Raw genomic sequence first — 116,017 nt, forward strand, 5'->3', positions numbered from 1 at the left:
CTGAGTGGCCCCACGCCTGGGAACCTGTGCACTGACCAAGCCCACTCCCTTCGAGGGCCCTGTGAGCACTGGAACAGAAGCTGAGGGGCACAGAGCAGCTGCCAATCTGCCTTGGGATGTCTCTGCAGCTGCCCAGCTTACTGTTTGTCTGTCTGTCCCTCCTTGCAAGACATGCTCATGGAGAAAATATTCTGTCACAGGCCTGCTACTCCAGAGTGCTATGGAAAGCTGGCAGAAGTGGGGTGGATTGTTTGTTAAAGAAAAATGAGCAAGGGGTCTGTAGAGAGCAGGGCCGGGGGAGGAGTATGTTGTCTGTGGTCCTGTGAAAGTGGACGGGGCCTCACAGGGCTGGAGCCTCTCTTCCCTCCCAAGGACTTCTCCATCGTGACCCTTGCTGTAGTTGATCCTGCGTTCTCACACACTGTTCACAGCAGGGGCTGCAGCAGTCGAGGCACCCAGTGCTGCTGTCCATCCACCTGGAAACTGCCAGAACCCGACATGGGGCTGAGGATACGAGCGTGGTGAAAGCGGCATATTGTGTGTGCGGCTGGCTGGAGCGGCGTTGTGCAGCCTGTCTTCAGAGCCACAGATCGTCCTCAACTGACATGCAGAGGTGTCCAGTCTGTCCCTAGTACCTGGGGGTGGAGGGGTGGAATCCACCTGCCGGTGAAGACTGAGATCCTTTCCCAAAGCAGGTGCGATGGAGTTTCTCATTGTGTCTTTGTTGGAGCAAGCATGAGCATTGGTCTGAGCTCATTTCTCTCCAAGACCGAGGCTGGCCAGCCACACAGCAAAGCCTCCAGCAAATGACTCCAGCAAAGCCACTGAAATTCTATCAAGGCTCCGGGGCAGGGTGAGATGTTTCACAAGAACAGGCAGTAGGTATCCTTTGCTTTACAGGAAAACTCCTTGTGCAGGGACCCAGCTCTTCCCCCTGGGTGGTGGGGAGGGGGTTTCTCTCCTGGAGTTGTCCCTGGTGTCCCTTGTCCCTCTCTTCTCCTTACTTTGTATTTCCGGGACTGGACAATGTATCAGGGACTACATATCTTCCTGAAGCTCGAAGGCATGTGTCTGGTGCTCGCTTTGCCCCCAGAGCGGATGTCCCTGTAGCTCCATCGAAACCTGTCCAGACTTTGTTGGGGCAGGCTTTGGGGGCCTGTGGACGGTGCAGGTACTCTAGGCCTGGTGCTCCATAGTCCTCATCGTAAAATTCAGAATCCTTTTTTTTTTTTTTAAGATTTTACTTATTTCTTTGACAGACAGAGATTACAAGTAGGCAGAGAGGCAGCCAGAGAGAGAGAGGAGGAAGCACGCTCCCTGCTGAGCAGAGAGCATGACCCAAGCCAAAGGCAGGGGCTTTAATCCACTGAGCCACCCAGGCGCCCCTCGGAATCCTTTTTGAATAAGGGGCCCCAAGGATCCTAGGCTCTGAACATGATGGAGCTGATCTTTAGTTTGGCCACTGGTGGACAGTGTCAGAAAGTAAACAAAATGAATACAGAAACAAAAAACAAAACTAACTGACTTTTATATTTCTTTTACTAAATTCTGTTTACAGAAGTCATTCCAGATTCTCTGTCAACAGGACAAAAATGTTCTCATCCAAGATCATTGTATTTAGGAAAAATCTTCACCTTGAAGAGGCAGGAAGCCATTAGGGAAAGAGTACAGTTCTGAGCATCAGGATCATCCCCAGGGCCTCGGTCCCCTGGGCTGGGGGGGGGGGTGGACAGCTCCCACCTGCAGGCGGTTCTGAGGAGCCAGGATGATGGCAGAGGGTAGCAGGAGATCTGGTACAGAGCAGGTACTGGAGCCAAAGTGTCCTTGATCGTCATGGTTATCATCTGATGGGAAGGCTCAGGGGCAGTCCCGCCGCTTTTAATATAATCGTATTCTACCTCCTTTATTTCTTCTTGTTATGAGAGTAATACAACTGTCAGGGCCCCTGGCTGGCTCAGTCGGTGGAGCACAAGACTCTTGATCTCGGGGTCATGAGTTCGAGTCCCAAGTCACGTTGTAGAGATCAGTTAAAAAAAAATAAATTAAAATCTTTTAAAAAAATTACAAAAGTTACAGAAAGTTTAAAGAACATACAGGGAAGGAAGGAAGGAAGGGAGGAGGGACATTTCCTTCCTTCCTGGTCCTTTTACTCTAAAGCCTTTGGCCACTCACTTTACAGTTAATTTCTTTACAGTTCTATAAATAGACACACAAATACCTTACATTTGTTAGAATTTCTTTCTTTTACCTCATCAACTGATTTTTACTGGAAACCCTGAAGGAGGATCAGAGCAGGACCAATGACCCCCCCCCCCACCCTCACCCCACGTGAGCTGATGCTAAGCCCCAGCCTCAACGCAGGTATAAGCCGCCGTCCCCACCCCCCACCCCCCCACCCCCGTTCACAAGGACCATCCGCGGCACATTTATAGTTGGGAAGGTGCCGAGTGATAAAAACACAACATCACAAAGTGTCCTTAACCTGCTGTTGCCTCATCTTTCCCATTTGAGATTTGGTTAAAAAAAAATTTTTTTTTAACAGTTTCAGGCTCTTATTTTTAATTTCCACAGTCTGTTATAGAATCTGCTAACCGAGGGGGGGCGGTGAAGAAACCGGATCGATCAGGCCTCCTCCTCAGAACCTTTGTGAGGCCAGCTGGCTAGAGGGAAGGGGTCTTCCATGGGGGCGGGGGGTGGCGATGTGGGGAGAGGGGGACAGCAGCTCTGCATGCGGGCAGAGCCCTGTTCTCAGAGAAGCTCGCGTTTAAGTGCTGAGCCCAGCGGACCGGTCCGCTGACTGTGTAGAAGACTGTAAATCGTACAGGAACCCAGAGCAGACAACGGCACGGGAGATACACAGCCCCAGGTCCCCAAACCCACTGCATTAATGAGCTATTTGGGGCCCAGAAGCTCCTGGGAAAAGAAGCTTGAATCCAGTGAGAATCCAGCGCTGGGTGGGGTCAAGTCTGAGCCCCGCCAGGTACCGGCTGAGTGATGGCAGGCAATCTGCTACTTATCCTCTTGGTTTCCCCAGTTTGGATTATGGTAAACGATATCCCGACCTCCCAGGGCCGGGGGCTGGGGGGGGGGTGGTGGCAAGGGTCTTCTGTCCCCCACCCCTTGCTCAAGGCAGCACCGGAGAAAAGCTCATTCAGGGGAGAAGCCATAGGGCCCTGGCACCCCAGATGGGAGGGGCTGGCTCCCAGGCCCCCGGAGCCAACACAAGGATAATGGTCCTCCCTACACTGGTGGCGCCAGCGGGCAGGGCGGCCCTGGAGACTAATGCGGCACAGAAACCGGGCCAAAGGACCGGGGAAGGGGGCCCCGCCCCTCGCACCCCTAATTGTCGGCTACCACCTCCCAGGGGATCCCCCTTCACCCAGCAGGCTTGTCCTCACCATCTGTCCTAGGGCCCAGCCCCATGTCCCTGGGCCGCTACAGCAGGAACTAGGGAAAAGAGGTATGTTTGTTCTTATTTAATGTGTTTATGAAAAGAAAAGTGTTTGTTACAGAAAATTTGGAAATACAGGGAAAGCACAAGATAGAAAACAGAAATTACCCATGAATTAATTACTAGGTACATTTTGTTGAAAGTCCTTCTGGAAAAATCTCTGAGCCGGCTCCCTAGATGTGCTGATATATGTGTGTGTGATTATGCTCTAGGGTCATTTCAGAAATTTTTTTGTTTACTATGTTGTGGGCATTTCGTGTCATTAAATATTAATCTCTCTAGGAACTGGAAAATAAATACTAATCATTTTAAAATTAACTTTACTGGGGTACAAGTTCCTTTCAGTGAGATCCCATTCACGTGTTCAGTTCGATGAGTTTGGACAAAGGTATTCACCCACGTCCCCAGCCATCACAGTCAAGAGAGAAAACACTGTCACCGCAAAATGTCCCCTGGTCCCAACTTGTAGGCAGCCCTGCCTCCTAGGCCCCAGGTTACCACCTATCTGATTCATATCACTATAGATTCATTTATATAAATGGGAATATAGAGTATGAGCTCTTTTTTAAAAAAAGATTTTATTTTAATTTTTTGTGGGAGAGGGAGCGAAAGAATCCCAAGCAGGCTCCACACCCAGCATGGAGCCCCATGTGGGGCTTACCTCATAACCCTGAGACCCTGACCCCAGGCCTCTGCCTTCAGCTCAGGTCGTGATCTCAGGGTCCTGCGATGGAGCCTCCTCCTGGGAGGAGGGAGTCTGCTTCTCCCTCTTGATTTGCTCCTCTCTTGCGCTAGCTCTCTTTTTTGCGATCTCTCTAATGAATAAATAAAATATTAAAACAAAACAAATATTTGGGGGCACCTGGGTGGCTCAATTGGTTAAGTGTCTGCCTTTGGCTCAGGTCCTGATCCCAGAGTCCCTGGATTGAGTCCTGGGTCCCGCTCCCAGCTCAGCAGGGAGTCTGCTTCTCCCTCTCCCTCTGCATCTCTCCCAGCTCATGCTCTCTCTCTCTCTTCAAATAAATAAACTAATTAAATATTTTTTTAAAAGGACTTTATTTATCTTTAAGTAAGCTCTATACCCAACATGGGTCTTGAACTCACAGCCCTGAGATCACGCTCTACCAACTGAGCCAGCCAGGTGCCCCATAGACATGAACTCCTGCTCAGCACACTTGACCTTCATCTATGTCACGGAGTTCGTCCACAGCTCATGCTTGCACTTCCTGTTTTATGGCATTCCATTATATATATGCCCACCCAGGTCTTGGAGGACAACTGTTTTTTTCTGATGTTTTGGCTATTGTGAAGTGAGCTTTGTGAATGCTGATCGATTTATTTTTTTAAGAATTTTAATGGGCAGTGTCACTAGCACCATGTGGGCATGGCCTGTGTATCTCCTGCCTGGAGCCCCCTGAGAGCTGCAGAATAGTCCATTCTCCCCCTATTGCCAGATGTACAGTCTCTTTAAAGTTTTTGCTATTATCAGTAACACTGCTGGGAACACCTTTACACGGACATTTTAATGTATGGCTGTGCTGATTTCCCTGAGGATAAATTCCCAGAAGAGGAGTGTTGGGTCCAAGGTTGTCCATGTCCTTAAGACCCATCACACAGGTGGCCGGGATTTCCAGCCAAGTTCACATCCATTTCTTCCCCACTTGCTTCTCATATTAAGGACGGGCTTCACGATCCCCACTGCTCAGATGGGACAACAGAGGGCTGCAGAGGCCACATGGCCGGTTAGGGACAGAACTGGGAGGGAACCCCAACCTCTAAGTCCTGTATGCTTTCATTCCCCTATATCAGGAATGCTGGAATTTTCCCACAAAGATTTTCGTGAAAATCAAACTGTGGGCTGAGATGAAAGGCAGCCTCATGTTAATTAGTCTGGCTTTGATTTGGCTCATCTATGCAGCTTGGGTGTGTGTGACTATCTCTGTGTTTGCTCACACTCAGGCTCACTGGCGGTCTATACCCGCCAGTGTCAGTGGTGGCCAGTCCAGACGATCCAATCCAGATTTTCCATCCGCACTGCCTTCACTCCAGAGCCACAGGGGCTCCTGACTTTACTACAGTCCAAAGCACATTGTGGCCTGAGACAGGGCTTGGCTTGCGTGCATCTACTCAGCAGACTTGGCCCAAAGGACGTCTGGTTATTTCCCAAAATTCAATCTCCCCTTGAGGACTGAGATCAGGCTGCTGGGCGGATTCAAAGTGATGATCCATTAAGTGGCATAGCCAGTCTGCAGGTGGCTGAGGCCTGGTGCTCAGCCAGTGCCTGGCAGAGGACAAGGGATGTGGACGTGCTCCTAGGAGCCCAGGCATCCTATATACTTGTAGAGGGCTCTAAGGTTACTCTGGGGGCACGGAAATAGCTCAGCATGGAAACTGATACAAAGTTTGACATTGTTCACTTATTAATTGGCTCCTAGGTGTCCAACCAGACCATACCCATTAATTTATTTAATCCTGGATGAGCAAATATTGTCACCCCCATTTTACAGATGTGAAACCCAAGACTCAGAGAGGTTAAGAAACTTGCCCAAGTTCACACAGCAGCGGGTAACAGTCTCAGCATGCCTACTCTTTGCAGACACAAGGGCACCGCCGCTCTTCGATGTTAGGAGAGGTCTCTGCCCCTGTGTGGGGCTAGCAGACCCCAAGAAATGCACGTTCATCCAAAGCAAGTTCAAGTAGACCCCGAGATGATTCTCAAGTGCTTGAAGGATGTAAATGATCCAAACAGATTCTCCCTTTTCCTCCCTAAATCCTGTTCAGGTCCCCAAGGGACTTCCTTTCTGGGACCGCACTCCAGGCCCACAAACACCCCATTCCTGCCCCTATTTAAGAATGTGGGTGTTGTTCCGGGAGTCAGGGCAAAGAAGAATCACCTCCTCTCAGCCCTGGGTCTGAGGCCTCTCTAATCCTGAAGGCCCAGAGGGCTAAGGAGGTCTTTGTCCATGGAGGAAGAGATCAGGAAAGGAAGGTCCCATTCTCTCAGAAAACATGTGTTTTCTGTTTACAGAGGGGCCTGTCCAGTTCCATACTTTGTTCTTTAATATGGAGCCAAAAGAAAAAAAAATCAAATGTGCAGCTTCCTTTCTGAGATACATTTCGAGGCTGAAAAATCTGGATGGCTGCAGGCACACCGCGCTGGGCCTTGAGCTGGCCTGGGCTGCGGCCCCTGTGTCCTATGTGCTGCCAACCTGCAGCGCCACGTGACCTTCCTATGCCACCCTGGGGAGCCATGTGGAAAGCCAAAATGCCCCCTCAGAGTCTCCCAGGGAGAGCAGTGGGTGGAGAGGAGAGGCAAGCCGCGGTGGAAGAACTGGGGCTTTGTTTTCTTCACCGTGGAGTCTGTGGCTGTGCGAGACTATCCCGGGGTGCTCTCCCCACTCCCCAGCCTGGTGCCATGGGCTCGTCTGACTTGCACCAACACACCAGCCGTCCTGGAATCACCTACTTTCCCACACCCTCTCTGCGCGGAGGATGTCTTTTCCCGTCGCCTGGACGAAAAGACCCCGCGTTTGGCAGGTGGGTTTTTACTTGGCACAAGATCTCCAGGCTCCTGGGGCAGAGCTCCCGGGTGCCCGGCCCCGTCAGAGCGGGGAGTGCGGCTCCCCTGTGGGCTGGTGGCGCTTCCTGCTGGGGGTGAGGCCGCAGGGGCTACGGGAAGGACCAGAGCCGGCCACTGCTATCACGGCCGGGTTTGCAGAGCGTGAACGCCTGAGATGCAGGATCGGAGGTCTGGTCCAAATGCCGGCTGTGCCCCGGCTCCGGCGGGGCCCCCGTCCGGTCCCGGTCCCCCCGCCCCCGCCGGCTGGGGCGGACGAGGGCGGCGCTTCCCCGCGCAGTGCGGAGTCCTGAGATGCCATAAAGGCATGTGCACCCCCGCCTGCGGGCGACGTGGTTTGCAACACTGGGCAGCGGCTGCTAGGTGCCGGGGCCGTCGAACCCCGCAGCGGCACTGCGGCTGCGGCATCCGCCTTCCCAGCTCAGGCCGGAGTGGCGGCCGGCGGGGCAGGGCCGAGCGCCCCCCTGGGCCCGACCTCGACCCCGCAGGCAGGCGGAGCGCCAACCCCGCGGCTCAGGGGCGCCGCGTCCGGCCGCTCGGCAGGGCCAGCCCGGCCGGCGCCCTTTGACCCGCCCGCTGCCCCTCCGGGCCGGGCCGGCGAGCGGCGCGCGACCCCGGGGTCCCGCCCCCCTTTGATCTCCGCCCCCCACCCTGCACCCCCCGCTCCGGGCCGGCGGCCTCCGCAGCTCCTGCGGGCGGGAGGGGCAGGAACGAGGAGGACAGGAGGAAGTGCGCGCGGCCCCTCCCGAACAGCCGCGCCCTTCCGCGGCCCGGCCTAGGCGGCCTGGGCTCCGCCGGCCTCGGCCCTGGCCTTGGCCTTGGCCGCCGCCCGCCCTTCCGTCCCGTTCCGGAAGCCAGCCCCGAGCGACAGGCGGCGCGGACCCTGCGCGAGGGGGCGGGGGGCGAGGGGGCGGGGCCGGCGGAGCCCGACGTGCCTGGGGGCGGGGCCTCTGCGCGGCCGGCTCCGGAAGCCCAGGAGGAGGCGCGGCGGGCCAAGGCGCGAAGGCGGCGGCTCGGCCGAGGTTGGTGAGGGGGGTGGGGGTGGGGCGGGTGGGGGCGGGAAGGGCGGGGCGAAGGCGTGCTCTTGACGAGACTCGGGGCGGGGCCCCCGGGCGGCCGCTTCGATTGCCCCGCCGGCGGGCCGAGCGAACGTAGCGCCGCAGCCCGGTGGGCGGGGTTGAGGCGGGGCCTGACGCAGCCGTGGGCGGGGCCTGGAGCGGCCGGGGCTGCGCTGGTGATTCAGTTTCCGCGTCCCGCCCTTCCCGCGCTCCAGCCCGGCCTGGCCTTCGCGGGCGTGCCCGAGGTGTTTCAGCCAGATTTCGTCCGTTTCTGATTTTCATTTACTTTAGTTTTCATTTATAAAAGTTTAATAATTTTCTGTCTTTTAACTCCCTCCCTAATCAGATAACAAAACAACCAGATAGTAGACAGTTTGGAAAATGCAGGAGATCCCAAGTAAAAAATGAGCAAACTTTCAGAATCTCACACAGCCCAAACTATGGCCAAGAGCTGCTTTTTCTTTCTTTCTTTTTTTTTTTTGTAAATACATAGATTTTTACACGATCGGGAAATCACTGGACACATACTGATGGATGTCTTAAAAGTAACTATTTTTTTCTGATTGTAAAAGTCACATGTTTTTGCAGAAAATTTGGAGAATTGAAAAATGCAAAAAAGAAAATAAACGTGACCTGACAGTCCAGCACACAGAGCTTACCAGTGCTAACTAACATTTTGGCATTTTTCCTTCCTGCTTTTGCAGAATTACACCTATGTTTGAAATGTAATTGGGACTGTAGGGTAAACATTGTTTTAGAAACTTCTTTCAGATGCGGCCATATTGTAAATGTCCCCACATCCCGTGCCCATCTACAAGGTTTGTAATCACACAGCCCTGCGTTGGACGGTCCTTATTTCACTTCACTTGCATGCTCTGATCAGACATCATTATTTACAGTTCCATCGCTGGCTTCCTCTTTGTACGATGAACTACTAAGTGCTAAATCTCTGCAAAGTTCAGTAAGATTCCTCCTGACAGATCCTAGATGCACAATCGGTAAAGGGAAGATTATAATCACTAATCTTTCTTGTATATTTTTTCCTTTACATGTTTTCCAGAATTAAGTTGTAAAAGAATGTTTTAGCAAGGGATATGACCCAAGGATACTTTATGTACAAAAAAAAAAAAAAATCTCATATCCAGAATACATTAAAAACAACTCCTACAGTTCAACAGCAACAAACCCAATTAAGAAGTGGTGAAAGGATTTGAACGGATATTTCTGCAAAGATGATATTCAAACAGCTGATAAATGCATGAAAAGACGCTCAGCATCACTAATCATTGGGGAAATGCAAAGCAATATCACAATGAAATGCCACTTCCCACTTAGTAAGATGGCTATTATTAAAAAAACAAAACCAGGGGCACCTGGGTGGCTCAGTGGGTTAAAGCCTCTGCCTTCGGCTCAGGTCATGATCTCAGGGTCCTGGGATCGGGCTTTCTGCTTGGCCGGGAGCCTGCTTCCCTTCCTCTCTCTCTCTGCCTGCCTCTCTGCCTACTTGTGATCTCTGTCTGTCAAATAAATAAATAACAGTCTTTAAAAAAAAAAAAAAAGCAAAACAAAAACAAGAAAAGAAGCTGCATTGGTAAAGGTGTGAAGAAATTGGAGCCCTCATAAATATGTTTAGTAGGAAAGTAAAGTTGTGCAGTTGCAATAAAGAAAAGCATGTTGGTTCCTTGAGACATGAAACACAGAATTAGGGGACCCAGCAATTCCACTCCTAGGTATACACCCAGAAGAACTGTAAACAGGGACTCTAGCAAATAGTTATACACCCACATTTACTTGGACAATAGAGAAAAAGTGGAAACAAATATCCATCAGATGAATGGAGAAACATTGTATATAAATACAAGGGAGTGTTACTCAGCCTTAAGACAGAATGAAGCCTGATACCTGCTATAGCATGGATTAATTTTGAAAGTTTATATGCTCAGTGAAATAAGCCAGGCACAAGAGGACAAATACTGTATGAGGCCACTTATGTGAGGTACCTACACTAGTTGAATTCATAGGGACAGAAAGTAGTGGTTACCATGGTCTGGGCGGGAGAGAAGGATGGGGAGTTATTATTTAATAGTTGCAGAGTCTCAGTTTGGGATGATGGAAAGTTCTGGAATGGTTGGTGGTGTTGGTCCCACAACAAATTGTGAGTGTATTTAATGCCACTGAAATGGTGAGTGGTAAATTTTATGTGATATACATGTTACGAGTTAGACCCACACATACACAAGATATTTCGGGGTGAAGGAGAAAGTAGGAATGTATCTCTCCTGCATTCTGGTTCCAAGGATGCCTGGGTAAGACAAGGTTTGCATGTGGTCAGCTCCTCATGGGTGACCCTGCCAGGTACCTTGTCAGGGACAGCCCTTCTGGGGAGCTCTGTTCTAGGGAAACAGGGACCAAGCCAGGCCTTGCACATTCAGCATTTTCTATGATAATTTCCAAGCCCAGAGACAGAAGCCTGCTTTGGGGGAGGAGTGAGTCACTGTGGATCTTTATCTGAACTTAGACTTTTCTTTCTGAGCCATTGAAACACACACACGCATGCACGCACACACACACATATGCACACTTGCGTGCATGCCTTTTGGTCTTGATTACAAACATACACATTTACTGTTGTCTGTTTTGCAAACACAGAAAAGCACTCATGAGAAAAAAATAAATGTGTGGCATCCCAACTCAAAGAAACCTCAGCTGACTTTTGAGTGTCTGTTTGACCTGGCTTTCTTCTCTATTCATAATATGTACCTAAAATCACCGTCGTCCTGTATCATGTTTTATTATCTGCACTTTCACTGATGCACAAGGGACAATTCATCTTGACTTTACATAAATGTCTATAGCCCACTTTTAAATGTTTGCGGAATAATCCATTATTCAGATGTCCCGTACAAAACGCCTGTAACTAATTCTCTGTTGGCCGCCAAGGTGATTTACAAATGTGCTATGACAAACATCCTCCTTGTGCATTTCCAGAAATCCCCTTTAGGAACTCCTAAGAGAAGAACTGTAACGTCACAGAGGATTTGCCTTTTTATTTTTTATTTTTTAAGTAGGCTCCATGCCCGTTGAGCTCAGTGCTGAGCTCAAACTCATGACCCTGAGTCATCTAGAGTGGGATGCTGGGTGCCTGGGTGGCTCAGTGGGTTAAAGCCTTTGCCTTTAGCTCAGGTCATGATCCCAGGGTCCTGGGATCAAGCCCTGCATCGGGCTCTCTGCTCTGCAGGGAGCTTGCTTCCTCCCCTCTCTCTCTGCCTGCCTCTCTGCCTACTTGTGATTTCTCTCTCTGTCAAATAAATAAATCTTAAAAAAAAAAAAAAAAAGAGTGGGATGCTTAACCAACTGACCCACCCAGGCACTTCGAGGATTTGCTTTTTAAAGGCTCCTGCGTATATTCCCCATTGGCCCTCTAGAAGAGGTGAATGGATTATTCCAGCACCCGGAGCATATGAGTATGTGCTGGTGGGTTTCTGCCTAGAGATGTCTTAGTTCTACCCAATAGGAGAGGCATTACTGCAGGAACCTCACTGTCCCAGGATGGGTCCTCTGTGGACACCATCTTCTTACTTTTGCTGAACAAATTCCAAAGACAGGTGGGCAGGGAGGCTCTGGGTTCTGAGCTCTAGTGGGGCCATAATCCTGGACCCGAGATACCCGACTGGCAAAGGTTTGACTCCCACTTGGCCCCAGATGCTACTTTGCACTGTTTGCTGGCACTGCCAGGACTGCCTGGACCATTTCCCAGGTGCAAGGTGTGGCAGGACCCCCGACTTTCCACCAGGCCAACCTGGCACTTTGCTGTGGCAGGGTGAGTGGCATCCAACAGTCGTGGACACATCTGTGCTTTACCGCAGGACTTCTGGATCAAGGGGTCACCACCGGGAACACTCCACAGCCTCCCCTGCCACAGAGCAGGCTGTCCCATACACTCTCTGGTGGCCAGTGCTCTTGGTCCCATCACACAGGGGCTTAGCCCAGTACCCGGGGCTGGTATGAGGCACATTATCTGCAGGTGCCCATCTCAGTTACGAGTCAGGCCACCAGGTCCCCCAGAGTTACAGAGCCCTGGCCACCCTTCCTCTGAGGCCCCTGTCCTCTGCCCAGGGCCACAGGCTCCCCACAGGCTGCCTGCCTTCTCCGGGGTGGCTGCAGGAATGGTTCTCCAAACCCTCATTACCCATCCCTAGCCTCCCTCCCTTTTTTTTTTTTTTTAAGATTTTATTTATTTATTTATCAGGGAGAGAGAAAAAACGTACAAGCAGATAGAGCAGCAGGTGGAGGGACGAGCCGCAGGCAGAGGCAGAGGGAGAAGCAGGCTCCCTGCTGAGCAAGGACCTGGATACAGGACTCGATCCCAGCCCCCTGGGATCATGACCCAAGTTGCGGGCAGATGCTTAACCAACTGAGCCACCCAGGTGCCTTGCCATCCCTAGCCTTCTTGAACCCTTCAGTGCTCTGCTACCTACGGTGGTTCCTGGATTCTCTCTCTAGTCTCACCTTCCCCCATTGTGCCTCCCCGCCTTCTCCTGCCACGGAGAACTGCCCGCCTTTTCTCCCAGCTCTTTCTGATGGTGGGGATAGTCTTCCACTCAGAGTTGCCTTGCTGGCAGCTCCCCTTACTCCTACTGTGAATAACAACAACTGTTGATGTTATGGAGCATGTACCTTGTGCAAGGCTCAGCTCAGCTACCACTTCCTCCAGGAAGCTCTCTGGGATGCATCCCTTGGCTATGACAAGCAGCTCCTGGGGTACCTGGCACTTGCCGCCTTTGGGAACAAGCTCCATATCCTTGACCCAGAGCCTCACTGGGCTGTGAGTTTCTGGAAAGCAAGGACTTCTGTCTTCAGTGCCCAACCCAGGGCCTGTTGCCAGTGTGAAGTCCAGGATGGCACAGCGTATGAGCGCTGATACTCGGAGAGGCGCTGGTTGGAAATTAATTCAGACCCTCCTGTTTCAAACACGCCGTCATCTGGAAACAGGGAAGCTTGACATTTACTCTTGACAAAGGATTGAAAAACAAGGGGAAGCTAGGCAGGCGACCTAGGTTCACCATGTCACCTAAAGGAGCGACTGTCTTTCTACTCTAACCCTGCTGGGTGACTGCAGGCAAGAGCTGTCACTGGCTGGGTACCCTCTCTGGTCAATACCCAGCTGCCTTCTGTGATCACCCAGGGCCTCCCAGCTCTGGGGCGGGGCTCAGGACTCTGATGCTAATTACCAATGATGCCCACTTTCCAATCAGCAAAATGTCCATAGCACAGCCTGCCCTTGGAAGTGAGGATGAGTCTCCATCCAGAACATTCTGCAAGGCTCCATACAGGTCCTGCTCTTGTGCTGGGCCTGTGCTCTGTTCCCCGCTAAGTGATCGGAGCCTGCTGGCTTGGGGCAGGAGGGCCGACTGTCCATGTGCACATTGAATACTTATGTTTGCACATTCCTGACTCACAGCACGGGGACAGAGAGAATCATCTGTGCTCTGTTCCCTCTTCTCCTCATAAAGGCTCTTTGATCTTAGTGGTCTGAGAGACCTGTGTCACAGCTGCAGGCCACCTCCATGGCCCCTCTTCGTGGTCCGGCTGTCAACCCACTGACTGGCTGGGTACCCCAGGTTGGCCTCTGAGAACTGCCAGGTTAGAGGGCCCCAGGGGAGCCAGGGGACCCATCAGGAGATCCCCCTGGTCCGGGGAGGAAGGGATACCACCAGGAGGATCCCACTGTGAGGTCCTGCCGTGACCGCGTGTGTTACTGCCACATGAAATGACAACGTGAGGATAATGTGGCCAGTTAAATCCCATGTGTGCCCCGCAGGAGGAAACGGCCTTTATCTTGAGGTTGTGTTCCTACTTTTCTTGGTTTAAAAATAACCTTTAAAAAAAAAAAGAAAATTAAAATTAATGACTTTTCTAAAGCCCTCCACATGGAAAAATAGCAAGTTTGCAATCTTCAGTAGGCCCTCCATATCTCCTTTCACACTTGACCAGTCTGTGGATTCCAGTCTTCCTGAGAACACCTTTCTGCACGTTCCCTGCCCAGGTCACCAGGGAGACTCACCAGATTGCTACCCCTTGCTTCAAACCTGCCGTGGCTCCCTATTACTTTTACATTTGGAGTCACCTTCCTTAGCGCGTCATGGAAAGTCCAGGCAGGTGGGAAGAGGGAGGTTGGAAGGGAGAAAGGGTTAGGGGCAACTCTTGGGGGAGGCGGTATCCGGACCAAAGCAGACAGGTTGGGCTAGAGGGCAAGGGGTGCACCGAGAGGCAGGGCGAGGTGGCCGGCTGGAGGGGCTCTTCCCTGCAGGGCAGCCTCATATGCTGGGATGGTTGAAAAATGCCCAGTAGTAGGATCCCATGAGCAGAGACCAGGTCAGGGACCCATGGGAAACGGAAGCCAGGGAGACAGGAGACTAGGGAGTGTCACATCAGGGTCCTAAGTAATTCTCCAAGCAGTGTGGAAAATGTAATTGTGCCCGTAGATAAATAAGGCTTGGAGGGAAGGAAGGACCACCGGGGGCACAGAGTGAGCAAGAGCTAGGGAAGAGGTTTGAACTTGGGTCTCTCAAGTCCAAAGGGCAGACTCCCTGCCACCCAAGGGTCTGTATGGTGATGGGAGTCCCCTCTCTGGTGCCCTATGCCACCAACACACCCAGACCCTCCTTCCTGGGCCTGCGATGGCTGGGCTGCACTGGCAGTGAGGCCCAACTCAGCCTTGGCTGCTAGAAGCTCCATGGAAATTCACCCCACCACCCCACCAGCCCCTGTCCCCCATGGAAATTCACCCCACCACCCCACCAGCCCCCGTCCCCGGACACGCTGCTCCCTCTCCCCATCCTTTAGGCCTCCTCTGGTGCCTGGTGGGATCATAGATGCTGCAGAAAGGGGAGGGTCCTTGGTAGCATCAGGCTCTAGACCTCCCAGCAGGTACCCCTGGGGGGCAGCCTTCAGCAGAGAGACAACTTTTGGGCCTCCCCAGAGGGTCAAAAGTTAGGGACACTCCTGGGGAACAGTGGAGCTCAGAGGCCCGAGAGAAGCCTGCTTCTCCCTCTGTGCCTCTTTCCAAGAACTAGAAATACCAAATGCCATTGCCTGTCCCCATCGGCCCTGACACAGTGTAATCCATGTGGCTGGGCATTCATTCATCCGCATATGCCATCAGTAAGTTCGGCCTAGGTGCCAGGGAGCTGTGGGGATAGAGCAGCTCTACCCACAAGAAGTTTGCAGTTGAGTGGGGCACAATTAGATGCCGTGTGAGTGGGGCCTTCCTGGGGAGTGGTGACAATGCCATGCTATGACAAGGATGCTCCTGAGTCCCCCTCCCCCAAGCTGTCAGGCTCAGAGTCCTCACATCTCTGCTGACAGCAATTTAGGGAAGGGTGAATGTCCCCAGGCCACCAGGCTGGAGGGCTGCGGAGGTGGTGCGAGGGCGGCCCCGACGGCCTGCTGGAAGACACCTCCCAGTTCCAGATGGGCCTCTGGAGATCATGCACCGGTGGCCTGCCCCACTGTTCTGGGGAAACTGAGGCCCGGAGAGGCTGCTCCGGACCCCGCCAAGAGTCCTGTCACAGCAGGGACAGGGTCCTAGGCCGGGCTCCCTGACCAATCGCTGACCGTGCTGTGGCCCTGCCTTTCTCACGGGGTTGGGGGGACTCCGGCAGCTGGAGAGGAGGAGCTCCTGGCAGGAGGCGTGGAGGGCTCTTCGGCAGGAGGGGTGGAAGGCACCTGGCAGGGGGATGGGAGTGGGGGGCCCCTGGCGGGGGACTTGGGGACCTCCTGGCAGCAGGAAAAGGCTGGGGGCCTCCTAGCTGGGAACATGGGGGGCTCCCGCCGGGCCGCCCGCCCAGACGCGCTGCCAGGCTGATTAGCATGGGCGAGGGGCGCTGGCGCGGGGGCGCCGCCGGCCGAGCTGGCACGTCCCTCGCGGGCCCAGCTGGCCCGGCCGAGACACAAAGCGCCTCAGACGGCGGCGGCGCTCGGCCATTCACGCGCAGGGGCGGCCCGGGCGCGGGCGGCGAGGAATTCCCGCCGCCGGGGCGAAGAATAGCGCCTGGGCCGGGCGGGGCTCGGCCGCCCCGCGCTCCTGACCTTGAACCTTTGTGACTGGAGCTCATGCAAATCGCGGCAGGGCCGCGCCAAGCCCCGAGGGCGCTGCGCCGCCCGGGGTGTCCGGGCGAACAATGCGCCACTGTCCCCGCGCGGCGCGGCGGGCTGGGAACGGCGCGGGCACGCACCCGGCGGCGCGGCGCGGAATGCCAATGCGGGCTCGCCCGGCCCGGCCCACGGGGCCGGGGGGCGGGGGCGACCCTCGGGGCTGGGCGCGGGCGACCCTCGGCGGGGGGCCGGGAGGGGCGGGCGCCCGGGAGGAGCCCCGCCGCGTCCGCGCCCCGAGCGCCCAGCAGCCCGCCCCCCGCCGCGCGCACCGGCCTCTGGGGCTGTGACCCAGACCTCGGGCTCTTTTAGGTGACCATCCCGCCCTCCCGCCCTCCTGCCTTCCCTATATTTCTTTTATTCGTTTTATTTTTAAAATCCTCTAAGTGATCGGTATCAGAATAAATGTCGCCCCAATAACCGCCCCACCCAGAGAGGACTTGTGCTCCCTGCGCTGCGTTTCTGTCCCGGCCTCTCCCCTGGAGCATCCCCCTCCGTGTGGAGGGTGAACTCCTACAGTCCAGCGTCTTGCCTTGGTCCCTGGACCTGGCTTCTCCTTTGGTCATTGACGCCTTGCACCAATGGCCCTTTTAAAGACGGAGCAGTATTTTCCTTGGCTGAGTGGCGGTCCCTGTGGGCCCCTGCCCCATCGCAGAGACAGCGGCTTGTCAACAGGGTCACACCAGTCCCATAAGTAGCTGTACCAACGGGAAATGCAGGGAGGGACCTCCCCATGAGGCACCAAATTGATCCCCAGAAGGGTTGTGCCAGGCCAAATGTGGGCCCTAGGGCCTCTGTCGTCACCGGCAGGGAGATTGTCTTCATCCCCTGACTAAGGAGGCAAGAAGCAGTGTGTCAGAAAGCACATGGGCCAGGAAGGGCGCTTACACGGATTCTTACATCTATGCGCACAACTGGCAATTCTAGCATTTTCTATTAATTTGACTTGAACACAGCCCCAGCCCAGAATCAGATGTCCCAGACCTGAAGATGGCTGGGGCCCCCCACTTGTCCTCCTGGGACTCAGTGTCCTCATCTGATCAGGGGTCTGTCGCTTGAGAGCCCATCTTACAGAAACAGTGGGTATAAGGGTCAGTCCCCTGGGTCCATGAGGCTGGCCCCGCCGCGTGAGAGAGGCCCCTGTGTGTGCAGGCACGCATGTCCATTCCCACAAAGGTGCCAGGAAGCTCACTTCTGCCACAGAGCGGGTTCAGGACAGGAGTGAGAGGTTCGGAGGAAAGGACTTTGGGCAAGACATGCGCTCTTGGGCTTCAGTTTCCCCAGGTTAAAGGAGAGGGTTGTAGAGAGGATTTCTAAGAACTCTTTCAGCTTTCTTAGATACACAGGTAGACCTTGAACAACACAGGTTTGAAATGCACTGGTCCACGGGTGAGGTTTTTTTTTTTTTTTCAATAAATACAGTACAGGACAGTCCATGTATTTTCTCTCCCCCATGATTTTCTTTTTTAAAGGATTATTGGGACGCCTGGGTGGCTCAGTTGGGTAAGCGGCTGCCTTTGGCTCAGGTCATGATCCCAGGGTCCTGGGATTGAGTCCCGCATTGGGCTCCTTGCTCCAAGGGGAGCCTGCTTCGCCCTCTGCCTGTCGCTCCCCCTGCTTGTGCGCTCTTTCTCTCTCTCTCTCTGACGAATAAATAAAATCTTAAAAAAAAAAAAAGGATTATTTATTTATTGGAGAGAGAGGAGGTGGGGAGGGAGGGGTGGAGAGAGAGACTCTCAAGCAGACTCTCCACTGAGTGCAGAGCCCGATGTGGGGCTCAGTCTCACAACCCTGAGATCTTTGCTGAAACCAAGAGTTGGATGCTTAACCTACTGAGCCACTCAGGAGGGGCGCCTGATTTTCTTAATACATTTTTTTCTCTCTCTCAGTTTATTGTGAGAACACAGTATATAGCACCTACGACATACAACACGTTCAACAATCACCTGTAAATGTATAAGTACGACCACTTTTTAAAGAACGGGACTGGAACACAGGGCTGCACCTTTCACAGCCAGGACTCCTTCTTTGGGTCGGACACTGGAGCAGAGCCCCCAAAGGCTATAGACTCCATCCCTGTCTTTGGGGAGCTCAGAGACTGGCTGGAGGCCGGAGGGGTGGGGAGGCATGGGTGAGGAAGCAGATGGTGAATGTGCTGGAGACAATGTGGTGTAGGGGGTGCACAGGAGAGGCAGTGGGGGGGGGTCCCAGAACCCTCTTGGGAGGGAGTTGCCTGCACTGAGTCTTAAGGAGGATGAGTAGTTTCCTGTCAGAGAAGAGGAGAGTGGAGAGCGCCTCAGGTAGAGGGGAGATTGTGGACAGAGGTTGCTTCTAGGACATAGGGGGTTATCCTGGCAGAGGGAGCACTCCTGACACAGGGAGCACCCCCCAGCGGAGGGAGCACTCCCCATTCAGGGAGCACTCCCAGCAGAGGGAATATTCTAAAAGGCAAAGGCACTGAGAATGCACTTTAGGGAAGTCCCTTCCTCAGACCCATTTCCCCTCTTCTTTGCATTATACACTCTGCCTCACAGGTGGCCAGCCGCCCTAGAAATACCAAAATTAAAATATAATACAGGAGGGGCGCCTGGGTGGCTGAGTGGTTAAGCGTCAGCCTTTCAGCTCAGGTCATGATCCCAGGGTCCTGGGATCCAGTGCCGGGCTCCTTGCTCCGCCGGGAGACGGCTTCTCCCTCTTGTGTTCCCTCTCATGCTCTCCTGCTTGTGTTCCCTCTCTCGCTGTCCGTCTCTCTGTCAAATAAATAAATAAAATCTTAAAAAAACAATACAGTACAAGAGCAGGCCGGGCTAACAGAAGTGGGGTAGGAGAATGAGATGGGGGAGGGGTGCGTGAGTAAAGAGCTCCTGAGGCTCTGCAGGTGGGGAGCACTCTCGGCCTCAGAGCAAAAGCACACTTCTTGGCCCCAAGATCTGGGGAGCTGCTCAGGAGCAGCTATGTGCATAGGGGTGGCCCTTTGATGTGGCCCCGAAAGCCAGCCCCACGCACATCCTTGCCCCTTCCTGCTGACGGAGCAGCAAATGTCACAGACACAGCGCTAGACACCAGGGTGGCTGCGGTCAGCATGGGAAGTGTCTACACGACGGGACACATGCTGGATATGCAGGCCCCATGACTGGGGTGGGGGCCTGGCAGGTGCTTGGGCAGGACTTGGGGAGTCAGGGAAGGCTTCCTGGAAGAGGTGATGGCAAGGGGTTGATTTGATTCTGGCTGAAAGTGGAATGGTGGCAAAAAGGTAGGAGGCTCGCAGGGCAGGCAGCTGAAGGGGCCTCCTGACGGTCCTCTGCGACTCAAGATGTGGCTGCCTCCGGGACAAAGCTGAGACCTCCAGAGAGGGCAGCTACAGAGGGACACCCAGTTGTGAATTCCTAAGTCCTTCATACTCCTAGCATTACAGCATGATTTCTGAAATAAAATCAGTAAGTCATGGTTGACTGGTCTTTGCTCCCAAAAGACACATTCTGGAAACAAACAAAACCCACAAACGCTGCGAAGCCCCAGATGTCCGCTGGCGGCTGTCCTGAAACCCCTCAGCCTCTCACCGCCACCGGGGCATCTTGGAGTCAAAACCGGATGGGATGGGGCCCTGGGCATCTTGGCCCCTGGAGGCCGGCCAACCGAAGGAGAGACTGAGGCCCTGGGGGCTCTTGTCTAAAAACCACGGCAGGCCAGGGAGAGAACCAGGTCTCCCGCCTTCTAGATCTTTCCACTACTTCACCGGATTCCTCGGAAATTAGCAATGGAAAAGTGATCCCACGCTGGGGGAAGAGGCGAGTCAGATTTTCCGTCCTGGCTCCTTGCAAGCACCTGGGACGCGGTGGGTCCCCCACAGATCCTGTGCAGAGGAGCTGGGCTCTGTCACGCGAGTGGGGGCATTGAATGAGGATGTCTTGGCGGCGCTGACATCATGGGTGGGGCTCCTGTGTGAAATGAGCTGCCGGAGCCTCAGCGGGCACTGGACGACCTCCTCTATGGGTTGCCGCCACCCTGGGGCTGGGACCCAGGCAGAAGGGATCCCGGTGGGCAGCTGGCGGGGCTGGCCGGGGCTGGTCGGGGGTGATGGTGAGGTCTCCCAGAGCCGTGCTCTTTTTGTCCTGGGGGGTCCTGGAGGTCAAGGACACAGTGCTGGAGCTGGCCTGCCGGGCCTTGACCCTGGCTCTGGCCTCCCTCGTGCTGTGCCCTCAGTCAGGCTGCCCTGCCTTCCCCGTCCTGTTTCATCATCCGTGGAATCAGCTAGCAGCCCTAGCGTCGTGCCTGGCACATAGTAAGTGCTCAGTAAATGCCAGCATCTGCTTGGTACTTCTCCCGGGCTCTCTCTTTCCCTCTGAGTCCCAGGCCCTCACGAAGCCCTGTCAGTTTTGTCTTCCCTCCCCCTTCCTCTGGCACCCAGCCCCGAACTGCTCTGTGCGGGAGTGAGCGGGGAGCTAGGGAAAAGGGGTCTGAGCGTCCAAGACCCATCCACGGAGTCTGAGCAAAGCTGGCCGGGCAGGGCTGTTCTGCCTGCCCTGCTGAGAGAGAGGGTTCGTGCCCAAGGGGACGAAAGACTCAGACCTGAAGCCCGAGGCTTCGTTGAGTGTCGTGAGGGCCACAAGGGATATGGTAAAAGAAGGCTTTGGTCTCCATTTGGATGGTCTGGAGTCACCTTCTGTGCCCGCGACTAAGCTGCCCGCCCTGGTCCCTTTGTCCTTCCCTCTTCCCTCCCCCTCCCTTGATTTCTTCCTTCTCCTCTGACCCCCAGACTCTCTCTCCCAATTTTATTAGTATCTGCTTCTGTCCGTCGCTGAACACGGAGAGTACGGCTGACGGCGTGCGGACTGTTGCCGTCACACCAACAACCTAGTGCGGAGAAGCCGGTGTCGAGCAAGCCGTGCAGAACCGCCCTGTCCCGTGGAACTTTCGGAGACAGTCCAAAGGTTCCAGATCTGAACTGCCAAGGCAGTAGCCCCTAGTCCCATGTGACTGGTTGAAGTTTTGAGCACTTCAGCCGTGGCTAGTGCTACTGAGAAGCCGAATTTTAAATTCCATTTCATTTCGTCAACTCAGATTGAAATTTCAATAGTCACACGTGGCTAGCGGCTGCTCCTTCTACAACAGAGCTCCAAGTCACAGCCCCGTCCCCTCACTCTGAGTTAACATGCTGTCAGAGCACTTACTATATTTATTCAAAATCATGAGCTCGTTTTTGGTCATCTGTCTCTCCGCTTGGCAAGGGCGCTAATCTGGTTTCCTTAAACGCAGAGCCCAACACGAAAGCTTGCTTGCAGGCTGCTTAGTTGGGAATGAGATCCTGGAGGAAACCAATAAAAAAATGCTTTATCAGGGACACCAGAGTGGTTCAATTGGTTAAGTGTCTGTCTTCAGCTCAGGTATGATCCCGGGGTCCTGGGATCGAGTCCTGCATCAGGCTTCCTGCTCAGCGGGGAGCCCGCTTCTCCCTCTGCCTCTGCCCCGGCTTTTGCTATCTCATTTTCAAGTAAATAAATAAAATCTAAAAAAACCCAAAATGCTTTTTCAGGTTGATTGCGGCTACTGGGAACTGGTACTCGATCTTCCGGAAACCTCTGGGGTACTTGGGAAATACATCCTAGAAATGTGTACCCAGGGGGTGAACGCAGGACGAGTTTATCGCCAGCTCCTCTCACTGTTGGTGGAGGACGGCTCCATGGATCTGGGTGCAGCACTTCTGGGCCGTGTGAGTGTGAGCGCAGAGTGGCTTCCTCCGGCGTCCAAGCCACATTCTCAGAGAAGCACCCGGGTGGGATGAGACCGTGACTGTCGCCCGTGACCTCCTGCCTCCAGTGCAGGTTCCTGATAAGCTTCTCAACAGGTCTATGCTGCCTGGCTGGGAAGGGGGTCCCGGACCTTTGCCGCCGAGGGACCCAAGCCCTTGGGGGTATCACCCTTGCTGGACTGTGGTCACTGTCCTGGCCTACTCATGTCGTCACCATCTTATAAGTGACAAAGGCCACTCAGTGAATTCTCTGACTCTGAGAAGTCCTCCTGCCTGCCCCCGTGGGCCCTGTTGTATGTGTGTCCCTGTAGAAACCAGGACCCCAACTTGAGAATGAATCTTGAGATCGTGGGGATGGGTGGCAGAGGACGCAGTCCCACTTCCTGGATCGGATCCCCTTGGTTTCTGGACGAGTCGATTCTGAATACTGGGAACACCGTGGTCTGTGTATAAGTTTATCTCCTACCGTCCAGCACTGAGATCACTTGCCACTTACTGGTCACTAGTAAGGGACACCAGAGTGGTGAGGAGGGAGGGGGCGAGCAGTGGGTGTGTGAACAGAGCATAGTTTCCATGAAAACAGAATTCCTGCCTGTGTCCATCACTGTTGCGTATCCGGCACCTACAACGGTGTCAGACTCAAAATACGAGCTCAGTAAGTGTTAGCAGAATAAAGGAATTTCAAGTGGGATTTCCTACTAGTAAAATACAAAGCAACCATTTTCAAAAAATTCTAAGACTCTCCCTGGGATGGGTGAATCAATAAACAGAATAGAAAGTCTAGAAAGAGAGAAAGGTGTGGCGCACAAGTTTCTCTGTATATGTCTACTTTTGTTTTATCCAGAGACGGGGAAATTAGCAACCGTTCTGAAAAGTGACATGACATGATGTCCATGTCTTTCTTCTTCCACCAAAATAAACTTGAGGTACATTAATACCCTTAAATTTAGAAAAACAAAATCATAAACAAACCGAGAGAAACTATGATTATTTACATAATTTTTGAGGTGGATAAAACTCTTTAGAGGTAGATAAAGCCCACATCGGGCCCTAAACAAAAGGTTTTCACTATATAAAAAGGAGGATTTCTACATGTGGAATGCAGATTGTGGCAGACACTGTGGAGAACAGTATGGAGGCTCTTCAAAAAATTAAAAATAGAGCTACCATATGATCCAGTAATTCCACTAGTGGGTATGCACCCAAAGAAAATGAAAATACTACTTTGAAAAGACATATGCACCCCTATGTTCACTGCAGCATTATTTACAATGGCCAAGATATGGAAGCAGCCCAAGCGTCCACTGACAGATGAATGGATAAAGATGTTATATATATACATATATGTATGGATAAATGGTATAAAAATGCATCATATATTTATAGATTATATTATATATATTTATACACACACACACATACATACACTATGGACTATTACTCAGCTATAAAAAAAGATACCTTGCCACTTATAACATGGACGGACCTGGAAGGTGTGATGCTAAGTGAGACCAATCAGAGAAACGATACCGTACGAGAAAGACAAATACCATATGATTTCATTCACATGTGGAATTTAAGGAACAAAACAAACAGAGAAAAAAGAGGCACACAAACTTTCTTTTTTTTTTTTTTTAAGGTTTTATTTATTTATTTGACAGAGAGAGAGATCACAAGTAGGCAGAGAGGCAGACAGAGAGAGAGGGGGAAGCAGGCTCCCTGCTGAGCAGGGAGCCCAATGCAGGGCTCCATCCCAGGACCCTTAGATCATGACCCAAGCTGAAGGCAGAGGCTTAACCCACTGAGCCACCCAGGAGCCCCTAAAACCCACATTCTTAAATACAAAGAACAGACTGGTGGTTGCGGGGGTTTGGGGGGAAGTGGGTAGGGGGAGGGGGAAATAGAGGGGCTTAAGAGTCCACTCTTCGGGGCGCCTGGATGGCTCAGTTCACTGAGCATCAGACTCTTGATTTCAGCTTAGGTCATGATCTCAGGGTCCTGGGGTTGAGCTCCACTGGCTCTGTGCCCAGCAGGGAGTCTCCTGGAGCTTCTCTTCCTCTCCCTCTTCGTCTGCCCCTCCCCCTGCCTTTTCTCTTTCTCAAATAAATACCTTTTAAAAATAAATAAGGTTAAGCAACACAATTCCCACCTGGGGGGGAAACAATATAAGCAGAGTTGAAAGGTAAACTAGGGCCGTGAAAAAATACAGACCCTACGGAATTGTTCTAAATCAATATTTTAAAAAATCCCTTTGCAAATTGATGAGACAAAATAAATGCAAGGGTTATGGGAGGAAAACAGAGGGGAAAGTTCAAGTTTCTAATCCATCTACAGAAGAGGGTTAATCTCGAAGGCTGCAAATGAAGATAAAATTTTCAGTTCTTAGATTGAACAAGCTTCTAAAAAGATGGAAGACGGGCTGACAAAAGATGATGGGTAGCAGGAAGAGCTCAGGGAATGGACACTCTTAACGTGTTGCTGGGAGACAGCAAATTGGGAAAATGTCCTGGAGGCAAAATGGGCAACATTCATTCATTAAACAAATATTTATGGAGCTTCTGTGTGTGCCAGGTTCGTGGTAACAGCGTGCTGTTCACTCACTCTCATTCACCTTCCAGGGGAGTGGGGGGACAGATCGAAGGGAAGAAAGTACGCAAACAAGTTTATAGTTAGTGCAGTTGTAGCAAGTACTTAGAACTGTGTTTAACAAGGGGTCCTGTCCTGTTCAGGATGACTGGGGAGACTTCCTGAAGGGGGAACTCTCGCACAGGAGGATTCAGTGGGATGCGTGGTGAGGCAAACAGGCATGGGCAGAAGAGCGACAATGTGAAATGACATCCGTCCCCTCCCCTCCCACACCAGTCATTCCTGGCACGCTCCAGCCCCTCCTGAGCTCCAGCCCCTCCTGATCTCCTCTGCCTTGGCTCCCGATTCCTGAGCTTCTACAATGTATGAACTCCTATGGCCAGTTTTCAACCCCACATTTTTAGATCATTCAAGCAACAGGGACGGGAACAGAGGTGAACTCAGAGTGGGACCAACTTTCAGATGGAGCAGGCCAGTCCTTCGAAGCGGCTGCTTTAAATATATTCAGAGAATTCCAAGGAAACTATGTGGAGAGGAAAATAGGTTCAATGAGTTAAATGAAAAGATGACATCAATGATTAAACAGATAGGGCCTCTCCAGGGGCAAATTATTAGTGGAAAATCTCGAGCTGAAAATACAAGTAACTGAAAGTGTAGAAAGGTGCTAGGTGGACTCCAGTTCTGGATATGACAGGAGAAAGGGCCAGTGAACCTGGAAGACACACAAGTAGAAAGTAGTCAGTGAAAGAGAAAAGAGAAATAAGACTGGAAAAACAGACAAACAAAAACCCCAAAGACCTGTGGGACCATCAAGTGGTCCAAATTCATGTAATTGGAGGTCCAGAAGGAGTGGAGGGAGTGGGAGGGGGTTAAAAAAATTTGAGGAAATAATTTGTGAAAACATCTCAATATTAACAGAGAACATTAGCTTACAGATCCAAAAAGCTCAACAAACCCCAAGCACGAGGAACACAAGAGAAGCCACTTCTGAAACACAGAGGAAAAAGGAAAATCTTGAAATGTTTGGAACAAAAAACCCGACTTGCTCTGTGTAGGAAAATTATGATGTCATTGACATCTGGCTTCTCATTGAGAACCAAGAAGGATAAATCCAGAAGTGTCCTGTATGCGTAAGAAGTCCCATGAGTAGATACTAGGGAGAAGGGCAGGGAATTCATGGTTGTATACTAAGCAGGAATTCCCTACAGCTGAAGGAAAATGTAAGAGCTCAGATTGGAAATGCTCAGTGACTGCCCAGCAGGATACCAGAAAGAGCACAAAGAAAAAAATCTCAAGATTTCACGTGAAGGTACCTCACAATGGAATTTCAGATCATCCAGGAGAGGGAGGAAAATTCTAAAATTATATAAAAAAATTCACTATACTAGGAGTTTTTTCTTTATAATTATAAGCATATTATAATAGTAGGATACAATAGTATATATTACAAAAAGTACTTTAAAAAAGCTTGTAAGTACCAGCTCTTTCAGAGTAGAATTTGGGGAAATTTGATTACAAGGCAGATGGAGGACTATCGTCCAGGGTTCTACAAATTAATTCTGCACAGTAGAGACAGAGCCAGCAGCCTACGTGTGCATTAGGGGTCTCTGGTCAAGGTCAAGGTCAAGGTCTCACTGCGGCTCTCTCTTTCTTCTCCGTAAGTCCCCGCCCCCACACCCTCTGGGCGCCGCAGTAACACTGCTGTGGGGCCCTGGGGTTGCAGCAGAGCAGAAGATGTGGACGTGGGAAACCTCAGTGTGCTCCGGTCCTTATAGTCTGGGGGTGGTTCAGACCAACCAAGAGGCCGGGCAGCCACCATGCAAAGAAGGAGCGCCCAGGCCCAGGAACCGAAACTTCCAGAAGGAGGAGTGTTGGCTGGATCACCTCCGCTTTGGCAAGAGAGAGCTCGTCACGGACCCTGATGGGGGCCTCCTGGTGGAGGATGGCCAAGGGGCTTGTTGGCGGATGCAAAGGGGTTGGCGGTGGCCCTGGCCGGAGGCAGGTGGGTGTGGCCCGGCGGGTGTTTTTCCCCTGCAGAGGGAGGCACTGGAGCGAGCCTGGCACTGGAGCGAGCCTGGCACTGGAGCGAGCCTGGCACTGGAGGGAAGGGAGGGGTGAGATGCGGCAGAGCTGGAAGGAGACCGCCGAGGAGGCGGAGGGGACCGGCCAGGGCCTGGATGGGCAGGTGGGGACGTGGAGGGGAGGGTGTGGACGCACGCATGGCGGGTTGGGTGTCTGGAAGGGGAGGGGAGGCCTCCGAAAAGCAGGTGGGTGAGGCAGCACCTTGCCCCAGGTCAGGGGACCGCCTCTTACCACCACCGTCCCCCACCGCCAGCACCTGGGATGAGGACTTATCCGTGTGACAATCTAACAGGTTGGGGCAGCACCGTGGGAAGGTGGCTGCAGGGACCTCTGCGTTCAGATCTGTGCACGTTCCAACACAGAGCCCCGCCGCGGAGCAGTGCAGGCTGCGGGCACTCGGTGCTGCAGGGCTGGGCGCTGGGGGGCCAGGGGCGGGGCCTAGCCGGGAGCCCTTCGGGAGGCAGGCGGGAGGCAGAAGCTGACTCAGGCCCTGACTCAGCTCAGCTGCCACTGGGGATGTGAGGGGCGGCGGGGGGCGGGGCGGGGTGGGACTGTCCTGCGGGATCCGGGCATCCGGGAGCCACCCAGCCCCGCCCCCGAGAGCCCTTTCCTGGGAAAGTTCCAAAGGGCCTCTCAGACCTCAGCCAAGGTGGCTTCTTTCTTCCTCCCAGAGTTCAAAGACATTTTCTGAGCTGGTTCCTGGGTCTCCAGGGTCCTGGGGCCGGAAAGGGAATCTTCAGTGTGATGCAAATTGTCCGCGGTCACACTGGTGTCAGTCCCTCCTTTACAGGTTCCCCCTCCCCCCTCCCCCCTCCTCCTTCCCTGTGCTCACTGAGGGCCTGCTGTGCCCCGGACCCGTGCTGGGCACACGGAGGAGACCGACAGGGCCCCGTCCCAGAGCCCACAGGAGTTCTCCTGCCTATAGCAGCAAAGCCAGTAAGATGCTGAGAGCCCTGATTTGGGGCCTAGGGCCAGGGAAGGCCTCTCAAGGCATCAGCTGTGACTCAGAGAAAGGGCAAGGCAGGGTTTTAGGTGACAAAGGTGGGGGTGAGCGGGAAACAGGGTCAAGGGCTATAAGCCATGTAGGTGCCTGGGGACAGTCACAGGGTTTGGAAAGGTCGCTGGCTGGGGAGTGGAGGCCAGCTTTGGGGAGCTCAGGCCCACACGTAAGGGTGACGATGGAGAGAGGGGAAGAGGTGGCGAGCCCCCGGCGGGCACCCTGGGACCCCTAGACCGGGAGCAGCAGGCACAGGAGCCTGGGGCGTTGAAGACCTCAGCCATGGGGAGGCGGAGTGTGAGGGGTTGGCGGGATGTCCAGGGTAGCTGGACAGGAGGGAGGCCCCAAGGCAGAGCTGGCCTGTGGGTGCTCTGAGCCTTCCCTTCCTTCACAGCGGGGCTCCCTCCAGCACCCGCAGCCCCAGCCCCAGGCCTTCGCCCCTTCAGGGTTGGCCTTGAGCTGCCTGGCTCAAGGTCAGAGCCTCACTGGGCCAGCCACACCCAGTGATGGATGCAGACAAGAGCTTAAGGCCGGCCAACTCAGGCCAGCTCGAGAGACCGCCCTTGCTCTGGAGCCCCCGCACCGTCCTGCCTGGGTCTGTGGCCGCGTCCTTGCCCCCATCTTCTGCTCCCTGGGCTGTTTCTGAGACCCTCCTCCCACAGGCCTGCCTCCGAGGGGCCTTCTGGTCGCCTGTGCTGTCAGACAGGCCGAGCTGAGCCCAGCAGCCCTCCTCGGCCATAGGGCCTAAGATCTGTGCAGGTGAGGGCTGCAGGGAACCCCCCAAGCCCAGATGGAGGACGTAAGGGGCTTCCATAGGCCTGCGAGCTGCTCTCGGGTGGACCCCTTGCTCTGAGCCCCTTTCCTATAAGTGCACCCCAGCATCTCTTGGCTTCTGGCTTCTGGGTTCTTCTGGCCTCAGTGCCCCTCCTTGCTGAGGCTCCCCAGTCCCCAGAGTCACGGCTTCTGGGACGATGCAGCCCCGCCTCCTCTGTCTCTGGGCTCCAGACAGCCCCCCAGGACTGAAATGCACACAGAGACCGTCTGTGAGCTCCTGGCTTGCTCTATTTCTCCCCAGAAGCCAGCCCTGGAGCACTGATTCATGTGAGCCCTGCTTCTTCGGGAGGGACCCCAGGAGACACCCGGAGGGAGTGGAGAAAGTGGCAGAGAGGGGACCAGACAATACAGAATATGTCACCGACACCTCTGAGGGCAGCCAGGCCGCGGTGCCCGGCTGAGGGGGTGTTGTCCGCCCGCTCCCCCATCCCTGGAGGTGGCGGGGGGCTGCCTCGGGACCCCAGCATGGTTCCACTTTGTGTTTGCCTGGCTTGCAGCCAGAGATGGCCTCTGTCCACGGAGTCAGTGAAAACACTTCCCACGCGGGCCCGTGTTTGGTCTGTCTTTGGGGGTCCCCCTAGGAAGGGTAGGGGTGGCCCACGGCCTGTGGCAGCTGACGCCCTGGTCTGTTGGCATGTCACTCAGAGACAGAGACGGAGGGAGAAATCCTACTCCTTTATCTGAGGAGCTTCTGCTGTTCTCTGTCTCCGGACAGGCTCGGCAGGGAGGGAGCTGGGTCACTGCCCCCCACACCAGCCTGAGCCCTCTTGCCTCCCCCCTCTATGCCCACAGCCACAGCCTGCTCCCCAGGGGCCCAAAGGACCGTCTGGGAGCCTGGCCGCTCAGCCCTGCTGGCCTAGTCTAAGCTCCTGGACCGCCAGGCAGGCCCAGTTGGCCGCCAGGAGCGCCTAAACAGCCCAGCCTTTGTCCCTGGCAGTCACAGGCCTGCTTGCTCAGTGCCCGGCTCGTTTTTCCCAGGCCAGCCTGGGCAGGCTGAGGCCCCGAAGCCATGGAAACGACACAGACCACCTGTCCCGCCCCAGCTCTGCTCTCGGCGTGCCCAGGGCCACAGCTGAGCCGAAGAGAGCCCAGAGACTTCTAGCCGTCCAGGGCTCCTCACACGCAGACTCTGAGGACCAGGCTACCAAGGGCTCCTTCCTCTGCCACAGGCCCCCTCCCGTCTTCTCCAGCCACCCACCCCTGGGGCCCAGGAAGGAGGCCAGCTCAGTGAAATAACTCTCCAATCAGAGCTGCCCCAAGAAGAAAGGGGCTGCCTTGAAGGGTGGTGAAGCACACAGCACGCGTGAGAGCCGACTCCTGGAGCTGCTTGTATAAGGGTAGCTGTTGTGGGTGTGGAGTCGCGCTGCTGGAATGAAGGAGCCGGGAAGGATTCACTCGCTGATCCACTCATTTGTTCAGTCAGCAACAGTGGCATCCTCGTTTTGGGCTGAGGCTCGGTGCCGGGTGCTGAGCATGAAATGTGGGATCCGGGTAGGGCCCCTCCTTCTTGGGAGGCAGAGTCCGTGGATAAGAGGATGTGAGGAGGAGACACACGAGCCAATAGTCAGGCACAGACACCACAGAGATCATGAGTCCGGGGCCCCATGCCATGGGTGGGGACACTGAGGCACAAGGGAATGGACATATGACACGGAGCGTCGATAATTCCCCAGAGCTTCTGGCCCATGAAACATCCAAGCTATGAAGGCCCATGGGAGCTCTGAGAAGGGGAGACCCTCTTCTGGGGTTGGAGAGTGACTTGGGAACGGCTCTGTGATGAGGCTAGGGTGCGGCTAGATGGGATCCACTCCTTTGAGGGAACTTCCCCAGGACGGGTTATGGATCAGGCTGGGCTGCGGATGCCTCGGGAGTCTGGGGAGACTGTTCCTGGGACCGACTGAGTTTTGGGCTCGTACCGTCTTGCCGTGGGCCTGGCTCTTAGTGCCACCTGGTCCGGTCAGCTAGTGTAACAGATGGTTCCGGAACAGCGAGAGAGAACTATGGCCATGTTATTCTGTTTACAGAATCTGCGGGTCAGGGACCCCGAAAGGCCCAGTGGGGCCGATTCCCCCGCGGATGCCCTGAGTTGTTGGGGCGGGAGGGGCTGCAGCCGGTGGGGTCCATCTTAACCCACGGGTCTGGCCCTGGGACTAGGGGGACCTGTGGGCTGGAACTGGCAGCCAGGGGGCCTCCACACGGGCTCTCTGGGCGTCAGGGCTTCCTCACAGCCCGGAGGCCTGGGGGGACTTGAACTTCACTCTTAACACAGCGGCTCGGGGCTCTGGGATGCAAGCCATTCGGCCCTTTATGACTCAGCCTTGGAAGTCCCCCAGCAGCCCGCTGCCGGCTCTGTCGGCTGAAGAAGTCACAAGCCTTCCCTAGATGCGGGAGGCTCCGACAGGGACTCCACCTTTCGGTGGGAGGAGCACCAAGGACTTGGCCGCCATATTTAGAAGCCGCAGGCTACTTCCTAGTCCCAGCCTGCGGGGTCCCCCTCTCCTCTTCCAGAAGTTCTACCATCCGCTGGGGCTGGGCTTAAATCCCAAGCCAGAAAACCTTCCTGCAAACTCCTGCTCCAGTAGCTCTTTCTGGATCTCCTTCTCACTAATCACGAGGACGGCCACGAGCGTGCCGTCCTCTCCTTGGCACTGGGCCCAGGTAGTCACACGTGTGTGCCGCTTCTCACGGCAACTTCGTGGGACATTTCAGAGGAGGGGGCCTCTCACCTGGAGTTTTGCAGGATGAGTAGGAGTTTCCTAGACCCAGGGAGTGGGCAAAAAGCTATGGTGAGCTTGGGCATGGACACAGTCAGTCGTGGCTGGAGGACAGTTTCCCGTACTCTGGAACAGGGTTTGTTTAGTCGGGAAGTGCGTCAGACAGACCTGTGTCCTGGGAGGATCCAACCCCCCACCCCCTGCCCTGACAGTTTGGGAAGGCCAGAGCTGGTGCTTGCCCACAGGCCTCCCACAGGAGCCTGCCTGCCTGTGCCTCCTATTTTGTTTTACATGGTTTCAAGGGTCCTTTCAACTGTCCCCTGCGGCAGGTGGGTGGCCACTGTTCGCCCCGTTTTACAGATGGGAAACAGGCTGAGAAGTTTCTCTGGCATCTAAGCTGGGTGAGAGGGCTGGGACCCAGGGCTGGGAGCTCCCTTTGCCCGCCGCGGACCCTCAAACCTCAGGAACCACCCCAGGCAGTGCGGGAAGCTCCTCCTCTCTCCCCAGCACCCTGGCTCCCCCCCCACCCCTCTCAGCCCTGACCACATGGCCTAGAAAAGCCCATTCAGAGCCAGCTGCCGGCAGCAGCCGGGCCTCTGCTTTATATCAGCAGGCGGCAGGGAGCAGGGTCACGTGCCCACTTATGTCCAGTGCTCCTTGTGGCCGCGGGGTTGGAGGGGGCCAAGAACCAAGGGGGATGCTGGACTGGGGTGGGGGAAACTGAGGCGCAGGAGCCACTAGGGCTGGGATTCCGCAGTGAGCTCGAACCTGACCTCCCCCTCCCGCCCAGCCGTTCGTTTCCGGCTCTTGAAATAGATCCTCGGCCCGCCGGGTAGCCAGCCGGCCAAGGGCAGGGCCCCGCTGCCGGCCTGCTCCAGCCTGGCCCGGTCACCCCGAAAAGCTGACGAAAGCCAGCTGCCCTCGCAGCGGTCGCTCGGCAGGCAGACCCCGGAGGCGTGACGCCTGCCCTCGTCGGGCACCGAGGTTGCCAGGAGGGCCCTTGGAAAGCTCCTTTCCACTCCCACTCCCAGGGGCTTTGCAGCTCCTTTCCGGAATGGCTTCCTGATGAGGTAATGCCGCTTGCAGCGCGGGAGGAGGCCACTGGGAAACGCTGCTGGCCAGGCCCCAGCTCGGCTAGAAAATGGCGGCCGTGGCCTTCTTGCCCTGCCCGGCCTGAGGCTGCCCCTGGGGCGACTGAGGGAGCCAGGTGTGGGGGAGCGGGGCTCTGGGCCCAGCGCTTGGCGGCCTCCTTTCCAGGCAGGTGGGAGACCCCAGGCATTGACTCATCTCCTGGCCTCGGCCCCCCCGGGGCCCCAGCCTGGGCCTGCAGCCTCCCACTGACCCCGAGAGTCCCCACCCTGCAACTGTGTCACCACCCTGTGGGGACCCAGTGGCCCAGAGGGGGCGCGCTGGGCCCAGCCCCAGAGCAGGAAAGCATGCGCCCCTCGGGGGTGAGGGAGGACCCCTGCTCCCGGATCAGGGCTGGGAGCTGCACGCTGGGCCCACGCTGCCCTGCGGGGCTGCATCTTCCTGGAACAGAGTCTGTTCTGGCCGCCGAGCAGAGAGCGTGAGGCCGCCCGGCTCCCGGTGCCCGGACCGAGAGCAAACGCGGGGCTGGCACGCGGAAGGCTGCCGAGGCCGTCCACCCGGTGTCCCCGCAGGGCCTCTCTGGGCCCCGTGCAAGGCAGGCTCCAGCTCCCCTTCCTGGGGCTCCTGGCCGGGGACGCTGGGGTGGAGGGGCGTGGGCACTGAGCCGGACGGTCCGAGGGTGACTCACCTCCCTCCCCTGTAAATCCCCTCTTGCTGCCAGCTCCATTCGGGGTGGCTGGGGCCATGGGCCCAGGTGGCCTCACAGCCCCCACCCTCCCAGGAGGAGGAAGGGACCCTAAGAACCGAAACAGCCACAGGGGCCTCCTGGGGCCCTTACCCGGCCCTGGGAGCCAGGGGGAGGTTCCCTCTCTCAGGCTGGGCCCAGCAGGATCCCAGCTCTGGGTGGAATTTGGGACGCTGGTGGTGTGCAGAGGGAGCGGGGCAGGCCCGGGTGTCTATAGGCCCAGCCCGTCCTGAGTCTGCTCGTGTTTGTTGAGTGACGGGGGCCGAGCCCCTGCTCCTGGCTGGGCCTCAATTTCCCCATCTGCAGACTGGAAGCGCCTGGGGGCCGGGGTCGGAGAGGGGGCCTCAGCTGAATGCCAGGAGCCCCCCAGGTCTGTCGGCCCAGGGCTGCAGCTGTGTGGGGGAAGCCTCTCTCAAGGCCTTGCTTCGAATTTCCGCATTGGAAGGGACCCAGGGACCACAGAGCGGCACCGGGTGCGCCGGGGAGGGCCAGGCGGGCCTGAGTGGTGCGGGAGTTAGTGGCTGGGCCAGGATCCGAGCCCAGACTCCTCTGCTGGCCCAGAGTGACCCCGCTGGGCCTCCTCCGTCTCCCTGCTGCTTTCCCTGCACAAAGCAGGGCTGGGGAGGGCCCGACTCCCGCTCCCAGAGCAGAACTGCTCCCCTCTACTGTCCCCTGGTGGCCATATGGGCACATGGCAGCCCAATCCCCAAACCCCACAAACATGAGCCCTTCTAGCCTGGCGACACCTACGGGGCGGGGGGCACCCACAGACCCAGAGGTACCCACAAGGCACCCACTAGGTACCCTAGCTGAGGGCTTTGCTCCATTGGAGCTTCTCATCCCCCCACAGGCGGGGTATTGTCGTGAGGACCCCTTTATAGATAGGGTATAGAGATCCAGAGGGCTCAGTGGCCCAGACGGGCGGCCCCGTTGGGAGATGATTCAGCTGGTGGCTGGTGACGTTTGCAGTCCCACCTCAATGGGAAAGGTGCCCCAACCCAGTCAGCAGCCACCTGGGCCTCGATGAAGGGCGCTGAGCCTCCCTATTCTGCGGGGGCGGGGTTCACACACCTGGGGAAGAGAAGGGCCCGGCTCACGGGAACAGGAAGGTGTGCATTTGGGCCCCAGGGGCAGGGGTAGGGATGAGGTGGTGTCGCGATCCTGAGACCCCCAACCCCGGGGCAGAGGGGAGCCAAGGGCCCATACTCGCCCCAGGAGCCCCCAGACCCGCAGCCTGCTTTAGCCTCCAGACCCAGGCCCTGCACTCGGCGAGTGCCCAGCATGTGCCAGCCCCTGACCGGAGGCTGTGCTGATCACTGACGCCTCACAGGACAGGCAGTCAGGCTCTGTGGAGAGGGTACCTCCCTGGAGGGAACCCTATGAATGCATCTGGGCACATGTGCTTCCAGCGGTGTCCTCGGGGTGGCGGTGGGAGGGCTGATTGCTCCCTGGCTAGGATGTGCCCTTGGATCCCGTCTCCAGGGGCTTGTGCCCGTGAGTGCCCCCTGGCCTCTGACGTCGGACACCTTCTACCTCCCCGGTATCCATGAAGCACCCTCAGGCCCCTTCAGCCAGACTTCACCGCCGTCCCTGGCGCCCAGTCTGGGTACCCGTCACAGTGGGCACGGTGCTGGCACCAGGCTGGGGACACGCTGGAGGTCCAGCAAAGCTGCAAGGTTTTAGAGGACGGGGGCATCCTTCAAGTGAACCCAAGGGTCAAATTTCGCTGGTAGGGAAACCGAGGCCCAGATAGAGGGAGGATTTGACCAGGCCTAGGATGGACCCCACACGAAGTCAGAGTGGGACCGGGGCCAGCATCTAGGGGTCTGGTCACCAGCCCCACATCTGTGCCACTGAGTCCCTGGATTTCCCACCAGGAAGGAGATGGGAATGGGAGTCGCAAGACTGGCTGGTGGGAGGCTTAGCCTGGTCCTGGTCCTGGTCAGGGGCAGGGGGCAGGGGGCAGGGGGCACGGACCAAATCTCCCGTCCTGCCCAGGCTGTTCTGGGAACACTCCACCTCGGAGGTCAGGGCCGGAGGGCCCAGCCAGGCAGCCAGTCTTACTACCACTTCCCTTGTCATTTTAGGTGCCCTCAGACCCCACTGCTCTGGAGACGGGCCTCTGAATGCACAGTTGCCCGGGAAGTATGCAGTGGCACCCTGGGGGTCAAGACCACGATCGGATGCTCTGATGCAGAAGGAGGCCGTGCACACAGGGGACCCTGGGGAATCGGTCTTGCTGCCTGTAACCTCGGCCTTCAAGTCAATAGAGGGAAGCAGGCCCAAGAAGGTTGTGCTGCAGACACACCCAGGGCAGGGCCTGACTCCAGACCCTTCATGTGCTGGACCCTAGGCAGCCCCTGCCTATCTGGCTGTGTGTCACTGGGGAGCTCACGCAACCTCTCTGTGCTGTAGAGCGGTAATGACAGTGCTCACGAGGGATCTGGGGAGGGATTCGGGGAGGAGAAAGACATAGTCCAGCCCTGAGGGTTCTTGCCACCAGGGGGTAGCTGGGGGCAGGAGAGAGGGACTCATTCCTGGGGACTTGGGGCCTGTCAGGAGGCTGGGGAGACCAAGCGGCCCCGAAAAGGAGAGTGGTGTCTCAGAAGGATTGGGTGGGGGTATAGGAGGCTAGGGACACGTCGCTCCTGGGCCGACAGCCTCTAGGAGTCTGACCTTGTGCTGCGAGTGGCCCTAGGGACAGTGGCCGGTTAGGCCATCCATTTGTTCCCTCCACAGAAGGCCACGACGCCCCCACGGGCCCGGCCGAGGGGGAGCTTTGCCCCCGCGGGGCCTGGTGCAGACGAGAGGCCTCTGGCTCTCAGCACTCCCATGTCCCAGGGTCTCCCTTCTCGGGTCCAGGCCGGGGGTACCGAGGTGGGAGGGAAGCCGCCATGACGCCTGGCGGCCCGCACAGCTGGCTGCACTTAGGAAAGCGGAGACGCTGTTATGTGGGGGTTAAATCAAAACGAATCTCCTTAAGGGGAGGGCCAGGCCCCCTCCAGAAAGCATTTTCATGATGTAGCCCCGGGCCTCGGAAGTGGGGTCCCTGGACTCTAGGGGTGTGAGGGAAGAGACCAGGGCGGGTGACGTCACCACCAGGCCTGGCCGTGCCGGGATGGGGCCTGTCCCGCCCCACCGTCCCAATCCCAGCGCCGCCCCTCCCGCCGATCCCTGCCTGGCTGGGGCTGCACCCCGACTCTGGCCCTCATATGGCCCCTACAGTCTGTCCCTCCGTCCGTCCGTCCCTTTTTCCTGCCGCCTGTGCCAGGGCCTGCTAGGGGACCCGGAGCTGGGACGCGGAGGGGTGGGTGGCTTCCCCCTCCACGGAAGGACACCGCCCTGCTCTTGGCCTCGGGTGGCCTCCAGCATGGGGGGCGGCCAGGCTGCAGGCCTGCAAACAGGACCGTGGCTGTTTATTCAGCTGTCGGAGTTGGCGTCCGTTCCCCTACCCGGGCCTGGTCTTTCTGGAGTTAAAATGCTCAGTCCTGTCCCCACCCCGGGCAGTGACCTCAGCAGGATTTCTCTGGACGAGGCCTCCAGGGCCAGCCGCCGAGCGGAGGGCTGTGGGCCGGCTCTCAGCCAGAGCCCTGTGGACAGTGGGAGCCCGGGTGGGGGGGCCCCTCTCAGAGTGGACGTCTCCTCTCCCCCTGCGGTTCCTGCGCCAGACAAGGTCCCCGTGCCGAGGCAGCAGACCGCACTCTCGGTGTGGGTCACCGGGGAGCATGGGACAAAGGAACACGTCTGGGCAGACCTGAGGAAAGCTGCAGGGAGGGAGTTTGCAGGGGTGGTAGCCAAGGGGTGTGTGTGTCGGGGGCAGGGGAGCAACGGTCCCAAGCCCCTGGCCTCGTGCCAGCACCCCCCGCCAGCCGAGCCCCCTGTCAGTGCACGGGGTCTGCGGGCGTCCATCCAGGCCAGCCCGCAGGGCCGGCTGCAGCGGGGGACGGTGGGTCTGACAACGTAAAAGGCCTGTGATCCGCCAAGGCCCTGAGAGGCAGAACCGCCGTTCCAAGTGTCCCTCGGCATTCGAGAGATTGTCCTTCCTGTTGCGGAGCCCAGAGAGTAGGGCCTAAAGCCAACGATCGGCGGGAGCTCGATGGCGTTTCTTCTAGAACTTCGCCAGGCCCTGTCGGGGGCGGCGTCTTGCTCCCCTCCGCTCCCAGGCTAGGGGGTGGTCGAGGCTGCAGCAGCTCCACCCTTCTGCCGGCTCCCTTCGGCGCTCCTTCTGGGGACCACCTGGTTTGGAGCCGCTGCCTGGAAGGGTCGCAGCCCACAGCAGGGAGCGGTCGGCCGACCCACCTGCCCTCCTGCGCGGCCCCGGACCCGGTGGAGCAGAGACGAGGCGTTTCCTGCGGTGCCCTGCCGAATTCTGGACCCAGAGAGTCCGTGAGCCTAAGAATGTGGCCGCGGTGAGGCTCCAGCGCTGGGGGCCGTCCGTCAGCGGCCAACAGAGCAAATGCGGAAGCTGAGGACACAGGTTGGCCCCCAGCATCCGTGAACGGTTGCTCCTGTCTCTCTCCGAATGACACCTTCTGGCCTTTGTGGGCTCTGCACCTGCAAGCCTGCGAGGTTCTACCACCCCCTCCCTTGTACAGTTGAAGGAGTGATAGACACAGGCCCAGGCCACTGTGTGGACGAAGCCAGGTGCGGAGGTGGGCACGTGCTGAGGGCCTGGCCGATGGGGGGATCAGTATGTCCCAGCAGCCCGATTCAGAGTTTCCCCCGGAGCTCAGCCCAGGTCTGGTCCGAGCTGCTGGTCAGAATGTATGCAGAATGGAAGAAAGTTCCACACTAAGTCATTGGCTTTAGGCACTGCTCTCTGGGCTTAAGGCCCCAGTCCCCATGTCACCTTCCCCAGGAGGGAAGCTTTGACATAAAAACCTAATGCCTTCAAACTCTACCCTTGGAGTTAGAATTTGGGTAAATTGCCGCTTTCTCTTTTTGCCTGGGCTGCTGGGAAGCTCTGAACTAAAGCCCTGAGTACGTCTCTGGCTCCACTTAGACTTGACTTCTTGTCCTCGCTTTCTGTTCCTTTTTTTTTTTTTTTTATCTCCTGTTCTAATTACATGTCCTGCTGCATCTTTGTTGCACCCCCAAATCTCTTCTGGGCAAGGCCTGACTCCTTTCTCTAGGTTTCTTAGCCGCCACAGCTCTCTAGATGCCCCCACCCCTGAGTGATGTGGGAAAGCGTGGTGGCGGGGGCCCGAGAGGCCCTGCCCTGGGCTTGGGCTCAAATCCATGCTCCCCTCCTCTGTGTGGTGTGGGGACCCCCTGCACCCACACCTGTGCCCACTCAGTGCTCAGTGCACACGGAAGGCTTCAGGGAGGAGGGGAACGCACAGGCAGAGGTTAAGCGGTACCTCTCTTCTCCGTTTCTCTCTCTTCTCCTGTTCTGTTCCCCGGCGCGTCTCCTTCAGCCTGGCCCCGGGCTCCTGAGTGCAGCAGGCACAAAAGTGCCCCCCGCCCGCCCCCACACTGAGCTTCCTCCTCCCATCGGACAAGGCCCTCAGGTGGCACTCCAGGCCTCTGTCTCCGGGAGCCCAGGGGACAGGGCGATGGGCGATGGACAAAGTTCCAGGGGGCTGTGAGAGCCTGGGGGCAGGCGGGGACCATCAGGGGAGGCTGCCTGCAGGAGGGAGCCTCAAAGGGGAGCCGGAAGCCAAGGACGGGCAGCCAGGAGGAGGCCAGGTCCGGGAGAGCAGGTGGGAAGGAGGCTGAAGGCAGATGAGAGCAAGTGGACGGAGCCCCCGAAGCCAAGGAACCGAGAAGGTCCCTTGACCCTGAACTTGTGCGCTCGCCTGCTGGGCCAGAGAGGCCTGTGTTGGCAAAGACCGGGAGGCGGGGCTCCCGTGTGCCTGGGGACGAGGGAGCAGGCCGGAGGCTCAGGAGGGCTGTGCCTTCAGCGAGGCGATGGGGAGCCACAGAAGGTTATGGGGGGCGCGTGTGCCAGGCCCTCAGATGCTCACACTGAACGCCCAGTTCTGATCTGCTCATTTACTCGGACTCCATGACTCCTCGGACCGAGGGACATAACCACCCTTGCCTGCCCTGGGAGACGTGCCACTCTCGACAACACCGGCACCCACACCTGGCCAGGCAGCAGCGGAGAGGAGGCAGATGTCTCGGGGAGGGATCACAGAGATTCCTGCCAGCTTCTGACATTAAAATAGACTTTGGAAAGCAAATGGCTGAGACATTTTGAAAGAAAAACAATAAAAGAAGCTTCGAGAAGCCAGAGCCCTGGCCAACATGTGTTCTTGTCCCAGACAGCGGCTGTGGGGGACTGATGAGCGAGTGACCCTGAGAAGGCGCTGCTGCAGGCTCAATGGGGTGAGGGGCCAGACCCGAGAAGTGTCACCGAGCCTCAGGACAGGGCAGGGCTGGCCGACACCTGCTGGTGTCCTGGTCCTGGCCGGAGGAGCAGGTCCCCATTTCCAGACACCCTGAGGAAAACATGCTGTCCCTGAGGCTTGTCTGGACAGACAGTGTCTGAGGCTGGATACCCTTGGCCGTGGTGTTGTCACAGTCAGGGACAGCTGGAGAAAAAGCAGGACTCCGAGCTGACTCACTTTACCCTGTGGACCACCAGCATCGTGGGTCAGCAGAGCTCCACCTCCTAAGGCTGGACATGCCCATCTTTCCTTGAGGATGCTCTAGGGACAGAGTGCTCAGGGGGAGGGTCGGGCTGGGATGTGTCAGTCCCTAGAGCCCCCAGCCCAGAGTGCACCACGGGGGGCCAGTGGATGCCTGTAGGGTCCCAGGTTTGACCTGTGCACCCCCCTCCACCGATCTTGGATGCAAATTCCCATGGGGCCAGGAGCTGAGGCTCTGTGGCTACACTGACTTAGTGGGAACCCAAAGCATGGATTATTTTTCTTTGGGGAGGAGGAGGTGGCCCATCCTGGAGGCATTTCACTTGTAAATTAGGTCTTGGCATTTCTCCCCCCTCTGTCTTGGCCCAGGAGTGGCTGCCATCTGCAGTTGGGGCAACGGTGGTTTGGTTGCCCACCCAGTTGTTGACTGGGTGGTCCTGGGGTGAGCCGAAGGGCAGGGATGAGATCTGAGCCTGGGCGCCTCTGCTAGCAGGTGGGGGCCAGACAGCCATGTCCAGCCTCCTCAACTTCAGGTTCTGGGGGGGCCGGAGGGGTCCCCCTCCCCCAGCCCCGATGTCCAGGCCAGGGAGTGGGGGCTGATCACAGAGAGTGGCGCCGCTAGAGGCTTCTGGGTGGACAAGGAGCCGGTCACTGGTTCACTGTCCCCACGCCCCCGCCTGCCTCGGGCAGGAGCTGCTTCCGGCCTGCCGCAGCACAGACAATGCGCCAGTGGGGGAGGGGTGGCCTCGCGCCAGACCCCCCCACCCCCATCCCAGCCACACAGGAAGACAGCGTGTCCTGGAGTGAACCCGCAGCCAGGCGCTGTGACTTCGGGTGCCAGATTCCCAGAGATGCTGTCTCCATTCGACTCAAACTGATTCCTTTCAGCTTTAAAATGATGAGGGGCCCTAGGACCCTGTCTGGGAGGTAAGTGGGGGGCTTCAGAAAATCTCACCCTCCTCATCTGTGCCTCTTCCACAGTCGGTGTCCTTGGGTTATGCAGAACTTCTTTCTACCGCAGGGCCTTTGCATGAGCTGTGCACTCTGCCTGACCTGCTCTCCTCCAGGTCTCAGCTGCAGTGCTGCCCCATGGCTCAAGTTTGTCTCTGCCCTTGCAGTAGCGTCCCTCCCCATCAGGTTGTTCCTGTTAAATGTGCCGTTGTGTTGGGCACCTGGGTGGCTCAGTGGGTTAAGCCTCTGCCTTCAGCTCAGGTCATGATCTCAGGGTCCTGGGATGGAGGCCCGTATCGGGCTCTCTGCTCAGCCGGGAGCCTGTTTCTCCCTCTCTCTGCCTGCCTCTCTGCCTACTTGTGATCTCTCTCTCTGTGTCAAATAAATAAATAAAATATTCAAAAAATTAAAAAAAAAAACTGTGCTGATGTGTCATCCACTACCTCATCGCCGCACCCCACAGTCCTGAGCGGCGCTGGGACCTGCCTGTCTTGGTTCTTTCCCTATCTAGGGGGACCGCGTAAGTTCTCCCCAATCACACCCACCCTGCCTTCCCTGCGTGAGGCCAACCTGGCAGTCCCCTCTACACCCTGCAGGGCTCAGCGATCATGACCCCCATACCGCCCACCCCCAAGTGTGTTTGTCTCTCCACCCTGGAAATGCCCTCGAGCCTGGGCCGAGGGAGCCGACAGACTCTCTGCAGAGTGCTCTGGGCAGGTCACCTGTGACCTCATCACAGACCAGCCCCACTCTTGGTGCAGCCCAGCAACAGGGGGCTGGTACTCTGGTGACCAGACGGGGTCCAAGCTGCTGGTCGCCCCCCTCCTCTGTGACCCCAGGGCTGGCCCCTGTGACGGATGATTGCCCAGCCACCAGGCCTGTGGCCCAAGAGGCCGGCTTGCAGAGCCCGCTGGGAGCCCAAAGAGCAGATGTGTACCGAGGAGCTGCCCTCCCGCCCTGAGGTCTGAGCCCCAGCCGCAGCCCTGCCCAGCTTCCCTGGTCCTCCGCCAAGGACGCAGCTCTGTCCCGGCCTCAGGCCCCGCCTGCTGCCCACTGTCCCTTGTCTGTGGCCCTCAACCAGGTCCCCCAGCCCACTGTGCCCAGGGCCACACGCATCCTGAACCCCGTGGGTTCTGCGCCCCACCCCACAGACTCAGCCAAGCAGGGCTGCCTCTGGGAAGCCCTCCAGGATCTGCCGGCTCTCTGCTCTCTCTGGTGTCCAGGACTCTTCCAGCACTGAGAAGGGGCCTGCGGCAGCTCTGACCGGCTTTCTCACCCGTTAGAGTCGGCCCCATTGTTCTTTTTTTTCCAAGGGGAAGACACTCAAGTTTTTGCCTATTCTGGAATCTCCGACATCTCTTCGCATAAAGCCCAGCGCACAGCACGCCGCCGGGAAGATCTTGCTTGACATATTGCTGAGTGAGGGAGCCGCGGTGGGGCCGAGACAGAGGGAGAGAGTGTGTGTACGTGTGGCGTGCACACCTGTGTGTGCAGAACGTGCGTGTGTGCGGGGTATGAGTGTGTCTCTCTCCCTCCTGCCCACTGGGTCTCCGTGTCTCCCGTGGGGCGGGGGCGCAGCCGGAAGCTACCTGGGCCCTCGCCACGTCCACCTCACAGCCCTCTCTCTGGTGTGTGTCTGTGTGTGGTGTGTGGAGTGTGTGGGGAGTGCACGGGTGTGTGGTGCGTGTAAGGTGTGTGCGTGTGAGATGTGTGTGTGTGTGTGTCTATGTGTGTAGCTTCCGGCCCTTTCTCCCTCCCCCTCCGGACTCTGCCACCATCAAGGAGGACTGTCTGTGTGTCCCCTGCTGCCCCGGTGTCCCCAGCCTCAGTAGACGCCCACCTGCTCCGCTGGCCAACTCACCTCGACCCTCACGCCTTCTAGAAACTTCCCTGAAGCGCTGACTTCTCCCCAGCTCCGCGGCCCCTATCGCTGCCTTAGCCACCACTGGGGACTTAGTGTGGCATCGCGGTCCCTCTCCCTCCGGACCACGAGGGAGCGCACAGGGTATTATCCCACCCCAGAAAGGCAGGAAGCACAAGGAGACACTTCACATCCACTGGGAGGCTACAACAATCAGGATAAAGATAAAACACGGGGCGCACTGACAAGAGAGCTCGGCGAAACCGGGGCGCTCCGGCCGGGGTGTCCAGGGCGCAGGCCCCGGGAACACAGTCTGGCAGTCCCTCCAAGAGTGAAACACCGGGTGCCTGGGGACCTCCACTGGTTAAGTGCGAGACTCCTGACCTCCGCTCAGGTCGTGATCTCGGCGTCCCGGGATCAAGCCCCGCCCCAGTCAGGCTCCGCGGGGGGAGGGGGGGTCGGCCCCAGAGTCTCTCCTCTGCCCTCCCCCAGGGCTCCCGCTCGCAAACAAGTAAGTCTTAAAAAAATAAAAAAGTGAAACAGTGTCTGACCCGGGCCCCACGCGTGGGCAAACCCCAGGAGAGCAGAGAGCAGGGGCTTGGCCGCCCCCACGTGGCCTGCAGCTCCAGCCACAATGGCCCGGAGTGGACACACCGCGGATGTGTCTGCCAGAGGAGGAAGGCAGGCGCGACACCTGAGCCATGTGCACCAATCTTCGTCAGCCATCTCGGGTGGCCTCTGGGAGTCCCGTTCCGCGCCCTCGGCCCCATGCGGGCCCCACATTCCGGCGCTCCTCCTGCCCACTGGGTCTCCGTGTCCCCCGTGGGGCGGGGGCGCAGCCGGAAGCTACCTGGGCCCTCGCCACGTCCACCTCACAGCCCCCCCACCCCCCAGTTTGTCACCACGGAGAGGTGAATGCCGTGCGGGGGACACACGGCTCTCTGGACGTCTGTCCCTCCAGCCGCGTCCCTGACTCACGGCCAGAGCCCGCGGTCACATCCTTTCCCGGCTGCAGCGCGCCCTCTGGTGGGCGCACTGGGAGTTGTCGGGGACCCGGAGCAGAAACCAAGAAGGGGGCGGACTCCAAGGTCAAGGGCTGCCTGGGAACAAAGACTTGCAGCCTCGAGTCTGGGGACAGGTCAGGAAGCACAGTGGGCAGGGTGCAAGGGGAGGCAGAGACGTCTGATTCCTCAGGCGTGAGTGCTGTGCCCCAAGGCACAGAAGGGGCTGCGAGCCCAGGACGGGAGGAGTCCCCGGCTTTGTCACCGAGGAGCTCTGGGTCCGTGTCTCACAGGGACCCACCTCCTTCGACTCAGCTCTGTCCCCAGGCCGGGCCAGCCTTTGGGGGCTCTGTGGCCCAGACCTTATTCTGACTGTGCCCACGGCGGAGAGGGTGACCATGCAGATGGAAGAGGCCCCGGGCCCAGGACGGATGGGCAGAGCTGGGACGGGGACACTGGGATTCATCATGAGAAACACGGAGCTGGACCTCAGGCCATTTCTGGCCTCAGAACAACAGGGTCTTCTGTCACGGTCACGAGGAAGCTTGGTCCACACCTGAGGCTGGGGGCTGGTCCCCAGGAGACCCCACTTGGTGGTGGGTGAGGGGGTGGGGGTTTTCCGTCTCCGCCCTCCCGACCCCCTCCCTGACCCCTAGAGCAGAGCGGCCGGAGTGGAGGTCGGATGGGTCGCCAGGGGCCACTGAAGTCATCACTCAGGCCCACGTAACTGAGTCAAGACCCCAGAGCACCTGCGGGGGGGCCTCCAGGCTGGGGAGTGGGAGCGGGGGCAGGAGAAGGGTGCCCCCTCCCCACGCCCCGCCCTCTGCCTCCTTCCCTGGGGCCGCTGCTGAGCGCACCGTGCCTGCAAGCCTGCGGGGTGGGAGTGGGACGTTTCTCGGAGCTCTGTGAGCCCTGCTAGCAAGTTCATGGAACCCAGGAGGGGGTCATGGGAACCCCTGACTTGTAACCATCGGTCAGAAGCACAGGGGACGAGGGGGACTTGTGTCTGGCTTCTGAAGGTGGGGGCAGATTTGTGGGACTGGGTCCTTAACCCGTGGGCCCCACGCTGTCTCTTAGTGGACAGTCACAGCCAGTCCCACTGTAGGACGTCCAGCTGGTGTCCAAGGACCGCTTGGTGGGGAAAAGAACCCTCACATCAGAACCGGGTACAGAACTTTTTAGCATGACTGGGTCACCTAACCCTCTCCTCCAGTCACTTCCAGGGAAACTGAGGCAGAAGTGGTTGCTCTTGTCCGAGGCTTATAACATGTGGGGGCAAATCCAGGTTCAAAACTGGACCCAGTGGGTGGAGAAGAGGTTTTCCTTCTTGTTATGTTCTAAAATACCCCCGCACCCTCTCCGCCACCCCCTCCATCACTCATCAAAGAAGGTCTCTGCACGGTCATCCCAGGCAACCCACAGTAGCCTGGCCTGTGGACAGCCCCTGCCCCTGGACAGCACTTCAGGATCCAGGCTGAGATGAAGGGCAAAGGGGCTGCACAGACCAAGGGGAGGGAGCATCTTGGGCTTACCTGGGGCAACCAGGAGGGCTCCTTGGAGGAGGTGCCAGCCACCTCAGTGGGCTGATGAGGGGTTTCAGGAGCTTCATGGTGAAGCGGGGCTGGGAGAGGCAATGTATCCAAAAACAGACCATGAGGGGTCACCGTACACAGTCTGTGGGGCTGGAGGGGTTGGTGGGGGCTTGGGCTGGAGCCTCAGTGCAAGTGGGTTTGGTGAGGGGGAGGTGCAGGGACAGTGCTCCTGGGGACCACAGGGACGTGCCTGCAGGGACGCTAGGGGACAGGCAGGCATTATTCCTTTCTAAAGATCAAAGCTTCTGAAGGAAACTTCTTGGAAGCTTCGTGGAGCTTCTGAAAGGAAGTCACTCACCAACACTGCAGGGAAACCAAGGCCCGCGTGGCCTCCCTCCTCAGCGGATGGACCTTATTCTTGTTCCCCTCCATGTCTTTGCTCATGCTGGTCCCTCAGCCCAGGAGACTGTTCCCTGGGCGGTCCGCCTGGCTCATCGTTCAGGGCTCAGCAACAGCCACCCTCCTCCGGGAAGCCTTCCCTGAACACCCCTGTCTGGTGCACAGCCCTAGGCGCGTGTCGGTTTCTGTGGCTGTCCCAGGGACCCCGGGGCTCTGGGTCTCCGTCAGATGCAGCCAGTGGTCTCCCCTCTTCCTCCTGCCGTCCCTGGGGCTGGTGAATGAGCCTCTGTCCCAAATCATTGACAATGCGCTGCTATCCTGGGGGTCCTCCACACTTGCCCATCCTGGACCACAGGTCCCAGGGGGAATAGTGAATATCTTGGGGCCTCAGAAAGTCTGCACCTCTATTTCTGGGCCCCTAAGAGGACTTTCCTGGCCACAGAAAGATACATCTGTCCCGTGGACCCTGTCAGGCAACCTGCCCCCGGGATGTATTTGCTTTACATACGTACGTATGTGCTCCTGCGGCCGTCCTCCTGTGAAGGACTGGAGACCCGACATCAGTCCATTCCAGGCCCATCCGCTCCCCCTGCAAGCTCTCATTCCAGCCACATTGGCTTGTAAGGCCTGGGTCAGGGTCCGTGTCCTCTGCGGCGGGCTCTGAGGGAGGACCAGATTTGGGGAGGGAGGTCATGGGACATTACGGCTGGCCAAGGCCTCAGCTTCAGTGACAACCTCCCATTTCACAGCTGACCAAACTGAGGCCCAGAACTTGAGCTGCAGAGGCAATTCTTGGGCCAAGCCTGGATGCTGGCAGCCTGGATGCTGCCGTCGGGTGGCCTGTGTCTCAGGCTGAGATGAGGAGCCCCCGTGGAGGGGCTGAGGGGCGGGGTCAAGGCCCCCACCGCCCGGAGTCCCTGCACTGGGCGATGTGTGCAAGCAAGCAAATCCTCGTGAGGGCCGGGGACCCCAGTCCGTGGGTAGGATGCTGGATTGTGACAGCTAAAGGAGGGGTTATGGTGCAGGAAGCCCAGGGGGCCCCCTTGGATGCTGGGGCCAGTACACTGGGGTGTGAGTCCTGTCTTGGTCACCGGGTGACTCTGGCAGCTTTCTCCCTCCTTGGGCAGCGGCTCTCTTCCCCCCCCTTAGAGCACAGGCTCCGACCTGATATTGACTGTGAGTCATGGGGGGCACGGAGGCCACGTCCCAGGTGTCCTGGCACTCAGTGGTCAGCTCCGGGGCCATGGCTTTTGGGGCCCGAGACAAGGAACGAACACCCCATTCATTCTGGGAGATCAACGCGGCAAATGGGATTATGGCTACAGTTGCAATAACATTTCAGTTAATCCAGCTTCTTAAGGGCGAGTCCCCAGCTCAGTTTCCCAGTCCCCCAAATGGTCGGCCAGTCACTCCCCGCGTGGCTGGGGAAGCTGGGGACTCAGTCCTGGTTTCTAAAGACTACACCTGGTTTCAGAGGCACGGAGGGTACGAGAAGTTAGAGGGAGCAGCTCACGGGCAAGGAGCAGAGAACAGAAGTGCTCCCGTTAGACAACGAGCCTCTCTCCCGCACCTCCCCAGCCCTGCCTGCCTCAACGGCTTTGACTGGAGCAGCCCAGCGTGGGTCCTACTCAGCTCTCTTCTGGAGAACAGGAACGGCTGGGAGCGGGGGTGGGGTGGTGTGTCCGCCTGTTCCTTTATCCTTCAGCACAGAATTCCCGGACCTGGCTGCAGGCTAGGTTGAATAATCCATATTACTAATAATAATACTAATCCAGGGAGGAGGTCTGAATAATTCGTTGCCCACCGGCTGGGTGGATCCAGGCAGGGGACATCTGAATTGATCACAGAGTGGGGAGAGGTTGGTGACCATCTCCGCAGCTGCCTTCATAACAGAGCTCCAATTTTAGCTGGGTGTAATACTGCTCAGATAAAAGACTACATTTCCCAGCCTGCCTTGCACCTAGAGCTAGCCATGTGACCAAGTCCTGGCCAGTGAGAAGTCAGTGGGTGTGTCCAGGAACCAGGCGAAGCATGCCCTTCTTTGGTCCTTCTTCCTTCTTAGGGCCTGGGAAGTAGCTGTGATGGCAGAGCTCTAGCAGCCATCTCACACTCAGAGGCGAAGGGACACATGCTTGAGAAGGCAGAGGGAGGAGCTAGCAGGAGTCTGGGTCCCAGGTGACATGTACCACCCTTATCCTAGTCCTACTTTTCCTACTTCTCGACTTCTTTTATGGGAAAGAAAAGTACATCTGTGTCTTGCTCAAGCTCTGCTGTTAGGGTCTGAGTGGATCACGTGGTACCAGCAGGATGACTGGGGAGGTCTCTAAACTAAGGAGCTGGGGCCACATCCTCCAGACCCGAAGCTGGGAAAGGCCTAGAGGGGCCAATAGAAACACAATACTTGCATGTTGGGGGTGGGTATGTCAGGCACTGGGTGTGGAACCTGCATCCTCCACTCAGAAACGTCCAAGCCTTGTATCTGCCCGAACTGCCCCCACCTCACCCAGCGGACATGGGCAATGACTGGAGACACAACTGGGGGGAAGGGTGCTACCTGGGTCTAGCAGGTGTGGGCTTCAGGGCACAGCAGAGACCCCATCACAGAGAGTGATCCAGACCCGAACGTCCATGGTGCACGGTCCAAGGTGCTGGCCTGGCTTTCAGCGTCTTTCATGGCCTGATCCATCCTAACAGCTCGAGACGTCAGTGGTCAGAGCTGGAAAGGAATTTCAGATGGGGAACAGCATGGAACAGCAGGGAAACGGCCCAGAGGTAGGGCCGCAGACTGCTGCCCCAGATTCCAGGCTGAATGGCTTTGGGGGGTGCATAGCAAGAGCCCAGAACACCCAAGGCACAAATGGCTGGCCTTGGGGGCAGGGAGGGGGTGAGGGCGAGCTGGTGAAGTCCAAGTACTTCCCGTCATGGGAATGAGTCTCTGGTCCAAGGTTTCCAAGTTTCTGTTTGTGGTCTGCTTGTTTTTCTCACATGAGGAACGGACCTTGAATTTTCCTCAGTGTCCCATTGGCATCTTTGGAGAGACACCCGTGGCCTTTCTTCTTTGGCCGACTGATGGAACGTGCAGCAGCAAGCTTCTGGGGCTGCAACGCCCTCCAGGCCCCGAGCCCCACCCGGTCCCCACTGTGGCTCTGTTCCCTCCTCAGGGCCGTGCTGAGGCTGAATGAATGAATGGATCCTGTCCTATACGTTTGTGTTAAATGGAACATTTGTGATGTGTGGCGGACTCTGGCTCTCCTCTTGCCTGGCACTCACTCGTCTCCTTCCATCTTCCTCGAGGGGCCGCTGCTTCCCCTTTCTGAGTCTGTGCCTTCTGGATGAGAATGACCCAAGCCTGGGTTCCCAAACCCCATGGGACCCAGGCCCATGCTTCCCGCTGCAGCCACAGTGCCCATGACCCAGTCCAGACTACACACAAGCAGCGACAGGCCATCTTGTGGTGCTGCTCGAAGGCAGGAAAGGGAGCTCTTTTCCTCGCCGTTGTGAGTGCCAAGACGGAGGCCTGAGCTGGCAGAGGCCACTGGGCAGGGTGGAGAGGGACTGCCTGAGGCTGAGGCTAACTTCTAGGTGAGCAGAACCAAGGGCAGGAGAAACAGAAATCACTGGCAATTTCACCTGAGCCCTGGATGCAGCTGTACCTGAAGCTCCCCTTGCCTTGGAAGCTCCAGTTACAAGAATCGCTGGTTCTCCTTTTCCATTCCTTACAGTGTAGCTTCTGTTATCTGTGATGGCAGAAGTCTGACTAATACAGGGGTCAGCGAGCACTGGCCTGGGGTCAAATGCCCAAGCTAAGAGTGGGTTTGACGCTGTTGCAGAGCTGTAAAGAAAGTGGACGTGTTAGAGGAGACTGCATGCCGCAAAGCCAGAGCGCTTTGCTGTCTGGTCCTTTACGGAAGACGTCTGCCGCATCCTGGATCAGTACAGTTCTTATCAAAATTCTTACTCTCAGGACCTGGGTCACCCATTTTCATCTTTCCTTTTGGGGTGGGAGCAAAAAGTTAGAGCCTGAGGAGGGCTTTAACCGCCCTCCGCAAATGTGGTGTGTGGAGCCCTCAGGGTGATTTTCACTGAGGCCAGCTCCCACGCAAATACCAATAGGAGCACTTTTCTTTCTTTCCATACTCGCTGCCCATCGCTGCTCCCACCCTCTGTCCTGTGGGGCTTCTGAGTGTCCTGGGTCACTGAAAAGAAGGAGGGGAAGTTGTTTGCACAGGGACATCTGGGAGGGAGTGGAAATCCTGGGTCCCAGGCTGACAGACGTCTTTCTGATGGACCGTTCATGGACCATGTGCTGGCAGGTGCTGGGAACTGGTGGAAGGTTCCGGATCCGAAGCAATGAGAACAAGAGGTACTGTGGTAGGGTGACCAACGTGGCCTGGCTTTCCTGGGACTGTATGGTTTTAGAACTGGAAGTCTCTCATCCTGGGGACCCCCTCTGTCCTGGGATGGTTGGTCATTCCTCTGAATAGTAAGCCCTTCTCCCGGGCAAGCATGTGGCATTCTCTTGAAGCGTGTCCAAGCAACTCTTCAAAGTCCAGCCCCCGCTGTCCCCGAGTGTTCTCCTAGTGCTGGCCCCAAGTCCTAGCTCCCACCCGCCCTTCTGCCTTTCTGGCCCCAAATATCCCGAGTCCCATGTCCTTTATGGTCTCCGGCTCCCCCAGCCCGTGGCCTTCATCCAGCAGATGGCGCCAGTTCTCTCTCCATCGCGCCGTGACACTGTCAACTCCTTCCTTGCTTTTCTTAGACCCTCCCTTTGACTTGCAAAAGCCGGGGTGGGAAGTCTCAGAGCTAAACAGGGACAGTTTGCCCTCTTTTCCCTCCCCCATGACGATCCTTTGGGGGCAGGTGCAGGCCTCTGATGACTGAAGGTAGATCACCCGCCTACAAGCCATCCCTGACTACGGGGCTTTGCCTGGACTTTTATTTTCTGTCTTGCAGTAGCTGTGTTGCTGCTCGCCAGGAGCCACTCTAAGCTGGAAGTCTGAACAGGGGCTCTAGGCCATGTCTCCTGCCCCCGAGGCCGAGTTGTTGATTCCCTGCGTTCAAGTGGCACGCCGTCGGGGAGAGTCAGCCTGCATGGCCAGGCAGGCGGGGTCCGCATTAGTCAGGGTAAGTCAGGCCAGCCGCTGTAACAACTTCCCCGCCATAGGGGATGATACAGGAAAGGTTCACCTCTCTCTCGAATCACAGTTCAGCCCGGGTTGGTGGGGTTCTCTCTGCGCCTCCGTCCGCCAGAAGTTTAGGCAGTGACACTCACCTGATTGTTGAGACAGGCGGAGGACAGCCTGTCACCAAGGTAACCATGGGTGATGCTTGCCTCTGCAGGGGCCAACCTGACCCCTGCCACCTTTGAGCTGAGCAGCAAGTTTGTTCCAAGGTGGCCCTGAGCCCGCCGGCAGACACCTGACATCCCGGATCTGGAACTTCCGCGGAGGTCAGAAGTCGCAGGGTGGGCTGCACGTTCTGTTCGTGGTGACAGACACTGGCTCCAGGCGCTCACTCCTTCTAGTTCTCGGGGCCCCTGGGCACCGGTGCAGTCCTGTGAAGCTCCAGGACTTGTCTGGGGGCGTGGGGTCCTCATTTTCCGCCACCACCCCCAGGGAGAGGGGGAAGCTCGGTCTCGGTCCACCCTTCTCTGGGGGAGCCCTTGGCAGCACACTGGGGCCGTCAGGAAGACTCCCGGGAAGGCTCTCTCAGGCTTCCGCTGGAGCTCATCTGTTTCCCTCAGCCTATTCTCCCAGATGGGCTCTGGTTCCCACTCACCAGAAGGTGCTCTGCCCTCCCACCAAGGGGGGCTCCTCCCCACAACCACTACCCCCCGACAGGGGCTCTTGAAAACCTCGTGCACAGAGAGGATCTGGGATGTGGGCTCGGAATATTCAACTGTTTCTGTATTTGTCCAATAGGAGCGTTCCCCAAATGTGCTGATCTCCGGAATCACCTGAGTGTTTACTAAACATGCAGGTTCCCAGGCCCCTTCCCCAGGACCATCCTGCAGAAGTAGGTCTGGAGTCATCCTAGGGGTTGGCTGCTCAGGCAAGCTGGGGACACTCCATTCAGGGCCCACTTCAGGTGGGCTCTCTCCCTTGTAAATCTTCAATAGCTCCCCAGTGCCCTTGAAATGGAGTCCGTGCTCCTCGGCATGGCATTCGGACTTCTCTGTCTGAGCCCCTGTCTCCTTCTGGTTTCATCTTTTACTTTGCTCCACGACTTCCCAGCACCCAGAAGCCCTTGCTCATACGGTTCGATCATTTGGATTTCCGCTTCCCTATCTCTGCGTGTCCAAATTATACTGTACTGGTTTCATACTGCTGTGTGGTCGATCTCCACAAGTGTAGCAGCTTAAAACTACATGCATTTGTGACCCTACAGTTTTGTGCTCAGAAGGCCGGCGAGGCGTGGCTGATTCTCTGCTCCGGGTTTCACAATGTGGAAACCCACATGTGGACAGGGCAGGGGCTCAGCTGGTGGCTTCCGGGCAGAATTCAGGTCCTGTAACTGTAGGCCTGAGGTCCCCAGTCCACTGCAGCTGTCAGCCAGGGGCTGCTCTGAGCTCCTAGAAGCCATCTGCATTCCTTGCCATGAGGCCACAAGAATATTCTCTGCTTTTAAGGGCGGGAAGGATTAGGTCAGGTGCGTTGGGATGATCCTTTTTGATGAACTCAAAGTCAACTGATTCGTAACCTTATCACACCTTTGCCATGTACAGGAATGGGTGTGATATGTTGTCATATTCCTGGTCCCAGGGATTAGGGCAGGACATTTTTGGGGGCCATTAGAAATTCCACTACCACAAATCTGTTCCTTTTCAGGCCCTTCTCATGTACCTCACTACCCCAAGGGTTTGCCCAGTGCCGCTGGGACCTTCCTCTGGGCCTGCTGTCTTTGGGCCTCGTCCCACACTGTGCTCCCTCACTGAACTGGGGATTCCCCGCATCAGGATGGGGGCGGTGTGCCCCGTATCTTCCACTCCATGGGGCACAGACCCCGTCTCCCTGGTGGTTGAGACGGGCAGTGGAAGGATCCCAGTGTCTGGGCCTGATGGACCTGGGTTCGAGTCCCAGCTTCACCAACCGTGTGACCTTGGCCAAGCACTTCCTTCTTCATCTTAGTTCCTCATTTTATGCAATAAGTGTGATAACTCCGTTGCACAAGGCTGTGTGAGGTCCCACAGCTGGGGACCCGCTCCTTGTCTAGACTGTGCCCAACACACACTCAGTGCAACCTGAGTTGTGGGGGCTCAGGAAACACTTGGACATTGAAGCCAGTAAAAAGACTCAAGAGCAAGGCAGGAGAAAGGCAGCAAGAACAGGGTGTGGCCAATGCTGGAGATGGTGCTTGAGCCCCGTCTCAAGGTTGAAAGGATGCAATGTCCAGTCCCTGCTCTCCATGGCTTGTAACATTATGGGTTGTGGATGTCGGCTGCCTCCTGGAGAATCATCTGTTCCTTCGACAACTGCTTGTTGAGCACTTGACTGAGTGAGAACCAAAGCAGATGTGAAGATGGGCCCATGGAGCTTATAGGCTAGTGATAGGGAGCAAGTAATGGCATATTGTCTTCAATGTCACAAAGGGAACAGCAGATTGTTAGGATAGAGAATACCAGTGAATATGTTTGGGAAGAGGAATGTGTGGGCCCCTCCGATTTGTGATATTTACGCTAGGGTCACACAGAACCTGGGTAAGAGCGCTGCGCTAGAAGGGACGGTCAGTGCAAAGGCCCTGGGGCAGGAACTAGTTTGGTGTTTTGGTATGTACATGAGGGTGTGCACCCGTCCACACACACAAACACAAACACACACGGGAAGGGGATTCGTAGAGCTTTCCCACCCCAGATTCCCCCAACCTTGAAGCTATTCAGAGACTCCCCTGGAGACACGGAGGAGGAATCACAGACTGCTGAGGAAGCGACTTAGAGGTCTTGAACCCAGCCCCGCCATACCGGCCCTCCCGACGTTTGTCCCGCGCCGCCTGCCAGACGCGGCCAGCAGGGGGCAGCACGACGCTGCGACACGGTCCCTCCGCGTCTGGAGAGGCTCTGCTCTACGTCCGGTCCTCGCGGGGAAACTGAGGCACAGAGCGACAGGTCGAGACCAAGCGAACTCAGGGGTCCCGCCCGCTCGCCCGCCGCAACTCTCTCTTCTCCCCGCCCTGCCGCACCCTGCCCGGCTGCTTCCGAGGCCCGCATCGGACCGGGGTGGGCGGCGGTGGGTGCGGCGCGGTCGCTAGACCCGAGCAGGGAAGCCCCGCCGGCGCCGCGCAGCTCCCGAGGATTCGCCGCATGGACGGACGCTGGGACCGGGGCTGGGGGGCCGCGGGGCGGTCCGCGGACTCTAATCCGGTCGGGGACACCGCTCGCCTCGCAGCCCGGCGTCCGGCCTGGCCCGGCGGCCCGCGACGCCCGGGCCCCGCAGTGCGGGCTCGGACGCACCCTCCGAGCGTCCGCGGTGTCGCCGCCGGGTGGCAGCATCCGCCCGCGCGCCGGCTCCTCCCGCCGCTCCCCGCCCCCAGCGGGCCGCGCTCCTGCCGCGGGCGGGTAGGGCTCCTCGCCTCCTCCGGTTGCAGCGCTCCGTTCCCCATTCTCACTGAACGGGATGTCCGGGGCGCAAGGAACACTTTGAGCGAGGTTGACACGGTCCCTCCACGTCTCTCTGTGCCTCAGTTTCCCTGCCTGTGATTACTCACCGACGTTTCCACCTGGGAACCCTCCCCATCCGCCTGGCCTCCAGTCGAGGGGCCGAGGAATGGCTTGCGCGCGAAGGTTTAGGGACTTGAGAAGGATTAAGAGGGTGTGGGGCGGGGAGTTGAGCAGGAACGCAGGGGTGCAAGTAAGTAGGTTCTGAGTTAGGCTTCCCCAGGCTGGGGCTTGGCGAGGTGGCACTCAGGGTGGCTGGAAACAATTGCCCCTGCCCTATGCCCTCCACAGCGAGTCTCCCTCTCACTGGCCCTCGGGAATTAAGTGCTTCCCAGTTCCATGCACTCCTCCAAGAGTGGCTTGACGGAGTCCAGGGCTGAGAACTCGCGGAACAGCAGAGGAACCTGGCCAGATCAGCCGTTAGGTGGCTGGTCCCTGGCTTGCCCCTTGGGAAAGACAGAGCTCTGGTGGGACAGGGTCTGCCCGATGGCCACCCACTTGCCCAGGGCTGTGCCAAGCAGGACCACTGGGGATGTGCAAGGTGCTGCAGCCAGGTAGACCTGGAGTTCTGGGCTCTGAACGTGGACACTGAGCTGGACACTGCAGAGGAGACTGAGCAGAGGCAGTGGGAGAGGCGAAGCAGGGAACCCCTGGGGGTGGGGAGCCTCTCCCAAAGCCAAGGGGGTCCCTCAACATCCTCCTATCCACTCCCATCATGGTGCTTAGTCCAATGGCTTCTACAGGATGACTGCCGAGCCATCCGCCTGCATCAGTCTAGGCCTGTCTGTCCCTTCCCTGTCCCCTCTGGGGTAGTCTCTCCCGCAGCAGTGCTGACAGGTGGGGGTGACCCTGGGTGCTGGGGGAGGGCTCCATGGAGGTCTGTAAGGGAGCTAGCGATACTTGGGCTAAGGGTGTGGCCCAGGAGGACCCCAAGTGTATAATTGCTGGGGGAAGGGGAAGCCCGCCAAGAACGCCTATGGGGGTGGGTGGTCTCTGCCTCCCCCGCACTAGAGACTGGAAGAGAGTGGGCACTGCGATCTGTACCAGACGTTCCCCCCGCGCCCCACCCCCACCCCCTTGCCAGCATCGAGGCCAGGCCCACCGCAGGTGTCTCTTCGGAGACGTACCCTCCCCTGCCCCCACCCCCACCCCCCTCACCCCCGCCCAACTCCGCACACCCAGTTCCCCTCCTCCTGACCAGTCCCGGGAGGCCGTTTGGAAGGGAGCGGGCCTGGGGAGGGGTGTGTATGTGGGGGGGGGGGGTGGATGTGTTTGTGTGTCACGGGGGAGGGAGGAGAAAAGGGAGGGGAGAGCCCGGGAGCGAGGGAGAGAGAGCGCGCGGCGAGCGAGGAGGGCGGGCGGGAGGCGGATCCTCCTACCTGGGGCGCGCTCGTTCTCTCGCAGCTCGCTTGCCGGGGCCGCGAGTCACCTGGGGAGGCGGACAAGTGCGGACACATTGGCCGCGGCGGAGCTCGGCGAGGCGCGCACGGCCCCAGGCGGCTGCGCCCAGTGGAGGCAGCGCCCGCCCGCCCGCAGAGCTCGGCCCGGCCCCCGCCGGCGCTCGTCGTGCCCTGCGATCTCTCAGCCCTGCTCCGAGGTCGTGGTTCCCGGCCCAGGTCACTCCCCGGGCGCACGCGGCGGCGGAGGCAGCGGCGCCCCGGGCTCACCATGGTGGCAGCGCGCGCCGGGTGCTCGCGCGTCGCCGGCCGCCCGAGCCGCAGCGCTGGCTGAGAGCGGTTCACCGAAGCCCCCTGCCCTTGCCGGCTCCCCGCCCCGCTCGCGCGTCCCTTCCGGCCGCCGCTGTCTATGGCGCAGCTCCCCTCCCTGGATCATGCACAGAAACTTTCGCAAGTGGATTTTCTACGTGTTTCTCTGCTTTGGCGTCCTCTACGTGAAGCTCGGGTGAGTATCCCCGCGGGCAGGGGCCGTAGCCCCGGGTAGGGGCAGCCAGGAGGAACCGGTTCCAGAGGGTCCCGGCGGAGACCTAGGGCCCGAGGAAGTACAGGAGGCTCTTGGGGATCCGGGGCTGGCCTGCGTGTCGGACCCTCGCCCCGGCCCAGCAGAGACGCCCCCAAACGCCACGAACGGCAGGTACTCCCGAAGTGCGCCGAGTCCGGGGCGGGTGGAAGGAGAGCGGGGCGCGCAGGCGGCGGCGGCCAGGCTCGCGGGTAGCGGCGAGCGTGCCCGGCGCGTACTTTCACCTGTTTGGGCTCCAGGCCCTGGGGGTGGGACGCGCCTTCCCTCCCCCGGGCTGCGCTGGGCGCCGAGCCCGGGCCGAGCGCTCGCCGTCTGGAGGGCGCGCCGGGGCCAGGAGCCGGGGGCGTCGGGCGGCCGGGGAGGCCTGGGCGGGCGGGGGGCGAGCACCCGGGCCGCGAGCCCGCCGGGCCGGGGCACCTGCCCGGGCCCTTCGACCCTATCCATCACCCGGACGTGTTGAAATTGCCTTGACAACTCGTCCGGCTGGCTCGGGATGGGCCGCGCGGCGGGCCCGGCGCCTCGGGCTCGGTCCGGGGCCCGAGCCCCCGCCCGCCCTGGGCCCTCGGCCCGGCCCCCTCTCGCCGCGCTCCCCCTCGTGCGGCCCGGCGGGCCGGGCTCACTGCTCGCTGCAGTAGCAGCTCCGAGTCGTATTTCCACATTCCTGAACCCAGCCGAGTCCTTACCTGTTGGGCTGCGATCTCCTTTAGACAGAAGCTGTCTCGGCCCTGCTCGAAGTGGGGGTTGGGGGGGGCGATGTGACCGTGAAGGGGGGTGCGGTGCACCTCGTTGGGGGGGGGTCGCCCACCGCCCGCGCCCAGCCGCGCCTTGCGCCCCTACTGTGCGCCAGTGGCGGCCTCTGGCCGGAGAACAGGCGGTGAACAGGCCGTGGGGAGGCGGAGACGCGGCGTCCCAGGCTGGGAGGTTAGAAGCACCACCTGAGAATCATCACCTCCGTCTATCGCCGGTCCCTCGGTCGCCCCGTCCGCCATTTTATTGATGGGGAAACTGAGGCCCAGCGGGCAGGGACTGAGGCCTGGGCGGGAAGACCCAGCCCTAACCTCAGTTCTGCAGGCCTGGGCTGGTGAGCCTAGGGCTGCTGGTGGCTCTGTTTACTGTTGGTCTGTGCAGGCTGTGTTCTTGGGTGTTCCATATAGAGGTGAGGGAGCTGCACTGCGTCCGCCAGGGGCTGGGGGTTGGGAGGGAGGCACTGTGTCCGGAACCCAGCAGCCCTGCAGTGTCTCTCCCTAGAGCCCCAAAAGTCATGGGCATATTGAGGCTCTCCCTGGTCCTCAGCACTAAGGCCTTGTCCGCTCCTGGCCATCCTAGGGTTAGGTCCCCGTTTTAAGGATCAGGAAACTGAGCAAGGGACGCCAATTCACTAGTCCCCAAGAGTAAGAGGCAGAGCTGGGACTGGCTCTGGCCTCCACCGCGGACCCCTCCTCCTAGCACCGGCACCCATTTCTCGACAGGAGTCATCCAACAGAACAGCCCTCCACCCCCCAGCTTGTGGGAAGCGCTCCAGGACCTTTCCCTCCCCACCCAAGGCAGCAAAAAGGGATCAAGGTGGTGCCCATCCTGGGCTCCCAGGGCTGGTTGCAGAGCTGAGAGGCCTGTGTGATGGACCTACTGACCCCCAGACACAAAGCAGCTTCCCTCTCTGGTCTGTAAATGGGACTGTGGCTCTGGCCATCCTGAACACGGTGGTGGCCTGTGTCTGAGTAGAGAGAGACAAGGGAGGGAGGGAGACCCAGCCTGTGTGCAGGCCTCTCTGGGAGCCGGCAAGAGAGCCAGATGCCGCCTTCTGCCTCCACTCAGGGACCCCAGGGTGGGCAGCTCCTTCCCCTGCTGTGCCGCCTGAAACACACGTTCCTGGGGGCAGAGGAGAAAACCAAGGCTCCAAACACCCTGCAGAACCACATCCGGGAAAGCTAGGGATCCAATGGGATCCACTGAGGGGAGCGGACTCCACCTGGGTCACTACACAGCCCCTGCAGCCCACCTTGCTGGGTGGGGGTGGGGGGAGTGTGGCTTGCTGTCTTTGCAAGCCATCTTGGTTGCACAAGGTGTGGGTGGGGGGGGGCAGTTGGGCCCAGATGTGACCAGAAGGGTTAATGACTTGGGAATGAAGTACATCCAGGATAAGGTTTGGGCTTCATTCCTTCCCCTCACTTTCATTGGTGGCTTTGGATGGGCGCTTTAATCTCCCAGTCTGCCTCCCTCATCCGAAAAGTGGGGTCACAGTAGCACGTCCTTCTAGTCCTGCTCATCCTTCTTGGGGTACAGCAAAGGAATGTCTGTCCTAGGTGCCTGTGCCCTGGGGGGAGAGGTGGGGCCCCAGTAAACACCTGTGCTCACCAGCCCAGCTGCCGTCTCTGTCAATGACCTCGGTCTCACCACCCTGGGGACTCCTCCAGGTGGTGGATTTTAAGGCCGCAGCAGTTCCAAGCCAGTGTCAGAGATGCTTGCACTGGGACATGCACTGAGGGATACTCGTGATCATGCCCTCCCCCCGCCCCACCCAGGCCCGTGTGCGTGTCTGTGAAGGCACACCGGGAACCTCCCCCACTTGTGCACAAGCAGCCAGCACACAGATGTGGAGCCCTGGGGGAAGCTTCCACACCAGCAGGGAGGGAGAACTGGGGCCTCACCACACCTTTGGGGATCAGGGCCCCAAGAGGAGGTTTGCCTCAGGTTTTGAGCAATTTCAAAACAAATGGCTTTGGGGAGTCACGGTTCCTCACTTTTGGACTGAACAGCCTCCAGCCCTCGGGGAAGCCAAGCCAGGGCAGGGACAAGCCATTGGAATTCAGGCACTCTCAGCCCTGCTCCATTCTCGCCCTGGGAGAGGCAGAGGGGTCCAGCGGGATGAAGGTGAAGGGGCAGCCCCCTGCGTCTGGATGCTGGGCAGGAATCTCCAGGCCGCGTCTAGAAGGTGGGAAATGCCCCATCCCTGGACCACTGGCCATATCCGCACAGACCTCTCGTCCTCATCCCTGCCTTGTGCTCCGTGGACAGGGTCCGCACTGTCTCTGCAAGATCATCCATATATAGCTAGGCTTGGCACACAGCAGGAGGTGGGACTCAAAACCTCAAAATAAGAAGTGGGTTTCTGGCTTTTAAAAAAATCACGGGAAGAATTGTTTAGGAAGTGGGTCCTTGTGAATCTGCTCCTCCCTACACCTCCCCCAATCGACCCGACAAAGGAGAGCAAAAGAAGCGAGAGGGGGAAGCCAAATTTGGGGTTCTCCATGAACCAATTAGGGGTGCCCTTTCACTGCCTCTCCAAAGAGGCGCCGAGGCAGAACCCTACAGAGACACCAGTGCGCATGTGCACAGGTGAGTCCTGCGGGACCCGGCCGGCCTGGTTGTTTGGGGTGAGCGTGTGCGACTCGCAGCCCGCCTAACCAAACCCAGGGGCGCACGCGGGCGAAGGTGCAGCACCCACAGTGCGTCTGTGCGCACACACCTGCGCCCTCACAGACGCGCCCACGCTCCCGCGGGCACACGCAGGCACACGCAGGCACATGCAGGCACATGTATGCGAACGCGAGAACAGACTGCCGAGCACAGCCCCCCAAGAGGAGCGCACGCCCCCGCGCAGTTACGCCGAGGTGCCTCCCCCCCAGGTGCACCTTCCAGAGCCGGCCGGAGCTGTGTGGTTCGCTGAAGCTGGGCGGGGAGGTGGGGGGATACGGGCCAAGGCAGTTTGGGCAAGCCCCGGGGGCGGCTCCTGTCGCACGCTCTGGTCAGCCTCCCCTTTAAAAAACCCGCCCGCAGAGGAGGCGGATGTAGGGGCGGCCCGTCCAATGGCAGCTGCGCGCCTCGAGAGACTTGGAGACTTGAGCCAGAGCGAGCGACAGAGCCGGTTCCGACCGATCGACGGACGGAGGGCCAGACAGCCGCCGAGGCGCACCCGCTGCCCGTCCCCTTTCTCCGCGCTCCAGCCGAAGCGCCCGCCGCGCGGCCCCAGCCCCAGCCCCAGCCCCAGCCCCAGCCCCAGCGCAATGCTCGGCCCTGGCGGCGGGGCACGGACGAATCCTGCGCTGGGGCCCGCGCGCCGGGGTCCCTAGCGCCTGGCGTCGCCGCCCCACCTCGGGGAAGGCCGCGGAGACCCCGGCCTCAGCTGGCCCCGGCGCCCTGCCCGCCGGGCCCGCCAAGCCCTTCAGGAGCGCCGGCCCACCATGCTCCTGCTGTCGCCGCGCGGCGCGCTCCTGTCCGTGTACTGCCCGCAGATCTTTCTCATCCTGTCCAGCGGCAGCTACCTGTGAGTGCCGCGGGCCGCGCGCGGGGCGGGCGGGGGTGGAGGAAGCCCTCTCCTCGGCCTCCGGCGCAGGAGCCGGGCGGGTAGGAAACTCGGCAGTGGAGTCCCTGGGCGGGGCACCGGGTGCCCGACGCGCTCGGTAGGCTGGGACTTTGGGTGTCTTCGTCTGCCTAAAGCGCCGAGGGGGAGGACTTGGGGGCGGCTGCAGCAGTGAGAAGTTACGGCTTTGGGGTCAGAGAGAACGTGGCTCGCCAGAGGCCCTTCTGCTCGGGTGGCCCAGACTGCGCGCACGGAGCGCGGCGGCGGGAGGGCGCGCGGCGGCGCGGGGATTCCCTGCGCTGTCCCACCGGAGTCCCGGACCAGCGGCATTCCCTTCCCTTTATAAATTCGCGGGGCCGGCCCGCCTGGGCCGCCCTCGAGAGAGAGCCGCACGCACACACCCGCTCCCCCGCGTACACACTGGTGCACACGTGCACTCTGCGCCCCACCAGACAGCGCCCGAGCTGTCCTTGGTGGTGGCTGCGGCTTCTCGCGCCTTCCCGCGGCGCTGAGCTGCCCGACCCAGCCACTGCCCACTCCTCACCTGGCGGCGAGGGGGACGCGCGCAGCGAGCCTGCGGTCGGCCGAGGTGCGCCCGGGTGTCCCGGCCAAGGCAGTGCGCGGAGCGTGGGCGCGCGTGTGCGTCGGGACCGGCAGCGCCCACCCGGCTCGGGGAAGCTCCAGGCAGGGCCCGACCTGGCCCAGGGAGCCGAGGGGGCGCGTCGGCGCAGCAGTGGCTTCGCCCGATTCCTAATGGGACGCATATGCTCTGGCCTCCGATTTAAAAAGAAGTTTGATTTATGGAACCGCCGTTTGGGGGAATTTAAGCTGGATGCTACTGATTAAACCTCAGAGCTAGCTCTCCCTCCCCTTCTCTCCTCCCCTCCTCCTCCCCCTCCTTTACACGCGGGCCACGTCCGGGGTCGCCTAACGCGGCCAGAGGGGGCAGGCGCTGCCTTCCCGCTCCCCGCGCCACCCCCACCTCCCGCGCGGCCGCAGTCCTAATAAATCGCCGTGCCCCCACCCCCTTTTAATAGAGGCGCAGCCAATTTCTCCTCCAACTCCTAGGAAATTACTATCCTACCAGTTTTCCTTCTATAAATAGTCGCGCATCTTGAAACAAAAGTTCGCAACCGCAGCCAGATGCTGCGAGGCCCGCGGTTTCCCGGGCTGTGGGACATAATTACAAGGTCCGGGCGCAGAGAGTGCTCCAGGCCCGGCGGGCAGCCCGGCTGCAGAGGGATCGCCTGGGGAAGGTGGGAGGGGGAGGACCGGCGGCCCCAGGCAGGGAAAGGGGCCGGATTGGGACCGACTGATCTTTGGGGAAATCAGGCTAGGAAAGCTCCAGGCTAGAGAGTCCTGCTTCCGGCTTCCCTCCCGGGAAATGAATCAACCAAGGGGGGCTTGGAATCCCAGCCTCTAGTTCTCAGAGGTCAGAGGTGGAAAGCCTCCCCCTCCTCTGAACACCCCCTCCCATCTCAATCTTAAGCTAGACAATCAGCAGCTAAAGGCCTAAAGAAATCATTTTTGGAGCCAGCTGGCCGCGGTTTGGCATTAATGGGGAGGTGTGCAGGGGTAGGAAACCAGGAGAACTCTGGGGCTTGTCTAGAGTGGGTATCGGAGAGGAGGAGCTGGGCGACAGGCTCAGGAGCTGCAGAGAACAGCAGCGGCGGCTGTGAGGGGCTCTGGGGCAGGTGGTGGGCCCTGTGTGCGTGTGTAGACCCCAGGGTTTCCTTCCCGGTGGGCTCCCGCCATCCAGGGCTGCAGTGATTACCATCTGTGCCCACATGGGCTTGCTCCCTGCGTGTTCATTGCCAGCTTTGTTGGGAGAAATTCTCCAAAGGCGACGGTTTTCCAAATGTTCCTGGGCCAGTGCTGGGTTCCAGGGTAGGGGGTTAGGGGCAGCAAAGCAGACCCTGCTCCCCGCCTTGCCTTCGGTGAATAGCTGCTCACGCCAGCCCAACCTGATCTTCAGCCCCCACCCCCTGGGGGGAAGCCCTGATGCCAGGCTTTCCTGAGTGGAGATTCAGTTCGCTGTTCCCAGGAGCCAGAGCGGGAGCTCTGGGGTTTCTCCTGCCCCATTTGGTGGGTACTGGGCTGGCCTGGAGGAGGCCACAGGTGGGAGCAGGGCCCCCAGGATACAGATGACAGTGAGAACGGTGGGCAGCACCTGGTGGGCGGCTCTGCGCTGGTGCCCAGATGCCGTTGAGGGGGCCCGTGCAAAAGGGCTTTGAGAACTGTAGGGGGTCAACAGTAACCCCACCTCACTACCGGCGGGAATACTTAGGAAGGTTGGCCCTGTGGGATCCGAGGATTCCAGGGGCAGGAGGAGCCCTGGGCAGAGGTTTCTTTCTGCTTCAGAGAACTTTCCAGAAGGCATCCCACTGCTGGGATCACAGACACTGGTGGACAATTGATCCTGCCCTTTTCATCTGGGCTGCTCTCCCAGCTCCCTGTCTTGGGCTGTGGTCCGTGCATAGTGAATCCCAGATGCATGCCTGGGCCCCTGCCACTGATTGGGTCGGACGGGTGTGCTGGCCTGGAAGGGCCCTGAGCCCCCGCCTGATGCTGAGCTTGGCTGGCCCTTGCGAGGCAGCTCCGGCCAGCCTTACCCTTCTCTGTGCTACTGTTGTCAGAACAGAAGCTTCTGGGGCCAGTGGGGGGAGTGGGGGGTGGGTCAGGGAGGGCCTCCGGGAGGGCAGGTGGGGGACCAGAGGCCCAGAAGAGGGCTGTGGTATGGTCAGCTGGGCTGGGCCCTCGTGCCAGGACCGGGCTGGCCTCCTGTCCTGGGCAGGTCCCTTCCGGCCTTGGCCTCCTCCTCCCAGATGTGGAGGTTGGCTGCAGTGACCCCCCCAGGTCTTCCGGTACGAGCCTCTCATGGTGACCGCCCGCTCTGGGGAGCTGAGTGAGTCATGGGTGACGGGGCGGTTACTCACCGACCACCTGGCTGTGGGGGGTGGTGGGGGGCGCTCACCGCGGCCCTGCCAAGGCTGGGCCTCTTCCCGGCTCGGCCACTGTGGCTTTGTTGGTGGTGCCAACCGCAGGCCCAGAAACTCTGTGGGCATGACCCTGGGCGGCGGGCATTGATGAATCAGGCCCCCTCCCCGGGCAGTGAAGCCTGTGTGGCCGCAGAGCCGGGCCGCCCAGCTTAGCCTGCATCGGTTTCCCCCTGGGAGCAGCAGCTCCCGGCTTGCATCTGTCCAGGTGTGGGAGGTGCTCTGCGGTATGGCCTCGGGCCGGTCCAGGAGCTTCTCTGGGCTGCAGTCTCCTCATCTGTGGCTGGGAGATGGAGATACTTCCTCTCTGCCGGCACACGTGGGGCCTGCAGGCCACCTGGACTCCAAGGCACATGTGGCTCTGTGCGGCAGTGGGCACCGCGGGTGAGCGCCGGGAACTTCCGGGGACCCCTGTTCTGAGCTGCAGGAGTGGAGCTTCTCCCTCACAACATGCTCCCGGAGCCCCACAATCAAAGGGGGAATGGTGCGCTCTGGGGGTGACTTCTTTTGACCCTGTGTGTGTGGGAGTGTGCGCTTGAGTGCAGAGGAAGGGCCTGAAGGGGAAGGTGGTCCTCCTGGGCCTCCTCCAGGCCCCGCTGTGCCCTGCAGCCGCCCCGAGGCCCCGCAGCGGGGACAGGCTCATTTTCTGACCTAGCTTCCCTTGAGTCCTCTCTGCTCCGGTTTCCCATCCCTGCTCCTGCCCTAGCTGCCTGGGTGCATTCTGGAGCTCGGCTTTGCCCTGGAGCTGCCAGGACTAGGGGGACTGAAACTTCTGGAGTAGCCGTGAGGACTCGGTGAGCAAATGCAGAGATGTGGCCCCCAGGGTGCTTGGTATACAGTAAGTGCTCAGGAGATGGGGTCGCTCTCAGCAGTCAGGTATACAGTAAGTGCTCAGGAGATGGGGTCGCTCTCAGCAGTCAGGTATACAGTAAGTGCTCAGGAGATGGGGTCGCTCTCAGCAGTCAGGTATACAGTAAGTGCTCAGGAGATGGGGTCGCTCTCAGCAGTCAGGTATACAGTAAGTGCTCAGGAGATGGGGTCGCTCTCAGCAGTCAGGTATACAGTAAGTGCTCAGGAGATGGGGTCGCTCTCAGCAGTCAGGTATACAGTAAGTGCTCAGGAGATGGGGTCGCTCTCAGCAGTCAGGCGCAGGGAGGCCGGCCACCTGGGACGCAGGGGGGGGCCTCGTGGCCGTAAGTGTTCAGGGAAGAGTGTTGAACTCTCTGGGGGTGACCTCAGAGGGCTTCCTGGAGGAAGTGGGGTGTTGATGAGCAGAGAGGCCCTCTCGAGGTCATAACCGCCCTCCTGGTCTGGAACTGGTTCTGCCACTGCCTCTGAGAAGAAATTCGCCCTGTGGTGGTCCAGCAGAGAAGGGTGTCCCCAGGGCCCTGCGGCCTCCTGGGGTGATCTGGGCAGGTACATGGTGCTCTGCAGGGAGGGGCCACCATCAAGGGAGGTGAGTTTTGAGGCCCTGACTACACAGTGTTTCCACGCTTGGGTCCTCTAGGGACGCTGTGGATGCTGACAAGTCACACACCATGTTCCCCAGAGTCTCAGGCCGGCCTCGGGCGGGGGGGCGGGCTGCATAGCCTATGGGTATGGGGAGCCCAGAACTCCTCCTGGGGGTTTGGGCCAAGGCTCTGTTGTCAGGCTAGCCTGGGCAGCACCCCATGGGTGGTGGCAGCGGGGGAATGGGGTGGGGTGGGGTGGAGTTCTTGGTTGTAGAGACGTAGAGATCCAGACCCTCCGGCAGCTCAGGTCTGGGGGTACCCAGAACAGGGTCCTTTTCTGTGCAGCCCATGGCCAGTTACTTAACCTCTGGAGGCCTCCCCCTGCCTGGGGCAGATGGAGGGATTTCAGCTAGTTGCCACGGAGCTTCCATTTTGCATGGCCCTGGGTCCGGCTCAGATAGGGTTTAGCCCCCCACACCCCCCACCCTCTGACTCCCCCAGCAAGGGACAAGGGGCCGGGAGCTCTCTCTTGTCAGATGAAACCTCGACCCAGGGCTCCCTCAGCCTGATGAAAGGGTCATTGTGTGGTGCGGGCCGCCCGCTGGCCAAGGACAAAACCTCCGTTTGTCCTCCTTCCCTGGCGCGGGGCTGGGGCCTCCCCTTGGGCTGGCTAACGGGGTGGGGGTGGGCACAGGTGCGCTCTGTCCTCGCTTTCTCCATCTATCCTGTCTCCATCACAGAGCTGCTCAGCCTGCTCGGGCGCCCTCCCGGTCCTGCCCTCAACGCAGGGTGTCCGCAGCCTCCGAGGCGTGGTGGGGAGCCCCAGGCCTGGGCCACTGGGCCAGCCTGTGGTTGGCAGGGGAGCAGTGAGCTCTCCAACCCTGGAGGCATACAAGCCGATACAGGACTGAGGGCCCGGGATGCTGGGCAAGGGCTCTGCCTGGAAGGAAGCCAGCACTCACGGGTCCTCTGTGCAAGGCAGCCACGGCTGTGGTTGGCCCGCTCTGTGACTGAGGTTACGGAGGCCCCGGGAAGGTCATCCCACAGCCTCCCGCCTGAGCAGGTAGCTTCTGAGCACAGATGACACCACGAAGCCCTCAGTCGGGGGGTGTGAGGGCAGCTCACTAGAACTGTGCAGCCCAGGTGGCCGTCCTCCTGCAGACCCCAAGGCCAGCGAGGTGCCCGGTCCAGGACGGGGAGGACACCAGCCTCACCGGCACGCAGCCCCCCAGGCATCTGCCGTGGTCCAGAAGGGCCCGAGTCAGCATCCCCTCGCAGTCCCATCCCGATAAGACTGGGGGCCGCCAGCCCTTTTCAGACCTCAGCCCCTCCAAGGCCACCCCTGTTCCAGACCCTCCTCCACGGCCTCCCAGACCAGAGGTGCTCCTTGTGCAGGAGTCCGGGCACGTGCCCAGCGGGAGCCGCGAATGAGCAGGACCCCAGAGGGAGGGAGCCTTGGGACAAGGGTGGGCGATGTCTCAGCTTGCCCCCCTCCCGAAGCAGGCCTAGGGGCTGCGGGGGTGTGAGGGGTCCAGAGCTGAGACTTAGGCCCTCACTGTCCCAAGTGGCAAAGGGGCGAAAATCACTTTTGAACCAGAGTTCGTTCAGAAGAAATTGCCTGCCCACAGGACAGACCCCTGACCCAGGGAGCGGGGAGGGGGCCCAGGGCTCCACCTTCCACTTCTGGAAAACTCAGGTCTCTTGGAGAGGCCGTCTGTCACGGGGCTGATGGGCGCCCCCCACCAGCTGGGCTCTGCTCTGACTTTGTTTCCCCCAGCTGCCAGAAAAGGGAGCTAAGCAAGGGGCCCCCACGTGGGGGGTGGCGAGGTGAGGCTCGTGAGGGGCAGAGTGCTGGGGACCCCTGGGGTCACGCTCAAGGTGGAGCCCAGGCCTGTCTGCCTTCTCATCTGCTGTCTGCGAGGGACCGATCACACCTGTGCCTTACAGCTGCCGAGCGACCAGGAGTCATGAGGCTCTGATCGAGGGCTCACTCTGTCTCTCTTTCTCTTCCCCGCTCCCACCTCCACATCTTTACACTTGGAACCAGAGGGACACCTGTCTCTCCAGGTGTGTGAGGGGACCAAAAGGCCCTCAGATTTCTGCTCCCGGGTCCCTTCCTGCCTTGGGCCCCAACCCAAGGGGCTCTGAGACTGGCTTGAGCAGGGAGAGAGGAGGTGGTCCAGACTGGCCAGCTCCTGACCTTCAAACTGGGGCCGTCAGGTGCATAGTTGCCGCATACCATGGACTTGGGGCAAGCCTCCCCTTTTCTGGCTGGGGCTGTCCCCGTGGGTGGTGGTCTCGGTGCCTCAGAGCCCTTCTGTCCCCACCTCCCCTTCCTGCCAGGGCTCGTCACTGCTCAGGGCTTGCCCTTCTCAGCGACAGCAGCCCTGAGCCAGGCAAGCGAAGCCGCCCGTGTACGGGGCGGTACTGGGAAGCTTCCCTCCTTCCCCATCATGTACGCAAAGCCCCGTGGGGTCCTAGAGAGCAGGAGATCCTGGGAGACCTTCTACTGACCCGGGCCCTGAAGAATGTGCTGGGGACAGTGGAGTTCTTGGCCGACGGACAGCCGTGGGGCGGGGAGGGGGCACTGGGAGCGGGCGTCGGCCCCTCAGAGTTGGCTGGGGCCGTGGGAGGCGAGGTCAGGGTGGCAGAGGGCAGGCCCAGGCCCGGGGAGCCCCGGGGGAGCAAGTGTCAAGCAGGACAGGGGTGGGCAGCTTCACCCCGAGCTAAGGGAGGCCCCTGAGTGTGACAGGGACAGGTTTCCCCGAGGCAGGGCCCACAGGGTGGACGGGCGCTGATTGGGGCAGACGGGCGCTGTGAGCACACTCGGAGGCCCGGCCAGTGGTAGTAGCTGCAAGTAGCCCTCCGGGCCCTGTCCCCCGCCCCCTCCGTCTAGCACCCAGTGCAGCTCGAAGTTCATGCTGAGTTAGGGCCCAGTCAACCCCCTCTGGGACGGTCAGATGGCAGCTTCTGCATCTGGGTCCCAGCGAGGCCCGTCGGCCTAGTCAGGACCCACTTGCCCAGGGATGGCCCCCAGTGTGCGCCCCCGGTGCGTGTGAGTGGCCACAGGGGTGGTCTGGGGGGCTGGGTGCCTTCCTGGCTCCTTGACTTAGGTCTCCTCATGGTGACTTCTCCGCTGGCAGGAGTACTGGGAATTTCCAGGTGCTGCTGGCCCCCCCCCCACCTTGGGGGAGCCCACGTCTGTCCCAGGGACCATCCACCTGTGTCAGGAACCACAAGGCCAGGAGTGCACTTGCTGGGGGCGTCCTCCCTGTGGTCCAGCGCCTGCCGCCTCCTGCCCGCCCCCACCCCCATCCAGGGACCTGGGCCACAGGTTGTTTGCCAGTCCCTTCTGGAGGGGAGGGAGAGCCCAGGGTTGCAGGCGAGTCTGAGTGTGAGCCCAGAGCCACCCCTGGCTCCCTCTCACTGCCTTTCTTCCAGAGCTGGACATTCCTGCAGGGGGAGGAGGAGAAGAGGGGAGGTTGAGGGGAAACAGGTCCTTAGGGCCTGGGGCAGAGAGCCCAGAAGTGGAGAGAAAAGCTGCAGGGCTGGGTCCTGCTCCTGGCGCTGATGTAAAATCCCTGCCAGGTGTCTGTGTGGCCTTGGATGAGAGCTGGAAGCTGGTTGCGGAAGGCAGGGGTGGTGCTCAGGACTCCGGGCCACTCAGGGCATGGGGTGGGAGGGGGATTGCTGAGCCCAGGGAGGGGTTCTGAAGGTGCAAGCCCCATCATGTGGGCCATCACAGCCGCCTGATGAGGAGGGAGTGGACTACTCCTTGGTGGGGGGGGGGGGTGAGCACCCTGTGCCGTAAAGCATCCAAGCCGAGGCAGTGGGCTGGGGTTCCCCGATGGTCCAGAAATTCTCAGAGGGGGCAGCAGGGTGCTTAAAAAGTGAGGTGAGTGCTGAAGGAGCCTTGCCCAGGGTGCTCTGGCCCAGAGGAACCGCCAGGTTTGGTGAGAGCAGGGGGCAGGGCCATAGAACTGGGGACAGCCTGGGTGGGGCTGGGCTCTGCTCTGAGGGGTCCTGTGGCCCAGATAGGCCCCCACCTCCAACCGCTCCCAGAAGCCCCCCACCCCCCAGGATGTCGCCCAAGGCCGGGTCTCAGGACCAGGAGCTCGGCCCTGCCCCGCATTCTGCACAGAGGTGACAGCCCAGTGTCCCCTGCCTACAGGGACAAAGGCCCCTGAACCCACTGCTCAGACCAGCCCAGAAGGCTGAGGTGCTGGCCGACCCATCAGGCGCCTAGACTCCTGGCCTGGCCCTGGGCCAGATGCCCTGCCAGCTTCCTCCCACCTGTCCCCCTCACCTGTCTGTCCCTCCATCGGTCCTGTGGTTTCAGGTTGACCTCCTGGTCTCCCAGGCCTGCAGGGTGCCCCGGTGTCTGACAGAGCTGCAGCACTGGGGCCTAGGCCAAGACCAAGGCTAGGGGTCTCACCCTGCTCAGGTCTCAGCTCACTATGCAGGCTCAGCTGCCATGAGCCTCGGGGTTTCAGTGTCCCCTCTCCCCCAACCCCCCGTACCACGGGAATTGAGAAGAAAGATCAGGGGTGAAGCCTGGGAAGGTCCAGAATATAGCAGAAAGTGCAGGAAGTAGGTCCATTGCCTGAACCTCAGCCCCCCGCAGCCTCCTCTGGAGGCCAGCTTAGCTGTGACCATGAGCGGACAGAGGACAGAAGGCAGACCAGTGGCAGGCTTCTCGGAGGAAGAGGCATCAAACTGGGCCTGGAATCTTGCCAGACTGCTGGAGGGGTCTGGGCACCTCTTGCCTTGCCGGTCAGTATGGCCTGAACCCGGGAGGGTCATGTTGGGTCCTGGTTTCCCAACAGAGGTCTGGAAGTTTCTGAGGTCAGAAGTCAATGACCCATTGTGGTCACAGTGAGGGGACAAGGTTCTGATTTCACTGACTTAACAGATGTGGGGGCTGGATGAACCCTCCGGGCCCGGGGCCGTCTCATCTGCGGCTCCCCGTGCCCCTGGTTGTGCTTGTCCCCCTCTAGCAGCCTCAGCCCTGCCCGAGACCCCTGTCCGCTGCCTGCTTCCTCCCAGGATTGCCTGGTTTCCCTCCAGGGTGGGGTCCCAGAATGCCAGGCCAGGAATGCCAGCTATGTGGGGAGGGCGGGCGGGCAAGCGCCCGCGGGGGGCGTGAGGGAGCCGCCGGACGCTGTGCTCTCTTCCCCGGGAACACCGCGGGCAGTGAGCTGAGCCGGGCAGTGGGCTGGAAAGATCGCAGCAGGCAGGACCCGTGGTGGAGGGAGCTCGGCTGCAGGAGCCCCACCTGCGAGCTGGGGCTGTTCTGCCCATCGGACAGATGGGCAAGCTGAGGCCAGCGAGAGTCAGCGGCCGAGCAGACCCTGAGCACAGGACCCCAAGCCCCGAGAACCTGCCCTAGGATACAGCCACAGGTATCGCTTCGGTCCCTCATGCAGATGGGAAACTGAGGCCTGGGCAGGGCAGGGAGGGCTAGAGGGAGGGCTTCATTGCCCAGCTGGGCCCCTTCCTGCCTCCACCCTCTCTGCACCTCCGCTGGGGCAGCCCCTGCCCACCGCCCGTGCAGCTCCCTCTGTGTGTTCTCTGCGAGCCCCCTTCCTCCTCTGTAAGGTTAGGCCGGCAAGACCCACCCTGAGGAGCTGTGGGGGGAGGGGGGGCAGGGTGGGGGGCAGGGTGGGGGATGCCACTCAGGAAGGGTGGTCATTTCGGTAGGTCCCTCCCTCCAGGGCATCCCCCCTCCCCCAAGTTCTCCCCCTCCAGGCCAGTAGGGGGAGAAGCCATTGGCTGAAACAGGGCTGATCATCCCTATTTTCAGACGGAAAGACTGAGGCTCAGAACAGACCTTAAAGGCGGCCTTCCTGAGGTCTGGGGCTGTCCCCAAGGCCCATGCTGCCCACTGAACAGGGCCAAGAGTCCCAGCAGGGGAAGGAGATGAGCAGACTTAACGCCAGGAGGACAGGTGGGTGGAGTGCCCCTGGGCCTTTGCAGGAGCTGTGTCCGGCTCTGCTCCAGCTGTTCCGTGTCATCCTGTTCCACCCCACAGAGGAGGGCTGCGGGGACCCCCTGGGTGCCAAGCTCTGGCACTGCGATGGTGACTTGGGGGTTCTGCAGTGACTCCAGACCAGGAAGACCTTCTTATCCCCAATTGACAGGCAGGAGCACCGAGGCCACCACCAGCTGTGCCCCACCCCCCCAAGGCCTGCTGCTGGCTCTGGAGCTCAGGAAAGAGCCTCTTGCCACCTGCCGATGGCTGGGAAGTTCTGGGCTGACCCCTGTCCACCTGATGGAGACAATGGGGGGGACACGGGGTGGGTGGGCGTGGGGGCCAGCTGCTGTCTTCCCAGGTATTTGCGGAGTTACTTCCTGGACAAGTGGACCCAGGCCCGCCTCTCTGGCTGATCGCAGATAATTAGAACATTCTTCAAATATTTTGCCGGAGGATGCCCGAGAAGGAAGAATTAGAAAGCGCCCCGGGCCAGGAGCGTGGGCCGCAGGAGCTCTGGGCAGCTGGGCAGCAGGGACCGGGGCCGGGGATGGGGCCTCCGAGGGAGACAGGGCATCTGGACCAGGCCTGGCCAGGCTGTCCCCACCTCCCAGGTTGCTGGGGCTGGGTTGGGCGTTCAAGTCCAAGGCTAGCTCAGGGCTGGGGTGGGTGCGGGGCTACTTTGGGGATTCCTGCCCTGGGGAACTCACAGCTTGTGGGGGTGGATAAGCCTTACCTCGAAGGGCTTTAGGAAAGGCCTGAGGGGGTCGAGCACCGAGTCCTGGCCCCCTGGGGGGCAGGTGGGCGAAGGTCTCTGGGAGGAAGGGCTCTGCCATGGGGAGGTCAGTGGGTCTGGGAGGAGAGCAGAGGCGTGGGGGTGGAGTGATGTAGGAGGAGCGATAAGGGGGTGCCTGGGGCTGACCTCATGGGTGGTCCTTGCAGCCCTGATGGCTCAGGGAGGTAGGGGCCTGGCTCGGGCTCCAGGCCTGCCGTCCTGCTCTATGGGGCAGGGAGGTGGGTGACCCAGAGGGCAGAGGGGGCATGGGGAAGCCCTTTCACATCACCGCCAACCTTCCTAGAAGTGGTAGTCGCCCCCTGAGCAGGGGGAAGGGGACCCAGGGAGGGACAGCTATCCCCTGGTGACCCCCTCTGGTTCCTGTGGCTTGTGGGGGAGGGGTCAGGGCTGTTGAGGTCCAGCAGGCTCCATCATGAGGTCTGAGTTCTGGGAAGCGCTTGGATACTGCGTCACCCCCGTGGAGGGCTGCCCCGGTCCTAGCCTAGGGAACATTCCCAGGATTCTGTGGTCGGTTCAGGACGGGGGCTGCCCCAGCTCAGAAGCCTGGGAGTGGGGTGGGGGAGCTGCATTATGGCTGGTTCTCTGTCCAGAGAGGGGGTGCGGAAGAGGAGCTCAGGCCGGGCTGGGTAGAGGTCGCTGCTGTCGGTGGGGGGCCGGCCCCCTCTACCGGGGCATCTGTATCCTGGGCTGTGGTTTGTGGGGTCGGTTGGTGGGGAGTTTGTAAGGGAAACAGGATACTGAGGTGGGGGTGCCTGGGTCCCGTGGCCTCCTGAGGACGCAAGGCCACATCGTTGCCCGTCATCTTAGGGCCCTGCACACAGATCAGAGCTCGAAGCTTCCTCGGGGTCCAAGAGGCTGTCCGGCCACGTGGTCCCGTTTCTCTCCGGCTCTTCAAATAAAAAAGGCACAGCTTGTCCTGTCCCTGGTAGTACCAATGGATCAAAGCCCTCTCGAGGGCTACTTCGGGGCAGCCTTACCCCACAGGCCTGGACCCACTCTGCCTACCTCCCGCCACTAAGCGCTAGGCCTTCACGTGTGGATGGCTGTTTTCTCGGTCATACGTAGATTGGGAATAGAAGCTAATTTTTAAGTTAACCTGTAGCAGTCTAAGTGCAAACGTGAGTATGCCATGAGACCCCCCAGCTGCCTGCCCACCCAGCCTGTGCCTCTCCCCACCCCGCCCCACTAAGGATGTCTCAACTGCCTCTTGCTCCCTGTGGAAGCTGGGGGTCGCTGTTCACACTCAGTGGGTGTGAACGCTTCCATTCACGCATTCCACTCATTCCCTCTGCCCTCTTTCATTCACTCGCTCCGTGATGGCCACTGAGGGTCTGTGCCAGGCGCAGCGCCCAGTGCGGGAATAAGACCCCTGACACCCCGGGACCCGCAGCAGGGCGAGAGGCCGGACTGTTTGGAGAGAGTTCGTGACTCAGCCCCCAGCACGGACTGGGGTCCTCCTTCCAGAACCACTTGATGAAGGCTCCCAGAGCGGGTTGGCCCCCGTGGGGGCCTCCTGCCCCTCCCCCCGGGGGACCAGTGCGGGAGGATGGCTCTCCAGACGAACAAGCGAGCAGGCTCCCCACTATCTTTGAGGGTCAGAGACAGGGGTGAGGAGGCACGGGCCAGTCTGGGGGCACGAAGTGTGGGTCCCAAACCCTGTTCCCTACCCTCCCTCCCTGAGCTACTCAGCAGGTGGGTGGCTGGGCCTTTCTGGACCTCTGGTTCCTGTTCTGAGGGAGTAACATAATAATGATGATGATGATGATGATAATAATAATAATAAATACCTTCCCACTGAGGGATGCTCTTAGCCCAGAATCTAACGCCCGGGAGGTGTCCTTTCTGCCCCGAGACGCTAACTCTGAACAGCATGAGGCATTTAGGTTAGACGCTTGGCTCCTGGGGCAGGATTTGGAAGGTCATGACCTCCCGAGTGAAGCAGGGGTGTCCTGTGTGGAGACAGGGGAGGGCAGCGTGGCTCTCGTCCTGGGGGGGGGGGCACCGGCCCCCCATCCTTCTCCTCTCTGGGCCTCGGGGTCCCTGAGTATGAGATGGCCCAGATATTGTTCCCCAAGGATGTCAGGATAGGGAGGCCGCCCCAAGGAGCCCCCCGCCTGGGCCTTGGCCAGAGTGGGGCTTGACCTGGGTCTTAACGCGATTCGGGCTCTGGCCCAGCCCGCTGCTGCCTGGAGGAGGAGGTGGCTGGCCCGGCCCACAGCAGCCTTCACAGCACCTGCTGAGGGAGACATTAGCAGTCACCCCCCCACCCCCCTGCCCCCTCCATGGCCGCCGGCACGGCACGCACAGACAAGGCACAAGGGCGTGATTGTCACCCTTCCTACTGTATTTCTCAAGCGTACTTTCCTTACTTTAACTTTTGTAAGAAAACGTGAGTTTTCATTCTGATGTTGCCAGCCCTAAGAAGTTTTGTATTGCAACATTTGGCTTTTCTGTTAAGATGTAACTTACATAAGTACAGAGATCTCGAGTGGACCTCCTGATGCGTTTTTGCGGTGTGGGCATGCATGGAAACGATTTCTCAGCTTGGGTTGGAGAACCCAGCAGGCTCCCCGGGGCCCCCTCCCGGTCTGGGCCGCCGAGCTAAGGCTAGCTTCTGACGTGTGGAGCTTTTATGTTCTCCTGTCCGGCAGTGTGTGTGTGGGGGGTGTCACACGTGTTTTCACACACGTACACTGTTTGCCCTTTATCACTGCTGTCACCTCCTGCGCGTGACGACGCCAGCCGTGGTCTCCTGCTGACGGAAACCTGAGTGGTGGTTCCCAGTGTGCGCTGGAGACACCAGGGCGCGCCCTTGGTGAACGCGAGCACTTGTTTCCTGGGGTGTCTAGACCCTGGACTGCATCTGATCCAGGAATGAACCCAATCATGGTATGTGCGGCGGCGGGTGTTGCCAGTGTACACGTTGGTCCTCGTGATGAACACAGCTGGTCCCTGATCCCCACAGGGACTGGCTCCTGGGGGCTCAGTGAACGGAGGTCCCCAGGGAGGGTTAATAATAGCCAAGGTTGATGACGTCTCCTCACTGGCCGGCATCATGGACTCTGCCCAGCAGCGCTATCGGGATTCCCACCTTGCGGATGTGGAAGCCGAGGCACAGAAAGGTTAAGAAACGTACCTAAGGTCTCATAGCCCGGGCGAGGCAGAGCCAGGGTTCCATCCAAGCCGGCTGGCACCAGTGTCACATTCCCAGCCTCTGCCCTACAGGGCTGCCCGGTGGGTGACATGGTACCCGGCTAATGTCATGGCAAGGGTCTCACCCTCTTGCCTCTTCTGCACCACCTGTCACCTGGTTGTGTTCATCTCGCCCCTAACCCCTGGGATCCCCTAGTCCTAGAGGCAGCCCTGGCCCCTTGGGACCTCTAGCAGGTAGGATGAGCCTCCTCTTGTCTCTTGGCAGCCCCTGCTGGTGACCTGTGCCCGGGGCCAGGAAACTGCAGGCAGTGCCTGCGGCTTCGCACCTCTGGTGGGAGACCAGGGGCCCGTCCGCAGTCCCCGGGACAAGGCAGAAACCCCTTGTCCCGCAGGCTCCCTTCATGGGGCTGGCCCAGGCCGGGGCTGAGGACGTCTGCCCACTCCTCCTGCCGTCTTACCTTTGTCCCAAGGCCGAGAGGAGTCTGGAGCAGAACTTTCCATGGGAAAAGTCAGCGACTGAAGCTGGAGTGGCCAGCCTGGTGTCTCTTGCTCAGGGCCACTCGGCACCTCCCTGCCAGCTCTCCCGGGGCACCTGGGTGGGCAGCTGCAGGACGAGAAGCCCCCCGGGGTGGGGGGTCTTGCTGCTTGGGGTGCCAGTCAATCAGGGTGTGGCCTGCTTTCGCCCTCCTCCCCCCTGCTGCTCCCTCTCCTCCCCCCCTCCCCCCCATGCCCCCTCCCTCTCCCCCACTTCCCCCCCATTCTTCCCCCCTCCTTGCCCCTCCTTGAGGTCACCGATTTCTAGTTACCACGCGTTTTGGGCCCTTTCCTCTCTGGCAGATTCCCTAACGAGGATTCCCATAACTGCAGCCCCCGCCCCTCCAGGTGGAAGAAAGAGCGTGGCCAAGGCTGGGGTGGGCCAGGCCTTCTCAGGGGGGCGGTGGGCAGACGCGCTGTGAGTGAACCGACCCGCGGGCTGCAGGGGAGGGAAGGGCAGGGTGGTAGGACTCCGGCCGTGGACGCTGTCCATCGACCCGGACTGAAGGAATGAGTGACCTTGGAGGATTTTAAGCAAGAGAAGGAGTTAAAGCCATGTTTAGAGACTAAGAAGTGGGCATAGTTTCCGGCTCTCGGCTCTGGTACTTGTTATGCACCTGCCGTGGGCCTCTGCCTGCATTCTGGAAGCAGAGACCCGGCTCTGAGCCTGGCTGTGCAGCCCCAGGCACGCGCCCTAGCCTCTCTCAGCTGTGGTCTGCACAGCTCTGCCGCGAGGATGTTAGGAGAGAGGCCTGAGCCCGGCAGAGGCCCGTGTGGTCCGCGGCTGGTGTGCAGAATGCGCGTATCTCATTACATGAGTGGATCAACCCCCACATTTTAAAGAAGACAATTGCAAAATGATTTTGAATTAGCAGCTGTATCTGAGTATTTATGTTCCTGGCACAAAATACTGCGTGACTATCTTCCCTGATGTCTTCACCTCACCTCTGACCTGTGCTCTGGGTACTGGGGGCTGCCGGGGGCTCCTTTGCCCCCTGCTTCATTGGCTCCACACGTCCTGGGAAGCATACAAGTGGGGATCGGCTGGGCAAGGACCCTCTTGTCCCCTCCTGCCGAGCCCACCGCTGTCCAAGGGGGCAGAAGTCCTGTGCATAGAGAGACTTTTAAAAAATTGGGTTTGAAATACACATAACATAAAATTCGCCACTTTAACCGTTGGAAAGTGTGTCAGGCAGTGGCGTATCGCACTCCCCATGGCCTCTTTTGGGCTCCATGACTCTGCCGCCACGCGCGCCCAGCCGGCTCTCCCCGCGTCTCCTCCCTGCGGCCCCGGGCGGCTGCGGGCCGCTTTCTGTCCTTCCCCGACACGTTGTGCAAATGCTGGCGCACGGCGCGCAGTCCGGGGGCCTGTATGCCCAGCGTGCTGGATTTCAGGTCCCTCCCTGGAGGGTCGATGGTTCGGATGGACCACGGCCTGTCTGCCCATTCATCCCCTGGTGGACATCTGGGTTCTTTCCTCCTTCTGGCTCCTGGGGACAGCAATGCTATGAACATCCACCTCTCTTGAACACCTGTCTTCACCTGTCTTCAGCTCTGGGCATAGACCAAGAGTGGAATGGCCGGCCCCTATGATAATTCTACATTTCACTTTTTGAGGAACTTCCTGACGGTCGTCCACAGTGGCTGCCCCGTTTTGCCTTCCTGCTGGCGACGACACACGAGGGCTCCAATGGCCCCACCGCCAGCCGACACCTGGCACTTCCTGTTGTTCTTTTTAAAATTAATTATTTTAATTAATTTATTTATTAAATTTATTTTATTCTTTTAAATTGTTTTTATTATTTATCAGTGAATAAATTTATTTGTCTATTAATTTTATTAATTAACTTAATTAATTGTTTTTATTCATGAATTTTATTAACATACGATGCATTATTTGCCCCAGGGGTACCTCGTCAGGGTTACACACTTCACAGCACTCGCCATAGCACATACCCTCCCCAACGTCCCTCACCCAACCACCCTCTCCGGACCCCATCTTCCCCAAGCAACCCTCAGGCTTTCTGTTGTTCTGACCTCTTCACGCCCGGTGCGAGGTGGCATCTTGCTGGTTTCGATTTGCGCTTCCCTCAGGAGTGCTATTCCGAGCCTTTTCACTTCCTGGTTGGCCATTTATCGCTCTTGGGAGAAATAGCTCTTCAAGTCCTTGGACCATTTTAATTTTTTTTAATTTCTTTATTATTTTTTAAAATTTTAAAACTTTACATTTTTAAAAAGATTTTATTTATTTATTGGACAGACAGAGATCACAAGTAGGCAGAGAGGCAGGCAGAGAGAGAGGGGGAAGCAGGCTCTCTGCTGAGCAGAGCCTGATGCGGGACTCGATCCCAGGACCCTGAGATCATGACCTGAGCCGAAGGCAGAGGCTTTAACACGCTGAGCCCCCCAGGTGCCCCCCTTGGGCCATCTTTAAGCTGGGTCGTCTTTTGTTACCATCATTTGTGAATATTTACTCACTCATTCACTTGTTCAGCCAGTCCGCACTCATGGGCACCTACGGGATCAGTCCCAGGAACCCCACCTTTAGCCGGGACCTGGCCCTGTGCTCAGGGCCTTGTGGTCTGCTGGGAAGGCTGTGAAGAGCCACAGTGAGAGCCCACGGCTGAGGCTGGTACTCGAGAGACAAGTACCCACTGTGTGTTTCCTCGGATGCCTGGGGGCCAAGGCGTCTGAGCTCAGGGGACTTGTGCTTGGGCACAGGCAGGTAGACTTTGCCTGACAGAAAAAGGGAGAAGGAAGGCATCCCAGGAAGAGGGACCAGCGCAAGCAAAGATGGTGGGGTGGTAGGAGCCAGATCCCGGAGGCCTCCGATTCCACGCCAAGGCACCTGGGGAGCTATGGATGGGCTTTAAGCAGGGGAGTGACACAGTCAGACCTGGGTCCTGGCAAGAGGGCTGGGGGGTCTGCTTGGAGGCGGGAGACCAGGGTTGCGGTGATCTGTTTCGGCCCCTGGGGTCCATCCTCAGTCCACTGAGGTCGCCCTGTTCAGAACCTGTTTGACCAAGCTCCCACCCCCAGCAGGGTTCTTGTCCCAGGCAGTGGGGGGGGGGGTCTGCACCCTGGAGATGGCTGGAAGAATTTGGGAATGTGAAGCTTTCAGTGTCCGGGATCCCAAGCGGGCTCCGTCCCGAGGCCGGGAGGCTGGTTCCCATCCATCTCAGTTCCCCGGGTCGGTTTTCTGAGCATCTACAATTACTTTGGGCTGAATTCCCCAGATTCCAGCCCGCTCCCAGCCCAGCCCGCCCAGATGCTCTTCCTCCGCGCCAGCCTTGGGCATTTCTGCCCATTGTGCCCGTGGGACACCCAGGGGGGTCTTGGCCAGATTAGTGAGTGGGGCGGGCGGGCCGTGGGGATTGAGTGTCGCAGGGGGGCCCGGCCTGAGGCACGTGCTGTGTGCTCACGTCACATGGGGACTTTCCCAGCTGGCTGTGGGTGCTTGGCTGCCCTGGAAAAACACGGGTTTGTTTCTCTCCGGCCAGTGGGCAGGAGCAGGGAGCGCAGGGCGCCGGGAGGCCAGGGCACGGACGTCGGCTTTGGGGAGCCCCTGGCGGTCTCCCTCATTCCCACACTTTGTCCCTCACTATGCCAGTCTGGTCTCTGGTTTGGAAGCCAGGTGGCACTCTGAAACTCAGCTGTTGCCCGTAGGTCTGCCCAAACCAGCCCCCAACTCCTTCCCGCTTGCTGTCCTCCCCCCGCCCCCGCCCCCGCCCCCGCCCCTGGGCGCTCAGAAACTAATAAGGGTTTCTGCTCAGGAGGACAGTTTGGTGGGTCCTCAAAAGCCGACCATATGACCCAGCAATTCCACTCCTCGGAATATGCCCCCCCAAACTGAAAACAGGGACTCAAACAACACCTTACACGCCCGTGTTCGTAGCAGCACCAGCGGCCGCTAGCTGGTACGTGGATACACACAAGAGGGTCGCTGCACACGATGGAATATTACTCAGCCCCAGAAGGGATGGAAGCACGGACACCTGTCACAGTGGGGCTGAACCCCGGAAACATGATGCCAAGTGAGAGCAGCCAGACACGGAAGGGCACAGATTATGTGACCTCATCTCTCCGAAAAGTCTAGAATCGCAGATTCATGGTTGCAGGGCCTGGGGGAGGGAAGGGGATAGGGAGTGTCTGCTGAGGGGCATGGTGTTTCATTTTGGGGTGAGGAAAATATGTTGGAATGTGACTGAGTGCTGCAGACCCGAACCCTTGAAAATGGTTACCTGTACAGGAGGGGAAAGTCCTCTCCGAAAAGAAACACACCAGGAACAGCTCATGTGAACAGCGGGAGCCTGGCAAGTGCCCTCCAGTGTCCAGAGGGCTCCAGATTAGTGACATGGCGCCCCCAGGGGGCCACTCTGAGGATACAATGTTGCAAAGAGGACCCTGCCCAGCCCAGCACATACTAGGTGCTCAATTCACATCTGCCTCTAGTTCCTCCTGAGTCTACGCAGTCATCCAGAAACGAGTGAATGACAATAGCAGCCGTCCCCGTGGATGCAACCTTTCTCCCTGCAGTTGTCTGGTCTGAGCCTATGTGGTAGTAGTGGTGCTGAGCTGGGGGGGCAGATGTGTTACACTCCCATTTCACAGATGTGAATACTGAGGCTCAGAGAGGCAGAGCGCCTTCCCAAGATTACAGATGGGTTGCAAGGGGAGTTAGGTTTGGCTCCCAGCAGGACCAGCCAGCTCAGCAGTCCTGCCTGGGCCAGGAGCTGTTAGTGTTGGGGAAGCCCAGTGGTCAGGCGTTGGGGGTATACTCTCGGGGGTGGCTGGGCGAATCCTAGGCGTGAAGTCCTCTGACCCGGAGTCTGTGTGTCTGACTCAGAGGCATGGGGAGCTGGGGTTCTTGCATTCTGTGGGACTGTTGACTCCCGGGACTTGTGACCCACGGCTCTGGCCGTGCGGAGGCTGAGAAGGTAGGCATGAGCACCTTTGCAGGCTGGGATCACGTGTTTTGGTCCAGGGGAGATGGATTCTCTAGGACAGGGATCTGTGTTTTGTTCCCTGGTGGCAGAGCTTGGCATGTAGGGCGCCTAGAGTCCACCAGCTGACCGAGAGACTGAGCGAGGCAGGACGGCAGGCAGAGGGCGAGGTGCCCCGCACCACCACTCACCTCCCCGTGTCCTCTCCCCTCTCCGCAGAGCGCTGTCGTCCGTTGTGGCCCTGGGAGCCAACATCATCTGCAACAAGATCCCTGGCTTGGCCCCGCGGCAGCGCGCCATCTGCCAGAGCCGGCCCGATGCCATCATCGTGATTGGGGAGGGGGCGCAGATGGGCATCAACGAGTGCCAGTACCAGTTCCGCTTCGGACGCTGGAACTGCTCCGCCCTCGGCGAGAAAACCGTCTTCGGGCAAGAGCTCCGTGTAGGTAAGGGCGCCTCAAGGCTTGCAGGGACCCAGCCACGGTCGGGGCTCCGGGGGCCAGGCACTAGCCCCCCACCCCTCAGGAAGCTGTGCGGGGCTGCCCACCCTCCCTGGGCGGCACGAGCCCCAGTGTCTCTACAAGCCTGGCCTGGAGGGGGCAGCACCCCAGGGAGACCCCACTTGTGTGAGTGGCCGAGGGGTGTCTTGCCGGGCCGTGGGGCTGGAGGACGCGGCACTTTGGCAAGGCTGTGAGCCCCTGGGCAGCCAGCGGGTAGCGCAGTGTGGCGGTTAGAGACGCAGGGCTCGGCGGCTGTGTGGAAGGAGGCACGCCGCATCATCTCTCCCTGCCTTCGTCTGTGTTCGTCTGTGTCCTGCAGGGGGGTTTGGGGTGTGGGGGCTGGAGGCGACTGGTGCCCTTTATGGGGAAGTGTTCCAGGCAGAGGGAGCTCGCAAGCAGAGACGCGTGGGATGCTGTGCGCACACGTGTGCGAGCGCCGAGGAATCCGACAGGCTGGCGGGCAGGGCGGGGGGCAGGGGGTGCAGGGGGAGTGGGGCTGGGGAGGGGCCTGGGCCTCCGATGCTCTGGGCAGTGGCAGCTACTGCAGGGCGCCAAGCAGGAGTGGCCAGAGGTCTGCTGGCCGTGTCCCAGTGTGCCGTGTCCTGCTCCTAGATCACATGCGCCACCTCCGTGTCCTCACACAGCCCCGACGGAGGCTCCCCGGTGCCCATTTTACAGGGAAGGGGACTGAGGCCTAGTTGGGAAGAGCTCAGAGGGCAAAGTGGGACTTGCAGAGCCTCACCTCGATTGGAACTCAGCTCCGTGACCCTGGGCATGGCCCTTGGGGCCACTCAGGGCCTCGGGGTCCTCAGCCGTAACATGAGCTCCGAGCGAGCCGGCTGTCACCTGGGCCCCCAGGGCCTCTCCCGGGCTTCTCCCGGGCCTACACACAGTAGGTTCGCGAGAAACTGCCTTTGAGCTGGTGGGGGTGGGAGGAGAGGCGACCTGCCCTTCCAGGAGGGTCAGGCGGGGGCGCAATCACTTGGAGGCACCGTGCCAGGCTTGCGGGGTACCCTGCGATTTCAGACCCCCACCTGCAGGCAGAGCACGTCCTTCCGGTCCCAGTGGGCCAAGGAGCCACAGCTGCTGGGACCCAGGCCAGAGCCAAGCTCTGCGGGGCTTGGAACGCCTGGCATAGGGCTGGGGTGGCGCAGGGGAAAGCCCCTGAGGCCCCTTTGTGGTGAGCAGCCTGTGGGTGGCACCTGGCAGAGGCGGGAGGGTGGCCCCACCCCCTCCCGGGGGCCCCACCACCCAAGTTTAGCTCCCTCCCTGCAGGTGCCTGCAGGGGAGGGCGGGGCTCCCTGCTCCATCCTCTGCAGGGGGGAGGGAGTCCTCGCCGGTGCCTGGTGCCTGCTCTCTGCCTGCTTCCTGCCTGCTCCCTGCCAGGGGTCCGCTTGCCTCCCTGGCCCCTCGCTCCCGAGACTCTGGGCTCTGAGGCCACTGCGAGCAACCCCACGGCGCCGCTGAGTCAGGAGGTCACCTGCGGCTGCAGGTTCACGCATGACGGACTGGGGCTCCGATCCCGGTCCACATCTCCCACCGCGAGGGTTAACCTGCTTCTTCATCATGGGGAGAGACACGCAGTGGACATGGTCCTGTGGCTGGGCAGGGTGGTGGGCGCTTGGACTTGCAAGAGACAAAGGCAGTGAGGGAGCTGTGGCCACTCAGAGACCCTTCTCAGGGTAGGGTCCCAGGCAGGGGGAGGCTCACATGTGGTCCACAATAAATGCCAATAAAAAGGCCAAGTGGAGAGGTTTTGGCCCCAGCCCATGACCCGTGCCGCACCCCCTGCCCCATAGTGGACACTTACCAGTGCCCACCCTCATTACCTTTACTGGCCGGGATCATGGCTAACAGCTCCCAGCTCTTCCTTCGTGGAGACCAGTCCTGGGCCCAGCAGGAGCCCAGGAAGGTCTGCAGCTTGGCCTTGAAGGGAGGGTCTGCTGCAGCCACAGACAGACTCACTCAGGGGGGGCTAAATTCTGCCCTTGCCTGGGTGGGGGCGCCCTGCTCTTCATGGCTTGGGCTTCTCGGCCTCTGCTTCCAGGGAGCCGACCTGAGGCACCTCCTCTCCCTTCCACGAGCGTTTCAGAGGCAGTTTTCGGCCGCGCTCTCTGCTCCCAATACGTGCCCTCCATCCCACACCTTCTAGTTCCCGCCACCCCTGTCCAGGCTGTTAATGACCTCCGTGTGGGCGACTGCGCCCCTCTGCCGTATCTGGGCTCCAGCTCACCGGGGCTTCCTCTTGTCACTCTGGCTGTGTCTCCTGAGCCCTGAGCCCAGCCCCAGTCATTTCTCCCCTGCGGCCAAGACCAGTGTGGCTGCTCCCTGGGGAGCACTCAGTAAGCGTCACCCGAGGGGACCTCTGGCTCAACAGGCTCGGCCTCTTGCTGCTTAAATCTGCCATGCTTGCCTCCCCCCTGACCTAAGCACCTGTTGCCTCAGCAGAAACCTGCGTTTCCCTGCCCACCCTCCACCCTGCCCCACAGCCCCTGCAGGGCCTGCCTCTCTGTCCCTCCCCAGGCAGCTGTCCATGCCTCCTCCTGCCCCCCCTCCAGTCCTGGTCATGCCATGTCATTCCCTTCCTCCAAAACCTGCAGTAGCTCCCTGTTACCCCAGGATAAAGGTAACTCCTTCACCCAGAGTCTGGGTGATCCCTGTCACGCCTCACCCCCCCCTCCCTCCATCCCTTCTGGAAACCAGAGCGTCTCCCTGGCTGACTTCCTCCTCTCCCCAGAGCATGCCAACCCTTGGCTCCTCGGTGGCTTTGCCCCCGCTGCCCGCAGCCCTGGGAGGCCTGTCCCCTCTGCTCTGCTTGTTCACAGCTCGTTTCCCCGGAGAAGGCTCTTTCCCCCTCCCTGGCTCTTCCTGTCCACAGCCAGGCCAGGCACATTCGGGAGCTTCGTCCTCCAGGTCCCTCAGCCCCGGGGCCGGCTCTTCCTTCACCCTGCCCCGGGGGGTGGGAGGGGTGGGCTCCCTACCACCTGGGCCGAGGCCTCCTGCCCTGCCGAAGCCCTCCCTGACTCCAGGCCGGCCCCTGTGAGGGAAGGCCCGGCTCCCGTTTTAGCCGGGAGGGCTCTGGCTTCGGGGGTCCTGCGGGCGCCGTGACGGGGGTCCGAGCGGGCACCTGTCCCTCCCAGGACTCAGCTGCTGGGAGTCACGAGCAGGAAGTGGGGCCGAGTGGCACAGCCCGCCCCTGTCAGAGGCATGAGGCCGCCCCGGGCACGAGACGGGAGACGGGCCATGAGCTGGCAGGCAGCCGGGGGCACTCGTGGGAGCAGCCGCTCAGGCGGTGCTGATTAATGATTGGCCCCAAGTGGGGGGATGGCCTGGGTAGGCAGGAGGGCCCCCTTCAGGCTTTGCCTGTGACCTTGGGCCATACCTCAATCTTGAGAGCCGAAGGGAAAGCCCTCAATGGGCAAATGAACCCCTGTGCAAGGTTCCAGTCCCTTTTCCAGCAGCTGGTGCTATTCTTTGTATAACTCCAGGAACGGGGAGCTCACTCTGCCACACGAGAGAGATCTTCCTAATGCTGCTGCACTGGCTTTGCCCTGAGGCGCACCCCCCCCCCAGGAGCCACTTGTTCTGCTCCCTTCAGGGAGTCAAGACCCCCACACAGTGTCACCTCATGTCTGGCGGCAACCCCCCCACCGGCAACAAGAGGCCCCCCCAGGCCTATTTCCTGGCTTAGCGAGGATGCTTGTGACCAGGCCCCTCCGGACCCGGCTCTTCTGTTAGCTGGCAGTGAGCTTGGGGAGGGGGTGACCGTGTCCCCAGCTCTTCCGCCCTGGGGTAGGGGCGCAACACGAGAGCCGGGTGGTAAACTTGCTTCCCAGGGATGCTTGTTAGACACTTGGGCCCCCAGGGACCCAGAACAAGGCAGAGCATCTCTTACAGGCACAGTCATTGGGTTGGGACTGTCGAATGGGGCTTCCCTGACGGGGTGATGCATGAGATGGGACCCAAGGGAGAATCCGAGTGACCCAGCCCGGCCTAGGGTGAGTGTAAGGAAGTGGGTTCCAGGCAGAGGGGACAAGTGCCAAGGCCCAGAGGCCAGAAAGTGGCTGGTATTTTCTAGGAACTGCGGAAGGGTGACCCAGGGAGCTGGGAGCTGGGAGTCCGGTGGAGGGGCAGAGCTGGGGCTCAGGGACCCCGAGGACCCACAGAAGGCAAGGGAGGTTCTGAGCAGGAGAGGGACTTCTCTCGAACACTGGTACCCTCCAGCCATTGCCCCACCCCCGCCTGAGCCCCGAGCCCCGTGGGACCCACTGGCAGTGGACAGGGGGGCTGCGGCTCCAGCTCTCACCCGCACCCCCCCGCTACCAGGGAACGCTGAATCCCGCCCATCATGTGCAGCCTCAGACATGACCAGGCATAGGGGCCACCCCTAATCCTGGCTCACGTGGCTGCCCGGGGCTGGCGGCTGGCTCTGTGGCAGGGGCTCAGCAAAGGCCATCGGGTCCTGGACAGTCCGAGGGGGCAGAGTGACCTCTGAGTATCTGAGAGATGAGGGTCTCGAGACTTCCAAATCAGCCACGGGCAGGATCCTTGGAGAAGGCGGCCGACCCTGTGCCCGGGCGCCTTGCCTGCGGTTTTGCTGTCCGGGGCCCAAGGGAGGCGTGACATGGGTTTCCGGGAGGGACGAGGGCTCCGGCCACTGTTGGCCGATGTGCACACATGGACAAGTGCCCTAAGTGTCAGGTACACGACAGATTTTGGGAAACTTCCAAAGGAAAAGAGCAAGTAAATACCCCTTTGCTGACCTTTACGACAGTCCCGCGTTGGCGTGGTGACGTCTGGATGCCGGCTAATGACACGAGCTTACCAAGTCCCCCTGCTTATTCTCACTCTCAAGTGACATGTGGGGCTCACGTAGGACTTCTGCTGGGTGGTGCCGTTCTCAGGGGCGCGGCCTGGGCAGGGCCGGCGCAGACACTCGTACCCAGATCCAACTGTCTCCACTCTGGAGCGATGGTGCTCCGGCTTGGGGCGCAGCAGATGGGGAGGGGACAGAGAGTCACACTCGCTGGCTGCTTCCTGGGGCAGGGCAGGAGTGGGAGGGTGAGGGCCTGCATGCATGGAGCGCCTGCTGTATGTCAGTCCAGGGGCGCCGGGAGGCAGAGTGAAGGCCACCCCGGGAGTGAGAGCAGGGAGAGCCAGTGAACCAGCTGCCCTGGGCCCCCACTGTGTACCTTGGGCACAGGCTCGCGCTCTCTCCGTCTGTGTACCCACCCATACCAGGGGCTGAGGCTGGGGCCAGGACTCAGCTGGAACTTGGGGTCTGTCGTCAGGGTGGGGGCAGCTACGAAGGCCCTCCACTTCCTCTGCGCCCACTCTGGGGTTCTGCCCAAGGCTCTCACGGACAAGGGGTCCAGGGCTCCGGGCTCCGGGCTCCAGGCTCTGGTCTACGGAGGCAGGACACAGATCACAGGGTGGGCAAGCCTCACCTTTGGCCTTTGAGGGTCAAGGCCTGGCTGGACCTCGGCTGTTCTCCAAGCCTGACTCCTTCGGTGTTGAGAGAATCACTTCTGTTCTGCCTGCAGCCCCTCCAAGGCCACTGCGGGTGGGCCCTTCCCTCAGGCTCGTCCCAGCTCTACTGTCCACACATCAGAGACGTTGAGACGGAGGATCATGACCCACCCAAGGTCACGGAGCACTAGGGCCTCGAGGGTTGAACCGGGCAGGCCAGCCCCGTGTCCCAGCAGAACTCCTGGCCCCAGGGGCCAGGATAGACTCAGGGAGGAAGGGGTTCTGATGCCACCGTGTCCCCACACAGCTGCGGTCATATGCCACAGCTGGGACGAGGCACCGTTCATAAGCGCAGGCTGTTCGAGGCTGACCTCCCTGCTGGACGGTCACAAGAGGGGCTGCCGGAAGCCAGGGTACACCAGGGGCCTTCCACCCCCCCCCCCCAGAGCGCCAGGGAAGGGTGCCAGCTCTTGGAAGGCCATCCCAGCTTGGGACACAGATCCCGAGGCTCTGGCTCGGGGGGGTCCCTCGCAATGTGGCCCTAAGCCAGGCTCTGCCCCCTCTGGGCCTGGGGACCCCCGTGCCCAGCTGGAGCGCGGCCCACGTCGAGGGTGGCTGTGTGGCACGTGAGGGCATCCCTGGGTCAGAACAAAGGCCTCGGGCGCTCAGGCGCTGCCGGCGTGTTCGGACCTGGTGTGTGCTTTTTCCAGGGCTCTGTTTGTGACAGGAGCAGGCAGAGCTTAGTGTGTAGACCATGACTAAACCACAGGTGAGCTGGGGTGGGGGCCTGGGGCCCGGGGCTCTGGGCGCCCTCCTTCAGTTGCACAAACAGGGATTTAGGAAGTTGCTGGGCTTGGACGTGTCTCTGGGGCCGCTGAATCTCCATTGTCCCCTGCCTTGTGCTGGGGTCCCCGAGCCTGAGCCCCATGTGTGCAGTAGGAGTTGTGAGCCTGGGGCCGGTGGCTGAGCCCTGTCTGCGGCCAAGGGGCCAGGAAGCCTCACTGGCCCCACCCTGGGTCCCTGGGCATCCCCCCCCCAGCTCCTGCTCCCTGACACCTGGACGTGGGCACTGCGCCTGCGTGCCTGGGTGACACAGGAGCGGCTGACCTGGCCTGGATGCCGCCTGCCTCCCTCGCCTCAATCTCTCCACCCGTGAACTGGGGATGGGGACGGTATTCCCAGACACTTCTAGGCTTGGGAGAGGCGGGGTCCCACTGGCCAGGCCTCAGGCCTGGAGGACTTGGGGACCACTCCAACCCTTGTCCCTACCCCACCCCAGCCCCGGCTTCTCTGTTCTGACCTGCTTCCCAGGAAGATCCAAAATCTCCCGGCTAAAGAGGATTAGAACCCATGGCACTGGCTTCATTCCCGTGCTACAGGGGGAAACAGGCTCAGGGGAGTGAAAGGCTGGGTGGCCCCCGGTTCCACCTGGGTTGGCCCCCGTGATGGTCAACAGCAGGGCCAGAGGCCCCCAGGCAGGGCTTCAGAGCCCAGCTTCCCCTGCTTCCGCTGCATCCTGGGGGCCTCAATCTGCTCATGGCCAAGGCAGCTCCTTGATTTCCCCCAAAACTAAACCTCTGCACCCCAGTCTCGGCGACAGCCCTGCCATCTGCCCAAGCCCCCCTTCAGGAGACTTCTGGACTTATCTTTCCCTAAACCCTCACCAAGTCCACCTGCTGGTCTCACTGCTTCCACACTTAGACTGTGTCCCAGGCCCGGCCTATCTCACTTCCTCTGCCTGGCCGGCCACTAGTGTTTCCTACCCAGATGTGTATGCCCTGGTCCCACTGCGCTGCCCACAGCCAGCCAGAGGCGCCCTTTCAATGTTGGTCACAGTGGAACCCTTAAAGTCCAGCCCCCTCCCCATGGGCTCCCCAAGTCGACGTGGTATGGCCCATTTCATGTTTCACCCTCTCCCCGGGGTCAGACCACTCACGCCATCTTGTTCCCTTCTCGGGGCTTAGCCTTGCAGTATCCTCTGCCTGCACACTGTTCCCCGCACTCGTGCATGACTTATATCTCATCCTGCAAGATGTCCCCAGGAGAGGCCCTCCCTGGTCACCCCCAAGTCATCGGCCTGTGCTCTCAGGGAACCCCCTCTGGGCTGTGTGCTTGGCCCTGACCTGACCTGGGGGCCTCACCCCTGGGGGCTCTGGGGGTTTGGCCAGGAGAGTGGGCTGTGCTTGGTGTTGGGGGCACCGGCAGCCCAGGTCGCAAGTCGTGGTCATCGGGATGGGAGGTAGGACAGCGTGCTTTCCCTGTCTGTCGGGTGGGGAGCGGTCTGAGCGTGACTCTGGGATCCCGGGTCACATCCCAGCTCTGTGGCTGGCCTGCTGTGTGACCTTGGGCCAGTCACCTGCCTCCTCTGAGCCCAGCATCCTAACCATTACTGTTTAAATAGAAGAGAAGTTGTGCACAACCACTAAAAACCATCAAATACTGTATGTTTTTAAGACAGCTTGTTGAGGGAGAATCCACATAACCCACAACTCGTCTGTTTCAGTGCCCAATTCTGTGTTTTCTCGTCTCTTCACGGAGTTGTGCACCCAACATCGCCTTAATTTTAGAACATTGTCCTCACTGCAGAGAGAAACCCCACACCCCTCGGCTATCACCCTCCAAGCCCCCAGCCTCTGACTACGCTCATCTGCTTCCTGTCCTTATGGGTGCCCCTATTCTGGGAATCTCACCTCAGTGGGATCGTACACCAGATGGTGACCTTGGACCTTGGACCTTGGACCTTGGATGGTTGACCTTTGCTGGTGTCTCTCACTCCATACGTGTTGTGGAGCGTGTCGCCCTCCATGGCGTGGCGTGTGTCCATGTTCGAGTCGTTCCTGGGGTGGGGAACTGTTCCCTTTTTGGCCCGCCCACCTCTTGCGGATCCGTTCGTTGCGACGGACACGGGCAGCTGCCAACGCCGCCGCCGTGTTTACATCGCAGCTCCCGTGTGGACACACGTGTTCGGGTCTCCTGGGGCCACACCCTGCAGGGGATTTCTGCGTCCTGTAGTGATTCTATGAGGAGCTGCCCCAGTGTTTCCAAAATGGCTGTGGCACTTTCCATCCCCTCCCCCCATGAGCCCGTGAGGGTTCTGGTGTCCCGTGTCTGCGCTGACACTTACTATTGTCCGTCTGACTTGTTTTACTCATCCCGGCGGGGCTGGAATGGCAGCCTACTGTGGTTTCAATCGGCATTTTCTAGATGGCTCGGGACATCGAACATCTTTCCTGTGCTCAGGCTGTATTTATAGCGTCTTGGGAGAAATGTCTTTTCAGATCCTTTGCCCATTTTTCATTGGGTTATTTGCCTTTTCATTATTGAGTTGTAGAAAATGTCGTATCGGGGCGCCTGGGTGGCCCAGTCAGTTAAGCGTCTGCCTGCGGCTGAGGTCATGATCCCAGGTCATGGGATCCAGCCCTACATGGGGTTCCCTGCTCAGCGGGGATCCTGCTTCTCCCTCTGCCCCTCCCCGACTAGTTCTCTCTCTCTCGCTCCCTCTAGATCCCTCTCTCTCTCAAATAAATAAAATCTTTAAAACAAAAAGAAGAAGAAAATGCCTTATTTAAGAGAGGCCAGTACAGGTTGGCAGAGAGGCAAGGGGAGCTGAAGGGTGCTGGGCCCCTGCCCGGGATGTGAGCAGGTGCCTGCGTGCTCTCACGCTCCTGGAGCCGCGTGCATGTGGAAGCCCGGGTACATGCCCGGGGCCACACACGTGTGTGCACATGCAGAGGGACACCCACAAAGACCCCGCATGTGGCGTGTCACTTGCGGGGTCAGGCGTGCTCCCCAGGCCTTCTGGCACAGCCCCTTGGCCGTATTGGAGCTGTTAGCCTCATTGGCAGGTGGGGAGACGGAGAAATGAAAGGGCCCCTTGACTGGTCCAAGGTCGCCCCACTGGCCAATGTCAGGTCTAGCCTTGAACTCCCCCTGTCAGACTCTGACCTCCCCTCCAGACATGTGTGTGGCCCCAGACCTTTGAGGCTCCTGCTTGGGGACAGAGGGACGGTCCTGGATGGCCCTTAGCTCTGAGGTCCCAGATTCCTGACTCGCCTTCTAAGAGCGAACCACGTGACTTTCCCCACCCTGCCTCCCCAGACCGGCAATGAGCTCCGTTATGGCCTTTTAGAAATAGTATGCCACGCACCCAAGCGGCAGGTAGCTTTGAGTAGACAGCGAGGGGAGCCTCTGGGGTGTGGGGAGGGTGGGCTCAGGCCCCGGCTCTGTCCCAGGAGGGAAGGGGGAGCTCAGTTCTGCCCCACTTTGCTCAGGAAGCTTTTGTCCCTTCCAGCAGCTGCTCATAATGACCTCCTGGTGCCAAGTGTCCTCCATTGGGTCAAGGAGGGGGGACGACAGGAGGGACTAGGTCCTGCTGTCCTGGGCAGGACCCTCACTCGGGACATCGAGGCCTGGCTGGCACCGTGAGGGCCTGCAGCCAGCCAGGGGCTGCCTCCGTTTTCTCTCTGAACCTGTCGTCCGGCGGGGTCAGTGAGGGCTTGACTTTGCACAACCTGTCAGAGAGAAGGCATAGAGCTGGGCAGCCCCTCGAGGGGGCCTGGTTCCTCGGTTTACCCATGCGGCAGTGGTTTCTGAAGGTTCTTCTGCTCCAGATGTGTTGGGTTTATGCAGAATATGCGGAGAGGGGGTAGCGGGGCAGGGCCGAGTGGATCGGCCCCTGGGAGGAAGCAGAGTGATCGCTGGGCTTGTTCTGGGCTTGTTCTGGAACCCCGTGGACTCTGGAGGCCCCAGGCCGGCTCCCCATGTGGGGATGGTGAGGGCCATGCCCAGCTGCCCTGTTTGCACTTGGAGCTTCTCCTGGGGCAGTGGAGCCCCAGGAGAGAAATGTGAGTCCACTTGACAAATGGGGATACAGGCTCAGAGATGGTGTGGGAGCTGCCCGGAGCCACAGAGCAGGGAGCAGCAGCCTCTCCGCTGGGCCAGCAGCACAGGGAGCTGCGGACACGTGGACCTGGGCAGCAGCAGGCCGGCGCCCACCGGCGAGCATCAGGGAACCAGGCCGCTCTTCTGTTCAAGGCTAGGGGTGTGTCGGGGGCAGGCAGCTGCCTCTGCTCCCCGCCCCCCCGCCTCCCCCCTCAGTGAGCCTGGCCAAGCTAGGCTGCGAGGGGAATGGTAGGTGGGGATGGGTGAGGTCAGGGTCCAGGGGCTTGAGGTCATCTCAAGAGCCACCTGCCGTCACTGAGCAAGGCCCAGAGGTTCGAGGGGCTTCCGCCTAAACCCAGCACCCACTCATTCTCCTCTGGGGGAAGATGTACCGGGGGGCGGGCACAGGGCCCCGAGAGTGGCTGTGGGGGGGACTGTCCCCCACACCCCGTGCGGTATCCAGCTCTGTGGGTTGGCACAGTGACGCTCCTGCTCCATGAGGCTGTCGTGGGAATGACATGAGGTGTGTGTGCGGACAGCGGGGCGGTGAAACCCCGGATCTAAGACCTAACGTCGCCTCCCGCGAATCTCCCCAAACTGCCACTTGCTCCCTGATCACCTCCCCCTTGTCTTCATGGCCAGACGGAGGGTTTGGCTCATTAAAACCAAATAAAAAAGGAATTAGCGGGAGTGGCCGCCCTGTGAGTAACCGATGAGTAACCGGAGTCGGTGCTGGGCTTGGGTATAAACCGGGGGGTGCCGGGAACTCTCACAAAGGACAGAGGGAGGCTTTTGAGAACTGTCCTCCAAGCGCACGGGACTCTGGACCTGCTTGCCGGCCTGCAGGCTTTGGGACAGCAGGACGCCGGAGGCGCCAAGTTGAATTTTGGGCAGAAGGGGGCTGGGTGGCCTGTCCCAGGGCCTCCGAGGGAACGCCCACTCCATCCTGGGACTTGTAACTCCATGGGCCAGGCCTCTAGGTGTGATTGCACAATCTTGTGAGATCTCTACCCCACCTCCAAGGCGCTGAGCTTGGGACGTGCCCTCTCTGAGGCTGGCTCCCACCTGTGCTCCCCTGCCGACCGGTCGCTGAGCCCCAAGGTCCACAGAGGGTCCAAAGAGCGGCATCTCCTTCCCAAAGTCCCCCATAGGTGCCTCCTCTCCCCTTCTCTTCTGCATGAAGTCACTGAGCTGCAAAGACACCCTCCCTCGGCCTCTCTGGGCCTTGATTCCGATCCTGCTCCGGCCACTAACCCCGAGTTTGATGGGCTTGCCTGGGCTGGAACCATGATGAAGCGCCTCACACGACTGTCTCAGTGCTCGGGGAGAACAGACGCGAGCGTGAGGGTGTCTAGTGCACCGGGAGAGACGGCGAGTGAGAGCATTGGTGTGGGATCCGCAGCCCTGGTCCTGGCACCAGGACAGAAAGCACTGTGTGCTTCAGGGGTGTCTCTGGCCACCCATGCCTGGCTCCTCCTGATCCCGATGGCCTCTTTCCTTCCTACGCTTGAGCTCATACTTCTAGCACCAGATAAGCAACCTGTTTCACACCTTGGCACCTTTGCTCCTGCCGTGTCCCCTGCCCAGAGCACACGCACCCACCGCACACGGCCACGGGCCACAAAGACACTCCGTAAACACACGCCATACACGTACACCCTCACACACCACACACACACACTCCTATGCACTTGCAGGGAGTTAAGTCTAACTTCTTGTTAAGATTCCCTTTACTTAAGGAGGTGTCACCTCCTCCAGGAAGCCTTCCTAGACTCCGCCACTCAGAGAGGCAGGTGGGGACATCATCGAGGTTCTTGGACCCCTCAGCCCTTCTCGAAGAGCTCCGTGGTCACCTCCTATCCTGGAACCCCTGATGCAGTTTACCGCACACTCCCCTGCACCCTAAGGGTCCATGTGGGGAGCTTGTCGGCAGACCCTGCTGGGCTTGGGCAACAGCCGGGAGCTCGGTAATGCGATGCCCTTCCCTTCAGATCACCTTGACCTAACTTGAATCCGGGGAGGCCGAGGCCCCATATTCTCCCTGGGCTTGACCTTGGAGCTCCCAGCCAGCCCACCTGGACAGTGCCCGGCTGGGGGCCTTGGTGCTTCTCAAAAGGGATCTGTGCTGAGAGATTCTTCTCACGGGTGGGGGGGGGCGTGCCAGGGGCGCAGAACCCATGCTGTTGGTCAGCAGGTCTCGGGGGATCGGGCACTGACCCCAGGCAGGGTGGGGGCAGGGGTGGGCAGCAAGGGCCCCCGGGGCAGTCCTGTGTCCTTTGCAGACCAGGACCGCCGACACCACTCTCCCTCAGAGGAGGGAAGTTTCCAGGGTGCCGTCGCCTCTCTTTGGCGACAGAGGTGAAGCCTCCTCCACACGGGGCCTCCAAGACCAGCAGGTCCTAACCTGGTCCTCAGTCCAGATGGGAGAAACCCCAGGGAACAGGAACCCCACAGAGGGAGAGCCCCAGGGGAAGCTCCCCCCAGAGGGCTGGTAGGTGAGGAGGTAGACCCGAGAGCACATACCCAAGGCCGATCACGGCGGGCAAGTCGGTGGTGCTTCATGGATGTTCATGGAAAGGACATGACTTGAACTTCAACCCTCCCCATCTGGGGGTGATTGCTCTCGCCGCAGTAATGGGGTAGTGGTGGTCACAGGTACGGGGCCTGTGCAAGCACGGGGATGTCCCTGATTTCCACGCCCATGGTGCCGGCTACAGAGGGCCACACATACCTGCCACGTGGCCCACAGAGAGCCTTGGAGCTCATGGGCAAGAGGGGACGGGCCAAGGTGTCCGGATGCCCAGCCAGAGCCCATGGAGAATAAAGACTGAATCAGTGCTGAAGCCCTCCAGCGGGGAGCCCATAGCCCCTCTGGAGCCAGGACGGCTCAGTGACAGAGCCAACTCCGAGGACAGTCACGAGCGATGAGGAGCCAGATCTGGGGCTGAGGGGAAGGGGTCAGCCAGGGCTCCCTGCTGGCTGGCAGTCTGGAAAGGCTGCCTGGAAGAGGAGGCGTCGGACCCGGCCTTGGAAGGTCATTAGGATTTGAGAAGGGGGAGGAAATTCCCTTCAAAAGACCAGGAGACGCCCAGGAGCATGTGAACAGCACTGGAAGGAAAGAGTTGTTGTTTGGGGCCGAGAACAGCACTGGAAGGAAAGAGTTGTTGTTTGGGGCCGAGAACGGGGAGGCGGGACGGGGAAGCCGGCTGGCCTCGGGCCCTTCCCAGCTCAGGCAGAGGAGGAGCAAAGCAGGTATAGAACAGAGGAGCCCAAACTGCACTGTGGGCTCCCAGGCTGGTGGCTGGGGCATGAGGGAGCTGGGGAGGACTGGAGCCCAAGGTCTGGGCAGTTCTGGGGGCCTCGGAGTCAGGCAGGGAGGCTGGAAGAGAGGAAAGGTGCAGGAAGCTGGGCCTGGTGATGGGTGACAGCCGGTGGTCAGAGACAGGAAGGCGGCAACACAGAGCCTGGAATTGGGGTGCTCTGAGATGTGTGGATTCTGCCTGGTTCTCGGCTGCTGGGTGAGGGCGCCTGGGATCTCTCCCAGGTTTGGGGAAAATGCACCCCTCTCTGCCCTCCCCCCCCCGCCCCACCCAGTCCAGGCTCTTGGGACAGGGAGAGATAGCAGTGGTCGCTGGTGGTGGGGCCAGGGCCCACACCGAGTGCCCACGGAACCCCAGGCACCGTCCTCATCATGGCCTGAGACCCAGGACCTGCCACCCCCTGAGCCGAGTCGGCAGCCCAGAGAGGGCCAGCGCCAAGGCGGGGTCGCACCAGGGGCCAGCAGCGGGCCGGGGCCGAGCCCTGCGGGGCCTCACCATGCGCACACCATCCCCCTGCAGGGAGCCGCGAGGCCGCCTTCACCTACGCCATCACCGCGGCTGGCGTGGCGCACGCCGTCACGGCCGCCTGCAGCCAGGGGAACCTGAGCAACTGCGGGTGTGACCGCGAGAAGCAGGGTTACTACAACCAGGCCGAGGGCTGGAAGTGGGGCGGGTGCTCCGCCGACGTGCGCTACGGCATCGACTTCTCCCGGCGCTTCGTGGACGCCCGCGAGATCAAGAAGAACGCCCGGCGCCTCATGAACCTGCACAACAACGAGGCCGGCAGGAAGGTAGGGCGGGCGGCCCGGGCGGGGACAGGGGGAGCGGCTGCGGCCTCACCTGGGCTCTCCTTCCCCACCTGGGGGTGTGCTTGGGGGCCTGGACCCTGGAGGTGTGCGGTGGGGGGCACTGGGCACGAAGCCCCGTCTGAGCCTCCCGGCAGCTCTGAGGTTCCCATTCCAGAGGTCTGAAGACTGAGGCTGGGGGTGGGGCTCTGGTTCTCAGTGGCGCGTGGCAAGGCTGAGACCAGGACCCAGTGTGGGGGTGGCCCCTGGGCCATAGTTCCGTGTCCCTGCCCTGGTACCAGACGGGTCGTACCAGCACACCGGGAAAGCTTCCTGGAGGAGGCACCTTTGGCTCAGACTGCCTGCTGGACTGAAGGAAGGGATGTTCCCAGGAGGCAGGAACAGCCTGAGGAAGGGCGGAAACCCCAGGAGCCGCCAGCCTCACACCCGGGCGGAGCAGCGCGGTGGGGCAGTAACGGAGGAGGTCCGGGCAGGACCACACTGGGGCAGAAGTCAGGGTGAGCCCGGCCCCGCCTCAGGGAGATGAGGGCCCCAGATACTGGGCTGGGAGGAGCGGCCGCCATGGCGGCAAGATGGCCCGAGATAGGGCGCCAGCCGAGCGGAACGCCTCTCCAGGTCTGGCTCCCCGGCCCCAGGGGCTGCGCCCCGGGCACCAGGCCCTGCGGGTCTCTGCAGGACAGACTTGCCTGCCTCTGCCCCAGGGACCACAGTGAGCCAGCTGCACACTCGTTCACTCAACAAACACTCCTTGTCCCTTCTCTGGGCCAGGTGTTAGCTGGGCCAGGCACAGGAGACGAGGCGGAGGAAGACCCGGCACCAGCTGGGTCCTCATGAGGGGTACAGAGGCCGTACCCTGGGGCAGTGAGAGCTGGGAGACCCTGGGGGGAGGGAGCAGAAGCTTTCTGGGGGTGGTGATGTCTAAGCAGAGCCTTGAAGGACTCGCCAGCGCTGAGAAGAGCCCCGGCAGGAGGGCGTGCTCGGGGCAGGGGCTGCCCAAGGAGTAAGCAAAGCCCGGGCTGGGACAGCCTTGAATGCCAGGCCAAGGGATCGACTATCTTGTAGACGTAAGCAGTCAGTGGCTAGTAAATGATTGTAAAACGAAGGGACAGACAGACAGAAAAAAGGAGTGACACAGTCTGTGCCTCCGAGGAGCTCACAGACAGCTTGTGGGCAGTCAGGTCTCCACCTGAGCTGGGAGAGGCGGAGGAAGGCAAGGCATGAGGAGGGCTCCCCGGAGGAGGTGTGCTGTGCCCTGGGTGCAACCGCTGGCCCTTGAGCCTCTGCAGTAGCTTAGGTCCTGACGCAGGGTTTTCTAACACCCCTGGGAAGAAGGTCTCACCATCTCCATTTCACACATGAGGCCGCGGAGGCCCACAGTGGGCGGCCGAAGCCCTGACGGCTCCCGTGGCCTGAGCTCTGGTTCGTGCTTGGTGGGAAGAGTTCGAGGAAGCCGCAGAGATGGGGGAAAGCGCCCTCCAGGTGGAGGGAGCAGCGCCAGCGAGGCAGGGCTGGGGGGCCGGGGTGGGTGGGGTGGGGGTGTGCCTCGGGTAGTGTATGCGGTGCAGGGGGCCTGCTGGCCCAGCTCAGGGTGTCCAGGCAGGCAAGCGGCTGGCACGTGGATAGGCCTCCCAGTGCAGGGGGCCACGGCAACCACGCAGGATTCTGGCTGGATTCTGGGCCGTAGGCGTCATGGCAGGGGGCCTGGGTGCGGGAGGGTCAGCACGTCGGGTTTAGGACCGTGAAGCCGTGAACTGAGACGGGGAGTAGGGGAGAGGCAGGTTGTGGGGAGAGGACCCAGCAGGGCAGGCAGGCTGCAGGAAGGAGCTCTCCTGGGGTCAGCAGCCAGGATTCTGGGGCCAGCACCACCCCTCCCTGTCTGCGAGTCCCTCCTCTGCACAGTGACATGATGCACCCTGCACAGTGACATGATGCACCTCGTCCCCCTCCCTGAGGGCCTTCCAGCCACCCCGAGCCCGAGCTGTGAAGCACGCGTGCGGCCCGAGCCCTTGGCAAAGGACACTGGTGGTGACAGCCATGACCCTGCAGGGCAGGGGTCCTTCGGCTCCCCGCAGCACTGATCATGGTGGGGTGGGGGCATGGCTTTTGAGGTTTCCATAAGAGCTGAGTCTGGACCTTCTTTCTGGTCCCATCAGAGTGTGTCCGGGCTACGTCTGACTCTCCGGGGCCAAAGTTCAGCAAGTTGGGTGGGAAGCAAGCTCACCGGGGCCACGTGAAGTCCCACAGCCTGGATGGCTCAAAGCAACAGAAATTATTCTCATAGTTCTGGAGCCAGAAGTCCTAAACCCAGGGTTCAGCAGGGCCATGCCCTCTGATGGCTCTGGGGCAGGACCCTGCCTTCCTCTTGGTGGCTCCTTGTCTGGTGGCTTCATAACCCTGCTTGACCCCATCTGCACGTGGTCTCCAGCTCTGGGCCTGATTTCTTTTCTGTCCCTTACAAGGACACCTGTCCTTGGGGTTAGGACACACCCTGATCCAGGATAACCTCCTCTCGAACCTTAATTACACCTGCAAAGGCTTATTTCCAAACAAGGGCACATCCTGAGCTTCCTAACGGGGAGACACTGTTCAGCTCACCAGGCCCCTGGTGGGATAGGGTCAGACAGGCTGAGCAGGAGACCCACGTACCACCAGCTTCTGCGAGACTGACACCAGGGCCGCCCTGCCCAGCCCTCCCCTGGACAGCATGGCCTTTACTGAGCAGTTACCCTGCTGTGCGGTCCCGACGGGATGGGCAGGAGCAGTTGGGTGCAGAGGGAGGCCACGCCAGAGCAGCAGATCTTTGCGCCTACTGCCCTGTAAGGCAGGAGCCAGCCCAGCCGGGGAGGTCTGCTGTTGGGATGTCCCCGGGCTCTTCCTGGGGGTGACAGAGGTCTAAAGCCATCGCTGAGAAGGGTCCCAAGCCCTGGGAGCTCAGGCAGGACCCCCATTAGGGGCTACAGCCCTAACCTGACCTCATCTTGGGTCCAAGCTGGTCCTGCCCCAGGGGGCTCACCATTCTGGATGAAAACCCAGGGTCCAGGAGGGGTGACTTATGCAAATCCCTGGTAGAGAAGCTGCTGGCCACATTGGGTCCCCAGGTGGGGGGAGGGGGCACAGGACTCCCTCTCTCCCTTGCTTGGTGCCCGTGCCCAACTCACACGGTGGCCGGGGTGAGAGGGTGAAGCCGACGTGGACCTTACCGTCCCCCACCCCGGGCCTCACACACCCACGGAGGGTCAGGCCACCACTGAGGCCCCAGAAAGCAATGTGTGAGGCGTATGTGCTGCTTCCATCCCTCCTGCCCGAGGCCAGTGCCCAAGTGGCGGGTTATGTGCCTTCTGTGGACGTGAGGATACTGTGACCACCGCATCCCCCCCCAAGCTTGGCCACAACAGAGCACTATTCCTAGAGCCTGGGCCGTGCCCTTATTCCAGAAAGAACACCAGGTTGGCCTTTTCCTGGAGGCCCCCGTTCCACCCCCGACGGGGGAAACCGAGGTCCCACTTCTCTGGGCGAGGCTGGTCACGCTGCGCCCTCCCAGGTGGTCTCCTGGGGCAGCAGGGCTGGCGCCACCATCGATGTCACTCTTATCTCGAGGGCGCTGGAGACGGAAACGGCACATTCTTGAATCCTGTGATCACTTCCCAGGACAGGCTCGGTCCCCGGGGACCCAGCCAAGCGAGGATGCGGCTCCCCACTCGCAGACAGCTGCCCAATCGGCTTCATCTGCCCACCGTCCCGGCCTGGCCGCGCGTGGTCTGAATGTGCCCGGGTGGGCAGTGGGTGTGGGGCCGCCTGGCCTTGGTGAGGACAGGGAGATGGGGGCAGGGCGGGGGTGGGGGTAGCCTGGGCCACCTGGCCTGGACAGCCCTGGCGGGTCTCAGGCCATCACAGCCTGTCGGAGGAGGCATCTCCTGGGCCAGCAGTCCAGTGCACTGGGGACTCTGAGAAGGCCGTCCATCAGGTCAGCTCTTGGCCTGGGGGTCGTATGTGGCAGGCAGTGTGGTCAGGGCAAGAGAAGCTTGCTGGCCTTGAAGGGTGGGTTGGTGGGGGAAGGGTCTTTCTGGGGAGGGGAGGGTTAAAGCAAAGATGAACATGGGGTACGGGTGAGGGAGGGAAAAGGACGGACAGGAGGGCGGGGAGAGGGGCAGGAGGCAGACAGGATGTGCTTCCCCCCGGAGGGGGTCCCCCCTCCATAGACCCCCAGGGCAGACTTCTGGTTCATGCCTCAACCCAGACACCCCATGGCTCTGTAATTCCAGCTTGGAATATTCCTTCCTCTTGACAGTGGGGCCTCCCCTCCTTCTCCCCATGCCAGCCTCCAGGTCTCCCCCGCAGCACATCATCCACAGGATGCTGGACCAGGCAGTCCCACGCACCCCCACCCCCTCCCATCCAGGACACCATCCTCAGGGGCCACCCAGCACCCTCGAGACGCTCACGTGGGCCGAACCTCTCCTCCACAGACCTTGTCTGCCCCCTCCCCCTCCTGGAGCACTGTCCTCTCTGCCCAGATGAGCAGCTCGTCTTTCCCCATCCACACTCCATGCAGGCACCCCTCCTGCGGGAAGCCCCCTTACCACGGCAGGGACCAGCCCCCGGAACCCCCACCCTGGATGGTTTGCGTAGGCTTCTTCTTCCGTTCCCCATGCTGGACTGTGGGCCCCCGAGGTCCTTGCCCAAGACCAGGGCGTCATGACGGCAGGGCAGGGAAAGTGATCAGGATAGTGGCGGGCCCTGTGCGATGTTCCTCTCATTCATTCAGTCATTCATTCCCCGTGGGGCTCCTCGTCTGGGCCAGGGCTGGGGTTCTGGCCCAGGAGGCGGGGGGCGGGGGGGGCGGCCAAGTTCCCTCCGGGTGGGGCTGCCCAGGTGAGGCCCGTGGGGCCGAGACAGCTGACAAATGGTCCTTCTTCAGCCGCGGGCCGGCGGCTAATGATTCCCCATCTTTAATCAGGTCTGCTGGCAGGGCCCTTTCGATCCAGGTAAATGAGTACCTGGGGTCAGGGCTGGCTCTGGGAATCGGCCTTCCGGGACCACGGAGGAGGCCCAAGGAAAACACACGGCTGCGCCCATCACGGGCCCTCGGGGAGCCGGGAAGAAAGAACAACAGAGTCGGGGGCCGGCTTCCCAGCAGGCGGCACGCCTGGGCCTCGCTGACCCGTGCCCTCACCCCTGCTCGTCCCCCCACTCTGTCCTTCAGCAGACACGCACAGAGCTCCGTGCAAATACCACTGAACAGCCCTTTATTAAGCACCAACTACATACTGGGCCCTACCCTGGGCAGGAGGGCGGAAGTACAAAGGAGAGGTGGGGACTGGCACGTCCTAAGAACCGACCGTAGCTGGGTGGGGCTCCCCGCGGGGCACCTGCACCCCACCAGGCTGGGCGGAAGCCCCAGCTTTTCCACGTGCTGCCCTGCGACGTGCAGGAAGCCGCGTGCCGCCGGGCCTCAGTTTCCACATTGGCGCATTGACCTGAAGGATTGTGAAAATTTAGTGAACCACATTTGATAAGCATACGCCGGGCTCTGTTGCATCCCGGATATTCTCACTGGACCTTCCCGAGGTCCTCTGCAGTGGGGACCTACGGTCAGCAGCCCCACTAGGTGGATGAGAAGAGGGAGGCTTGGGCCGGGGAGGCACTCAGGCGGGACCCTACAGCGGGAAGTGGGGGGGGGCGCTAGGCTGGAGGCAAGGGAGGGTAGGGGCGGGGTGCCCAGACCAGGGCCACCCGTGCACACTGAGCTCCTGCCCTGTTGCCCACAGGCCCTGGAGGGGTGGGGTCGGGGGTGGGGCGGGGTAGCCCAGGCCCCGGCCCCGCACACTGAGCCCTGCTGCCCACAGGTCCTGGAGGAGCGCATGAAGCTGGAGTGCAAATGCCACGGCGTGTCGGGCTCGTGCACCACCAAGACGTGCTGGACCACGCTGCCCAAGTTCCGCGAGGTGGGCCACATGCTCAAGGAGAAGTACAACGCGGCGGTGCAGGTGGAGGTGGTGCGGGCCAGCCGCCTGCGGCAGCCCACCTTCCTGCGCATCAAGCAGCTGCGCAGCTACCAGAAGCCCATGGAGACGGACCTGGTGTACATCGAGAAGTCGCCCAACTACTGCGAGGAGGACGCGGCCACGGGCAGCGTGGGCACGCAGGGCCGCCTGTGCAACCGCACGTCCCCGGGCGCGGACGGCTGCGACACCATGTGCTGCGGCCGCGGCTACAACACGCACCAGTACACCAAGGTGTGGCAGTGCAACTGCAAGTTCCACTGGTGCTGCTTCGTCAAGTGCAACACGTGCAGCGAGCGCACCGAGGTCTTCACCTGCAAGTGAGCGCCCCGCAGGCGCGCATGCGCACGCGCACACCGCTCGGCGCGCGCCCCCGCCGCCCCCCACTGCGGGGGGCTCCTTCCCGCCCCGCTGGTCTCTTCTTGTGGCCGAGCCCTGTCCCGGACCAGCCCAGAGGTGTCCCTCTGGGGCCTAGGGAGTTCCTGCTTTTCTCTGGGGAAGCGGACCCTCCGGGACTCGAGCGTCCCCTCCCCCGCCTGGTGGCACGGACGACGTGGAAATGCCATGCGGCCGGCCACGCCACGCGGGCCCCCACGCGGGACCCTTCCCCTGGCCGCACCCGCCGCCCGGGGCCTCGGGGTGGCCCGGGCAGATGTTGACCAAGTTTATTTATGTGTCGTTAGTATCAGAGAAGAGTAGCACTAAGGCATAGCCAGTCCTAAGTGTACCCCGTGTGAGCGCAGCCCCTGGGACCCCCACTTGCTCTCCCGTTTCTGGACAGGGAGCATCCCCCCTGCACAGCACCCTCTGACCCTGCCCCCAGAGGGCCGAGGAGAGCCACGGACAGGGACCCTTCTTGAAAATCGTATCACACAAATCAAAATGTCCCCCACCTCAGGCTCCAGGAGTGCTGCGTCCCCTCCCTAATGCTGTCCCCCCTGCCCAGTGCCCCCGCCAGCCCAGCAGCCTCAGTTTACAGAGCCCACTCCTGCCCGGAGCCAACCGGAAGCCTTGGACAGCCCTGCTGGCTGGCGGTGGGCTGGCGGGTGGGGGGCGGGTCAGGGGTATCTGCCTTCTTTGATAGATGAAGGGCTCAAGAATGAGCCAGAGACCCTGAAGTGATGAGCGGAGGCTCCTGCCTTGGCTCGGGCATCCTGACCCTGGGCAACATGCTCTGGGGACACCCAGGGTGGCTTGAGACTGCCCCCATGTTTTGAGAAATCGGGCGGTACCCCTCCTTCCCTGCCGCCCGCCACACAGGGACCTGTACCCCCAGAGATGCCTGCTGGGGCTTCTCTATGGCCTCTGTGTCCAGTCCTACTCCTTGGGCCCTGACTCCAATGCTGAGAAAGCTTAGAGCCAGCCTGCTGTCCCGGCAGGTGTCTGAGCTCCAGACCCCTCCCCCAGGGTCCCTACCTACACACCCACCCTCCCCTGAAGTTCAACTCACCCTCAAACTTGAGAGGGGTCCCTGCTCAGGTCTCATGTGCGGGCTGGGGAGAGACCAGAACCCTGGGACTCGGGGCTGACATGTCCTCTGCGAACACGTCCACCCTCCCTCGGGGAGTGGCTTGCCGGCCAGGGTGGTGTGCGGCTGGCTCCTGGTGTGTTGCCCTCCGCTGCTCGTGTGTCCACCCCCCGGCCCCCAGTTTAGGGTATTTTCATGCAGAAACCTGTGGAAATGTGTCCTCAGGCAGCTGACAAGCCAAGTGGGCCCGACATTAGCCTGGGGTGAGTGACACTCTCTGGGCCCTGGCCCTGGCATCTACCCCGTGGGGATGCCAGGACACTCCATCAGCTGCTGCTCCCGGCACCTCCAGGCCACGGTGAATGCCCCGCCCCGGTCCCCTCCTCTCCGGGTCCCAGGACACTCCAAGTCCACAGGCCCGGTTAACTTATATTGTTATATAGCGTCGAAATGTCTATCGTGTCTTTTAAATTATTGTGACCTACACTGGGTACTGGAGGGAGGGGACAGCCTCACGCAGTGCCCCGAGCCAGGCTCCTCCTTCTGCTTGAAATGGACTCTTGGGGCCCTGGATGCCATCGAGTCACACGTATTATCCAGGCGCCTCTGCCGAAACCCTCCTCAAGAGTCTGTCAGCGGCAGCCCCTCCCTCGGGTGAGAGGGGTCAGTGTGGCCCGGGTGGGGCGGGGGCGGGGGCGGTCGGGGTACTGCGTGTCCCCGTGGCCCTCCCACTTGAAGAGAGCTGGTGGGTTTCGGATGGGCTGTGTCCTGCCTTCCCCGGAGGGGAGCGTCCGGTCCCAATAAAGCTGGAATCAGAAGTGAGTGTGTGCGGAGCCCACGCGACGCCCTTGTGGCTCTCTCCCCCTGGGGGTGGGGACGAACGTGCTGTCCACGGGGACCCTGAGGCTCAAGCCCCGTCGGCCCTCGGGGGCCTCACCTTCTGATTTCCTTTCCCCTCTGTGCAGGCTGAGTAGGCACTGTGCCCATGCACCTCTGTCCTCACATGTCGCACAGGTTCCAGGGGAGGCCTTGAGTCGTACAAGCCTTCAGGCACCTTTGGGGGCCACAGTTCCCAGCAGGGGCCGCCGGTGGTGGCTGAAAACAGATGCTGGGTTGCTGGACAGCCCGGGCTGTCTCTGGACAGTCTGGGCTCAGGGTATGGGGACAGGATGCCACAGGTCTGGTGCCAGAGCCAACTCATGGGGCTGGGTGGGGGCTGTTCTTAGGAGAAGGGGGGGCTTGAGGGTAGAAGACCCACAGCCAGGAGGCCTGGCTCCATCCATCTGTCTCCTGCTTTGGACCCCGACTGGCCTTGGGATCCCTGTGGATCTATCCTTTGTGTCTGGTGGGGTTTTGCTCAGGTGCCCCCCTTGGGTGCTTCTAGTCCCTCCCAGGCTTGGGAAGACAGCCCGAGGCCCCTGGGAGCCCAGCAGCCCCTGGCTGGCCACCAGGCCTTGCTGCTTCTCCTTGGAGGCCTGGGTGCCGCCGGGCCCCCGCACTTGCGGTAGCCGTGTGAGCATAGAAGGATGAATGGCATTCCTGCCGAGGGCTGGAAGGCATGCGGTGGGGCCGGTTTGGCCACTGCCCGCTGTCCCGGCAGCCTGGCATCGGGCGGAACCGCTGATCAAACAAGGCCCCGTCCACACTGTGCCCGCCGGGGCACCCACGGAGCCTGGCCCCAGACCCAGACCCCAGCGGAGGAGCTACTCGGTGGGGTTCTAAAGGAGGAGGCGTCTTGGAGGGTGTGGAGACAGGAAGACGGATGTAGAAAGCTCTGGACTTGGAGCCCAAGCCCAACCCTTCCAACAGCCAGGCATGGGTAACCTCTAGGGTGGCCCTGCCTAATCTATAGCCTCAGTTTCCCCATCTGAGAGCAGGAGGTGGCCCAGGCCAGCACTTGGTGGTTAGTGGGGCCCGTGGGGCCTGCGCCTGGGCCGGGCAGTTTCGCAGGAGGCCCTGGTTCCCTGCGAGACGGTAAGCAAATCCGCGGTGGTGGCTGCAGCCGGGGTCCGGCTACTCCCACAGGGCCAGGAATGAGGAAAGAGCTTCAAGAATGCCCCAGCCCCGGTGCCCAGACTGTACTTACTTCTTGGCCATGGTTCAACCCCAGCCCCAGCCTCCCAGGGCCACCTGGCACATCCTCCGAGGGGCCCTGCCTGAGGTGTGGAGCTCACACCGCCCAGCCTGCCTGGGGGCCCACCTGACCCCCAGCCCCGGGCTCCGCCTCTGAGGCTACAGTTTCAGGAGCATCCCCAGACAGCCTCCATCCCCCGCAGTGGCTAGTTCTCCTCCACATGGTGCGTCTGCCTCCTGGGCTCCAGGCGCCCTGCTCTTAGCTAGCTGGGCATGCCAGGTATCTGACTCCCTCTCCATGATGGCCCAGGGGTGTTCCTTCCCCAGACCTGCCTTCCCACCGTGCTCCAAGAGGCGGTCACCGGGTGCCAGATGTGGGCAGACTATGAGGCATTCATTCATTCCTTGCTCATTCGCTTGTTCTGTGGTGCTGGAGGCTGGGCCCTGGGTTGGGCCCTGGGGATAGTGGCGACTCACGCCTGGCCTTGATCTCCTGGGGCTCTGGCTCTTCACTTGGCTCTCCTGCCCTGAGTGTCAGCCTATTCTCCGGGGCAGCCCCTGGCTGAGACAGCCTGACAGATAGGAAAAGGCTTTGGGTGGGTGCTGGCATAACTCTGGGCCTCAGTTTTCCTCTCTAGAGTGGGTATAGTGGAGCAAGTGGTGCCGGCCCAGCCCACCTCTCTCCTTCTGTGTGTGGAGGGTGCCCCTGCCCACACTTGGCTCACAACTGGGCTTTAGCACCAGGACCCCTCCCAGCTGTGCCCCTGCCCCCCCCCCCCCCGCAGGACCGCCCAGGCTGTCTGCGGTCAGAGCTCACAGGTCTCACAGGCTGTTCCTTGGCGAGGCTTTCAGAGGCCTTCCTGATCCTCTGTCTCCTCTCCTAAGCCTGTGCCCACCCTGCCTCCACGCAGATCCCCCTGCCCTGCCGGCAAGCCAGCCCTTCCCAGAGCTCCCTGTGGAGCTCCACACCACCCCCTGCCCCTGCCCGGCCTCCCCCGGAGCTGTGCCCTCTGGCCAGGAAGGCCTTTCCACCACACCCCTTCCCATAATGCTCACTTTCCAGCAAACTTGTTGGGGCCCTGATGTTTCTTTTACCCTCCACCCAGTTTCTCTGCTGATGGAGAGGGGGGCTGCTGCTGTGACTGTCCCTGCACCCAGCAGGTCTAGGGACCTTAGAAGTGAGAGGCTCTGTGGAACCCTGAACTCCCACCATGCCAGACGCAGGGTCTGGTTCACAGTACCCACCATCTTCACAATACCCCTTCCCTACATAGGTCAGCGCTAGCTCTGTTTTACAGATGGGAAAACCCAGGCACAGAGAATGAAGAGTTCTGCCCAAGGTCACACAGCCAGCAGAGGCAACGTCAGGATTTGAACTGTCCTCTGGGGTCTTCCTTCTACCCGACTCATATGCCTCCTCCCACCAGGGGAAACTGAGGCCCTGGGACCTTGCCTATGGCTGTACAGAGACGAGCGGGAAGAGAATGGCCGAGGCAGGTCCAGGGGTGGTGGTGATGGCCGTGTTCTGCCTCCACCGAGGATGGAACAAGAAAGACTGGCTTGAAGGCCGCGGGCAGGATCTGGGTTAGAGTCTAGACGAACTTCGCAACTCCCAGAGCAGGAGGCCGACGGGCTGGGGAAGAGAGGTGAGCGGAAGCTGGAGCTCTTTGCACTCAGGCCAACAGGGGAAGTGTGAGTTCCCCTGAGCAGAGCGGCCAGGGCTGCTCCTGGAGGCACCAGGCCAGGAGCCAGAAAGTTCAGCTGGATGTCAGCCTGGAGCTCGCCTACAGCTGTCCTGGCCCCCTTCCCTCCTGTGGGTCTGAGCTTGCGTCCACCTTCCTTCCCTGGGATGCCGCCTGCCTTCCCATCACAGGGCCCTTCCCTTGCAGGGCCCTGGGGACTCAGCAGCCTGGCCTGGGCGTCCCAGGCCCTAGTGAGTCTCAGAAGGCCCGAGAGGGCTGTGGGCTTAGCAGCCCCCTCAGGCCCCAGCAGAGGCCTAGTGGAGGGGGAGGGTTGGCCAGGGGGTTGGCAAAAACTTTGGGGATCGGGGCTTCCTTATAGCCTGTCCCGGAAAAGCCTGGAACTGCCTGGCCAGCTCCCCTTCTTGTGTCTCTGGATGTGGCTGGAATTCTGCTTTCATATGGGAGGTGATAGAAAAGAAAGCCCTCACAGCCTTGCAAGGAAGCAGCCCAGCAGGCCGGTAGGTCCAGGATCAGGGGTCCTCTTACTCCACCTGCAGGCAGAGGCCAGTGGCCGACAGGGCAGGCCTGGGACACCCTCCAGATCTTGGACACAGGTAGCCTCCTTGGGGCCACTGGTCTCCCATGGATGGCCAGCCCACTCACCTTGAGGCCTGAGGGTGGCCTTCAGGACTCTAGTCCTTCTAGGACTGACTCAGCAAGGGGTCCAGACTGGCCCCTCTGGGCAGGACACCTGGGGAGGCCTCTCCAGGTGTCTGCAGCTCCAGAGGCCCCCTGCCTGAGCCGCTCGGGCTGGGGGCCAGCTGGGGCCATTCTGCTGGCTTGACCTGTGTACCCCACATCCCTACCTCAATGTGGTTTGGTGGGGAGGGGGTTTTTGCCCAAGGTCTGTCCCCTGGTTCCCGGCTCAGACTCCTGGTTCCTGAGCCCCTGGCTTTTCCACCAAACAGGACGGGATACGGCATCCGAATAGTCACACGTTCTTTTGCCCACTTGTCCGTCATTGCTAAAGTCCTCAGTGCCCAGAGCTTGGCTAGGCACTGGGGGTCCCAGAGCTGAATGCGAAGTGAATGCTTCGCTTCATCGACCCCAAGCCCGGATGCGGGACAGAATGGTGAACACACAGGCTCCATCGGCCCCTATACACAAGGCTGCAACGGAGGAAAGTAGGGTCTGGGGATGCAGAGCCGTGGGGAACCCCCCTTGGGTAGACACTAGGGTAGTCAGTAAAGACTTCTTGGAGGAGCTGGCATCCAGGCCAAGGCCCAGGAAAAAAGGGGAGAAAGGCAGTGGGAGGGACACGGGAAACGGGATGCCTCGGGTATGGGACCGGAGGAGAGAGGCTCTAACGTGGCCTGGGGTAACAGTGTGGATGGTGGAGCATGGGGCTTGGGGGCTGGGCAGTGGGGAGAGCAGAGCTTGAAGAGCTCCCTCACACCTGATAAGGTTCCAGAAGGTTCTGGAAGGCCATAAGGGAACCTTCCATTTGAGCTTCATGGTCTCCAGCATCTGGCAGGAACACCCCAGGCCATTTGAGCTTCATGGTCTCCAGCATCTGGCAGGAACACCCCAGGTGCCCTTCCCCTGGTACCCAACAGAGTCCGGTGACTTCTGGGCAAAGAGCCTGCGTGCCTGCTGGCTTCCCTGAGCCCCTGTCTGGAGCCCCTGTTCTCCAGTAGAAAAGTAGCTCAAATTGGAGTCCTCAGGCTGTGAAGTGTTTGGAGAGCAAAAGGTAGGTGCTGGGGCCCTTGTCAGGCTGCTCCTGGTCCATCCTGGTCCCTCTGCTGGGCTAGGGGCCACAGCTGTTGGTTACCAAGGGTTCGTCCCACCAGCTCATTGAAAGCATTTGAGGAGAGGCCTCCCCGGGCCTCAGTTGCTCCATGTGGACTGGCTGATCCCAGGGTCGTCATCAGAGCCAGGATGGGCCACAGCCTCGGTGGCCACCCCCAGGTCCAGCCTCTTTGAGCTAACAAGGCCATGCCAGGATTTTGAACTTCTCTTGCAACCAGTCTGGGAGGGCGCACCCTGCCTGCTGAGACGGGGGGGGGGGGGACAGCCTTGTTGATGCTCCCGACATGGGCAGGGTGATTAACAACTGCTTCCCCCTCTGGGTTCCCAAGGAAGAGAGATCGATTAAATCTCAGTGACAAGCTCTCTGGGAGAGGGAGGCCAGCCGGTGGCAACATAGCTGAGTCACGACGATTCTCTCTGGGAGTGAGGAGAGTGCCTATGGCAGGGTGAAGAGCTCCCTCATCTCAAAGGGCCCCTCTCTCCTGGAGGGGCCTGCAGGCCCTCAGAGAGGTCAGCGCCTCATTGAGGAGACTTCAGGGCAGCCCTGGGAGGCCTGGCAAGGGGGCAGGCCTCTGGCCATATTAGGAGAACTTTCTCGGGGCCAGAGCTATAAAGACAGAGTTCTGACCATCACTAGGGGAATGCAAGCATGGTTTGATCTCCACGTAACAGACAGGGAAGGATGCGGCTCCGTGGTGCTCCGATCCCACGATTCTCATGGGGCAGAGGCTCGGCTGTGTAGCTCAGATCCAAGACTCTCTGTTCCGTGGTTGGGAGGCGTCACATCTCTGGGCCGGGGAGGAGGGCGGACTGCGCCAGGCTCTGGGAAAGCTGCCCGCTCCTCTGCCCTGACATCGCAGTTCCCTCCGGAGGGGAGACTCTCTTTGCCTCACCCTTGTTCGTGTGTTCCCCAAATACTGGGCACCGCCATGTGTCAGGTGCTGGGGAAGCCACCAAGGGGAGCCGACAGTCTGGAAGGCGCACGAGGTGGTAAGTGTTTGTGGGGCATGTGGGAAGCGTCGTGAGCCATCCAGCATCCAGCCCGGGAGAAGGAAACAGCCAGGGCAGGTTAGGTGGGATGAGCAGGGGTGGGGGGTGGGGTGTGGGTCAGAGCAGGCCACGTGGATGAGCCAGGATGTGAGGGAGAGGAGGGAGGAAGCTGTCGAGGGACTTCCAGGCAGTGGGGCGGCCGGGCCAGGGGCGCGGAGGAAAGAGAGTGAGGGGCAGTCTGGGGGAGGGGCGGGGGTGCCGTGGCTGGAACCGAGTGAGGGAAGGGAGAGCAGGGAAGTGGTTCGGCAGATAGCAGCTCCGGGTCATGGGCGCCCGTGCGGTCTGGAGCTTTTCGTCCCAATGACAGGACCCACGAGGTTTTTGGCCGGTGGGGCTGTGGCGTACCTTCATCTCTCCTAGGATCGTCCGCTGGGAAAAGTCTCCGGGGCTTCTCCCCGGAGCCAGGACGCAAGGAGACGGGGTAAGGGGGTTCCTGATGTGGTCCAGGCAGGAAGCTCCATGAAAGAAGCAGCGGACTCTGGCTGGCTTTGGCAGACAGGGCAGCAACCTTTCCCGAGGGGAGCTGGGGCCTTGGACAGGAATCTCCAGAGAAGGAAAGGCCCAGAGAAGGCCAGTGCCGGGCTCCGCCCAGGCTGGGAGCCCCAGCGGTCCCTTGAGAGCCGTGGGGAGGGACTTACCCCAGGGCCCGTGTGGGATGGGGAGGAACCAGGACTCGGGCCAGCCTGTTGCTCGGTGGGGAGGCTGGAGGAGCCCCTACCCTTTCGTCCCGTCTGTGGCCTGTGGATGAAGGAGAGGCCAGGACAGCTGGGCCCCCGGAAACACACTGGGGCTCTGGGTCCCACACTACCTGCCTCTGTGACCTCAGCCCCACTCTGCCTCAGTTTCCCCTCTGTAAGCTCGGATGAGAGCACCTGCCTAGGGACGGTGAAGAGGGTGCGGCGGCATGGCCAGTGATGAGTCAGCAGAAGTCAACAGCCGTCCCTCCGCCACCGCCCTCCTCACGGTCCAGGCCGACTGAGGAGCAGAGGGCAGCCGTGCCCCTCAAGCAGGCAGCCAAGCATTCACCTCGGGGAGCCCCTCGACCACCCACCTGCTCAGGGGCCCCTTCCCTGGGCAGGCTCATCAGTCGAGGGGTGCGGTAGGGCCTGGCAGACCCCTCCCTGTCCTTCCCTGACTTGGAAGCCGACTGTCTCGCTGGAGAAATTCTGCCTGTGGACGGACCCCGTGTGGGTCCGCGCCAGGCCAACGTACCCAAGCAGGTCTTGGGGATGCTGAGAAATGCGGTGCTCTGGGAAGACACCAGTGCCCTAGACTTGTGTGCTCACTACTCCTACGTGCTACAGAGGTCCCTAGGACAATATTCTGGCTCAGGGCCTGGAAGACCCAGGTCTCAGCCTCTCTCTGGTCTTCCAGGGTCCCTTCAGCTGGTGCTCGACCCCTCTCGAGCTCCTGCTAGGGGCCTCTTGCCTTTGGCTGACCCCTGACTGAGGCTGGGCCTCAGGACCCCAGGGTCCCCTCCTGTCCCCATCACAGGGTTTTAGTGGTCAGGAAGCTGTCTCCCTGGCTGCCGTGGCCAGCGATCTCTTTGACCCTTGGCTCCCACCAGCAGCACCCGGCATATCCCCAGACTGCTTCCGTCCCCCTGGGACTCCACAGGGCCTGGCACAGTCCCCTCTCCAGGGACCCCCAGGTTCATGTCCCAGCGGTACCCCTGGAATGCTGCCTTGTGTCGCTGGGGCCCCTGGGCCGTCTGGCGGGCCCCACCCGCTCAGACTCCCGAACTGGCCAATCACGTTTCCCCACTCGCCCTCCATCCCCCACAGGCCTGCACGCTTTTCACTCACCCCTCCCTACCACCCTCCTTGGGGCCCTCTGGGGCCCTCCTGGTCGCCCTGACGTCACTTCTTCCGGGACGCCCCGCTCTGCACCAGGTGCCCCGCGCTACCCCTAACGTGTTACTGTTGTCTGTTGACTCTGAAATGCAGGTGGGTGATTGCGATGACTGTGGGGGCAGAGGGTGGGCGCCCTGGCCCTGCCCCCTGCCCCCCTGCCCCCCCGCCGGGCGTGGTCAGCCCACGGGGACGTGCCCCCCGCGCAGCTGTAATGGGCACCTTTATCCATAACCGTCTTCTGATACCGTCATGCCCTGTCACTGGCAGTTAAGTCAAAACTTGGCACGAGCCCCAGAGCGCCAGGCCAGGCCTTGCACAACGTGGGGTGGGGCGGGGGGGGGGCGGGGAGGAATCCCCGCAGGGACACTGAGATGCGCCTATTTTTAGCCTCCAGAAGAAAACTAAACCCCAACACACACAACCTGCTACACAAATATTTGTTTTTATTCTTAAAAGGGCTCGGGTGGCGGGCTTGGGGCCTGAAGCACACGCTCACTCGGGGGAGCCACGCTGGCTTGGAGGGAGCCTGGCCGGTCCCCACACGCCGCACCCAGCGCTGCCTCCCCGCGGCCCCACCCTGCGGCTCCAGGAGCCTCCCCAGGGCCCCACCCGCCCCGGCTGTCCTCTAAGGAACTGGCCGGGCAGCTTCCCGCCTCCCGCCCAGCTCAGCCTGCTGTCCCCGCCGGCCCGGACCACCTGCCCTCTCCGGAGGGGCAGCCGCTTGGAAATCCCACGTTCTAGAAATTCCTGCTCTGAAGAAGGCTTCCCCTGCTCCGGACTCCTCGCAGTTAGCAATGTGGGGGGCAAGTGGCCCTCCCTTGGGGCGCCATTCTGACCACTCCGCATCGGCTCCCGGGCACACGTGAGGGGGACACTCCCCAGACCGCTCGCGGCCTCAGGGAGAGGCACCCGCATCCCTGAGCCGCGTCGCGGGACGGCAGCTCGGCTTCCCTGCGGCGCCTTCCCGACGCACCCTGGCCCAGGGCCGCCCTGAAGAGACACCAGCCAGGGGAGCTTCGAACAACAGCCATTTACTTTCCGGGGGTTCTGAGACCAGAGTCCAAAGTCAAGGTGTCCGTGGGGCTGCCTCCCTTGAGCACTGGAGAGGGAGGACCGCGGCAGCTCCGGGTGGCTGCCAGCGTCCTTGGCTTATGGTCGGGTCACTCCAGCCTCCAAGGCCAGCATCTGCCCGTCTCTCTGTGTGACCTGCTCCTCCCTGGGCATCGGACACCCCCCACCCCCAGCATCTGCTCCCTCTCAGAAGGCCCCCTGGGATGGCATCTGGGGCCCGTGCACAAGCCGGTCTCATCCCCCTTCTCCCGGCCCTTCCTTAATCACACGTCCCATAGAGGGAAACACTGAATAGGCTCTGGGATTCGAACCTGGACACCCCTGAGGCTGACGGACCCCGTGAGGTCTCCATGAAGACAGACTCCCCGGGAGGAGGAGAAGGCCAAGCAGGGAGGGGTCCACCGAGGCAGACGGCAGACCAGGAGGTGCTGCCCCCAGAGTTTGGGTTTGGACAGAAACATAAGCTCGTGGCATCCCAGACCACCCGGGGTGAAGCAGGCCTGGGTCGGCCTCACTCCCACGCCAGCACCAGCAAGAAGCCCTGCGGGTCACCACAGTCCACGGCTCCAGGCCCTTCCTCCAGGTGTTGCCTCCACAAACATTGATAAGTGGTGGCTCTGAGGCTTCTCGTCACTGCTCTGTCCCTACCCATTTCCTCCTGCCCAGGGCTCTCTAGGTCACCTCCAACTTGGTTAGGGTCTGCGTAGGACCCTGGGCGTTTGTCTTGTCCCCTGACGTGCCTGTGGAGGTGGTTGAGACATCCTCTGACTGGGACGCTCTTTTCCGAGACCTCTGCGCGGCGGTGGCTGCCTTCCTGCTCCTCAGGGCTCAGGGTGATGGTCACTGACTCAGAGATCCTTCTAGGCTCTAAACTTAGGAGCGACCTGTTCCCCAGACCTCTCACGGAGCTCGTCCCCCAGGCTTCTGGTTGGTTCCGTCAGCACACGCACCCTTGGATGGGACACTGCTGCCTCCTCCTCATAGCGGCCCGGTGACAGTGCCTGGGACAGAGCAGAAATACAGCCGTGTTTTGTTGACCCAGTAGACAGATGTGTCCCAGACATTGGTTCGATGATGAGAAAATGCCGTCAGTAGCAGAAAACCATCTAAGGAGAAACCGAGGCTCCTGCTTGGGCCCAGCGACGTCCCTCCCCCAACACCCCCCCACCCCCTGCTGCAAGGGTGGTGGGAGTGGGGGGTTGGGCCTGAGGCCCTGACTAGGTTTAGATTACAAGATTAGGCGCTCATGTGGAGCCTTTGTCCAGTGAATGCATGTATTAAGCGCCCACTGTATGCCAAGACCGCTCAGCCAACAGTGAACTAAGAACCAGGTCCAGGGATGTTCCGGTGCTGGGGGTGGTACCGGGCCCTGAGCCCATCCGCAGGCGGTGCAGCTAACCTTGGGCACATGGCTAGGTGGGCCTTACCTCGCAGGAAGCAGGATTGGAGGGAGGGGTCTGGGCCCGAGTTACCAGCCGAGTTACCTTTGTTGGCTCTCATGTCATTCCAGGTGGGTACGGGCTGGGGCGTGCCTCCCGCCGCTTTTCTCCTGTGCTCGGGGAGCCCCAGGCTCTGTGCGGTGTCCAGGGGCTGCTGGGGACAGGGGCTCTGGCCTTCAGACCCAGCAACATAGAGCGACTCTGGTCGGGTTTGACAGTCAGGGTTCCACAGAAGGGTTAGTTTGACAAAGGGGCTCTGCTGTTAAAAATGTCAGAAAATCGGGGTGCCAGGGTGGCACAGTCAGTTAAGCATCTGACTCTTGGTTCCAGCTTAGGGCATGATCTCGGGGTCCTGAGATCAGCCCCGCATCAGGCTCTGTGCTTAGCATAGAATCTGCTGAAGAGTCACTCCCCCTCCCCCTCCGCGCCCCTCCCCCTCTGGCTCATTCCCTCTCTCTCAAATATATAAAAATAAAAACTTTTTTAAAAATGTCGGAAAAACCACGAAAGGAGTCCAACTCTATAGTTTCATGGAAGGTACGAAAGGCTCAGAGAGGGACCGGGTCTGCCCCAGGCCACACAGTTTATTTACACAGGTCTCCTGGCTCTTCCCCCAAACAGAGGCTGCCTGAAGCTGGGCTTCTCAACCCCTCCCTCCACACCGGGGCTGGCCTGGGGCAGAGCAGCCCAGCTCCAATCCCATGCCCCACGCTCAGCTGGAGGCCCTGACGGGAAGTTCCAGTAGAAAGCCAAAGCCGGGAGATTCTGCTCTCAAATGTTCCTAAATGAGACCATCGCATAAAAAACTAGTCCAGGAATGCTCAGAGATTTTCGGCGTGCTAACCGGCCACTGAGGTCTTGGGTCAGGGTAGGCGGCGCAGGGACCCGTGTTCCTGGGTGCAGCCTGGCTTGGCTGCGAGAGTTTGCTTCCTGACGCACCTGCCATTTCCCAGGAGGGCCGGCTGCCACCGCCCACGGCTGGGTGTCACCCCATGGAGAGGGGAGCTCGGGCACAGTCCCCCTGTGCCCAGGGACTGAGGGTGGGGCTCAGTGTTGATCAGTCTCATGAGGGGACAGTGGAGCCCATCACCCAACACTCCTGAGACCCTGGGCCTCCTGTCTGGACCCCGTGGAGTGAGAAAGGTTTGGCATTGCTGGAAGAAGCTGCCAGCCAGGAAATCAGACAAGGATCCAGGACCCAAAGAGAATCATCTGGGCAGAAGGAGCACTGTGGGGCTCAGACCAGGAGGACCACCCCCCAGCTTTCTAGGCAGAATTTAACCCCCATGATCTAACTGGAGGGGTTGGGAGAAGGACTTCCAGAGGCAAGGCTGCGGGCAGGAAAGCTCAGGGAGCTCTAGGGCCGGATGGGCGTGGGGAGTCGTCTCAGTGTCCCTAGGCTAGCAGGGGCTTGGGTCTAAGTGTTCAGGCCCTGAATATCAAGCCTGGGCCACTGACTCTGCTTCTATCCCTGGTGGCCCTGGCCATGGCCTCGTGACTCAGGGGTCAAATCGGTGCATACGCAGTTCCTTGCCTAAGGTGACCTTCTAGTCCTCTCTGCTGGGCCAACCCCTACACATCCTTCAAGGCTGGTTCGTGCATCCATCCCCTCCTCCAGGAAGGCCCCAGTGCTGTGCAAACGAGGGCAGGAACGGGCGCTGCAGGGTCGCTGGAGACCGTGCGGGGCGATAGTGTCATTCTGCCGACACCAGGCCCAGACGCCCGCCCGAGTGCAGGCCCGGAGCAGAGTCTGGGGGGCTCGCTTCTGCTGGGAGAGACACCTGCACATGAGGGCCTGGTGTGGTAGGAGAGGGTGGCCTCGAGGTCCTGGCCTGGTCCTCCTGTTTCTGCCCATGCCTGGGGCTGGGCGGCCTAACCTCTGCAAGCCTCAGCTTCCTCTTCTGTAAAATGGGGATTTTCCTAACGGTCCTGGGTGAGGATGCCCGGCAGGCACAGCTCCAGGTACAAAGGAGGCGCCTGGCTTTCCACCGCCGCTGTTCCTGACGGCAGCTGTTAACGGAGCAGCTAAACCCCAAAGACACATGGAACTCGAGAGTGTGAACGAGGCTCTTAGGACACAGGGCGGCTGCCGGGTCTGCCCCACAGGAGGCTCTTCCTCCTCCTGCACCTGACCTTGCTGCCCCGGGCCCCCCAGCTCTCAGCTGCAGCAGGCCTGAGCCCCTCGGTGCACAAAGTCCTCGTCAGTCTGGGGTCTGTGCACACCCAAGGGGAAGCCCTTGGTTCCTTCAGGCCCACCGACCTGGTGCTTCATCTGTAAATGGGGCTCGTGCCCAGGCTGCAAGGTCATGTCAGAGCTGCACGAGGTTCTGAGTGCCCCACGCTGCTGGTGGAGGCCAGGCCTGTCTTCTTGATGCGGTGAATGTTCTCTGACTCTTCCGGGTGCCCCACAGGGCTGCGGACCGGGCGCACGGGGGTCTCACGGGCTGAAC

At 60.2% G+C, this 116,017-nt stretch overlaps 1 protein-coding gene and 1 long non-coding RNA gene across 6 annotated transcripts; both read left to right on the forward strand.

Moving 5' to 3' along the window:
* Window positions 1-27,547: 27,547 nt before the first annotated feature.
* On the forward strand, window positions 27,548-39,279 carry LOC123393072. Its single transcript, XR_006607770.1, has 2 exons — window positions 27,548-32,272; window positions 35,124-39,279. It is a non-coding gene; the product is annotated as an uncharacterized LOC123393072 (long non-coding RNA).
* A 16,156-nt stretch (window positions 39,280-55,435) lies between these two features.
* WNT7B (Wnt family member 7B) lies at window positions 55,436-103,408 on the forward strand. Of its 5 annotated transcripts, XM_013045175.2 has the most exons (5): window positions 69,886-70,149; window positions 70,551-70,694; window positions 80,364-80,590; window positions 94,834-95,105; window positions 100,967-103,408. In XM_013045175.2, exons 3-5 carry the CDS (start codon window positions 80,494-80,496, stop codon window positions 101,444-101,446), a joined length of 849 nt encoding a protein of 282 aa, XP_012900629.1. In that variant the 5' UTR covers window positions 69,886-70,149; window positions 70,551-70,694; window positions 80,364-80,493; the 3' UTR covers window positions 101,447-103,408. The 5 variants fall into 5 exon arrangements, with proteins under 5 accessions (XP_044939632.1, XP_004771159.1, XP_012900629.1 ...); XM_045083697.1 differs by lacking the exons at window positions 69,886-70,149; window positions 70,551-70,694 and adding an exon at window positions 55,436-55,925; XM_004771102.3 differs by lacking the exons at window positions 69,886-70,149; window positions 70,551-70,694 and adding an exon at window positions 60,087-60,264.
* The last annotated feature ends 12,609 nt before the right edge of the window (window positions 103,409-116,017 follow it).

This window comes from Mustela putorius, unplaced genomic scaffold (assembly GCF_011764305.1).
Source record: "Mustela putorius furo isolate JIRA1106 unplaced genomic scaffold, ASM1176430v1.1 tig00000738_pilon_pilon_pilon, whole genome shotgun sequence".
Taxonomy (NCBI): Eukaryota; Metazoa; Chordata; class Mammalia; order Carnivora; family Mustelidae; genus Mustela; species Mustela putorius.

Excerpts from the sequence above, each read along its gene's own strand:
- WNT7B (XM_004771102.3), top strand. The coding sequence starts at position 60,182 with ATGCTCCTGCTGTCGCCGCGCGGCGCGCTCCTGTCCGTGTACTGCCCG. Across the intron at positions 60,265-80,363 it reads CTGTCCAGCGGCAGCTACCT|AGCGCTGTCGTCCGTTGTGG; the intron begins GTGAGTGCCGCG and ends CCCTCTCCGCAG. Across the intron at positions 80,591-94,833 it reads CGGGCAAGAGCTCCGTGTAG|GGAGCCGCGAGGCCGCCTTC; the intron begins GTAAGGGCGCCT and ends ATCCCCCTGCAG.